Genomic DNA, 121896 nt, shown 5'->3' on the forward strand with positions numbered 1-121896 from the left:
ATATTGGTGAGACTGATACTAGAATAATACAGTTTTGGTGTAAACATTTTAAAAAACGTGTTGAAAATTTGGACAGGGTGCATAAAAGAGCTACAAAAATGATATGAAAGCTGGAGAAAATGCCTTATATTGTGCTCTTAAAGTGTCTCAATCTGTTTAGCTTATCAAAAAGAAAACTGAAAGGTGATTTGAATACAATGTATAAGTACCTTCAAGGGAAGGTACCAAAGGGCTTTTTAGTGGAGAAAAGCATAATGAGAACCAATGGCTGGAAGCCAAAGTCAGGGAAATTCAAATTAGAGATAAGACTTTTAACAGTGAGGATGATGAACCCATGGAACAAACTACCCAGGGAAGTGGTAAATCCTCTATTTCTTCATATTAAGACTGCATGCTTTTCTGGAAGATATGCTTTAGTCAAACAAGTTTTTTTGCTCAATGCACTGGGTTAACTGGGTCAAATTTAATGACCTGTAGTATATAGGAAGTCAGACTAGATGATCTAATGGTCCCTTCTGGCTATAAACTCTATGAATCTAAGAACAAAATATGTAAGCCACACTTCCCAGATGAGGAACTCTATCCTAGGAAGCACTGACTTTGAAAAAGACTTGGGCGGGAGGGGGAGAGTCATTGTGAATAATCAGCTGATCGTGACCTCTCAGTGTAATTCTGTGGCCAAAAGAGTTAATGCAATTGTTGGATATATAAGGAAGGGAATACAGAGTAGGGAAGAGAGGTTATATTACTGCTGTATTTGTCACTGATGCGGCTGCAGCTGGAATACTGTGTGCAGTTCTGATGTTCACACTTCAAGAAGCCTGTTGAAAAACTCCAGAGAAGTTCAGAGAAGAGCTATCAGAAAGATTAAAGAATTGGAAAGTGGAAGATTCAAAGAGCTCAGTCTACTTAGCTTGTAACGAGGATGTAAGGGGTGAATTGAACATAGTCTATAAGTACCTATGTTGGAACAGAAATTTGATAACAGAAGGCTCTTCAAGCTAGCAGACAAAAATACATGATGATCCACTGGCTGGAGGCTGAAGGTAGTCATATTCCGACTAAAAATAGGGCGCACATTTTTAACAACTGAAGGTAATTTTCCATTGGAATACTTTACCAAGGTTTATGGTGGATTTTCCATCACTGGAAATTTTTAAATCAAGATTGGATGTTTTTCCTAAAATATAGTTGTAGTTCATGCACACCTATTGGACTTGAAGCACGAATTAATTCAGGAAATTCCTGTGACCTGGGTTATGCAGATGGTCAGACTAAATGATCACAATTGTCCCTTCTGTCCTTAAAATCTATCAAACACCTTGTTACATAAGAATTGCCAGACAGGGTCAGAATAATAGTCCATCTAGTCCAGTGTACTTTCTTATACTGGCCAGTGCCAAATGCTTGAGAGGGAATAAACTGAAGAGGGCAATTTCACATGATCCATCTCCTGTCGTCCAATCCCAGATTCTGGCGATTGGAGGTTTAGGGATACATGGAGCATGGGGCTGCATCTCTGACCATCTGGGCTAATAGCCATTGATGGACCTGTGATGGGCACCCCCTGTGATGGGTGCCACCTGGAAGTGGGGTACCACTGAGCCCCCTGACCCACCAGCCAGGGCTCCTTCTCACACTGTACTGCTGTGACAAGCTACAGAGCCCTCCCGCATGCACTTTCACCAGCATACATACAGGTAGGGACACACCCAGCTGCAGTTACAAGAAGACTCTCTGCACCAGTCCCTGCATGGGAAAGCTACTCCCAGCTCCACAGACACACACCCCCTCTGGAGTATAAACCTAAAATTATACCATCTTGCACTGCACAGGCAACTGTACAGCATAAGCTCATAAAATTCTCCCCCTCCTCAATATGGAGAGGAATATGCAACAGCCTTTCGCCCCTGACTTATGATTCCCACACACTGTGAATTTAGTGAAAAGTTTGGTAAAGATGATTTGGTAAAGATAATTTAGTTAGATAAAGCAAAAACAAGTTTATTAACTACAAAAGATAAATTTTAAGTGATTATAAGTGAAAGCAAACAGATCAAACAGCTTACCTAGCAAATAAACAAAAATGCAAACTAAACTTAATATACTCAATAGATTAGATATGAATAGCAGATTCTCATCTTAAGAGATGATACAAGCAGGCTGCAGATTCTTAAAGGGCAAGCTGCACTTGCTTTACAGCTTGGAATCCCCAGGTGTTTCATTCACAGGCTAAAAATCCCTTTAGCCTGAGTCCAGCACTTCTCCCAGTTCAGTCTTTGTTCCTCAGGTGTTTCCAAGAGTATTCTTGGGTGAGGAATGAAGAAAACCAGATGATGTCACTCCCTGCCTTATATAGCTTTTGCATATGGCGGGAACCCTTTGTTCCACAGCTTGGTTCCCAGACCAGTCTGTGGAAAAACACTGACATCCCAGGATGGAGTGCAGTACCAGGTGACCTGGTCACATGTCCCTGTAGTGTCACAACAGCCATTACTGGGAGGCTGTCTGTAGCATTCTCAGGAAGGCTCCCCAGTTGGGAGATAAGCTTCTCCTAAGGCCTATTGTTTTTTCCTAATGCTCATTGCCCTGAATAGGTCCTTCGACATCCAGCTATCTAAACTGAAAGCATCTTATCTAGTGGGCGTTACCCAGGTGTAACTACATTTGAAATACAGATACACAGTCAATATTCATAACTTCAGATACAAAAACGATACGTGCATACAAATAGGATAATTATATTCAGCAAATCATAACCTTTCCAATGGCATTTCACATGACTTATCTTGCATATGTCATAATCATATCATAATAATATCACTGTGAAGAATATGGGGTGCAGTGTCACAGGACCTATCCTCCATGAACTTATCTAATTCCTTTTTGAACCCAGTTAGACTTTTGGCCTTAACAATATCCCCTGGTAATGAATTCCCAGGATTGACAATGTGTTGTGAGAAAAAGTACTTCCTTTTGGTTTTTTTAAACCTGTTGCCATTAATTTCATCAGATGACCCCTAGTTCTTGTGTTATGTGAGGGGGTAAGTAACACTTTACTATTCACTTTCTCTATACCATTCATGAATTTATAGACCTGTTTTATATCCCCACTTAGTTGTCTCTTTTCTAAATTGAACAGTCCCAGTCTTTTAAATCTCTTCTTGTATGGAAGCTGTTCCAAACCCTTAATCATTTTTGTTACCTTTCTCTGCACTTTTCCCCATTCAAATATATCTTTTTTGAGATGGGGCAACCAGAACTGCACTGGTACTCAAAGTGTGGAAGTACCATGGATTTATATAGTGGTATTATATTATTTTCTATTTTATTATCTATTCTTTTCCTAATGGTTCCTAACATTCTGTTAGCTTTTTTGACTGCTGATGCACATTAAGCAGATGTTTTCAGAGAACTATCCACAACGACTCCAAGATCTCTTTCTTGAATGGTAACAACTAATTCAGACCCAATCATTTTGTACCTATAGTTGGGATTACTTTTTCTTATGTGCATTACTTTGCACTTATTAACATTGAATTTCATCTGCCATTTTGTTGCCTGGTCACCCAAGTTTAGTGAGATCCCTTTGTAACTCTTTGCAGTTAGCTTTGGACTTAACTATCTTGAGTAAGTTTGTATTGTCTGCAAATTTTGCCACCTCACTGTTCACCCCCTTTTACAGATCATTTATGAATATGTTGAAAAGCAGAGGTGCCAGTACAGATCCTTGCGGGACCTTTCTTACCCTTCTCCATTGTGAAAACTGACCATTTATTTCTACTCTTTGTTTCCTATCTTTTAAGCAGTTACTAATCTGTGAGAGGACCTTCCCTCTTATCCTGTGACTGCTTAATTTGCCTAAGAGCCTTTGTTGAGGGAGCTAGTCAAAAGCTTTCTGAAGTCCAAGTACTTTATATTGACTGGATCACCCTTGACCAGAAGCTTAACACCTTCAGAGAATCCTAATAGATTGGCAAGACATGATTTTCCTTTATAAAAGCCATGTTTGACTGTTCCCCAACACACAGTGTTTAGCTATGTGTCAGGTAATTCTGTTCTTTACTATAGTTTCAATTTGCCAGTTTTCCTGGTGCTAAAGTTAGGTTTTCTGGTCTCTGATTGCCAGGATTACCTCTAAAGCCTTTTTTAAAAAAATAGGCATTACATTAGCTACCCTCCAGTCATCTGGTACAGAGGCTGATTTAAGTGATAGGTTATATACCACAGTTAGTAGTTCTGCAATTTCACATTTGAATTCCTTCAGAACTCTTTGGTGAATACCATCTGGTTCTGGTGACTTATTACTGTTTAATTTATCAACTTGTTCCAAAACCTCCTCTACTGACACCTCAGTCTGGGACAGTTCCTGAGATTTATCACCTAAAACAGATGGCTCGAGTGTGTAGATCTCCCCCATATCCTCTGCAGTGAAGACGGATGCAAAGAATTCATTTAGCTTCTCCACAATGGACTTGTATTTCTTAACTGCTCCTTTAGCACCTCGATCATCCTGTGTCCCCACTGACTGTTTGGCAGGCTTCCTGCTTCTGATGCACTTAAAAAAAATTGCAGTTAGTTTTTGTGTCTTTTGCTAGTTGCTCTTCAAAGTCTTTTTTGGCCTGTCTAATTATACTTTTACAATTGACTTGCCAGAGCTTATGCCCCTTTCTATCTTACTCCTAGGATTTGATTTCAAATATTTCAAGGATGCCTTTTTGCCTCTAACCACCCTTCTGTTGTTGTGGTGGTATTTTTGGAACTCTATTTCGGGGGAGGGGGCAATAGATATAGTTTGAGCCTCTATTATTGTTTTTAAATAGTTTTCATGCAGTTTGCAGGCATTTCAACATTGCAATGGTTCCTTTTTATTTCCATTTTATTTCCATTTAACTAGCTTCCTCATTTTTGTGTAGTTCCCATTCTTAAAATTAAAGCTACTGTGAGGGGTTTCTTTGGAATTTTTGTCCCTACAAGAATGTTAAATTTAATTACAATGTGGTCACTATTTCTGAGCAGTTGTTATTTTCATCTCTTGGATCAGATCCTGTACTCCACGTAGGACTAAATCCAGAATTGCCTCTCCTCTTGTGGGTTCCAGGACTAGCTGCTCCAAAAAGCAGTAATTTATGGTGTCTAGAAATTTTACCTCTGCATCCCTTCCTGAGGCAACATATACCCAGTCAATTTGAGGATAGTTGAAATCACCCATTGTTATTGTGGTTTCTGCCTTTGTGGCCTCACTGCGTCCCTAGGCCTAGCCCTTTATTTTGCTGGCATCGTAACAAGATGACAGTGGTGGGGCATCAAGGCAATCTAGATGCAATGACTTAGGATGTAAATGTCATCTTTGGATTCAACACTGTAAGCCTTTTAGAGTAGCAGCCGTGTTAGTCTGCATCCGCAAAAAGAAAAGGAGTACTTGTGGCACCTTAGAGACTAACAAATTTATTTGAGCATAAGCTTTCGTGAGCTACATCTCACTTCATCGGATGCATGCAGTGGAAAATACAGGAGGGAGATTTTATATACACAGAGAACATGAAACAATGGGTGTTACCATACACACTGTAATGCGAGTGATCAGGTAAGGTGAGCTATTACCAGCAGGAGAGAAATACAAAACAAAACAACCTTTTGTAGTGATAATCAAGGTGGGCCATTTCCAGCAGTTGACAAGAACGTCTGAGGAACCCAACTCAGAATTCTGTCCTCTTCTGGTTTTTCTGCCTCAGATTTGTGCTTTTACTACTTGTTTCATAAGGTAATGAACACAGGAGTCACTGGTGTCAATGCCATGTGAAAAGAGTAGAATCAAACATGATTCATAATGAGGGTACATTGGTGAGAAATAAATGTTTATGACCAATCCTCATGCTCCTCTCTGATCCTGGGAGCAGGAGGGGTTACAGGCTGGGAGTGCTGAGGTGACATAATCTCCCCCTGGGCCATCCAACAGAAGGTATTTTGCAGGGATGCTGTGCAGTTCCAGTTCTGCAAGTTGAGAGGGGCAGGTAGTCTGGCAGATTCTCTTCTCCAGGCCAATGGGGTAAGCCATCCCAAGTCAGAGTTAGAGTTGGCAGTAATCCCCATCAGGGGGGGTGTCTGTAGTCAGGGAAAGCCCTGGAAGTGTGGCTTCTGCAGGAACTGTGCTTTCCAGGATGCTGAGTGGCAGGGCAGAAGCCCCTTGACTCTGATAGATCCCTGAAGTCCATGCACACTCCAAATCCTCAGTGAAAGTACTACAAGGAAACTATTAAACTGGCTTAGTTTTGGCTGTATTGTTCTATCATTCATTTTAGTTATTTCAATATCTGGTGTCAGTAAATATGTTATTTTAGGTTTGATTTTTTTATTTGAGCTGAGTTTGGGATAAATGTGTTAACTTTCAAAAGAGTCCCTATAACATGCAAAGGGAAGGGTTTGAATATGACAGGAATTAAATTAAACTCTAACAGAAATTGGATTGTTATGCTGACATTTTGCTTCACACTTGTAAAGTTTCTGGTGCTCTGTTACAGAGAGAATTCATATTGGCACAAGGTTCACAACTTTTCAGGGATACTAAGAAGCAGCCCCACTGAAATATCGTGGGGTTTTGGCTTTATTGACTTGTGGAATGATTCTGCCATCCCTATTCATGCAAAACTCCAATTAATGTCAATGGGCCCTTTGTTGTTTACTGGACTCTTCAGGCCCAATCATGCATGGATTCACCCACCTCTTTCAATGGAATGCATGCATTCAGCTGGCATCAACTTCATGATCTGGCCCTTTGTTTGTCCTTATTTGTGTGTTAATAAAAACTTGTAGTGAAGAAAATTCCTGCATGAGATGGCTTCTTTAGAATCCCAGACAGGACTCTTGAAAACCATCTAGGTGCTTCGTGACAATACTACTGCATCCTTGTACAGAATGCATATCTTTCTGTGTAGTAAATGTTACATATGTTCTATCATACACACACATACACAGAAAAAAGAAAAGGAGTACTTGTGGCACCTTAGAGACTAACCAGCTATGCATCCGATGAAGTGAGCTGTAGCTCACGAAAGCTCATGCTCAAATAAACTGGTTAGTCTCTAAGGTGCCACAAGTACTCCTTTTCTTTTTTCTTTTTACGAATACAGACTAACACGGCTGTTACTCTGAAACACATACACAGGTTAGTTGTATTGTGACATATATTGCACATTTATTTTGTGCAAGATTGCAGAAAGGAGTTTAAACAAAACAGTATGAAGAGTGCTGATGTTAAATGCAGAAGAAAGGGGCATAACTAACTGTGATAGATTTCCTGTGCTAATTAGTACTCTTGCTCTCAACACCAACTCTCAGTCTCAGTTTAGTAATTTTCCAGACTAGGAGAGAACACATGAGTCTTGGATATTGCACTGAAGAAACTGTATTTCTTTTCTCCTAATCTCCATTGCTACTAGGATGAGAAATACAGGGTGTGCTATCAAATTCCGGGTGCCTGGTTTAGGGGATTAATTGATCATTTAGCAATTGGGGCAACTACTAATTTCCCTGCCTTTGAGAATAATATCAGAAAGCGACAGCATGAGATAAGAAAAGGGATCAAGTTTTTTATAGTTTGATGGTTGTTAGAGAGGTCTAATTTGGAACTCAGTTTTGAACCTCTCCTTGCCCCCAAAGTTCTGATGTGTTTGGATATGGGTCAGCTCCAAAGCGAGATGCTGTTGTAACTAAAATGGTAGGGAATTTCCTGTGCAGTCTGAAATAGAGATTTCCTGAGAGCTGGGATTTGTTCTGTTGTTTTCCTTTGTGTGTTTGTTTAATTTATTATGTAACAGCCTTTTGTGTTTTGCAGTTCTGCCTCCTTTAGCCATTTTACAGTCTTACCGTGGTTTATATTTTAAAATAGTTTGCAGTGGGGACTGTTAATGCTTATAAGCTCCCTTGTGTTTAGATTGTCAATTGCATAACAACCAACCAAAGAAGAAAAAGGCTGAAATGACAGTGTGTATATGCTGGGAACACCCAGAGCTGTGAGCCACTGTGTTACCCCTCTGCCTCAGCAAGAGTGAGCTTTGCTGAAGATTAGACTGCCAGCAACTCCCTGCCTCGTAGGGTTGCCAACCCCCCAAGATTGTCCTGGAGCCTCCAGGAATTAAAGAGTAATCTTTAATTATTGATTGTCATGTGTTGAAACCTCCAGGAATATGGAGAACCAAAACTGGCAACCCTATGCCACACCAGTCTGTTTTCCTTACCAGAAAACTCCTAAAGCCTCTCCCAGCTCAAACCTTGCCTAGCAGGTAACAGTCAGTGAACTCCAGCTCCCAAGCTCCACAGAGTTGTGTCTCTGCAGTGCACAGCCCCCATCATGGTACATTCACAGAATGTATTAAGTTTGCTGCTCTTTTAAAGAGTCACTACATTACAGCTAATGAACTTAACTGGGGTAAGCACATCTCTTCCTTCAAACATGGCACTGCTGTGTTTATTAACAGCTGTTTATTAACAAAAGGACATAGGTTAAGTGATACCAAGCAGAAGGAAAAAAGGTAAAAATGGTTACAAAAAGAGATAGAGATATGCTTTCTAATGGCTAAGACCTACCTTAACAAGATACTGTCTTTGTTCAAGGTATTTTCCTCACCTTTCCCAGCAACAGCTGGCTAATTCTTAGCCAGGATTCCCATACAGTCCAAAGCAGTGGTTTTCCTTGCCTCTGCAGGTAAAGGTCTTTGAGTGTATCCTTATATCTCAAAAGTCTGCCTTTGATCCCATGGGGTTCAGCACCTTGTTTTCCAGCGGGTCGACTCCACCTTGATTAGATGTCTCCTGGTGGGTTCCAGTGTGATGCTTCCTGCTGCAGTTTTACAATGTAAATGTTCTCTTCCTGTGGCCTCCGCTGGAAGTGAATAGCCCACTGAATCTGGCCACATCTGCTTTGAGGAGTTGGTGGAGAAAAACTGTATATCAACTGCCTGGAAACACCTTTTGCTCACAGACTTTAAAGTATAATATCAGTGAGTATCCATAATTCCACACATAGCCTTGTCATGTACATTTCACCATGTAATTGACCAGCGTGTTATTGGTTTTCAAATGATACCTCACAAGGCATATTTTGTACAAATATTGCAGCAGTGTGTAGGGTATGAATGTAGGGGTGGCTATGGTCACATTACAGATGCCACCACCTTTGGTTCCACAGTAAGCTAGCTCTCCTCAAGAAGAAATCAAGGACAGCAGGAGAAGACTTTAAAACATTCTCAGAAATTACAGCAATGAGCACCCAAGAAATGCCTGTAAGTAAATGCACATACACAAAAAGAAGCCTGCTTAGGGACAGAATGTTTCTGCTAAATATAGTGCTGCGACCGCTGTTTACTGAAAACAAATTAATTAATTAATACTACTAATAATAATGTCAGTATGACAGACAAACTACAAATTGTCTGTGCAGCAACAGATGCTGCAACAGCAGCTTGTCTATCAAGTGGTAGCCCTCTTGAGACCTCCCACAACAACTAAGTCTTCTTTGTGGGTCCCCTAAATACAGCTTCAGCTGGACTGATCTGACTCACAAAGATGGGGTTCAAAGATGACTCAGAAGCCTTTCTTGAGATATTTGAATGGGGGGTGGCAGTGCAGTGGCCACCAGAACAATGGGCAGTCCTGCTATCCCCATTTTTGATAAGGGTGGCCCTATTGTAGTCTGGATCCTGTTGCAGCAAGGGATTACTCACAAAGCAAGGCTGCCATTTTGTACCATTTGGAGACCCCCACCCCCACCCCAAAGAAACCTTCCCTCAACACTTCTGGGAATGGAAGAATTCCCTGGGAGCCCAGCCCTAGAGTATGGCACAGAAACGGCAGGACCCTGGCTGACAGTGGCTCAAACCAGAAGCCAAAACAGTAGTGTAAGTTGCCCAAAAGGGTCCCAGAATGGAGAGTGCCCAAGAGTCCCCAAGCAACCCCGAGGTCTTCAAGTGGAAACCTTTCAAGACAGTCACACAGTTATCCCAAGTGGAAAGATCAGCCCAAGGGTTAGGAACAGGTCTCAAGGGGCAATACCTTTGCTTTTTGTGCAGGCACCCAGGGCATGGGTATAGGGATTGTCACCTCATGGACTGCACTTATCCTCAGGTGTGGACTGCAGAAGACAGGGCATGCTGACCAGGACCGGCCAAGTTGACTGTCCCTGTTAGGGTAAATGAAACCAAGGTGGTGGGGCTATAGACTCAGGATGTGGACAAACCCTGGTGAGGGACTATTTGTTAACATCCCCAGGGCCTCTTAGGAAAATCATTTATTTGCAGTGTGTGCATGGGAATGTGAAGCTGTACCCCAACACACAGATACAGCTCACCATAGGAGAACACACCCAGTCTCTAGTGGTTGACCTGGCCACATCACTTGCCTACCCAGGCATGGTGCACCAAGACTGGGAACATTTTGGGGACTTCCTGAAGAGAGTTTTGAGACCCCAGATGACGCTGGGGACTTGACCTCTGTTTCCCCAACACTAGGGGATCATGGCCCAATAGGCCTTGTCAGGATAGGAGGGACAGACAGGCCAAGTGAAGGGACTTCCAGCCAACCAGACCCTTTCCTATACCCCTTCCCCTACCCAGAGCCAGTGGTTGACCTAATATCAGAAACTAGTGTCCTTACAAGGTTCTCCAACTTCACAGAGGAGCAACCGATGGATGAAACACAGGCACCAATCATGACTGGGGAGGTAGTAGACCCCCAGCAAGCCAAGGTCTTTCCACAGTTTAAAATCCAGGATGAATGATTGTGTCCTCTGGAGCAGAGGTCGGCAACCTTTCAGAAGTGGTGTGCCGCGTCTTCATTTACTCACTCTAATTTAAGGTTTCGCGTGCCAGTAATACATTTTAACATTTTTAGAAGGTCTCTATAAGTTTATAATATATAACTAATTGTTGTATGTAAAGTAAATAAGGTTTTTAAAATGTTTAAAAAGCTTCATTTAAAATTAAATTAAAATGCAGAGCCCCCCGGACCAGTGGCCAGGACCCGGGCAGCGTGAGTGCCACTGAAAATTAGCCCGCGTGCTGCCTTTGGCACACATGCCATAGGTTGCCTACCCCTGGTCTGGAGAGAGACCATCTTACGGAGGACGTGTGGTCCCAGCTCCTGCTGTCCCAGCCATACTGCTAGGAAATCATGCCCTTGGCCTGTGCCATGTCCTTTGCCAGATATCTGGGCAAAGAATAACCCTTGGCTCAAACCATGGCTTGTTTGTGTTGGTCTAACATAGGTAAGACTTCTGAGCCTCCTGCTCAGAATGTCAGCTGGTTGCATACAGGGGAGTGCTAAAGTCCTCATTTGTTTCTCCCCTCATAGTCAGCATCCTGTTTGATAGAGTCAGAATGGACATAGACCACTTGAAGAGAGTACAGCTGGCTACCTGACCATTCTAGTAATCGTGGCTTCTGCCACACAAAATACCCCAAGGTAGTGGCTTTGCATTCTATGAATGCTAAAACCATTGCATCTGAACCAATGAAAGTCTTTGCCAGGTTAGGACTGCCCCAGGAGATTTTGACAAACCAAGGAACCAGCTTTATGTCTCAGATTATGAGAGAATTATGTAAACTGCTAAAAATTAAGAGTCTCAGAATATTTGTCTACCATCCCCAGCCAGATGAGTTAGTGGAATGTTTTAATTAGATATTGAAGAACATGCTAAAGAAATTTGTCACCACAGTGTTCACCACGGGGACAAGTTGCTTTTCCCCTTTGCTGTTTGCACTACAAGAGATGTCCTAGTCATCTATGAGCTTCTCCCTTTTTGAATTCTTATATGGGAGGCAACCTTGGGGTGATATTGAACTCAGGGAGGGAGATATGGGAGAAACAGGGTCCTTGAACTGAAAGTGTTGTCCAGTATGTGCTTAACCTTTGCAAGAAGACATAGGTACCTCTACAAGGGAGAACTTTTTGGAATGTCCAGCACACCCAAGAGAGTACGCATAAAAAAAGAGCCTGGAAGGTGCTAGAGGAATTGTCTATAGCCCCTTATCTACCAGTGCTGGAACTGAGTCCACAGATACCCAACACTTTGACCACTGGGATAGTATGTCTTGGGGAGAATCATATGCCAGATAAGAAATCCAAGTGCAACAATTGGTAGCTACATTCTCCAGTCTTTTCAGCCCTGCCAGGCTTGGCTTCCCATCCCGCCATGTACAGATGGGACAATGGATCAGAGGAACATTTCAATCTCTTTCAAGGAAGATGAGGGAGATTGTAAAGCAAGAGCTCCATACTATGCTAGAACTTAGAGTAACTGAAGAGTCACATAAAGTCACTGGAAAAGCTTAATTGTTTTAGTGTCCAAACAGGATGACACACCTGGTTCTGTATAGACTTCAGGAAAATCAACACTATCTCAAAATATCCTGAGACCCTGAGCAGACCAATTACTGTACTGGTAGGAGAGGCAGTATATTACTACCTTTGACCTTACAAAGGGATAAGGGCAAATCCCTCTCACTCCAGAATCTCAGGGGAATAACAGCCTTTGCATCCCCTCATGGGCTACATCAGTTCCATTTGGCCTTCATAGGGCCCTGGCAACTTTTCAACAGCTGATGGACAGGGTTCTTCAATCCCAAGGTGGTTATGTTTCAGCCTACCTTGACGATGTCATTATTTATAGCCTACCTTGACGATGTCATTATATTTATATTGGGAGGACCACCTAAAGCAAGTAGTGGCTGTCCTCCAGTCCCTAGAGAAGGCTGGATTAATGGCAAATCTTGCACAATGCCATATAGGCAAGGATGAAACAACATGTTTGGAGTATATGTTAGTGAAGGGCCCATTGCAACCCCCTGCGGCCTGTCTTACTCCATACTCAAGGAAACCAGTACAACAATTCCCGGGGCTGGCAGGAAATTACCATTGATTTGTACCTAAGTTCTCATTCATTGCAACCTTCTTCCAGATCTTCTTAAAGACAGCATCAATAGAAAGATCTGCTGGATGGAGTCCTGTGAAAAGACCTTCCAGACCCTTAAGGCTCACCTCTGTAGGGAACCTGTTTTATACAGTCCAGACTTTATCAAGGAGCTTCTCTATCAATAGACTTCTCTTAGAGGAGAGTCTATTGATAGAGATTCTCTAGGTTTTAGTCAGGAGGAGAGGATGGAAGAGGATAAAGTATGGGCCAGATCAGATGAGAAACATTCATATAAAGAATCTGACACATCAGAAAAGGGCACACAAATAAACAGTGACAAGTTTTTAAAGTGCTTGTACACAAATGCTAGAAGTCTAAATAATAACATGGGTGAACTAGAGTGCCTCATGTTAAAGGAGGATATTGCTATAATAAGCATCACAGAAACCTGGTGGAGTGAGGACAATCAATGGGACACAATCATTCTGGGGTACTAAATATATCGGAAGGACAGAACAGGTTGTGGGCGGGGAGGGGAGCGGCGGGAGTGCCACTATATGTGAAACAAAATGTTCCATAGAATCTCTATGGATAGTAATTCCATGCTTTAATAAGAATATAACAGTAAGGATCTATTATCAACCACCTGACCAGGACAGTGATAGTGACGATGAAATGCTAAGGGAGATTAGAGAGGCTATCAAAATAAAGAACTCAACAATAGTGGGGGATTTCAATTATCCCCATATTGACTGGGTACATGTCACCTCAGGACGGGATGCAGACACAAAATTTCTCGATACTTTAAATGGCTGCTTCTTGGAGCAGCTGGTACAGGAACCCACAAGGGGAGGGGTAACTCTTGATCTAGTCCTGAGTGGAGCGCAGGATCTGGTCCAAGAGGTAACTATAACAGGACCGCTTGGAAATAGTGACCATAATATAATAACATTTAACATTCCTATGGTGGGAAGAACACCTCAACAGCCCAACACTGTGGCATTTAATTTCAGAAAGGGGAACTATGCAAAAATGAGGAGGTTAGTTAAACAGAAATTAAAAGGTACAGTGACTAGAGTGAAATCCCTGCAAGCTGCATGGACACTTTTCAAAGACACCATAATAGAGGCTCAACTTAAATGTGTACCCCAAATTAAAAAACACAGTAAAAGAACTAAAAAAGAGCCACCATGGCTTAAAAACCAAGTAAAAGAAGCAGTGAGAGATAAAAAGGCATCTTTTAAAAAGTGGAAGTCAAATCCTCGTGAGGTAAATAGAAAGGAGCATAAACACTGCCAGATTAAATGTAAAAATGTAATAAGAAAAGCAAAAAAGGAGTTTGAAGAACAGCTAGCCAAAAACTCAAACGGTAATAACAAAATGTTTTTTAAGTACATCAGAAGCAGGAAACCTGCTAAACAACCAGTGGGGCCCCTGGACGATCAAGATACAAAAGGAGCACTTAAGTCATTTCAGAGAAAATAAATGAATTCTTTGCTTCAGTTTTCACGGCTGAGGGTCTTAGGGAGATTCCCAAACCTGAGCCGTCTTTTGTAGGTGACAAATCTGAGGAATTGCCACAGATTGAAGTGTCACTAGAGGAGGTTTTGGAATTAATTGATAAACTTAACAGTAACAAGTCACTGGGACCAGATGGCATTTACCCAAGAGTTCTGAAAGAACTCAAATGTGAAATTGCAGAACTATTAACTATGGTTTGTAACCTGTCATTTAAATTAGCTATTGTACCCAATGACTGGAAGATAGCTAATATAACGCCAATATTTAAGAAGAGCTCTAGAGGTGATCCTGGAAATTACAGACCTGTAAATCTAACGTCAGTACCGGGCAAATTCGTTGAAACAATAGTAAAGAATAAAATTGTCAGACACATCGAAGAACATAAATTGTTGGGCAAAAGTCAACATCGTTTCTGTAAAGGGAGATCATGTCTTACTAATCTGTAAGCAGTGTCCGGATGAGGTCCACCCTGACATCTGGTGGTGAGGTGTGGCAAGTTGTGGAAAAGAACTTCAGGGGCTGATCTCATTTGCATAGGCACACCCACCCCGCCTAGAATGAGGCCATAGCTGCCCAAATGGTCACTTTGGCTGCTGTGGGATCCCCAGTGTCTCTGTTATTGGGGCAGGAAGAATAAATTGTTATTACTCTGATTATGGGAACTGTGCTTGGAACTGTACTTGGCCTTTTGTTATGATGGAGGGACTCACCATCAACTAAGTAGCACTCGCTAGGCAAGGGTCGTGGGTTCCAAAACTCTGTGAATGGAGAGAGGCTAGGGACAAGTATTAATACTTGGTGGTATGGGCCCCTTGGTGAGGGTCCTATATGCTAATTGCACTTCCTCCTCTCTCCACTGTGGAATATCAGAGCTAATTTTGATTCTATCAGGAGTCTGGTTACAGGCTGCTGAGCTCACTTTGGGCTAATGGTGAACCAGCACTGAGGCTCCCCTACTACAAGCTGAATTCACCTAAGAGCTGAAATCACTGAGGGTTGTGTTAAGTAGTGGGGGAGCCTGAAGATATATTGTGGAGCAGTTTGCGGGACGGCTGGAGTGCCTTGTGGACAGGCTGGTGGAGCAGTTCATAGGACGGCGGGAGCTGCTTGTGGGACACGGAGGGGAGCCGAGCAAAGCAGTTTGTGGGGCGGCTGGTGGAGCGGAGCGGAGCAAAGGTCTATGGAGCTGTGGGGCGGTCAGCTTCAGATCATGTAACGTGCCCCTTACCTCTCTCTCTCCCCCCCTCCCCATCTCCACCCAGGTTGGGAGGTAAAGCTCTGCAGATAAACTTTCGAACTCTGGGGCTGCCCTGACCAGGGACAGAGACTTTTGGGTCATTGGACTTTTGGGACTTTGGGTGATTTGGGGTTGCTGGACTCAAGAACCCAAGGGAAAGGGCATGCCCCAATTTGCTTGGGGTGGGTTTTTGCTCATGGGTTGTGTTATGAATCCTGTTGGTGGTGTTTCCCCAACATAATGCCACATTTTTTCTCTCTGTTATTAAAAGGCTTTTTGCTACACTCAGACTATGTGCTTGCGAGAGGGGAAGTATTGCCTCTTGGAGGCGCCCAGCGGGGGTGGTATATATTTGTCCCAGGTCACTGGGTGGGGGCTCGAGCTGGTTTGCATTGTGTTATTGGAATGGATCCCCTAGATATTGAACCCGGCCCTTGTTGCTGCCAACTCTGACGGGCAGAAGGGTTACAAATCTATTAGGGTTCTTTGAGCGGATCAACAAACATGTGGACAAAGGGGATCCAGTGGACATAGTATATTTAGATTTGCAGAAAGCCTTTGACAAGGTCCCTCACCAAAGGCTCTTATGTAAATTAAGTTGTCATGGGATAAGAGAGAAGATTCTTTCATGGATTGAGAACTGGTTAAAAGACAGGGAACAAAGGGTAGGAATAAATGGTAAATTTTCAGAATGGAGAGGTGTAACTAGTGGTGTTCCCCAAGGGTCAATCCTAGGACCAATCCTATTCAACTTATTCATACATGGTCTGGAGAAAGGGGTAAACAGTGAGGTGGCAAAGTTTGCAGATGTTACTAAACTGCTCGAGATAGTTAAGACCAAAGCAGACTGTGAAGAACTTCACAAAGATCTCACAAAACTAAGTGACTGGGCAACAAAATGGCAAATGAAATTTCATGTGGATAAATGTAAAGTAATACACATTGGAAAAAAATAACCCCAACTATAAAAACAATATGATGGGGGCGAATTTAGCTACAACTAATCAGGAGAAAGATCTTGAAGTCATCGTGGATAGTTCTCTGAAGATGTTCACGCAGTGTGCTGCGGCAGTCAAAAAAGCAAACGGGATGTTAGGAATCATTAAAAAAGGGATAGAGAATAAGATGGAGAATATCTTATTGCCCTTATATAAATCCATGGTACACCCGCATCTTGAATACTGCGTACAAACATGGTCCCCTCATCTCAAATAAGATATACTGGCATTGGAAAAGGTTCAGAAAAGGGCAACTAAAATTATTAGGGTTTTGGAACGGGTTCCATATGAAGGTTCCATATGAAGGTTCCATAAAGAGGCTGGGTCTTTTCAGTTTGGAAAAGAGGAGACTAAGGGGGGATACGATAGAGGTATAGAAAATCATGAGTGGTGTGGAGAAAGTGAATAAGGAAAAGTTATTTACTTGTTCCCATAATATAAGAACTAGGGGCCACCAAATGAAATTAATGGGTAGCAGGTTTAAAACAAATAAAAGGAAGTTCTTCTTCACTCAGCGCACAGTCAACCTGTGGAACTCCTTGCCTGAGGAGGTTGTGAAGGCTAGGACTATAACAGGGTTTAAAAGAGAACTGGATAAATTCATGGAGGTTAAGTCCATTAATGGCTATTAGTCAGGATGGGTAAGGAATGGTGTCCCTAGGCTCTGTTTGTCAGAGGGTGGAGATGGATGGCAGGAGAGAGATCACTAGATCATTACCTGTTAGGTTCACTCCCTCTGGGACACCTGGCATTGGCCACTGTCGGTAAATAGGATACTGGGCTAGATGGACCTTTGATCTGACCGAGTGTGGCTGTTCTTATGTTCTTAGCTATCCTCCAAATGGATGCCTTGGAAGTTGGGTTGTGGGCAGTTTTGACCCAGGAGGCTGATGGGACTGAGCAGGAAACTTCCCTGAGAGGGGGCTTACTTGGTTACTGAGAAGGAACATTTGGCAGTAAAATGAACTATGGAGACATTCTGGTACTATCATCTTGGGACAGCATTTACTCTGGTTACTGATCATGCCCCTCCAGGGTGGCTTAATGCCATGAAGGGCACCAACCACTGACTCATGCAAAGGAACCTGCAACCCCTCTCATTCCAAGTTCAGCATAGGGCAAGGACTGCTCATCGCAACAGCAATTCCCCCAACTATAAGATGGAGGGGAGCTGGTGGGTAGGCCAGTGCCCCAAGCCCAGTCCTGAGCAGGAGAGTGTGTGATGGGGCATATAGGCCATTAATATAGGACATTAATACCCCAGAAGGGGGGATCAAAATTGTGACTGGGCCAGAGGGCAGAGTCACAGGAAGAGGTGGACCACAGAAGGATGAGATGAGCCAGATGGGGGGAGAGCTGCTACAGCACGCCCAGCCATGAGGAGACACTCCGGGGCGAGTCCACTTTTTCACAGTTAGCTTCAGGGTAATGTGCTTATTGTGCATGTTACAAGGGTTCACATTCACTAGTTAAGCTCTGACTCTCATAAATTTTAAATATGCCCTTCAAGTAGAAGCCATGGCTAACGAATGCTTTTTTTCCCTTCAGTGTAATGAAACAGGCTTAGTTTAGCATGTCGGGTAAAGGTTTGAAACCAGACCTTGCACTGCATTACTAAATCCCTAATGGCGTAATTGTTCTAGTGTTTAGGGTTTTAAAAAAAAGTCTCGTTTCTCCTCATTGCTGCCAAATGACGATACGCTTCAGCGTCTAACTCCTACTAATACTTCTGTTTTGCCCTGAGAATAACAATGTTCAATCCCCATGGTCATCGCACTTATTCACATTTGCATCCCATTTAATCTTTGTCCAAATTCCCACTATTGCCGGTGTATTCCCACTGTATGCCAGGCATGAAGATAAGATCAAAGGAAATCTAACCCTGGCCCCTAACAACCTGTTATGAACTGCCAGCAGCTTCTGTCACATTGAACTGTACTTTGCACTGTTGTGTAAAAGAGAAACAATTTCCCCTGCCAAATCCCACTGCTTTCATGTGTAGAGGTCCTGACACTAGTGTTTACTGGCTTGGCAGTTATTAACTAGCTGTGCCATCACCTTAAAAAACCTGGTTCAGTGCAGATTTTCATAGAATCGTAAGGTCTAATTGTGCCCTTGCTCCAGTGGGGGCACGTGGGGAGGTGCAAAGCTGCAGGGTTGCCCTGAGGCATTCTTTATGCCTCACAGGGGAAGGGCAAGGACAGGGAAGGAGATGAATGGAGCATACAGAGCAGGAGCTGTTACACAGTTACTGAGAGGTGTAGCTTAATGTAACATGCTCCCCACTGTGTCTGCCTCTGCAATATCCTTTTTATGGAGGGGTCACCTGTACTCTAGCATAGGCCACCCCATTGATTGATATAATGACATTATAATATTCACCATCCCATTCTTTATTCATCCTAGCATCTTGCTCGCCTTTTTATTAGTCAGAGCTGCATATTGAGCAGACGTCTTCACTGAGCTGTCCACAGTGATTCACAGGACCCTTTTCTCAGTTGATTTAGACCCCTGTAAGGTGTATTAAGTAATTACATTTTTCCTTCCCGTGAGCATTACTTGTGCATTTGTCAACACTGAACATTTGCCATTGCGTTCCCATTTACCTAGCTATGTTCGGTACCTCTGAAGTTCCTCACAGCACTCTCTGGCAACCAGAACAGAGGCCATTTTATTGGGACCCTCATTGAGGGGAGTGCCTCTGCCATTTGTAACAAAGGCTGGATGTGTATTTTACACTGGATGATTACGACGCAGCCATGGCTATGGCTATTGTTGCTGTTATCCATACCTTTGCCGCTTGATTAGTGTACTGTGCACTACATGGGGTTAATTCTTCTTGAGCTCATTTTAAAACTGAAGCTAGTGCAAAATGCAGCTATCTATTTAGCAAGCAGTGCCATATGCAGAGAGCATATTACACTGATGCTCTACAGTTTGCACTAGCAACCAATAAGTTATCAGGTGTTGGTTTTAACAAATAAAGACCTAAATGCTTTGGTTTCCTTAGTGACAACCTCGCTCACTTGCAGTTGCAATCGGTGGAGGCACTCAAGCTATCATGGCCTTGATCTAAAAGGGAAGATGTTGCCAGCACAATGTCTTTTGTGAGAAATCCTTGGCTTTAGTCTTAGTCATCCTGAGTTTTCTTCTTTCTCCTCCTCATGTGGCTCAGGCATTCTGCGGGTGTGGAGGGAGAGGCCCTGAAGGCCACATTGGCAGTAGCTGAAGATAAAACACACAGAAGTACCATTATCAGGTATTCACTGCAGAAAGTGAGACTTAAGATACTGAACTCACTCCCCTTGCTTCCCAAAAGTTTTAAGCACTAAATTCCCACTTCTGCTTAGGATTGCTTGTGCACGGCACCAGTCGTGGTGAATATCACCTGCAGGGGGTTGGGGAAATGAGGCGGGAATGGCACTGAATACTAGCACCGTTTTCCACAGGCCGTGGTGATTTTAGCTGCTATCTCACTCCTGAGGGTAACAAAGGCAGAGAAAGCACAGCCACTGCTGGCATCCTGAAGCTGCCTGGGCCCATACGCGACTAGCCTGCACGCTGCCATGGTGCCTGCTGAAGTTATTGCTGAGTGGCGTGGGAAACTGTCCTACCGCGGAGGAAGAAATAAGGCAGCCCTCTCTAAAAACCTTCAGCAGAGGATTAGAGTAGTTCCAGGAAAGTTTCATCTTCGTCACTTAGGAGGATTCAAGGGATTCCCCTGTGTACATAAACAAACTGCTCCTGCCCCCACCCCAGCACTGCCTAACTCTAGAGGAGATTGAAAACAGGTAGCAACTCTACCTCTCGTGGTTGTATCACTCTCTAGTAGCGTGAGTAAATGAATGAAGAGTCAAAAGATGTGTCCTGATATTTTGGGGGTGCCATCCCTGAAACCGAACATTTATCTGCACACTTACCCGAGGTTCCTTCTCCTGGACTGGACTCACTCGGGCTCGACTGGAGGGACTGCGTGGACTGCAGTGGAGTCAAAAACAGGTCCTGGCTCACTGTGCAGCTGGATTTCCCAATCACCTGTCTCCCCTACTCCCCTACTCCCCCTCCTCCTCCTCCAGTACCTCCTCATTCTTACTGTTCATGGCAGGTGCCTGTGACTTTGCCTCCTTGTAGGTATCCCTGGTGCTGTGGGGAGAGGAGAGGGCCAGGCAGGAATATCTCCACAGCATACAGCATGCAATTCTTTGTAAAAGCAGCAGGTCTGCAGCTCTTCACTGGGTTTATTGTTGGCCTTCCTGGCCTTCTGTAGCTCCTCGACTTTCATGCAGCATGCTGCTTGTCGCTGTCATATGCCTTATCCTGCATCCCTTGAGCAATTTGCTCAGAGATGGTGACATTTCTATGGGAGGTTCGGAGTTGTGCCTGCACAACCTCTTCTCCCCACAGGCCCAAGAGATCCAATATCTCCTGTCTACTCCAGGCAGGAGAATGTCTGGAGCATGTAGTTGGCCTGGTCAGCTGGCCAGTTGCACTCAACAATGATTATGTGATGCATGGCTAGAAAGGTTTAAACATCCTGCAAAATAAATAACCCACAGAAGACATGTGGGGAGATAGTGTTTGTGTTTTTGTGTATTTACATATGTATGAGTAGGGTGGACAATGTAATCAACGGTCCCTGTCTATGCTGTATTCTGATAATTCAGAGGTCAAAAGAACAACCTACCATGTAAATGAATTGTAAACACGGGATATCTCAGTATTCATCTCTCTTTGAAATGTACTGTGAATGATGGAGGAACAAGCAAATGGCCTCATGTTAATTTGTATAGCTAAGTACAGGTGATGGACCTCCTTCAAAGTCATCCTAATTACCTTTTGTTCTCTGAGGAATTCCAGTTTGTCAAAAGACATGAAACTGTATAAAGGATCCTTGGGTCCTGATTCTGTATTCTCAGGTCTGCTTAGATGTCATCAGGGGAAGTTTGAGTTGCAAGACTGAGGTCCCAGTTATGCTGGTATGCCCTGAATATGAGATTTGGACATTGGACTATGAACTGAATTCTAAAGGAACTCTTTGCAACTCCAAAGCTCACCGTCTCTACTGTGAAACCAAACCTCAATGAATTGAATTAATGTTTGTATGTATATTGATCTTTTAACCATACTCTCTCTCTCTTTTGTTTTTTAATAAATTTTAGTTTAGTTAATAAGAATTGGCTATAGCATGTACTTGGGTAAGATCTGGAATATTCAATAACCTGGGAGGTAATGTGTCCGATCCTTTGAGATTGGTAGAACCTTTTCTTTTATATAATGAAATAAGATTTTCAGAAATTTCCATCATATTTGATGTGGGTACCTGGATGGAGGCCTGAGACTGGATCACTTTAAGCGAACTGTGTTGTCTGGACTTCTGAGTGACTAGTAAGGTAATAAAGAAGCTGTTTTATGTTGATTTGGTGAATCTAAGTATTGGAATATCCACCAGCTTTATGGGGATTGTCTGCCCCATTCTTCACAGTTCACCCTAATTGAGTGACCACAACTGGCTCCCCACTAGGACCCCGGTTACAGAAGAGCTGCTAGGTATGCTCACCAAACTGGGCAATCAGGAAAAGGAATTTCAAAAATTCACAGGACTTTAAGGGGGAGGCTTCCAGTCTCCAGGATCCCTGGGCAGGGGAATTCACAATGGTGACTGGAGCGGTCAGTGTCGAGCATTGTGAGACAGCTGCTGGAGGACAGTTAGGGTCAACATAAGTAATGCAGAATCTACATACGCACTGCATCAACCTAAGTCTGACTGTGGTTCTACACTGCTCAGGGAGGTGGTGTTACTGTGTTGGCATAATGGTGCAGTACAGCCGTGGGAGACCAGTTTAAGTGTTTAAGTCACATGCACAACTAACTCAAGGTAAACTGCCTTGCATTGACCTAACTTTGTAGTGTGGACCAGGCCTTTAGGAGTAGGCTGCAGCATTCTACTCTACCTTCAGCTTCTGCGTGGGTGTAGTTCCATGTACAGTATCCTACAGATGTCTACGGTCAAGCTGCCAAAGGCAGAGATAATTATAGCAAGGTCCACATTTTTAAAAAGTGCACACTCTCTTCCCACTACATGCAGATAGAAGAACACAATTGGCCACAGCTGTTACTTTAGCATCCAGGTGCAGCCAAGGCTCCAATAAGACCCCCTGATTATGGAAAATGTGAGTAGCATGAACGTTTCTCACAGCAAGAGAGGCTCTACTCTCTAACTGAGTGCAGACAGCTTGGATTAACCAGCACATACACCACCAGGAGACTTCACACAAGCTATGAAGGAGGAATAGGAACCTGCTTTGATTCCTGCACAGCCATGGCATAAGACCAAAAATTTGTTGTCAGAATCGATCTAACTCCATCTTACCTTCCTCCCACTGAGGCCAGGGTAGACTTCTTTTAAATCCAAAACCTTTGTGCCATGGTTTCTTAAGAAAAAAGTTTTTTTTCTCCTCTCTTACAGCCTCAAAAGCTTTGGAGAAGCTATCCTAATAATTTCTGGGATAATGGTCCCATTAAACAGCAAATAAACATATAGTGCTGCAGTCTTCTTTCTCAGCATGAGAAAGATAAGAAGCTGAAGGTTATCAGCAGATAGTAAATCACTCCCTTGTTTAAAGAAAAGGAGTACTTGTGGCACCTTAGAAACTAACCAATTTATTTGAACATAAGCTTTCGTGAGCTACAGCTCACTTCATCGGATGCATACTGTGGAAAATACAGAAGATGTTTTTATACACACAAACCATGAAAAAATGGGTGTTTATCACTACAAAAGGTTTTCTCTCCCCCCACCCCACTCTCCTGCTGGTAATAGCTTATCTCAAGTGATCACTCTCCTTACAATGTGTGTGATAATCAAGGTGGGCCATTTCCAGCACAAATCCAGGGTTTAACAAGAACGTCTGAGGAGGCGGGGGGGGGGGGATGTGTAGGAAAAAACAAGGGGAAATAGGTTACCTTGCATAATGACTTAGCCACTCCCAGTCTCTATTCAAGCCTAAGTTAATTGTATCCAATTTGCAAATTAATTCCAATTCAGCAGTCTCTCGCTGAAGTCTGGTTTTGAAGTTTTTCTGTTGTAATATCGCAACTTTCATGTCTGTAATCGCGTGACCAGAGAGATTGAAGTGTTCTCTGACTGGTTTATGAATGTTATAATTCTTGACATCTGATTTGTGTCCATTTATTCTTTTACGTAGAGACTGTCCAGTTTGGCCAATGTACATGGCAGAGGGGCATTGCTGGAACATGATGGCATATATCACATTGGTAGATGTGCAGGTGAACGAGCCTCTGATAGTGTGGCTGATGTTATTAGGCCCTGTTATGGTGTCCCCTGAATAGATATGTGGGCACAGTTGGCAACGGGCTTTGTTGCAAGGATAGATTCCTGGGTTAGTGGTTCTGTTGTGTGGTATGTGGTTGCTGGTGAGTATTCGCTTCAGGTTGGGGGGCTGTCTGTAGGCAAGGACTGGCCTGTCTCCCAAGATTTGTGAGAGTGTTGGGTCATCCTTCAGGATAGGTTGTAGATCCTTGATAATGCGTTGGAGGGGTTTTAGTTGGGGGTTGAAGGTGACGGCTAGTGGCGTTCTGTTATTTTCTTTGTTAGGCCTGTCCTGTAGTAGGTAACTTCCAGGTACTCTTCTGGCTCTATCAATCTGTTTCTTCACTTCCGCAGGTGGGTATTGTAGTTGTAAGAATGCTTGATTGAGACCTTGTAGGTGTTTGTCTCTGTCTGAGGGGTTGGAGCAAATGCGGTTGTATCGCAGAGCTTGGCTGTAGACAACGGATCGTGTGGTGTGGTCAGAGTGAAAGCTGGAGGCATGTAGGTAGGAATAGCGGTCAGTAGGTTTCCGGTATAGGGTGGTGTTTATGTGACCATCGTTTATTAGCACTGTAGTGTCCAGGAAGTGGATCTCTTGTGTGGACTGGACCAGGCTGAGGTTGATGGTGGGATGGAAATTGTTGAAATCATGGTGGAATTCCTCTAGGACTTCTTTTCCATGGGTCCAGATGATGAAGATGTCATCAATATAGCGCAAGTAGAGTAGGGGCGTTAGGGGACGAGAGCTGAGGAAGCGTTGTTCTAAGTCAGCCATAAAAATGTTGGCATACTGTGGGGCCATGCGGCTACCCATAGCAGTGCCGCTGATTTGAAGGTATACATTGTCCCCAAATGTAAAATAGTTATGGGTAAGGACAAAGTCACAAAGTTCAGCCACCAGGTTAGCCGTGACATTATCGGGGATAGTGTTCTTGACGGCTTGTAGTCCATCTTTGTGTGGAATGTTGGTGTAGAGGGCTTCTACATCCATAGTGGCCAGGATGGTGTTATCAGGAAGATCACCGATGGATTGTAGTTTCCTCAGGAAGTCAGTGGTGTCTCGAAGGTAGCTGGGAGTGTTGGTAGCGTAGGACCTGAGGAGAGAGTCTACATAGCCAGACAATCCTGCTGTCAGGGTGCCAATGCCTGAGATGATGGGGCGCCCAGGATTTCCAGGTTTATGGATCTTGGGTAGTAGATAGAATATCCCAGGTCGGGGTTCCAGGGGTGTGTCTGTGCGGATTTGATCTTGTGCTTTTTCAGGGAGTTTCTTGAGCAAATGCTGTAGTTTCTTTTGGTAACTCTCAGTGAGATCAGAGGGTAATGGCTTGTAGAAAGTGTTGTTGAAGAGCTGCCTAGCAGCCTCTTGTTCATATTCCGACCTATTCATGATGACGACAGCACCTCCTTTGTCAGCCTTTTTGATTATGATGTCAGAGTTGTTTCTGAGGCTGTGGATGGCATTGTGTTCTGCACGGCTGAGGTTGTGGGGCAAGTGATGCTGCTTTTCCACAATTTCAGCCCTTGCATGTCGGTGGAAGCACTCTATGTAGAAGTCCAGTCTGCTGTCTCGACCTTCAGGAGGAGTCCACCTAGAATCCTTCTTTTTGTAGTGTTGGTAGGGAGGTCTCTGTGAATTAGTATGTTGTTCAGAGGTGTGTTGGAAATATTCCTTGAGTCGGAGACGTGGAAAATAGGATTCTAGGTCACCACAGAACTGCATCATGTTCATGGGGATGGAGGGGCAGAAGGAGAGGCCCCGAGATAGGACAGCTGCTTCTGCTGGGCTAAGAGTATAGTTGGATAGATTAACAATATTGCTGGGTGGGTTGAGGGAACCATTGCTGTGGCCCCTTGTGGCATGTAGTAGTTTAGAAAGTTTAGTGTCCTTTTTCTTTTGTAGAGAAGCAAAGTGTGTGTTGTAAATGGCTTGTCTAGTTTTAGTAAAGTCCAGCCACGAGGAAGTTTGTGTGGAAGGTTGGTTTTTTTACGAGAGTATCCATTTTTGAGAGCTCATTCTTTATCTTTCCCTGTTTGCTGTAGAGGATGTTGATCAGGTGGTTCTGCAGTTTCTTTGAGAGCGTGTGGCACAAGCTGTCAGCATAGTTTGTGTGGTATGTAGATTGTAATGGATTTTTTACTTTCAGTCCTTTTGGTACGATGTCCATCAGTTTGCATTTGGAAAGGAAGATGATGTCTGTCTGTATCTGTACAAGTTTTTTCATGCAGTTGATAGATTTCCACTCCATACGGCTAAGTGCAGTGCCTTGCATAATGACAGGTTTCAGAGTAACAGCTGAGTTAGTCTGTATTTTCAAAAAGAAAAGGAGTACTTGTGGCACCTTAGAGACTAACCAGTTTATTTGAGCATAAGCTTTCGTGAGCTATTGCTCAGACGTTCTTGTTAAACCCTGGATTTGTGCTGGAAATGGCCCACCTTGATTATCATACACATTGTAAGGAGAGTGATCACTTTAGATAAGCTATTACCAGCAGGAGAGTGGGGTGGCAGGAGAGAAAACCTTTTGTAGTGATAAACACACATTTTTTCACGGTTTGTGTGTATAAAAACATCTTCTGTATTTTCCACAGTATGCATCTGATGAAGTGAGCTGTAGCTTATGAAAGCTTATGCTCAAATAAATTGGTTAGTCTCTAAGGTGCCACAAGTACTCCTTTTCTTTTTGCGAATACAGACTAACACGGCTGTTACTCTGAAACTCCTTTGTTTGAAGCTCTTAGGTTTATCCAATTCCTGCTGTCATTGAAGTCAAAGATAAGACTTCCACTGAATGCAGTTGGAGCAATCTGGGGCCCTTAAAGTTGCTTCCTCTTCTTTAATTATTATGCTAATATTTATAAACTGGGCCAACTCTTCAACGTGTGGACATTCTTTTGAATTGTATTTTTCTCTGTGCTCCTCACCTCAGTCAGTGGGAATTCTTTGTGCTAATGACAGCATGAAGAGGAACCACCACTCTGCCAACTTTTCACCTGTGTTATGTTAGGTTTATTCATTACTTATAATCTTGTAAGCTTTTTTGGAAAGCTAAACTTCCTTCTATTTAAAACAATGACAGAATAGCCTTTTAGTCACCACCTGTGTCTAACACAACAATCTTATGGTAAACAACTCAGTGACTCACTTGTGCCTTTATTATCAACCCTTTAGAATCCTGTCCTTAAAGTATCTCAATTACTTGGCCTAAGCTAACTTTAAAATAGAGCATGTTGCTACCATCACGTTTGTTTCTATGTAGGCCATTTTCCCTGGATGAATGAACAGAAAGACAAGTGCTCCAGCTGAGAAGGTGCTGTTGATGGGTATGTGGGAAGCTCCAGTTATGACCATGAATTTGTCAGATGCACCACAACATTCTCTTCTGTGGAGGGGAGGCTGGGCAAATGTGGGGGCAGAGTTGATGGGAAGGTTGAGGGGCAGAATTAGTTGCTAGGCAGGGGGACAGGCAGATGTAGACATGAGAGCTCCTGTAGTGGGGGCCAAAATTACCTTAATTTGGGAACATTGGCAACACTAATTGTCACACACACCAACCAGCAGCAGTTTGCAAAAGTCAAAACCGACAAAAAACATGATATAATCTCTCTCTAAAAACACTTATGATTTTTGGCTCTGTGATGGGATGCACCCCCCACTCAAGGCAGAGTAGTTTAAATCAGGTCATTTGACCTTATAGTCACTTAGAGGAGAGCCAGGGATCAATAAACCCTAATGGAAGATGAAGTTCAGCTGGGAAGGAGCAGATTGTGCCTGTATAAAGGGAGGAAGCTGAAACCAGAAGGGGGCTGAAGGGGAAATAGTCTACAGTTACTCACTGGGAGTTTGGGCAGTAAATCTACCATGGAAGGCCAGAAGACAGAGACAGAGTAAAAAGTCCAGGGAAATAGCAACTGGGTCTGGGAGCAAACAGACTGTAGTTGCTGGATATGGGGTCCCTGGGCTGGAACCCAGAGTAGTTGGCAGGCCTGGGTTCCCCTACCAGCTGTTAGCAAAGTGGCACAAGACCTGGTCTTGGACCAGAAGACTGTCTGGAATGGTGTGAGGACAGCTGATCCAGAGGGCTTTGATACCCTGGAAGGTGAGAACTATACAGCAATTTGGTAGAAGGCTGAGTCAGACAGGGAGCACTGTGAGTATTGGAAAGTGAGGGGATGTGTGGTATGAGCAGTGAATGAAAGGAGCTAATCCCCAGATGTGGCCACAAGGAGGCAGCCCAATGGTGACTTTTGGGGTCCAACTCATGATTTTGGAACCTTTGCAGTTGGCAATATTGTAATTCAGGGATATCCTAAGGCCTGTGTTGTTCAGGAGGTCAGATTAGCTTGCCCCAATCTATTATCTCCATTCCCCAGGCTCAGCACAACATCCCTCTACATTTGAATTAGGCTACATCCTCCTTCATGTTACCTAAGCACCAGCAGCAGGAGCATTGAGAGCCCAGAAGAAACAGTCTTTCTGCTCTCAGTCCTGATGCTTGGCACCACAGCAGTTAGGGAAAAACAATCCCAGGTAAAGCCCTGGCAGCCTGGGCTGAGGCACGCCCAGTCTCTCTGGGGATGGTGCATGCACAGTTGGGTCAGCACTAAGAGTTGTGAAGGGCTGGAGCATGCTCAGTAGAGATAGAATCTTGTAGAATTTAGGTACTAAACTCTAACAAGTTTCTACTGAGCATGTGTGAACTGAGATTTCTTTTCAAAGGTCTATAAATGGGTCAGACTTGTACAGCTTTTTATGGGCACAGCAAAAAGCATAGCCTGGACACAAAAGCTATCCCCTGCCAAACTTAAAACCTTGCTCCAAAGCATGGAGATGCTAGCACTTCTCAACAAACAGCCGTATGACTGTTTAGAACAGAGGTCAGCAACCTTTGAGAAGTGGTGTGCCGAGTCTTCGCTTATTCACCCTAATTTAAGGTTTCGCATGCCAGTAATACATTTTAATCTTTTTAGAAGGTCTCTTTCTATAAGTCTATAATATATAACTAAGATATTGTTGTATGTAAAGTAAATATTGTTTTTAAAATGTTTAAGAAGCTTCATTTAAAATTAAATTTAAAATGCAGATCTTATCAGTTTAGTGTGATCTTTGCCCTTGCTTTTCCTTGCTGAGTTTTCCAATGTCTGGCACGTATTTGGATACTTTAAGCTGCACACAGGCTTCTGAGTGATCAGTTGTTAACCGGCTCCGAGAGGGACAGAGGACAGATTTCATGTGTGACAATACCTGAAATATGTGAATCCAAATGCTGGAAGCACTGCAAATGCAATTTTCTTCAAACAGTTAAATTTCACTGGCAGGGATGTCCAGCAGGTCAGAATAGAGACCCCATGATCTCTCTCGGTAGCTTCAAGTGCATTCCGCAGATCTCCAAACTTTGCTTACAATTCTGAGCTTTTTAATTGAATGAGCTGCATTTTGAAATCTTCAACACCCATCCACTGAAATACAGACAAATGCAAGTCACTTTCATTGAACTTTTCAGGTTTAATTAGACAAGAAAGCATTGGGCCAAATTGCTTGAAATCTGTCAGAAAATTCTGATTCCAGTTCTTGCATGTACATTCTAATCTCAACATCAACCACAGTGCGCTGTTCCACGTGATGTGAAAGTGATGCAAGCAGCAAATCAGGACTTAAAAATATTGCAGTACAGTGGCGCTGAAACAATTTTTAAGGTGGGGGTGCTGAGCTGTGCCCCCTCTTACCCCTGTCTGCACCCCTCACTGCTCCTGGCTGTGGGGGAGCTGGGTGAGAACTTTAGTTCAGCCTCCATAACCATTCAGAACTTGGCACCACACCTGCAAACACCAACATGCAGGAGTTGTGGAAGTGTTTTTAGCAGTGCTGCTTCGTGTTAATGGATGAGCCCACTAACTCATTCCACAGCTATCAGAATAAAGACTCTTGGTCACTACCAGCTTGTAACAGATTAAAATTAATGGCGTGGCATAAAGTAAAAGGCTCTATCCATGGGTGGCCGGTGACCCTGCCGTTGCGGGAGGCAAGCTCAGAGCACCCTCAGCACTGGGTGGCCAGGGGGCAAGGCCCCAGCCCTGGCGCTCTAGGCAGCACTCCTGGCCTTGGCGGTCCAGATGGCCAGGTGGTGAGGCCAGCCCTGGTGAGCTGGGCAGCAGCACTCCCAGCCCCGGTGCTCTAGGCTGTGCAGTCAGCCCCAGTGCTCCAGGTGGCACAGCCAGCCCTGGTGCGCCATGCAGCAGTGTTCCTGGCCCCAGTACTCCAGGCAGTGCAGCCCCAGCACCAGCCGCCCTGACTGACTCCCTGCAGGAGGCAGGCCAGCCAGCTTGGGCCAGCCAAGGCAGAGTGTTGGGAACCACAGGAGGCTGCCTGGCCTGGGAGCAGACTGTGGGCGGGCCCATGTTAGGCTGTTTGGGAGGGTACAGCCTACCCCCACCTATGATAACCACCACCACCCATGGCTCTAGCCCATTACCAATGTACAGGGCATGGAGCCACCATATTTTTCCTTTCCTGACTCACTGTATTCTCTGTTTAACATTTAAATTCTATTTAGGTTCCCTGAAATCAGAAGTCGAACTTATTCTTGTTATGACACAGCATTTGTTAAGAGAATCCTAGGACTAGCTGCAATATTCTTGTTTGACCACCCTGAGACCATGTACAAACAGGAATGTGAGAATTGTACAATACTTAATAGTGAAAACATGATTTTTATGCTGTGACACTGTGCCCCAAAGCAACACCCTGGCACCCCATATTCACCTTTGTCATATAGTTCTATGTTTTGTACAAAGTATGACTTTTGACAGATCATTCTAAAAGTCTTGATCTGCTAAATGTTAATATCTCATTGGATTATGTATGCTGTCATTGTATGCAAAATTTTGTGCTGTGTGTGTTGTTGGGGGGGGGGGGGGGGGTGTTTCCAACTTCACAACATATTTCAACTAGCCTTTCAGGTACAACAATGAAGAAGCTAGAAGGTGCTAATGGCCCATCAGTAAAGACAATAGAAAAGGTTTGCCTCACCCGGGAATGCTTCAGCCAGCCTATGAATAATGGCTGGTATGACTCAGCAAGGCATGCAAGGGCATGTGCCAGACCACATGACACTGAATGCCATTTTGGTACTTGTATTTTTCCACAAACTGGGCTGGGAACTTAGCTTGGAACAATGGGTTCCTGCCATATGGAGAAACTATATAAGGTGGGCAGTGACATCATGATTTATCTTCACTCCCCCACAACTCAACACCTGAAAGAACCTCTGGAGGACAAAGGACTTGGAACTGGGGACGGGAACCTAGGCTGCACAGCAATTGCAGCTTATGCCTCAAGAATCTGCAAGCCTGCTTGTATCATCAGTCAGGGTGAGAGAGAAAGAGAGGATTTGTATTAGCCATCTAGTATATTAGGCTTAGTTTGCATTTTTGTTTATTTGCTAGGTAATCTGCTTTGATCTGTTTGTTATCACTTAATCTATCTTTCTGTAGTGAATAAACTTGTTTTATCTTAACCAGTGTGTTCTTGAGTGAAGTGTTTTGGAAAATCTCAGCTCAGTTAACAAGGACTGGTGTGCATTGTCCTCTCCACATTGAGGGAGGGGCGGACTGGGTAATAAATTCACACTGGTCAGGGTTTTGACCAGGGTGGGACATTACAGCTCTGGGGCCCTAGGATGGGAAGCTGGGGGTATCTTGGCTGTAGCCTCTCTATTGTGGGTTCATGCAGTGGCTGACCAGAACCTGCATGTAACTGCAGCTGGGTGTGTCCCTGCCTGTGTGAATGCTGGTGGAAGTGTAGGACCAGGAGTGGTCTGCAGCTTGTCACAGCAGCACAGTGTGAGAGGGAGCCCAGACTGGTGGGTCAGAGGGCTCAGCGGTACTCCAGTCCCACGTGGCATCCTGGGGGTAAGTGGGGGGAGGAGGGAGGACTTGTCACATATGCCCCTCCCAATTTCAGTCCTGAATTAAGGAGAGAAAAAAGGCTGGGCTCTATGTGAAGTGCTAGCAGCTGTTCCTTCATGCCATGTGTGCTTCTGTAATGTAGAAGGTCCTTGCAGTTTATGCTCAATCAGACTTGACTGGCCATGTCTCATGATAGCAAACTTGTTATACATACAATGATGGGTCTAAACTAGCAACGATGAGTCTAGTGCCACGTTAAAGTCTAATAGAATGTGCCAATATATATTTATGCTTGTATCTGTAATTTTCACTCTGTGCATCTGAAGAAGTGCTTTTTTTACCCACAAAAGCTTATGCTCAAATAAGTGTTTAGTCTTTAAGTTGACACCAGACTCCTCCATTGTTTTTGTGGATACAGATTAACAGGGCTGTCCCTCTGATACTTGGTCTAAATTAGCAGATACCACTGTGACGGTCCCTTCTGGTGTTAGCTGGACTGGTGATCTGCTAGGCCTCTTCAATCCTTGACTCTGGGAGCCAGTCTTCCCCTGCTCTGCTGTGAGAACCCTCCACTCCTGTGTTGTTCACACACAGCCTCGGCATGTAAGCTGCTCCCAGTTACCTGCAAGCGAATGACACTGGCCAATATCTCCGGTCCCAGACACAACCCTAGGAACTTCCATCTTGCATTGTTCAGTAATGCCTACTGGATGCTGCAAGCTTATATAAATTTGTCAATTTAACAAATAGATATGTACCAGGTTTGTTATCCCAAGGGGAGCCTCTGACCCACTTCAAACCAAATGCACTGCTTTAGGTGGAATAAACAAACAAAATCTAAGTGATTATAAATCAAAGCATAACAAGTCAGATTTGGTCAAATGAAATAAAAGAAAAACACATTCTAAGATGCTCTTAACACTTTCAATGTCCTTAAAACCTAGATACTTCTCACCACAGGCTGCCTGGTTATTTTTCCATCAGGCTCTCCCCTTTGATCAGTGCTTTAGTAGGGTGGTGGTGGTGTCTGTAGATGTAGGTGGAAGAGGGAGAGACATTTTGCCATGCGCTCTCTCTCTTTTATCATGTCCTTTCTTTCCTCTTGGCTTTGCAGGCCCCCCCCCCCACCTTTCAGAGTCAGGTGAACATTACCTCATCGCAGTCCCAAACTGCCCAAAGGAAGGGGGTGACTCCCTGGAGGGTCTAACAGATTCTTTTGTTGTTGCCTAAGCCAGTGTCCATTATTCCTGTGAGGCTGGGCTGGGTTTGTCCCCTCCATGCCCTGACAAGTTGTGAATTGCCTCTGTTCTTGGAGAGTTTTTACATAGGCTTGCTTTAAGCCATGAGGATACATTTTCAGCCTCAAACTAATACATGAAATTATAACCTTACTAAACATTACTGTAACAACCATGCTCAGTGCATCATGAGCCTTCCGAAGACACCCAACATGACAAACTTTGCATTGGATACCACATGTTCATTTTATAAAGATGAACATGGGGTGTAGGGTGTTCCCCGAGGTACAAAGCATCACAACCATTCAAAAAGATCATGGATAGTTCTCTGAAAACATCTGTTCAAAGTGCAGCATCAGTCCAAACAAAGCTAACAATATTAGAAACCATTAGGAAAAGGATAGCTAATCAGGCTGACAATATCATAATACCACTATATAAATCTATGGTACACTCACATCTTGAACACTGCATGCAGTTTTGGTTGTCCCATCTCAAAAAAGATATATTAGAATTGGAAAAAGTACAGAGAAGGGCAACAAAATTATTATGAATATAGAACAGCTTCCATAGGAGGAGAGCTTAAAAAGACTGGGATTGTTCATCTTAGAAAAGAGATGACCGAGGTCTATAAAATCGTGAATGTTGTGGAGAAAGTGAGTAAGGAAGTGTTATTTACCCCTTCATATAACACAAGAACCAGAGGTCACCCAAATAAATTAATAGGCAACAGGTTTAAAGCAAACATAAAGAAGTACTTCACACAATGCACAGTCAACCTGTGGACTTTGCCAGGGGCTGTTGTGCAGGTCAGAAGTCTAACTGGGTTGAAAAAAAACAGGGCCATCAATAGCTATTAACCAAGATGGTCAGGGACACAAACCCATGCTCTGGTGATGACCCAGCGTCTTCCCCACCCACAGTAACCAGGCTTTGGGTGTCCAGTCCATAGATCTGACCAGACCTTGTCAGGTCCCCTTTTTGACCAGACTTTCTGGTCAAAAACTGGGCACCTGGCCACCCTCCCCAAGAGTGCTGGTGAGTAAATTTGCTGGTATGATTCACTACAGTCATGAATGAAAATCCTAACCCAGCAGGGACTGGAGCTAATCCAGGATGCTGCAGGAGCTGCTGCTGCCCCAGGAGGAAGAATCCGATTCTGAAGGCTGTTCCACTCCTGTGCCTCTGACTGGCCTGTAGAGAAGCTGCAGGGTGTACAAAAGGGGAAAACAGGACCTGAAAAGAAAGAGAGAGCCACTAGTCCCCCACTTGAACTGCAGGAAGCTCCCACTACTGCTGGGGAGCCAGGAAGGTGGCTGATGTCTCCTTGGAAGTTGCTTAACTGCCCAATTAACTTCCTGCTATCCTTCACCCCCAGCTCCTGTGGCAGCCTCTGAAGCAGGAGCATCAAATAAATTCAGCCTCAGGAAGAAAACCACTAACTCCCCAGGGGCGTAGTAGATGGTGGTAGCATGTCTTTTGCCAACTACCTGCATACATGAGAAGAAACATCAGGGTGAAGGGGTGGGAAGGATGAAAAGAGGGGAGAGCCACCAGGAACTGGGAAAGTGAGGCATGTAAAGAGAGGTTTAGAACAGGGGTGGCCAATCTGTGGCTCCGAGCCACATGCGGCTCTTCAGAAGTTAATATGCAGCTCCTTGTATAGGCCACCAACTCTGGGGCTGGAGCTACAGGTGCCAACTTTCCAGTGTGCCAGGGGGTGCTCACTGCTCCATCCCTGGCTCTGCCACAGGCCCTGACCCCACTCCACCCCTTCCGGCTCCCTCCTCTGTGCCTGCAGTGCCCTCGCTGCTCCCCCCTCCCTCCCAGAGCCTCCTGCATGCCACGAAACAGCTGATCAGGAAGTGCGGGGAGGGAGGGGGAGGTGCTGATCGGTGGGTGGGAGGCACTGGGAGCGGGGTGGGGGGGAAGCTGATGTGGGGGGCTGCTGATGTATTACTGTGGCTCTTTGGCAATGTACATTGGTACATTCTGGCTCCTTCTGAGGCTCAGGTTGGCCACCCCTGTTTAAAACCTGCAGGGACTTGGGAGTAGTGTGAAGAGAGAGAGTAGTGTGAAGCTGTACTGCTCCTACAAGAGGTGAGGAAGGACATTTTGTTTTGTGAAATACAAAGATGTGGTGGCCAGTCTCTGAGTAATCTGATCATTGCTCTTCCCTGTGCTTTGGCTGTGGGGGAATCTGGAGTGCCCTGCAACTCCAGGGCCTCTAACAGACATTCAGTTAACAAAGTAATCATTGTTGTACTCAGATCACATGAGCGGATGAGCACTTGCAAGCCATATGGTTGCACAGGACACTCCTGGGAGCAATCAGGGGCCTTCCACCATCTTAGGACAAGAAGCAGGAGAGCACTCCTATGGGAAAATCTAGCCTACTAGTTTAGGGTAAGTGCCTAACTTGGCTCCCTCTCTGCATCTCCTTTCATTATCAATGAACTGTAAGGACACATAGAGTCATTACTAGTATCGCTGGCAGATGATACAAATATCAATGAATTGTTAAGTAGGGACGAGGACAGGTCACTTTCCAGAGTGATTTGGACCACTTGGTAAACTGGGTGCAACTAACCAACATCAAACAGCCAAATGTAAGGTCATACTTCTAGTAAGAAATACGTGTCAGACTTGGGGACGGTATCCTGGAAAAGACCTTAGGGTCACAGTAGATAATCAACTGAACATGAGCTTTTTGTGCGATGCTGTGTCTAAGAGGGCCAACGTGATCCTCCCACATGAGGAGTATTGAGTAAAGTAGGAAGGTGATATCGCCTCTATGTAAGGTACTGGTGACGCTACTACTGAAATGCTGTGTCCTGCTCTAGTGGCCACACATTTAAAAGGATGTGGAGACATTGGAGTGTTCAGAAAGAGCCACAACAATGATTTGATGTCTGGAAAACCTGCTCTAGTGAGAAACTTTAGTTCAAGCGATATACGGTAAAGATGGTCGAAGTCTTGACTTTTGATTATTTCACTGAAAATCATCACAAGAAGTCTTTTAAATCAAGATTTGACATCTCTCTAGTTCATCAATAAGTTATTGGATTTGATGCAGGAATTTCACCCAGTTCACCTGTGTCAAACAGGAGGTCAGAGTAGACGATCACAGTGGGCCCTGATGGACTTGAAACAGACAAATCCATTGAACAGCGCAGATAGCAACTAGAGAAGTGAATTCACAACAAATAGGTTATTAAAAGAATTTAGCTTCTATGGAAATATCTGCAAGCACATTGTGATTTCCTTACTTTATTTTTCAATATATAATGCTTTTTTTACTCTGTTGTTTGATAGCTATTTGAAATTCAAGCTGTACTGTCATTGTTGAGACAAGAACCACAGTACTGGTTCTAGTCCCTTACTGAATGGGTGCACAAGTGCTACTGGCCTGACTCGTGTGGATTTAAAATGAGATGTCTGGGAATTTTTGTGCAAGTGACTTTGAAATGTGCTTTCCACCAAGCTTTGTCAGTAAAGCTCAGTCACTTGAATGTTTTGCAGAGAGAGAACATGAGGCATGTCTGAAAAAGGTGCAAAGGCCCTTGAAGATTTTAGCACATCAGAGGATGGGGCCTGCAGAAATCAACCTTTGGCGCCTTAAACCCTGAACTGTCACTGACGCAGCAGATTCTTCATACCATAGGTCTCCCAGCTTTTTGTGCTTTGTTACAATGACTAAGTATTTGATCAGGTGAGTCATGCAGCGTCTGTATTCATTAGCTTACTTAAAACACAACTGCTCCTACAAGTGTTAACATCTTAAGATTCCTCACTAATCAACTTGTTTTGTGATTTATTTTCTGAAGATAATTCCATTCAAACTCACCCTTTCATTCTCAGTAAAGTGTAACTTATTACCCAATTTCTAAAGTAGATTGTAGAAGGACAAAGGGATCAAATTACTTGCTCATGGCAGAAGAGGAAGTCAGTAACTCAGCAGAGATTAGAACTAGTAAAGAATGCACCAATTTGTTCAAATGTCTGCTTAAGTTTTGATTTCTTTACATAAAAGCCAAAAAACCCAAACAGCTCTTAGAGTGCCACACAGAATTTATTAGTAGGGCCAATGGACTTGAATCGTTACTCAAAGGTCATTGTTCAGAATCTGACCCAAAGTCTTATGCTGAAAGACAGTAAGGCAGAGTGCAGCTTTATATGGGCAAAAGCATGATTCATATCCATTGTGTTGAAAAGTGAAGAGAAATGTCTAAATGCAGAAGTTGGGCAACAAGCCCTCTGGCATTTGAACTGGACAAAGAGTAAGTAATACAGGATAAGGAAGCGCAACTCCCACATAATAAGTCTTATATAATTTAGTGAATCGAAATGTAACCCAGTGGCACCTGAGCTGCTTTGTGCTGGTGTGTAATGCCCAGTGGCTGAGGTGAGCTAGGAGGTAGTCCAGAGCCGTAGTCAAGCGTGCACGGGTTGTTGGGTAGCCAAGAGGACAATGGGTATCAGAGGCAGTCCAGGGCAATGGTCCGAGTTCTCAAAGGGGTCAGTAGCTGGAAGATCCAATCCAAGGGGTCGGGTCAATGGGTTAGAGAGGCAAGGCTGGGCAGGTCTAGGGAGTAATCGGAGGGCAATGGTCTATTGCTCAGACAGTTTCCTCTTGCCATTGAGGTGTTTATATAGTCCAGGTACCCAATGAAAGTTGCTGGACAGACAGCAATCAGGTAGCTGGGGTGGCTGCTGTGGCTGTGGAAGCCTTTAGCACTAAGGCTGTTGGTCAGGGACAATCGTTCAGTGTGCCACCATGGCACAGAGGCTCAGGATGTCATCTCAGGGCCCAGGTTCAATAGCAGCTGCGCTTTGTTGTGACAATCTGGTAACTGGGTGATATAGAAGGAATGGAATAATGGGGAGGTGAACAATACAATGAGAGAAGAGAAGGAAGAGAGTCAGAATTATAGTAATCCTTTTCTTCTTTTCTAGCACATGTAGAGACTTTGTCATTGTATTAGTTGGATAGTTCTGGCAGGGTTACCTTAACAGTGCGAACAATGTTTCCGTGTCTGATAAGAAAAACAAGAACAAGAGTTATAATAATTTTAGATCCTCAGTCCCACTTTGGCTGCTAATAGGGCCAGAGTGGCATAAAGGGCTTGTAACAGGGCTTGGCCTTGTCCAGGCACTTTCCTGTAGCTGACTGCAGCAAGACAGGCAAATCCTGCCTCAGTTTACAATACATTCCCCAGGACCAGCTGAGTTGCCCATCTCCTCCACCACAGGTCAGAGATATGATCGCTTCCCCTACCCCACCTGGGAAAGGAATGTTGTTCTTCTGGGGCCAAGTCAAGCCCTGCTTCCAGGCATAATTCATTAGTATAGGTGCAACCTTCATCAGATCTATCAGAGTCAGAGCATTCTCAACCCCCGCAAAGTATGACCGGTTAAAATGCAGCAGTTCTTCATTCCCACTCCAGGGTCACCATCTCCAGGCCACTGACCGACACAGTCAACAACCCCTTCCAGGGCCCCATTCCCCAGGTGATCTACCTGAGAGTTAACGGTCCCTCTTCTTCAGTTCCTGGGTCCCTCTTATACAGCCTCCACACCTCTAGAGATTTCTCAATATTCCTTGCAGCTCGTCTCCCACAGCCCTCAACTCGGAGCTTCTGTGAGAGGACTCCCCACAGTGTTCCACTCCCAAAGTCCGCTTCTCTTGCGAGTCCTGCTGATGATGATCTGCTTTTCCTCCTGTACCTAAGGCCCTGTGTATGAACCTCCTCCTTGGCAGGGTTCCCCGGATCTGGCCAGTTCTCTCCAGGAGCTCTCATCAGTTCTCTCTGTGCCAGCTCTCTTCACCACCAGCTCTTGGGTGCTGATCTCTTGGGTCTCAGGTAACTCTGACCTGCTGCTCCCTCCTGCTCCCCTTCTCAAAGCTGCCTGGATCTTTATAGTTGCCAGGACTCTCTCTCAGGCCTGTTGGGAGGTAACTAGCCAATCACATATGAACAAGACGCGTTCCTTCTTAAAGGGACCAGTCAGCCTGTGACAGGGCTGGAAACGCTTTGGATCTGTCCAGAGGGGATTTCCCCAGAGCAGACACAGGAGAAGGCAGCCATAAAGACCCCCTTGCAAGTCAGTGACAGGATGGCAGCATGTAGCACTGCATCCCATAGGCAGCCAGGTAGAGGCTGCCGTAATGTACTGGTCCCAAAGGCTGTGTCAATCATGCCAGGAGTGCAGAACAGCCTGGGAGGGGATGGGGGTGGGAGTGGAAAGGTGGTCCTTTTGGAGACACAACAAAGACTCTCACCTAGACCTTTATTCTGTACTGGTCTTTCTAGGGTTAATGATTTAAACTAGTACTGAATACTGATATATATGTCAAGCTGCTTTACCATGGGAAAGAAACAAGACCGGTTGGATTCTACAGGCAAAAGATGCTAGGTGGCATGAATGCCAGTGAACTTCCAACAAACACTGAGCACAGAGACAACTGTGTAACATGTAATGTTAAAAAAAAAAAAAGTGATGACAGCTGTAATCAAGGGAATTAGGTATTCCTGATCTTACCAAACAAGAGCTAATAGGTATAAAGGCATCCAGGCTCCCTGAAAAGGTAGCAATTGTGATTACTCAAATTCAGTGTTCCAACTCTCATGAATAGTTTGGCCCTTTAAATTGTGTTGCCAAGACAAGATGATCAAATGTACTCTCTGGACAACCTTTTCTCCCATGAGAATCATATTATCCAACCTTGGGACATGCCACAAGAAGCTGGATAAATATCTTTCCATCCTAATTTTGCTTTGTGAACTAATCTCCCCCTGTCCCCAGCACTGCCTTCTTTTCAGTACATGAGATATGCAAATCTTTTCTGCACTGGATGGTTTGATAAGGAACTGTACAAGGTGTAGCTAACGGCTAGAGGTGGTGTTATTTATTATTTACACAGTACCATGATAGTGCTCTACAATGGATATTACACATGGTTTATAATCTCCACCTTTATTTATTAGACATTTATTGAGATCCTTTGGGAGCCATTAGGCTTACCTACACATGAAAATTTATCTGGAATAAGGTAGGAATTTAAAAATATGAACTATCTCTGATTAACGTCGTGTGCGGATGCTACTATTCTAGAATAAGTGCATGCACACATGGAGTTAACCAGGAATATCTATTCTGGATTAACTCCTCTCATAGACACACCTTAAAGCGGTTGCTACCAAAGTAGCTTTAAATGTCCTACTCCTTCAGTGATCTGTTAAGTTCAGACAACATGAGCAATGTCCTTTTGCTAGAACCTGCTTGACCCTAACGAAAAAGCAAAAGAGAGAAAACTGAAACGTCAGCTATTGCTGCATTGGCGGGTTCAATGCATTAGCTCCTGTTATAGTAATACTGACCGAATGGAAAACTGAACATTCTTATTATAGCAAACTATAACTCGCTGACTGAACTCTCATATGCCCAGCATGCATGGACCAATGTAAATGCTTCAGGATAGCAGCTGGCCCAGATACTCTGTTAGCTGTGCCACCCTCAGCAACATGCTTCAGTACACGTCTTTAGCCTTTCATATACAACACTGCATGGTTGTTTAGTCATTCTTGACACCATGTTAAAGAAAGATGGTGAATTCTAAAGCAACCTCTACATGAACAAAGTTTACTTTGTCCTGCCTTAGCGCAGGTGGCTGGACTTGATGACTTATCGAGCCCGACATTTCTATGATTCTCCCTTAAACTGGAAGAATACCTAGAGCTGTGTCGTGATAACAGTAAGAGATTTGCTGAATGGATATTACTGCTACATTCAAAAAGCTGTAACATTCTAAACATTCTTAGCCCAATGGATCTTTGGAAAAGCTGGACAGGTGTGGTTGAAGAGGCAGATTGATAAATTAATAATATGTTGTACTAGGTGCAAAGATACCATAGCATATGATGGATGCATTGACAAAACCCACTTACTTGTTAACTGTAATTTTATTGGCTAGCACAGCCTCAGCCAGGCAGAATGCAGGTATGCTGTACGCTTACTAACATATGGCAGTTACATGATCTCCTGCATTCCGAGTTGTTCTGGGTGTCTGACTTACACGTGAAGAAAGAAAAATTCACTAAACTACTCAAAGGAAACCTAAATGACTGCAGAATGTTTTATCACTTTGCTTTGGGGTATCCCTCTTCATTGTGCTGTCATCAAAGGTCTGTTGACTAGGGTGACCAGATGTCCCGATTTTATAGGGACAGTCCTGATATCTGGGGCTTTGTCTTATATAAGAGTCTATTACTCCCCACTCCCATACCAATTTTTCACACTTGCTGTCTGGTCATCCTAGTGGATACAAACCCAGTTCTTTCAATTCACCAGCCATACACTGCACTGTATGGGAACTTGTACTCTGCTCTGTTTCAGCAGTACATGATCAAAAGATAGACTCTTTGTTCGCATGCAGTGTTGTGAGACTTATTTCTTGACTCACATGTCCAATACAGTCAGATCACAGCTGCAATATGGCCCAAACCTGTCTTTGACACTGCCCTTTCCTTAGGGTACAGCTACTCTGCACCTGCAATCCCAAAAGTGTGTGTAACTTTATTTAGATAACATGAATGGGCTAACTTGGGATAAAATAGCAGTGAAGACACAGCAACTTGGCTTTTAATCAGGTTAGCACTCAATTTTAAGCCTCTAGAGCAGCCCAGGGTTGAACTTGAGCTGCTAGCCCAAGTTAAAAGCTGAGTTGCCTTGTCTTCACTGATATTTTTTTAACCCGTGTTAGCTAATCCAAGCTAGGAACACATCACATTTTTCCCCCCTCAGCAGACATACCCTTGAGAGAGCCTGCACCAAACTAGGCTATCAATTCCACTCTGCCCTCTAGTGTTTAATATTGGTAATGATTTAGTAGAACAAAGGGAAGAAAAGATCATATACACATAGCATAAATAATATTCTACTGGAAATAATGAGGGTCAAACTCTGCACTACTACAAAACAAAAAGTATAATTTAACCACTAAACTGAGAACAATGCTAACATTAACATAAAACCACACTGGGACTGGGGGAAACGTTGTTTTTACTAGAGAGAGCGGTGTATGCTCCCCTCAATAGCAGAGGATTTATGCTTCCAACTGCCATTAACCTAAATTGAGAAAAATCGGCTGTTCAATTCAGTATCAAGTTAATAAAAGCCGCATTCTGTTTATAGCTGAGTAGAAGTACTGTAGTTATGGCTCACAAGGTATTTTCATTATGTGCCCCTGTTCACAGGCATTTTGCTTCTTGAAAAAAGAATTTGTGACACTTTCATATGCAGCCAAAAGGTGGTAGCGGTTGGTTTGATTTTGATTTAGGAAGTTGGTAAAATTCTGTTATGTCATTTTTAAATTATCTGAGCATGAGTCTGTCCACTTTAAGAAAGATGCATTTTCTTGCCGTAGTTTTGACGTGATGAAATTTGGTTTGGAAATAACCAAGCTACAGGTATTTGAAATATGCCTCTTGCATATGGACAGTATGTGATTTTTATCCTAATTTGCTTAAGAAGGCCCACGGACCCATACAACGGGAACGTCATGCCTCAGAAAGAGTGCTACCTCTCAGGATGGTTTTGTTCGACATGTTCATCTGTTGCTTGCTGTCAACTTTCGCCACACACCAGCTAATCATCTTCCCATTTTAATCTGCTCTCCCCCCTCCCATGTATGTTTGAAGGTGTGATCACATTCAATTAAAATTTTGCATGCTCTATTGTGTAAGCTGAAGATTACACTGGATCTCTCAGCACATTTTAACACACAGATCATTAGCATTCAATGTTTTATCCTGGTAACCAGAGGAATAATGTGGGGCCAAAATCTGGAGGTAAAAGCATGAGCTGTCCCAACATGCATTCATAGTTTCTCTCACTACTTTCCCCACAAGTCCTTTTGCCCTCCCCACAAAGAGCATCTCGACTTATTTGGAGTCTACATTTAGAACACAAGGAAAGAACGTGTGTCACATGCTGCAAAACTCACCTGTTTCCTCAGGCAGATATACCTGTAAGTGCCCGCACACAAGTTGTCATAAAAATGGAAACATTTACATTACTCTGATATGGCTATCATTGCAATAGGGCAAACTTTCTCCCCATTTCTACCTTGTTATACTGCAATAGGCTTACCCCTATAAGAGAACTCATTTTTATGGTAACCACCCTTTACGAAAAATATGCAATCAAATCACTGGATATTTTATTTATTTAAAAATAGCAAAATATAAAATTAACTTGACCTCCTGTTTTTAATGTCTATTTTTTCTCTTTCTTCTCCCCACTCTTTCCTCCTTTATACTGTACTATTGTGCATATCTTCATTCATATTTTAAGCATCTTTTCTTTTTTTTATGTCATTTTAAATACTTTGTGTCTATTTCTCCCTCTCCATTCAATTTCATCTCACCTTTTCTTTTCAAGGAATTTTCCTTTTTACAGTCGGCTTCCCTTTCCCATCAAATCTACAAATTCTCTTTCACATTCCCCTCCCCATTTTCACGCGCCTCAATCTTCCATTTCCCCCCCTCTACCCCTCCCCAAATGACAACTGCTATCAAATATGACAGCTATCCCACCTGAACTGGTGTAACTCAGCCCTAAGGTGGACACAAGGGCAAACCTGACACCAGTTCAGAGAGTGGTATGGGAAAACTCAATTGGTGGTGGAACAATAAATAAGCTAATCGGCATCATACCACTGACTGACAAGGTCTGGAAAATGGGTTGGGAGGGGACGTGATTGCTGTTCTTCACTCCTGAAAAGATCCCCTCAATGCTGACCCCATTCCATCCTTTAAAGGTCAGTAACAGTGGAGCAGGTGCAGGAAATGCACTAAAACCCCACCCCTCCCTTGTGGGGAAGAGACAGAACAGAGACAGGAAGGCAAAATGGGGAGTAGAGCAATTAAAGATCAGCATTTTGTGGATGTGGGTGGAAACCTTGCAAAAAGTGAAATTATGCAGCTATTGGCACCAATATGATCACTCGTATTATATATGGATTTTCCTCAGTGATAGAGATAAGTAAATACTTCTTGTTTAATCTAAATACAATTCAATGCCAATTATGCAAAAAAATGAAAACCAATCTATTTTATGTAACTGTTTCAAATTATGTTGGGTGAAATTCAGACCCCTTTGTAGTCAATGGGAGTTTGATACTACCCAGTAGAAAATAAGTATACTGTATACAGTTAGGTTTCAGAGTAGCAGCCGTGTTAGTCTGTATTCGCAAAAAGAATGCATCCGATGAAGTGAGCTATAGCTCACAAAAGCTTATGCTCAAATAAATTTGTTAGTCTCTAAGGTGCCACAAGTACTCCTGTTCTTTTGTATACAGTTAGATTCTATGTATTTAGTGAAAATGGATGGGACACTTTTGAAAGGCAGTACTATGTACACTATAATCCTTTTGTATTTATTTTTGCAGTCATAATCATGGTCAACCCTAAGAATGTAGTTTAGGGCAAACTTTATTTATGTATTTTGCATCACCACTCTCCCTGACTTTAGTAGGAATTCTGCCTCAGTAAAACCTCTGTTACTTTGAAAGAAAAGATTTTTATTTTATTTTTGCAGTTTTACTCTCCTTGCAGAAATATACAGATATCTATTTTCTGTGATCTGCCTGGCACACCACACACGTGTGTATTATTCAGTGTGTGCAGATGTGCATACATAATACACAAATATTCACTTGGTATATACACACCTATCACACATCTTAACAGGTTTTTAACTTTCCATCTAGTCATTTTTGTGTTTAAAGAAATCTAAAAGTAGTTTTGGCCAGTGCATAGAGAAAAAGGATTGACTTTTTTTTACATATCTTTCTAGGGAAACAGATACTTATTTATACTCATAATTACAAAAATACCTCTATTAAAAATATCACTAAACCTCAATTTTCCTCCTCTAACTCTTAAAGCCTCAGTTACAAATAAGCTCATAATATTCTCTTTCTCTTTTAATAAATTAGATTTAAATTAATTCCTAATATCAGTCCTGTTTTTATAGCATAAAAGATCCTCATCTATACCTTTTGTCAATTTTTGACAGTGAAAGATGGACCCGTTGCATCGCAGTCCAGTAGGTGGATGGTAACCTATCAATGATAGTATAGTAGAAATTACACTGACCAGACCAGACTAGAGTATGCAACAGTCAAATCATGAACCCAGTGATGGAAAAACTTCTGTTGACTTTCGTAGAAAAAGAATTTAGCCCTGGACCTGCATCCATTTAAAATTTTCATTTTAACAGTTTGACTTTCTTACAAATTGAGAATAAATAAGTTTGAACTTTATCACCCAGATCTCACAGACTAGTCTTTACAGCATAACATTTTACTCAGCCTTAAGGTTATGTACATGCTGAAGTACTTTGCTGAATTAGGGTCTCAATGCTTTTATCAACATTTGTCATTGCTTAAAAATCCAACTGTGGTATCTCGATCCAGTAAGGGATAAATTTCCACTGGCAGTAAAATAGAAAATAGAAAACTTTGGTACAGAGGCACCAAACCCTCCAGAAGTATTTTAGTTGTAAAGCACCAAGCACACTTTTTTGACACTGTGTATAATAATAAATGGCAAAGTTTCCACTGACTCCAGGATTTGCCCTGCAGTTCTTCTGCAATTTAGATTTTTTATTTCTAATGCATTGCTAATATTTCTCATGTGAAATTTATAATCCAGAAAGCTTTGCCATCCTCTGTCAGGCATGCTGGATATTATAAATCACTGAGTGCAATTTCCAAAACAAAACTGGCAAAAAATTCTGTTAGAAAAGAAATGAAAAAGGTAGGACATGATTGGCCCCTATTGTTTTACAATACAATTTAATCCAACATTGAATTTACAGTTAAAATTGAATGAATGTTCCAATTATCTGGTATGAAATATAGAACTAACAAGGGGTTTAAAAAACAAAACCTTTGTATCATATCATAAATTAACCATATAGGAACATGTGAAGTCAGTTTCACATGAAACTCAAAATAAGAATAAATTATGTTTTCTCTGTATGTTAGCTGTTTAATTTATAAGTAAACAATGAAAAAATTATTAATATGCTACTATAGACTTCCTACTAACATCCACCATGTTACACATTTCTATATTTTTAGTAATAAAATTATCACATTAAATTGTACAATCGTTTCCTACTGAAATGTGTTCCCTTGTAATTATCGCATTCCACCCTGAAAGTATTTGTATTTAATTATTGTATTTGTTTAAGAAGTAGGTATAACAATTATGAAATAGGCAACTGATAAGCACAAATAAGTAAAACTTCTTAAGTATTTACAACAATTAGATAGCCAAGGCAATGCATAGTTTAATTTGCATTATATTATGTATCCCCATTCTGATCAATTGAAAGATACTGCCATTTATTCCCCACAACTCAACATCGTTTGGTCACTGGTGAACGAATCACAGTTTTAATGTAACTCTAATTCTCAGTGACAATATCTTCATACTAGTCTTTTACATTGCAACCTTATCATATGAACTTGGATGAAAGCTTCAGATATCTGATACTGCATACATTTATTTTTATTCCCTTGAGATCTTCTGAAGACAGTACTGTGGACAATGCCACACTTTCAAGTGAGCACCACTGGTTTATCTACAGTCTTTTACCTTAATCCCTCTCCCAAAACTAATTTCAGAACTTGACAATTAATATGACAATTGGCCTCATCATGACAAGAATTAAAAGCAAAACTTACCTTTCTAACTTAGTTTTCCCACAGTACATTCTTCTGACACACAGGCCCATAACACAGCCTCTCACCCACCCAAAGAGAAATAAGCAGGCAAACTATAAACCTATACAACTATTTCATTTACAGACTGTAGAAAAATTATTTCTATTTTTAAGTTCTTGGGAGGCACACAGATACTAGTCATGTGAACTCTTAAGTACATAGGCAGATAGAAGTTTCAAATTCATCTGGTTAGTTTAATTACTTTTTTTTTTTTTACATCTATAGTATTAAAGCAAAGTCAAATTCTGATGTTGTGTTAATTTAACAATCTGTATTTTATTCAGATGGAAGATCGTTTGTATTCTTAATAATTTTATCCTATACTCTGTTTCCTAAACTACATTCTTTAAAGTCCCTTTTAGGAATATACAATGTTTCCAGTTTCAACCTAGCTGTTACTATTAAATATTTTGGGATCAAAAATACCATACAGGACAATGATAGAAAATTGTTCCACGTGTAATGTACAAACCATTTTTCACAGTTCTAATTAATATTATATAAAAAGTCACAATTTAAGCAATAATAGATACTTGCTGTAATCAAGATGAAATTAAGTTCAGCCTTACACTTTCACATGTTAAGAGTCAAATCCAGGTTCAGTGTGCTGTTGTAGCCTAAGCAGGTGTAGATATACACACTGCAAAAGCAGCAGTACGGTATACCCCAATGCTGGTAACAACTACCCCTGCACACTCACCCATGTACTGGTTATTCTGGCCTGAAGCACATATAATTTGAGCAAATCTAAATGTAGGGACCATAGCTGGATTGGCAACATGTGTAAAATGTCCTTTGACCTAGCACCCACAACACTTCTTGTGGATTTGTGGGAGGCATGGGGATGGGGTGGAGGCAGACTAAGGACTGAGATAGTGTTCCATCTTCTGGGCATGGATTATTTTGTTAGGTGCCTATGTACGATATTCTGACAGAATTTGCCTCAGCTCGCCAAATCCTATTTACCTTATTCAAAATTGTATAAGCAAGATGAACAGGATTTGGCCCCAAATGGTTAACCCTTCAAGTAGCATAAGAGTAGTTCCAGTACACTTAGCCCATAGTTCCTAAATAACTTCATTTGCAAAATGAAAGCAGATCAGTGTTTGTTTATAGGGGAGTATCTGCTCATGAGAGAGAACTTTGCAAAAACAGACTACATTTTATTGTACATCTAGTTTTGGAATTGATATTCCAAAAGGAAAAAAAGAGTGAAATTATGTTTTTCCATGGCACAATTTTCTCCCAAACACAATTTGACACCAAAATGATTATCTGTATTTTTAGTTATTTACTACCTAGATACTACTATGATGATGAGTTTTAGAAATACCTAGCAGACCTCTAACATGAGTGCATAGATGTCTATGTGTTATATGCATTGGCACGGATGCTGAACACCCACTTTTAACAAAAGGATAACTGTAGTCTTTACAGAGAATTATTATAGTAGACAAAAAGATTTTACAAAGGGCCACTTAAATGGTTTCACATAAACTGTGTGTCCAGGATCTTATATGAGAAGAGCAAAATAATCAAATAATGTTACTGCTGATTGAAGGGGGCAAGAACATCATTGTTATATTAAAATGAAATTATACTCAATTTTACATTGTTAGATTAAATCACTGTAGATCTGAGTTATTTATTTAAACTATACAATATAAAGTGTAAATGTAATTGTATTTAAATTAAATTAGCCAAACTAAATGATATACAATACTGACACAGTGATAACACTACTGTAATAAGACTTCTGACTGTAAGTCAGTACAATGCAGTATATCCTAATAATGCACAATACTCAAAAATAGAATGTGGAGATTAGGAATTACTTAAGATGTAGTCATGATCCTTAACTATATTACACCAAATGGAAAACCGGACTGTGCAAAACTCAGTTTAATCCCAGTTGACTGGGTGACTCACTTTTATGCAACTCAGATTTCTAACACAATATCATGTTAATTGCCAGTGCTTAATATATAACTGTACTTGCCAAAGAACACTCAGGTTATGAGAGTGCTACAAATGTTTGGCTGAAGAATGCCTGCATTTGCAGATAGTTTGAAAGGATTCCCTTTGTGACTGGGGTAAAGCACTTGCGTGACCAGTAAACATTGCTTTCTGCTTGACTTTGCCTTCTAATGGACACTGCCCCCTTGAGGTGTTCATTGTATTCAGAGAAAATTGTATGTGAAAGCTGTATGAATCTGTATAAGAGTGTGTTCTTCCTGTTTTGAGTGACTTCTTACCTAATCATTTTAGTTCATTTAATGGCTTAGTTCCACCCAGCTGAAGAGTGTATAAATCTTTATTAATAACAGGATCTTTAGATGTCAATTCTAGGCACATTGCAGAGGAAATTGGGTGTGCATGTCCCATTTTCAATGAAAATTAGCAGCAGTCGCATGCTTAATTGTCCATGCACAGTGCTGCAACGAAGGTAGCAATTCTTAGAGAGTAATTTGTAGAGAGTAAGGATGAAATCCAGGCCCCACTGAAGGCTATGGCAATACTTCCATTGACTTCCACAGGGCCAAGATTTCACCCTAAGTCTTTGGCAAAAATGCAATAAAAAGTCACATTATACAAAGAGCTGTGTTCAAGGCAGCACAAGGAGCTGTGTCAGGAATGATCTAGTTATTACTTAGTCCTGCCTTGAGTGCAGGGGACTGGACTAGATGACCTGTTGAGGTCCTTTCCAATCCTACACTTCTATGATATACAAAAGTAAGGCCAGGAAAAGCTTAGTTTTGGGAATACTGTGTTTGTGACTGGTAATGGAGGCATCAAAACATCCCATCATTAATAGTCTGGAAAACCTATTCCATTTAAGTCCAGAGTTTTACCTTACAACTGACTCTTCCCTACCCAGATCTGTGCGGTGGACCAAATTCTGCAGCCTTTACTCAGTCCTTATTCCTTAATCCAATGGGAATTTGTTGGACTGAACAGAAAAGATAATTTTTGTATCCGCTCTGCTTTTGGCACCAGCAGTTCCGGCTAGCTCCAAGCAGGAGTTCTGCTTCCTGGGATTCTCAATATGGTGGTTGCCCCGGACACCTCTAGGGTGGATTTCTTTTACAGCACAGAAGACTGTTTTGGGGTATATTAACTTGTAGTGTGTTCCTCTTCCTCTGCAGGTAGAAGCAAGACTATTGATGGGCCTGCCCCTTCCACCTCTGCTGACCTTGTACACTGCAAAGTCCCCATGGAGTGATTTCCAGTGAGTATGTAACAGAGGTGAAATCTCCCCTTTGTGTGTGTGTGGAGGATGCCCTGAGCAAGGCCCTCAGGACTGGCCCATAATGGACAGATAAGCTTCTGTATTTGTGCAGTTTGGCTCTTGAAATCCCTGTCACAGATCTACCTATAAAAATTAAATGTCTACATCATAAATCATGGGAACCTCTTTTCTAATAGAGGGAGAGATTTTTGAGGACTTGTTTGTGGACATCACTACCCAGAGGGGAAAAATATATATTTCATACTTTATATGTGCAATAAATTGTCATTAAATATCTTTCACCATATATAAAATCTCTAAAGAGAACAAAACTGACCAACTTTATGATGCCATGGCATATTACTAATATGTGGAGATGTATTAATAATAATCCTTGGCTGTTCCCTAGTGCCTCTTATCCCAAAGTCTCAAAGCACTTTAAAAACATTAATTGATTATTATCCCCATTTTACAGATGAGGAAACTGAAGAAGAGAGAAGTTAAGTGATTTGCCAAAAGTAACACAGCAAGTCAGTGGCAAAGTTAGGGATGGGACTGAGTCCCTGTTCTAACTGTGGCACAACATTATATCCCCACTAAGTAAATTCCCTGTATCTTAAAGATGTTGTTTCACACCATGTATTTTAAAGATCATGAAAATTGGCCAGTTTTGTAAAATTAAAATTTTTACAATGGCAATTTCCCGCCCCACATAAGCAGAGAAGGCTACTTAAAGGGTTAACTACACAGCTGTGTAAATAGAAGTTTTTTATTTATTCTTGCTGACACCTAATTATAATGTTTAAATACTAACTGGCACCGAAGATACTGAGCTAGCCCTGGATTCCCTTGTTTTGTTATTGGGCATGGCAATGGTACAACAAGATACTCCTACTGTGGCTTCAGGCAACTCGTCTTCCTCAGTCCATTCATTAAGATCTGGATTATAGCACTGAATGCACTTCTTATATTTCTTTTCTATTTCATTCCAGCCACCCACCAAGTAAATTTTCCCATTAAGAGTGGAAGCCCCTGCAGTGCTCACTCCAGTTGGCAGGGGAGCAGCATAGTTCCACTGGCCAGCATAAGGATTGTAGCACTCAACAGGGAGGACATCAATCCTTTCACCCCGACCTCCCAGTTGGGACCCACCCATGATATAGACCCTCTCCCCAAGGGAAACAGCACAGTGCCATCCTCTTGGAGTGCTAAGGGTGGACTTATCCTGCCAGCTATCATTGCTGGGGTCATACATGCACACAGAGCGGGAGTAAGCATTGTTTATGTAACCTCCTGTGACCAGGATTCTACCATCTATGACTGCACTGGCATGGCAGCACCTTGCTACCTCCAGTGGAGCCTTCATTTGCCACTGGTTAACTGCAGGCACATAGCATTCAACTGAGGATAGACACCCTTCAGAGTTGCGACCACCCACTGCAAAAAGGAGGCCATTGAATACATTCAGGCTAAAATGGGTGCGCTTCTGATTCATGTTGGCCAGGTGAATCCATGTGTTGAAACGAGGATCATATCTGCAAGCATTAAGAAAAGAGAATAACTGATGCAATCAAAATACTCAAATATTTCTATGGGAAGGCCTACAATGTCACATCTGCCACTCTATAGTTAAAATTGTGGGGGCTTCTAAATAACTGTTTAATTTGTATTGTCTGGCTATTACAGTGGTTCTCAAACTTTTGTACTGGTGACCCCTTTCACATAGCAGGCCTCTGAGTGTGACCCCCACCTTATAAATTAAAAACAATTTTTTATATATTTAACACCATTATAAATGCAGGAAAAGCAGGGTTTGGGGTGGAGGCTGACAGCTCGTGACCCCCCATGTAATAACCTCATGACCCCATGAGGCCCCCAGTTTGAGAACCCCTGGGCTATTACAATTCACTTGAACTGAAAGTTGGAGTTTTGCTAAATTTCAGTAAAAATAGGTTTCATTCTTTAACAGGTGAAAAATGTATCTTTGTAATTCAAAAATAGTTTTGTCAGTTAAATCTGGCATGTATTTAGCATATAATTTGATCTAATTACCTTCAGTAATTTGATTTTTTTAAAAATCAACCTCCTAAGAACCTTGGAAAGTGACTATTGTGCCTGTACAGTATTTAATTTCAAATACAATTTTCTATTTTTTATAATTTAACTTCAAATGTGTCTTGTAATATGCATCTCAAGATTTTACATGCCCAGTCTTTAAAAGTGACATAGTGGCTCCTTTATAATAAATACAATGATGTATTTATTAAATTTGTTCTCATACAATCTGTACTGTAGCTGGTCATATGTTCTTTTAAAGCCACGTATTGCTGCCACTGAAGTTAATAGGAATCTTGCCAAACACTCCAATGTGTGACATATTGGGCCTTTAGGCAGTAATAATTGACAATTTACATGGCACTTTGTAAGTATCTCTATCTTCAAAGCACTATGCAAGCATTTTAAACTGTATATTTGTTGTGTCAGTAAAAAGATGCATTTTAAATATTTAGGGCCAACTTGGCAACTACTTACTAATGCAAAAAATCCTTACTCAGAGAAAGTTTCATTAATTTCATTGGGACTGTTAGTATCAGTAAGAATTTGTAGGATCAGGTCATTATACAAAAGAGTTTTTACAGTGCATTATATCAAAGATGCAAACAAGTGTTTAAAAATGATCAAACATCTGATGAATACACTAAAACACACATAACACTGAAGGTCATAAACTACCTTTGATTTGCAATGCAAATCCTGTGGATATCAGTGGTCATGCCACACGCTCAAGCACAGAGAGATGAGGGGTACATATAACCCTAGGCTCATGATGCAGATGAGCCAAAGCAAGGTATTTCAAAGCTAAAGCTGATAATCTGTTTTATACTCATGATGTTGTACTTAATTTTCCAATACAGGAGAAAACAAGGAAGAGCTTCAGCTTCTGAGGGCTGCTTTCACATTATGAAAAAATCTCTGAATAACATTCCGTTTATTATTGATTCTGCATATTAATATCTATGATATTTTATGTATTTTCCTTTCACTGCTATTCATTTTAAATAAGATATACATGAAACTAGGATCTTTGTTTCTTAACACCTCAACTGGTTCCACAGGTCAGTTGCCTGCTGGAAGTGACATTCGCTGTTCAAAACATTAAGCATCTCCACAGCAATCAATTCTGACGTCACAAATAGAAGACTATGACTTCTCTGGAAGGATAAGAGGTGAAGCAGATAAATTGCTAAGCCCACATGTTCCTGTCTTCAGAGAGTACAGAGACCAGCAGATGGGTAGAGCTCACATAAAAAAGGAGCTGGGGACAACCTCTTGGAAGGGATATATAAATAATAAGAGTTAGCTCTTGTCTGACATTTTACATCCATATCTCTGAAAGCAATTATACAAATGCAGAGAAGTGAAGTGACTTGCTCAAGGTCAATGGCAGAGCTAGGAATAGAATTCATGCTGGGTCACACTGACTCCTGTGACTGTGGTATTATTCCAGCTCGCTGTTTAATTTCCACCATGCAGTCCATATAAAATAATCTGTGGGCTGAGTTCTGCTGCGTAAAGGTCAGGCAGGGCCTGAAATAAGGGTGTGTGGGGGGGTAGCTGGGGGACTATCTCCTCTATGCAATGTTTTTCTCTAGGAAATTGGCATAAATGACTAAACCGACCAACCAAACAACAGAGGAAGTTAGTGCTGCATTAGTTCTCCCTGTACACTCTCTGACCACCCTTCTAGGAGGGGTTATTTGGGCATTCCTGCTGGGGGCTGTCCTCAACAGCAGTAGAGTAACAGCTGTGTGTGCTGGGAAGCTGCTCAAAGAGAGGCATACAATTTATGCTTACATATTGTTAGATATATACTGAGATCCATGAGTTTTCCCACTTCTGGACCATTTCTGGGGCCATAATGTGCCATTAATTTTTAGGCAGAACACTTTTAAAAATCAGTAGAACGTTCCCCTTTAAAATAATTTGACCCGAGGCCTCTAGGTTGAGATCTCTTTGTGTTCTACATTACCGCCACTCATGTAGTTCTAGGGGGACAGTGCACTGGAACTGCAGTCTTTGGAAACTATGCAGCATTTTGTGTATTTGACCCAGATGGGAACAACATAGCATTTAAGAAACAAAGATATTGCTTCTAAACCTATGGCGTGAGAAATAAAGACCAAAATAAATGAAATATAGAAAAAATGTTGAAAATAAAAAAAGAATCACAATCATTTCTAAAAAATGTTCTTCAAAATTTTCCACAAAGCATCAACAGCTCTTGAACTTGAAGAATTCTTGCCTTGTTTGGTCTGTCACAACATTAATACTACTTATAATTTTCCTGCGTTTTAATATTTAAATAGCCATTATTCATTTAATTTTAGCTTGAGGTAGATTTTCTGATTTGGAGGTGTTGTTCTTTATACATTTGTGATTATGGATGGATATTTTGCATGACTTTAGTTGTACATTTATAATAGCTAAAATTTTAAATATCTAATGAGATTATTAGCAGGGAAGAAAAAAGATGTTATCTGGTTTTGCTAAGTTTTGCACTCAAACTTGGATTTGCTCCTGCACAATGTGGAATCTGCCTGTCCTTCCCTTATAAATAACAATTTACCTGCAGAAATTGCTGACAGCATGCTTGGCCTGGTTCCTGGCATCATTCTGGTCTTCACCACCAGCCACATAGAGAAATCCATCCATCACAGTCACACACTGATTAAAACTTTTAGCAGGCATTTCAGTTAGTTTCTTCCATCCATTATCAGGATCTCTGTATAAGATGTCTCTGCTAAGGGACTTTTCTGTTAATGCTGGGCGTCCCCCAACAGTAACTAGGACTCTGAAACCTCCACGAATCCTTGTTCTTCTAGACTGCAGTGTATTCTGATTATATGGAAGCAAGTGGTAGTTCATGGCATCCACTAGAAGTCGGTGGCAGTCTGTGTCTTGCATCATTCTTGGTACAGTTTGAACATAATTGACCAAGTCTTGAGCAGAGATGGTACCAAAACGAATGTTGCCCAAGAGATCTGCAGCATACTTTGCTCTTTTTTGGTCAAATTCCAGCCATTTTATTGCTATCTGGAATGCAGCAATTTCAGAAGGCAACTGCAAGTCGTCATCTGCAAGGAGTTCATTGATCTGATCAAAAGTAAGTTTTAAGAACTGATCTGTTTCTGAAAACTCAATGAAGTTGTCTCTAATAAATTTCTGGGCTGCTTCCTTGGTGTTTTTCAGTCCATATGTCTCTGCAATATTGGCAATATACATACAGTTCTCAACATTGATTTCTTGCATCAAAAAATCAGAGCACATCTTTACAAGGGTGTGAATCTGAAGATAGACTGCTGTGGAAATTATACTACCTATTGTGTAGAGTGAAAGAGTTAGCTTTCCATTGTAAGCATAGGTGATAACAGTGGCTAGGCCCAATGGGGATACGTCATTGAGATCTACTCTTTGAGTAGATGGATCTTTCTTTAAAATGTTATGAAAGTAGTCACTGCATGAAGCCATCACCACCTTGTGAACATTGAAGGATTTGGTTTTGGTACCAATAATCAAGTCACAAAGAAAATTTTCCTGCCTCATTCTGCTTAGCCCTTCCAAGAGATTTGGGCTATAAGAAGAATCAGAAACCTCAGCTGAGATGCAGCTGAAACCATTTCCTCCGTCTAAGAACCCATTCAAACCATTTAGTTTACTTAGGGGGCCATCCTCCACAATTATAGTCATCTCATTGATATCGCCTTTGTTTTTTTTTACATTCTTCTTTTTAGGCGCCATGACTGCAATGGAATATCACAGCCAAGAGCTTGCTGAAAAATACAATGATAAAGTTTAGAGTTACATTTCAGTTATAAGTATTTAATATCTGACTGATGACCCAACAGAATTTAAACTTGATCAATAAATGGAACCACTGAAAGAACAGAACACAAAGTAACATATCTTACTACTGCCTGAAGACTTAAAATTGTGTGTTTTATTGGCCTGCATTGGAATGTGGTTGCTAATAATAAATACTGAATATGATTCTTCTGGAATTATAGTTATATAGAAAGAATGCATTTAAAATTAACTCTTGTTTGTAACAAGATCACAAAAATCAAGTTTCTCCAAGAATGAGTTTAAGATGCAAATTCAGTGGAATTGCAGGAGTTCCCTAAATCCAAATTTAGAATAGTTTCTATTTCTCAGAAGTAAAATGAGTTTGGCTAAGTATAAACTTTTAAAAATAGAATAATATTTTAAAGTCAGGACCCAGACCTATAATTTTTTTAGACAAAAAAATAACAAAGGTATAGGATCTGATTCTGTTCTTGCTTTCAGAAGTGCTATTCCCAATTTACAGTGGTGTAAATGAGTTCAGAATCTGACACACGGAAATTAAAAATGTGGAAAGTTTTCCACAAATAAAGAGTATGAAACATTGGGGGAAAGTGTATTTTTGTCATGGTTTTCTGTATTTTTAGACTGAGGATCTGAGCCTGAGCGCTTTCAGGATTGCGACTTTAAATTTATTAGGCTTATGGAATACTATTTCCATGTCATTCACAAATGCCCTTCTACATATAAATTTACTTCACAAGCTTTCCCATATTTATATCATACTGTCCATAAGTCGAAATTATGGTTTCCAAAGTTTCAGCATCAATTAATGAGGGTATTTCTAAAAAAAAAAAGGCTAACTTTGTTTTGTAAAAAAGTGTGTACAAATTGATACAGACTTAGCAACAGGTATTAGCTTTAAGAAGCCATTTCTGTGTGTGAAGAGAATCCTCACTTTTGTATAATAACGTTAGATTAATTGTTTAAATTATGCATATAAACTATGGGCAAATTCTTGCTCCCACTGAAATCAGTGGCCAAACTTCTGTTGAATTCAGTGGGAAGGCCCTGTGTGTTCTTCAGAGGAGTTATTTCATTTACAAAATATAAGCAAATACACATTAAAGAAAGGTCCTGGTCTTGAATAATACATCAATGAAATGAGTCACTGATACTAATCAAATACAGCATTATACCTAAGATACACTATTTTCTTGCATTCTGACACAATTTCCTCATATTCTAATCCTAACCTCCTAGACAAGGATAGAACATGGAGGAATGCTATGTAACGATAAAATAAGCAGTGGCATCATTTCCTAGATTTTTTTAATAATTAAGCCTCTCCAGCAATATTTCCTTGTAAAATCTCATCATATTCAACTTCCCCAAAGCATGCAGCTTATAATAAGTCAGCATTTTAATTATAGAAAGGAATGGTTAGTTCCGCTGTAAGAACCAGGCTTTTTTTTTTTCCTGCTTGGTGATGACTATGTGCAGTGCGAGAGAGGCCCATGTGTGCCGAAAACGTCAGTGTCTCAGTGTCACTGCATGCCAGAATGAGCTGAGATTCCAAAATGTCTCCTTGCCAAAGAGGTGGGTCAGCTGCTCCCCTTCTCCCTGCCCACCCCGGCTGCATTCCAAGAGCTGCATCTGTTGAAACCTATCAGAGTCAGTTCTAGGAATAGTAACACTCACACAGCAGCTTGCCATTTTAAGACAGGTTCAATTTAAGGTGTATTTGCCACTTTGGACACACTTGATTGTTTCAAATGACAGTTTACAACCTATTTAAACAGAAAGTGCAATGTATATTTCATTGTTACAGACTGAAAAAGAGACCAAACTTTGGATGTGTTTACATATTCTATTCACAAACTTTATTGATGGCTAGATAATATTACCTTGGCAAGCATAACTGTGACTTTAAATATTTTCAGAGATACTTAAACTTTATAAACTTTAACACATGCACCATTTGTTCATGAAAACAAGAACTATTTTTAGATCCAATAATTTTAAATGTTGTTTGCTATAAAAAATATTTCTCCAAAGTTTTCCTTACCATGTACTTTTCTATCAACAGAAATTTAATGATCTAGTTCATTTGATAAGCAGCCAATGAGTTAAATGCAAAAGCATTTGAAGGAAAAGCAAAAGGAAATGCAAAAGCAAAGAAACATATCAACCACCACACCATAAAAGTATCCTAATTTTATTTTTAAGTTTTGCAAGCCTCGGGTGATTTGGTTTTCCACAGACTTTTTCCTTTCCATAGATAGAAGAGTCTATGTTGATTTCAGCTGAGGAATAATTCATGACAAAGGACATTCCAGGTCCAAAAATGTGCTAGATACAGGGGGAAAAAAAAACTATCCTAGAAACATGATGAATATGACCAACAACAGGAACAGCAGGAGCAACCTTACCTTCCTCAGCAATGCACTGTCTACAGCTGTCCAACTAGGTGTCAGTAGGAATGAGCGTTCCTAGGAAGAATGAGAAGAGAGAGAATGATAAAGAGAGAGAGAGAGAGATCAGAAGCCACCTGACAAGTCCCAGCAATTGCAGTTTCTAGCGTGACCCTTTGCTGTCACAGTGAATAAAAGAGGCTGGTGTCTGCGCTCTGGGGCCCTTTAAAGTGACCCCTCCTCCTTGTCTCTCTCTCTCTCTCTCTCTGCCACCCAGGGAGGTTAGGTTTCCTTTGCTTGCCTAACTTTTAAAAATGAAGGGAACAAACTTGTCTCTTAGATATAAACACAGATATGCAAGGGAAATATAGGGCAAGCTCCTGGAAAGGGCATTCTCCTCCCATCCAGCCTCATGCCAACCTCTCGGGGAGAAATTGTTTATGATAGCTGTATTATTTGTCCCAGATGGACAAAATACAACCTGATTCAGACCTCTTCTCTCCACCATCTACAGTGTAGGTTTCTTTCTGTCACTATGAGTTTAAGTAAATACAGGCCACATATCTTATTCAGATAGAGGATCATCATCACAATAGTGCTGTGGACTCCCACAATAACATAACTGCATTCCTATTCCAAAGAAATGCAAATAACCTTCTCCCCACAAGACAAGGGGTACTGAGTGTCCCAGGGGGACTAGAAATGGGATGCTGAACCCTTCATAGGTTAATGGTTCAAACACAGATCATGATTCTGCCACTGAGTTTTACTCAGAACAAGAGGATTTCTTTGCAAGCCTGATGGTGAAATATGTCCTTCAAGCCAGTAGTGACCAAGAACAATTACCATAAGTGACTTGTGTAAACTGAGTTCAGTTCCTACTGGACAGCTGTCCACATCTCAGAAACAAACAAATCTCCATCATGATTGGCACCAGCTGACATTTTTCAGATACTGAATGGACACAGAATCCTTTCACTTCTGCAAGAAGTATCTCCAGAGTAGGGTTGATACAGTTGACAAGGTAGTGATTCAGGGAAGCTTGCAATGCCTCTATCGGTCTTATTTCTATACTGTAGATAACAAAGATAACTTCAGCCTCCTGAGGTCCATCAACTTTCATCAGTGATAGCCCTACTGCAGTCACAACCCCTCCACAATGAGAGCCATCCAAGCAAAATACTAGTACATCAGGATGTGGTTTTGGCCATTCAGTACATGGTGCTCTTTCCCCTGAGTTCATACTGAACCAAATCCCCATCACAGTGCTAGGGTGTGCTGTGTTGCTAGAGCTGCCATCTTTTGGATAAGATGTGCAGTATGCAAAACCAAGGCTCTGACAAGTCGTCATCAGAAAAATATTCCATGGTACATTTTCAAGAATAGGAGCATTAACCCCAATAGGAAAGACAATTCAAATGTAATGGTAATTCCATTCTACCTACCTAAAAATCCCTTTGTTAAATAGAATTGATACATTAATTTTTAACCCCCTTATTAATATTTCTTTAAAACATGAAAGATGTTATATAAGTATAGCAATTTTCATTATAATTAAATTAACTTTTTAAAATCCACTGTATACAATGAACTCAAGCATTTTTTGCGAGTGAGTCATTCAGCTTCATAGATTTAGGGGAAAGCTTGGCCCCATTCAACTCAGAAGCAAAACTCCCATCAGGAGGAAAGCTGTCTAATGGTTAGGGTGCTAGCCTAGGACTCAGGAAGCCTGGGTTCAATTCATTGCTCTACCAAAGGCTTCCTATGTGACCACGGACAAGTCATTGAATCTCTCTGTGCCTCAGTTCCCCATTTCCACCTTACAGGGGTGTTGTGAAGCTAAATACATTAGAGACTGGGAGATGTTCAGAGACTACAGAGATGGGGGGCATATAAGTACCACAGGCAGAATGGAGTCAGGATTTAACCTACTGTCCTGTTGCTGTGTTATCAGGTAACAAAAATGCCAACAACTTATAACAGCAGGTTGTTGTACCCTAGTATTAGTAAGTGGACTGGGCTTCCAACGCCAGCATTGGTTCCAGTCCATCATCTGTAGCACCTCTTATGAGAGAAACTCCTCATCCATTTATGTGACCTTGGCACTGATGTATTGGTGGACTGCACGGTTTTACTCTTCCCACCCTAAGGACAGAGCCTTTCCAGGACATTTTGGCACAAGGTGCAGCTTTCCCCCTCCGACACAATTCAAAAGACAAACCCTAATTACATCTGCTTGTTAAACAATGCACTGCTTATTTAAGAAAAATAGGTAAAATAAAGTAAAGCATTTACTCTTCATTACACATAGATTCATATAGGGGCATGCGTTTCCACCAATATGTCAAGTCACTACTGTTTTCTGAAAATTCTCTTATTCCGTGATACCCACAATAAGTGAGTAAAATCTGTTGAGTGGACCAGATCCTCAGCTGTGGCTGAGTAGTACTTGAAGAAGTGGGATGCGTGGAAGGGTGCAAAGGTGCTTTTTGTGACCAACTGCTCCTGAATTGTCCATCCACCAGGCTGCAGCCTGGTAAACAGTGGCTGTGGCCTTCCGCAGATGGGGGGGAGAGGGTCCTATGATGGGTTGGACCTCCCCCCCATCCAGGGTGCCACCTGATGTGCTGGGATCTCTCTGAGCCTGCCCTTTCCACTAGCCTGGGTTTCCTCACCCTATTCTTGCTGTGCTAGGCTCTCAAGCCTTCTCCAGCACTCACACAGGTAAGGCCATACCCAGATGCAGACACAGACTGGAATCAGGTCTGTGTGGGAGGACTTAGCTAGGAGAAGGACCAGCACTCATGTGCACACACCCTTTGGGGTATAAACCAAAAATAATATTGTCTTGTGCTGTATAGAAAGATCTGCACAGCGCAAGCTCATAAAAATTCACCCTCTCCCTCAATGTGGAGAGCTATGCACAGCTTTTTACTCCCTGCAGATATGAATTGCAAAACCTGGGTTTTGAAATAAACAAGAAATAAGTTTATTAACTACAAAAGGTAAATTTTAAGTGATTATAAGGGATAGCAAACAGAACAAAGCAGATTACTGAGAAAATAAAACAAAATACACAAACTAAGCTTAATACACTTAAGAAACAGGTTACGAAGTATAATTTCTCACCCTAAATGTTGTTTTAGGCAAGTTGCAGAGCTTCTGTAGTTTAGAGTTTCAGTTATTTCTCTTTACAGACTTGACCCCATCTCATCCTGGACTCAGCCCTTGCCTCTCCCTTTCCCTTTAGGTGTTTTTAGCTATCTTCCTTCTTGGACTGGGAGGCAATGGAGAAGAGTCCTGATTGCCTTACTTCCCAGCCTTAAATAGAATTTACATAAAGTGGGAATCTTTTGTTTCCCAGTCTGACCCCTCACCCCCTCTTAAAGGAAAAACACTGAAAGCCCCAGATGGGCGTCTAATACCAGGTGACCCGATCACCTGACCCTGTAGTGTCAAAGCAGAAAGCCAATGAGCTTCTCAGGAAGGTGGGAGATTAGTATCTTCCAAGTCTTATTGTTCTTCCTAATGGCCCATTGAGGATAATTGCCTACTGTCTGGTGGGTGTTCCCCCAAATACACACACAGTTGTAATTGTTACATTGTCAATATTCCTAACCTCAGACACAGAAATGATATATACACACAAATTGGATAATCACATTCAGTAGATCATAACCTTTCCAATGATACCTCACATGACCCATCTTGCATAAAACATATCTTAGTTATGCCATATTCACACCATAACGATATTTCTATGAAGAATATGGGGTGCAGTGTCACAGGGGCATAAGGGACTTCCAGCCACATCGCTTCCTCAGGCCCCCATCATCCATGCCATGCCAGACAGTAGAACTCACTACAACAACTTTATGCCATGCCGCCTGAGGATTCTAATAGGCAGGGAGGATTCTCCAGTGGCCAGCTAAGCAATCTTAATGTTGGACTGGATCTGGCCCATTATATAAAAATTAAAAAAAGAAATAAGATAATAAAAAATGCTTAACAGAGCCACCAATAAGGACATATGCCTAAAATGAGTTGCTGTACTACTATATTGCTGCAACTCTCATCTTACTCCCCATCCCCTACCCTACTGTGTGTCACCTTCATTCTCCTTCACCTCTCATGTCATGTTTGAAGAGCGTAAGGTCTTCCAAGTAGGGATCATGTCCTTTCATATTATTTAGGAAGCACCTGTGTTTGCTACAGAATAATAATATTATTTTTGGACATATCTGGACTTGTCCTTTCTATCACCCTCTACTGGAGGAGTTTTGCTGTTTAGTGAAAACCTGGAATGCTATCATAGGGAGACACGACAACAAACTTCATGATGATGAGAATATTATAAAAATAATTGACCACCAAATTCGCTCTCTCTAGGTACTTATATAGCCCTCATCACCATAGATCCTAATGGATTTTTGTCCTCACTACTCCTGTGAAGTAGGGAAACCTTATCTCCATTTCACTAAAGGGGAACTGAGGTGCAGGTTAAGCAAGGTCACACAGAAAGTATGTGGCTGAGTCCAAAACTGAACCCTGCTCTCTTGAGTCCAGTGCCCAGTCCACTAGGTCACCCTTCCACCATGCTGAAGATGGTAGGACTACATAAATTAACTGCATCCAGAGCTTAATTTGTGCCAGGGCTTTCCAGGGCTGAGCCCTGTCACAGCAAGGTTTGGCAGTTCATAGCCCCAGCACCTCTGGGCTTGCTGCATCAGTGATGAACGTAAAAAAATTGCGTGAGCCCTAGCATTTAATTGCTTGAGCTCCAGCACCTCTTTCATTACAAATTAAGCACTGATGGCACCTACAAATCAATGTCTCTGAAATCATGGCATCTTCAAAGCTTCCTAGGGGTTTTAATGGCTGGTGGAAGGGGCAGGGTCTGCTTTGGTGGTGGTGGTAGCAAGAGCAGCCAGGGCATCCTCCACCACTGCCTGGGTATAAACCCTGCCAGGGAGAGGGGCCTGCCGAGTGCTTAATTTGTAATAAAAGGGGTGCTGGAGCTCAAGCAATTACATGATAGGGCTCAAGAAATTTTTTTACATTCTTAACTGATGCAGCAAGCTCAGAACTGAACTGCCAAGCAAGCCCAGAACTGAACTTGGCTATGAACTGCCAAGCCAAGCCTTGTGGTGCCAGGGTTCAGTTCTGGCACGCCCTCACACAAATTAAGCCCTGCCATAGTGACGATGGTGGTAGTGGTGGTGGATGAGAAGAAAAAGGCAAGCAAAGGCTTTGCCTTCTTCATGTCTACTCCTCAAATAGAAACAATACTGGAAGAACCCCTCATCCAGTCACTGGGGAGCATAAGAGAAGAGATGGGAGGAATATGGGCTGTCGCATACTTAACCCAGAGAGCGTAACGAGGGAGCCCAAAATTAACAAGGGGTCGGTGGTGTCCATGTGGGCTCTGCTCCTCCAAGCTGGAGAAAAGACAAACTGGAGCTGGGTGAAAATGTGATGACAAAATAAAATCATCAACAACAGAGCCCAGTTTTCCTGAAAATGTTTCATTAGGTTGTGTGAGAGACATAGCTTTGATTGACCCAAGTTGGGGGAGAGAGGCAGGCTGTGCAGCTGAGCTCTGTACAGGCTCCAAAGCTTTGCTCTCTCCAAAGGTGAAAGTAACTTAAAGGACTTACTGGTCCAATGCAGGGCAACCAGGGTCCTGGGCAAGGTTCTAGGGGTGGCTCTGGGCCCCCTGAAGGGGCGGGGCCTTGGGTGGAAGGGGCGGAGCTGGGCCAGATTCCCCAAACAGCCCTTCAGCGCTGCCTGGCCTGTGCTGCCCAGGGCTCTGGCAGCGATTTCAAGGGCCTGGGGCTCTGGCCGCTGCTGGGAGCCCCGGGCCCTTTTAAATCGCCTGGACCTGGGGCAGCTGCCCCTTTTGCCCCCGCGTCAGCGGCCCTGCTGGTGCGGCGCTTAAAGTGGTGCCGCGAGAGCGCTTTAACGTGGGCTGTGTGCCGGCCTGTACTGGCGGCCACTTTCTTACCGGTACCCCGGACTGGCCCACTTTCATCTCCGGCTTTCTCCTCCCACAGAAGTTGGTCCAATTGCGAAGCTATGCCCAGCCCTCCCCCACCTGCCCTTCTCTGATCCTGGGACCCACCGGGCTGCGACAGCACCGCCAACAACCCGAGGGGCTTGACAATACAATTCATTGGGGCGCTAGGTGGACGAAGCGGGTGGGGGAGAAGGGAGGAGAGGCGTGCCGAGAGAGGGGGAGAGGCTGGACGGGGAGGAAGGGGCGCCCCCAGGGAGAGCGGGTGGAAAGCGGCGGCACTGACGGGCGGGCTCAGCAAGCCGTGAGGGCCGGGGCCCGCAAGCGCGGCTCCGGGCGGCTCGGGCTGCCAGGGCTGAGCCCGGGGAGAGGCGCTGCTCAGAGCCCCGCCCCGCCAGCAGGCGCGGAGGGACAGGCCCGGCCGCTGCTATAAGAGGCGCCGCCGGGGGGCAGGTGCGGCCCGCCGAGAGTTCGGAGCTGCGCGGGCGCGGGGCTGCTGGGCGCGGCAGGGCTTTGCTATGGCAGAGGCTGCGAGCGTGGTGCCGAGGGTCTTGTATCTGAAAGAGCGGCTCGGCCAGACTCAGGATCCCCAAAAGGTACCGCCTCGCTCCCGCGCCCCGGGAAAGGAGGCTGGAGGCAGCGCCCTGCGGGGGGTGCTGGGCTGGGGGCTGTTTCTGGCTGGCTGACGGCCCCCCCCCGTGACTCCCGGCCACAAGCTGCGGGATCCCTCTGGCAGGTCCCCCTGCAAGGCGAGTTTGTGGTTTCACTGACTTCATTGCCTTCAGCTGATAACCCCTGGCTGCTTTTCACTTAAGCTTCTGCTTCATCCTGGGAGCACCTAGATCCATTTATCCCCCATGGCACTTGTTAGGCCTGAAACTTCCCCTGCTTTAGCATTGCGCAGCCTAGTGTTGAATGGCCTGCGTGGTCCAAGCAGAGCTATTTTTTAAAGCTCCTGAACGAGAAATTAAAAAGCCATTTTGACAAAAAAAGGAAAGCCATCCTGCTGCAGTCCTGTGGCAATGAGTCGGGGTGGGCAAACTTTTTGGTTCGAGGGCCACATTAGGTTTGCAAAACTGTATGGAGGGCTGGATAGGGAAGGCTGTGCCTCCCCAAACAGCCTGGCCCCTGCCCTGTATCTGCCTTCTCCTACTTCCTGCCCCCTGACTGCCCCCTCAGAATCCCTGGCCCACCCTCCCCCCGCTCCTTGTCCCCTGACTGCCCCCTCCCGGGACCCCCTGCCCCTAACTGCCCCCTAGAATCCCACTCCCATCCAACTTCCCCTGACCCCTATCCACACCCCTGCCCCCTGACTGACAGGGCCCCCAAGACTCCATGCCTATCCAACCCCCCCGCTCTCCCTCCCCTGACTGCCCCCCCCAGGACCTCCTCCAACTGCCCCTGACTGCCCCCCGGGACCTTGTGCCCCTTATTCAACCCCTCTGCCCCCTTACCATTGTGCTCAGAGCACTAGGAGCTCGCAGCCCTGCCACCCAGCCAGAGTCACCACACTGCCAGACCGCCCAGAAGGAGCGGTGGACCACAGAGGTGAGGCAGGGGGGATAGCAGGCAGGGGCTGGGGACTAGCCTCCATGGGTGGGAGCTCAAGGGCCAGGCAGGATGGTCCCGTGGGCTGGATGTGGCCCACATGCCGTGGTTTGCCCACCTCTGCAGTGAGTGGATGCCTACTGGAGAGACTCCAATGTCTGTTTGATGTGCACAGCTAGTCTAATAGAAAGAAGCCTAGAGGGAGGTGCTACAAACAAGCTTAAAAAGCAATAGGAATAAAATCTTAAGCATTTATTGTTTTATAATGTACTTTTGAAAGCAAAATATAAAGTCAGTGTATATAGTGAAATTTACTTTTAACTGATTAAGTTTATCTGATCTAACTTTTACCTTTCAGTTATGTATTAAAGCTCATGTTGATGCAAACTTCAGTGTTTATTCCCATGCCTCTTATATTTAATTTATGTGCTTAATATCTCTAAGGGAAGCCATGATGATGGTATAACAATGATATTGAAATGACCGTTCCATCAGTGCTGCCTTATATGAGTAGCCCTGTTGAATTTAATGGGAGTACTCACATGTACAGTAGACCCTCAGTTACAAACACCTCTGGAACAGAGGTTGTTCATAACTCTGAAATGGTCATAAAACGTTATGGTGGTTCTTTCAAAAATTTATAACTGAACACTGACTTCATACAACTTTGAAACTTTACTATGCAGGAGAAAAATGCTGTTTTTAACCATTTTAATTTAAATGAAACAAGCACAGAAGCAGTTTCCTTACCTTGTCAAATACTTTTTAAAACTTTCCCTTTTATTTTTTTAGTGGCTTACATTTAACACAGTACTGTAGTGTATTTGTCTCCCCTCCCCACCCCACCGCTGCTACTGCCTGATTGCATACTTCTGGTTTCAAATGAGGTGTGTAATTGATCGGTCAGTTCGTAACTCTGAGGTTCTATTGCATAATATTACTCTTGGTTAGAAGTATTTGAAGAATCATTTCTTTAGCTAAATCCTATCTCATTTGTTTTGATATTCCAGTGGTGCTGAGTCTCTGTGTTTTTTAAGCTAATTTGTAGGAGCAAATTCTCTAACTTCAGAAATAAAAGGATTGACGTGTCAGTACAAGATACTTTCTGAAATTTGGGTGCCTTCTGATGACTGAGGGGGGGAGGTCTTCTGTAAGAACATATCTGTAATGAGTTACTTCATAAACTAATCATAGAATATCAGGGTTGGAAGGGACCTCAGGAGGTCATCTAGTCCAACCCCCTGTTCAAAGCAGGACCAATCCCCAATTAAATCATCCCAGCCAGGGCTTTGTCAAGCCTGACCTTAAAAACATCGAAGGAAATTCACCACCTCCCTAGATAATGCATGCCAGTGCTTCACCACCCTCCTAGTGAAAAAGTTTTTCCTAATATCCTACCTAAACCTCCCCCGCTGCAACTTGAGACTATTAGTCCTGTTCTGTCATCTGCTACCACTGAGAATAGTTTAGATCCATCCTCTTTGGAACCCGCTTTCAGGTAGTTGAAAGCAGCTATCAAATCCCCCCTCATTCTCTTCTGCAGACTAAACAATCCCAGTTCCCCAGCCCCTCCTCATAAGTCATGTGTTCAAGTCCCCTAATCATTTTTGTTGCCCTCTGCTGGACACTTTCCCATTTTTCCACATCCTTCTTGTAGTGTGGGGCCCAAAACTGGACACAGTACTCCAGATGAGGCCTCACCAATGTCGAATAGAGGGGAACGATCACGTCCCTCGATCTGCTGGCAGTGCCCCTACTTATACAGCCCAAAATGCCATTGGCCTTTCTGGCAACAAGGGCACACTGACTCATATCCAGCTTCTCGTCCACTGTAACCCTTAGGTCCTTTTCTGCAGAACTGCTGCCTAGCCATTCAGTCCCTAGTCTGTAGCGGTTCATAGGATTCTTCCATCCTAAGTGCAGGACTCTGCACTTGTCCTTTTTGAACCTCATCAGATTTCTTTTGGCCCAGTCGTCCAATTTGTCTAGGTCCCTCTGTGTCCTATTGCTACCCTCCAGCCAATCCAGCACTCCTCCCAGTTTAGTGTCATCTGCAAACTTGCTGAGGGTGCAGTCCACACCATCCTCCAAATCATTAATGAATGAATTAAACTTGAAAAGCTGCCCAAGGTCAGTTGGCCTTTGTTGTAATTTTTCTTTGGTTATTTTGACCTGGAATGGGGCGAGTCATGGTAATTTTATCCAGTTTATAGGGGGGTGCTTTTTTTTTAGATCAGGAGACTCTAGAATAGCTGTGGTGGTTTATGATAATAAGGAACAGAAAGGTGAGAAGATCATTAGAACTTGTGACCTCGATATAACCGAGCATCTAAAGCAAACTCATCTAAGGCCTGGTCTACACTGGGGGATGGGGAGCGGGGTCGATCTCCGTTACGCAACTTCAGCTACTTAGATCTACTTACCGCGGTGTCTTCACTGCGATAAGTCAGTGGCTGATGCTCCCCCGTTGACTCCACCTGCGCCTCTTGCCTTGGTGGAGTACCGGAGTTGACGGGACAGTGATCGGCGGTAGATTTATCGTATCTAGATTAGATGCGATAAATCGATCGCTGCCCGTCAATCCAGCAGGTAATGTAGACAAGCCCGAGGTAACAGTGTTTATGTCAGAAGGCTTCTTGGCACTCAGACTAGAAAGCTAAAACACGTTGAGCTTCTGGGGTGCAAACTACTTTGTATTTGATAGTGGTTCTAAGTGTGACAGATGAGCCTTTATGGCTTTGCTAATGCTATACAACAAAGAGGCTGGAACTGTCAGTGTAAGAAAGTTATCGCATATTCCAGTCATGCAGGAAGGACAAAGCTGCTCCTAAACTTAAAAAGGAATCCAGTAACCAGTAGGATAGCAGGATTGCCCAGGAGTCATACGAAGTTAGAACTAGATGGGAAGTACCCAGAACCAAACCTCAAACACAGATCTGTCTGATCTGAAGGATCAGCATTTGACCACTAAAGCAAACTAAGATGAAACCAGACCTGAGAGGGAAGATTAGCAGGATTCTACTGGCGGCTGTTTATCCCTTTACCAGTCACAATATCTTGACAACTAATCAGCATCCAATCTCATGTTTAAAGGAAACTGAGGGTATGTCTATGCTTAAAACGCTACAGCAGCAGAGATTTGTGAAGACATTACCTACGCCAACAGGAGAGGTTCTCCCATTGCTGAAGGTAATTCACCTCCCCAAGAGGCAGCAGATAGGTCAAGAATCAATAGAGGAATTTTCCTGTTCACCTAACACTGCCTATAGCAAGGGTTAGGTCAGCCTACTTACCTGTCTCAGGGGCACTGTTCCCTCTAAGCTGTGCGTGTGCACACAGATCCTAAACCCGGCGTACACGGCGAAACACCACGCACACAAAAATTTGCACAGAAGAAATTTTTTGCACACACAACCTGTCAAAAATTAGAGGGAACATTGCTCAGGGGTGTGGATTTTGGATGCAAGTTCCCAGTGTAGACCTGCCCGAAGTATAACATTTAATCAGGCACCATAGTTGAAAGTTACAAGCCTGGGCTGAATGTAGTAAGGGGTTAAAGTTCTCAATTTCTGTCATAGCTGTTCTCTGCATACAACAGCTATAATAATTTTTAAATAATCAGTGGTTACTGAACTTAAAACTTGGAACTCATTTATGGTTACATTTTTCTGTCTTCCCTCTCTCGTGTGTGTGATTTTTATATATAATATAAAAAGTCATAATTTTATTTAGACACCTGTGTCTTAGCTTCACTTATATTTCAAGGGTATTTGCTATATGTGCTGGCTATGAGAGTCAAAGTAGCAGGTTGTTTTCCTGTGCTGAATGGTTTTTGTTTCTGCAAGCCATATCCTCAGTGACACCTGTGCAACTGTTGCTTGCAAATTATGCTCCCACTTTCAGCTCTTCAGACTCACTAGTCATTACTGGCATTACACAGGTGTGACTGCAAGCCTTAGTTGCCCTGTGGAATGTTTATTATTGGTGATGGAAGATCAGAAGGGGGGATCATGTTTGACTTTCAGAGCCCTGGCTGAGTTTGCATGGCTGGCAATTTTAAAACTTGTGTCTATATAACTGGGGGGAACTTCACAACTTTGGCCAGGATCCACAAAGGGACTTAAGTATTGCATCACTTAGCGTCACAAGGTCTAACTCTTGGGCATCTAGAAAAACATTGGAACAACAATGATCTGTAAAGCCCAGTTAAGCACCTGGGCCCCCTATACAATACATGAGGAGAGACAGGTGCCTTAGAATGTGATCCACAAAAACCATCATGCTAGGCAGAGAGCTGCCTAAGCTAGTCCATGGTGGGAGATGCTGACAAGAGGGGTGTTTCCTAAGCCCTGCCCCTCTCATGTAGTTAGACATCTAAATCCAGGCTGCCAGGTGGTGCCTGTCTGTTTGTAACCCACAACTGGGAAACCCCTCTCCTGAAATCAGGCAGCTTAGGTGCCTAAGTAATTTCTTGTGAAAATGAGTAAGGCACCCGTCTCAAGCCACCCAAAATGGGGGTGGGGAGAGGAGGAAGTGCTGCCCACATTACAACTTTTAGCCCAGTGGCTAGAGCACTGCTCCTGGGATGTAGGAGACCACAGGTTCAATTCCCCCCTCAGCTTGAGCTGGAGGAAGAAGGTTTGAATGACAGTCTCAGTCATCTCTCAGGAGAGTGCTCGAACCCAGTGGCTTTCAAACTTTTTTCTGGAGACCCAGCTGAAGAAAATTGTTCATGTCCGTGACCCAATGGAGCTGGGGATGAGGGGTTTGGGGTGTGTGTGTGCGGGGGGGGGGGGGGGGGGGGGCGGGGGCGCTCTGGGTTTGGGACAGAGGGTTGGGGTGTTGGAGGGGGTCAGAGCTCTAGGCTGGGGGTGGGGATGAGGGGGTTGGGGTGCCAGAGGGGGCTATGGATTTGGGGGGGCTCTGGATTTGGGGAAGGGGGTTGGGGTGTGGGCTTACTTTGGGTGGCTCCTGGTCAGCAGCGCAGCGGGAGTGCTAAGGCAGGCTTCCTGCTTATTCTGGCACGGTGGACGGCGCTGTGCCCTGGAAGCGGCCAGCAGCAGGTCTGGCTCCTAGGCAGAAGCACACAAGCAGCTCTGTATGGCTTTTGCCAGCTCCCATTGGCCAGGAACCGGCCAATGGGAGTGCGGAGCTAGTGCTCAGGGCGAGGGCTGTGAATGGACCCCTGTGGCTCCCCCACCTAGGAGCTGGACCTGGTGCTGGCCGCTCCCAGGGCACAGCACGGTGTCAGAACAGGTAGGGTCTAGCCTGACTTAGAAAGGCAGCACCGCTGACGGGACTTTTAATGGCCTGGTCGGTGCTGACTAGCGCCGCTGCGACCCAATGCCTTACATGCCGTGACCCAGTACTGGGTCACGACCCGCAGTTTGAAAACCACTGGTCTAACCACGTGGTTAAAATTTATAAGGTGATTGTCTCCACCCCCCCAGCTCATCCTCTTGTTCTGGACAGATTTTGAATGGGACCCAATCTGGTAGGGAGCTTCTAAGCACACCTACAGGATTGGGCCCTATGGGTGAGCTAGGAAGGCAAAGGCCCATCGTCTCCTAGTTCATAGATTGTGCTGGGGGTTAGAAAGGAGATAGGCTTTCGGATGCTTAGAGTGAGGAATCAGTGTGCACATCCAGAGACAGAAACTTAAGCACCTAGAAAACGTCTACTGGAAAAACTTAAGCACCGAGTAAGTTTAGGCACCTACAGAATTAGGTGGCAGCTGAACAAGGGTTTGGGGGATTGCAGTGATGGCTGAAAACCAGACTTAGGTGTCTAATTCTAAGGGGTTAGTTGTCCAAGTACCTTTGTGGATCTGGGCCTTACTGTTTAAAGGATTTGCTGTCAAATTTAAAATTATTTTTAATTAGTAAATGTACAGTGTTCTGAGAGAGGTGTGTGCCTGCGCATGTGGAGAGAGAGAGTCCTGACCAGTAATCTTTACTTGGTGCTTTAAAAGGGCTAATTTCCTGATGTTGAAGTTGTTGTGTACATCTTTCCTCCCAATTAATGTGACCGACGTTTGGGCGTTTACTAATTGCCCCCAGAACAACAGTACAGCAATCACAACAGTCTTTGTTGGTTTTAAAAACAAACTTCCTGGTTAAGAAAGGAAAACAGCAATGCAAAATGAAAGTATATAACACCTTGAAAAAGGGGAAGCTGACAGCAATGGCTATATGCTAGCGGTCATTAAATGCAGTCAGTTGCTGAGGGAAGCTAAAGATATCCATAAGAATATGGCCAGTAGGATTAAAGACAATAAGAAGGAATTTTTAAAATATGAGGCACAAGAAATTATCGCAATGTTTTAGATCTCTTATTAGATAGGGATGGTAAAATTGTCAATGATGATGCAGAAGGAAAGCAGATGAGTTCAACAAATATTTCTATTCTGTATTTGGGAAGAAGCTGGAAGACTATCACAGCTCACAGTGATAATTAAATGTTTTCTATTCTGACAGAAGTTGCTAAAAGTAAACACTTTCACATCTGCATAATATGCTTCCAGGAGTAATAAAAGAATTGGCCAAGGCGCTTTTAGCTATTGATTTAGCTGTTTAACCAGGCTTAGAGTATTGGGGAAGATCTCAGAGGATTGAAAAAAAAACAGCTAATGTTGTGCCAGTTTTTAAAAGGGTAAAATGATGATGACCCAAGAAAATATAGGCCAAACAGCTGGACATTTTTTCCTCCTCAAAATAGTGGAATGGCTTATGTGGGATGTAATCAGTAAAGAATTAAAGGATGGAAGCATAATTTTAGCAATCAAAATGTTTCTGTGGAAAATGGATCTTGTCAAACTCAATGTTTTTCATGAGGTTATAAATTTGGTGGCAAACGCAACAGTGACATAGTATATTTAGACTTCTTTAAGGCATTTGACTTATTACCACACAGCACTCTGATAATTAAATTAGCACTGTACAAAATCAATGCAGCACATATTCAGTGGCTTAAAAACTGCCTGTTAAATCTTTAGAAGTAATTATAAATAGGGAATCCTCATTCAATGGGAGTGTTTTTACTGGGGGTGCCAAGGATCTGTTCTTGGCCTGATGCTATTCAGAATTCGTTGATCTGGAAGATAACATAAAAACATTGCTGGTAAAAATTGCAGATAATCCAATAATTGGAAGTGGTAAATGATGACAGGGCCTTTCTAGAGAGCGATCCATAACCATGGTAAGCTGGGCTCACTTGAACACCACATGTTAATGCCGCTAAATGCAAGATTACATCTAGGAACCATGAGTGCAGGTCGCACTTAAAGAATGGGGCAGGGGGGACTGTATTTTGGAAAGCAATTACTCAGAAAAAGACATAGGGCTTATGGTGCATAACCAGTGGATCGTGAGATGAAAATACAATGTGGTGGTTTACAGAGCAAATGCTGTCCTTGGCTATGTAAGCAGTAGATATAGAGCTATGTTGTCACCACTGTATATGGCATTGGTGAGATAATTACTATAAAAGTGTCTAGTTCTGGGGGGGGGCTACAGTTACAAAATGATGCTCACAGATTGGAAAGGATTCACAAAAGAGCTACAAGAATGATTTGAGGTCTGGAAACCTATTTTAATGTGAGACTAAAGAACCTCAAAGAAGATTAAGAGGTGACTTGATCACAGTCTGGAGGTACCTGCATGGGGAAAAGATTTCTGATAGTAGCAGTTCTTTGATCTTTTAGAAAATGGCCAGTGAAATCCAGTGGTTGAAAGCTGAAGCTAGACAAGTTCAAGCAAAAAGTGAGGCACAGTTATTTTTAGTAAATCACACAGTAAGGGACACTAAGCAGTTGGAGCAATTTACCTAGGAATGTGGTGGATTGTCCATCACCTGAAGTCTTTAAATCAATGTCTTTCCAAAAGCGGTGCTCTAGTTCAGCCAGAAGTTATGGGCTTAATACAGGAATTCTAGGGCCTGTGTTATGCAGGAGATGAGATTAAATTATTATAATGGTCTCTTCTGTCTTTTAAACTCTGTGGTAATTGTTGGTTAAAGTTAAACATAATGCAAGCAGACCTCTTGAAGGGAAGGTATAATGGCTATAGCTTATAAAGACCCTAAAAAAACCTTGAGAAGAATCTTAAACTGCAGATTTCAACTTCACCCTTACTGTAACGGCAACCAGCACCTTGTCCTTACAGAGCTGTTTTGTTAATATTTGGTGGTTGTCAGGTGTCTTAATCTGAGGTGCAGGACAATTGAAGTTAATCTCAAACCCAAATGAAGAATTAATGCTTAATGCATAACAGTCTGAGTTTATTTAAAAATTAGCATCATGTCCCTTCTGAAAAATCCTATAAACTATGAAGGATCCACCATTGCTCATACCACCCCCAGATCAGAGTGAGGCACAACCTGTCCAGGGGTACCAGTCGCCAAGGAGCTCCCTCCCCATGTGGGCTGAGGGAGGGTAAAATTAGTAGTTTCTGATGGTGGAGCCACCTCTAGGCGCTAGAGACTTCTTTTCCTGTGCAGGGCCATGGGCACCATCAGCACTAGGGATAGATGAGAGGTAGAGTCAGGGCCTCCCTTGAACAGACAAGATTTGGGGGACCCTGAGGCACTAGTCCCCATCCAGCCTTACATGAGGGGAAACAGAAAAAGCGCCACCAGCTGGGAAGTAGACCAGCCCAGAAGCTAGGCAGAATTCAGTAGCCATACTGTTCCAATAAGAGATGCCCACCTCACTCCTGGACCATTATAGCACTTTGGATGCTGGTGTTGTCATCACTGTGCCTTCAGTTTAGACTCTGAACATTATTTTCTATTTGCTGGCTGGCTGTTTGCTCCCACCTCTTCTTCCCTACTGCCTCTCTGCTGTCTTTGTCCTTCAAGCTCCTCACCAGCTTTTCTTGTCTCTTCTCTACACATCCAATGTTCCTTTTCTCTTCCTTTCTTTTCCACTGTTGCTCTCACTAACACCTCCTCCTCCCACTTTCCCCAGTTATTCTATCTCCGATTCGAAAATTCATTTAAAAAACATGCCACAAAAGCCAGAAAGAAAATCATGGAAGTAGCATGACTTTTGCCAACCATCATTCTGGCCATATTACTCAACCCTTTGTCCTTCCCTTTGTCTTCACTAATTAAATTGTAAGATCTTAGTCCCTTCCCATATCCCTTACTGTATGATTGTTCTAGGCACTGTACAGTCATCTTGGTTTGGTGCCTCTTGTGCTGCCATAATACAGATAATTAGGAAATAACTTTATTTTTTTTATTGATAGGCTTTCTTTACCTTCTATAGGTTTTTTTTTAAAAGAATTTCTGTAGATCGCTATCAAATTGTATGGGACTTTCCATAAGAATGTAGCTAATGTCACTTTGTAAAGATAAAACCTTTAAGCTATTTTATAACAAACAGTGGAGGGAATAACATTCTATAAAATATTTATGGGAAACACTACATCAGTTTTTGAGTACAGTCCCATGAGTGAAGTATCGTTAGGCCATAATTTGCATTCTCATAGCTGTTAGAGCAAAGCAGAGAAACTGGGACCTCCAGATTTTATTTGAAGACCTGCTAATAACTCTGAGATATTGGGCAAATCACTTAATTTCTCTGCCTTAGTTTGCTTTACATAAAGAAATACCAAAGGAGTATTCTGGAACTAAATTCATGTTCGTGGAGAGCTCTGAGGCTGTCAAATGAAAAGTTTAAGTGTATTTTTATTATGCCTTGTTGTATGCTCTAATTTTGGCAAAGGCCATATGTTGATAGGCATTGAATCATGGTTACTTAAGTAAAAATCAGATTTTAAGAAAAAGCTGAAATAAAAGCTGTCTGGCAAACTAGATAGTTTCTGAGCTGTCATCTGAAGAAATTTGCTACAGGCTTGTTCAATAAGCTACATTTTCTTCTTCTTTGGTCATACCTGTATGAATGTTTGGCTCCTAAATGAGACAGGAACAGTTGCATCCATGTGTGTTGCTGTCACTGTTCATGCTTCGCACTCTCCTGTATTGGATTGTGAGGTCAGCCATTTTTTTTATTGCTAGACTCGCTGCTGGCATTTACGTTGCCCATTTATAGTACAAAGTAAATGGAGCTGTCTGTCCTCTGGTATTCCCATACATAGTGACTGATCTCACTGCAGACTCAGCCGTCCCATGCTTTCTAGCGAACAGGAGGTGCTTGCCATAAAAAGGATTGTCAGGGAATCTGATTTATTCTTTTAGTTTAGATTTTTCTAATGCAATTGGTTGGTTCTTGTGTTAACTTCCTAATTGTATCCTGTATTTCAAGGAAGCAAAATTGATATTGCAGCCCTGGTATAGTAACTCTACTGGGGATGAGAACTTTTAAATCTCCTATTAAAATATGTTGGTATGTTATCAGAATTGCTTGCCATCTACATGCACTTGTGGTACATTGGTCTGCTGATTTTTGTAGTGGTGTGTCCAATAGATTTGATGTTGACGTTGCCGATAATACAATAAGTATTCCCTGAAATCTTACTGTAGATCCTTTGTGATAAGTTAATTCACAAAACCAAATTACTTTTCAGAAGTCTATAAAAAATTGAACTGTCTTTAAACTCTTCCTGTTCTGTTCTTAGTGATCAAAACACTTAATTTTACCATGACTCTAGGTTTGACTCTGAAGACCTTTCCTTTACAAAGTTTGAGGAATAAGTTCTAGTTTGAGTGTCCAGTCATCTTATATGGCTAAATGTCTGAGCTATGTCCTTCTTTTGACTCTTAAAATAAATTTAAAAGAAATAGTGGTGCTACGCAATTTACTTTTGTATACTGATTAGAGAAACTATATATTTATTTTTAAATATAGCTAACTTAATTTCTAATAATTTTGACTGAAGGCCTATGAACAAATGCCTTACTTTCTAACCACTGGTGCATCAAATTTTTCTGATGGGTTACTTAGGAAAGAGAACTAATCTAAGTTCAACTCTGTAACTGTTTGATCTACTAAGTGAATGGTAATCAGGCCAAGCACTGGGGATGGGGTATTGTCACCTTTTGAGATGCAAACTACATACACACTTACAAAATTAGAGTCTTTTATATATGATGCTGCTTCTGTTGGCTCCTGGAAGCCCTATTGTTAATTATTTAATTAAAATTTCAGTTTGCTCTTACAATTTTAGAATTACATACAGGAAATTTATAGTCCTTTAAAGGGACACTAATCTTGAAATCACTTTTTTTTTTAAATGTAAAGTAACAACTTCAGGTACTATGCCAGTCTGAGTCCCTCTACTAACACATGTGATTTTACAAGTGTACTTATTTTCTTTTAAAATGTTCCCCCTTTTTACTGTATAAAAGATCCATGCAGACAGGGAGACTGATAGTATACAGGAGACAGAGTGAAATTGACTATGCACAAAGTAAAATCAAAGGAGGAAAAAACCAGACACAATATTTTTTGCTAGTCTTTTGTGTATAGTAATTTTGCTGGTACAAGAGTAGCTAAAAAGCCCATAAAATGTGAGACAGGGTTTGAGTAGCCACATCTAATCTAAAACTAAATGTCAGCTAATCTATAGTTCACATACAAGGGTCTGCTACTGCCAACAGGTTCTGAACCTTACCTCATGATCTATGCACCTGTGCATGTTCCTGGCAAAATCCTCTTGTAATCTGCTGCCTGTAGAGATGGGCATGACTAAAAGGATAGCTCAAATACTCCCAAACTTTGGATGAGTTAAAAGCATAGATTTGAAGCTTGTGCTTGGAGTCCATCATTAATTCTTTCCTCACAGGTATAATATAGAACAAGAAAAAAGGCCTTTGGGAAGGGAAGGGCAGGGAGGTTGTTTTTTAAAGTGTGGTTATGGCTAGCAAAGTGACTCTGAGAATGATACTTTTGTGAGTTGTATTATCAAATTGCTTAAAATAATAAATTTTTTGTTCTTTTTTGCAAGTCTGAACAAAGTTTTGGGTTTTTTGGGCCAGAATTGACGAGAAGCTCAGTTTATTATCTGAAAATCAAGCTGTGAGGTTTTTTCTGCTTTGCTTGCCAAAGATGAAAAATATTTGGATTCAGAACAGGGCTGATATGTTATGTGCATGTGAAACAGAATAACAATGGCTCTCCCTCTTCCTAAAAAGAAACAATAACTTGAAATAAAAACTTGGAGCCTTATCCTACCTTTAACTCAGGCTGCATTTCCTTTGAATTAAAAGGGAGTTTTGTAATTTTGTGCCCCTGTCTGATTGAGGAAGGGTCAGTAACTTGCATATGGGGAGATCTAGTGGGAAACTTACTACTCTGGCATATGACACACTCTGTTATCAATGACTGGAGATCTCCAAGCCAGGTGTGGTGATGGAATATGCAAATAGTCTCTATTGTAGGATCTCGTTTGGCCTCATTTCTACAGTGATGCCACTGATATTTACTGGACTTCTGTGTATACCTTCTAAATTGGAGGGTGTAGCTGAAATACTTCTATGGAGCTGTACAGCTAAACTTGCCAAACTTGTCCTTGGCTGGAAAGATTATTCAAGGGGCAACAGAATAGAGTTTGTAATCAATAGGCCAAAACTGCTAACTCTCAATCAAATAGAAGTTACTCAACCAAGATCAAATACACCAGTCGAAGAAGATTGGAATATCAGAAACACAAAACTAAGGAAGTAAGTGGAAGAGATATTTAATCTGAAATTCTCTTCCATGTTCTCATATATACTTGGGAGCACAGGGCTGCTTTTATTTTTTCTGAGTTAATATGTGCACTTCTAACCTAATAAACACACTGAGATTGCCAAGTATCAATTTAGAGGTTAGGATAGGAATTCTTCAAGTGGCATCTCCGTTACAAGGAGAGGGTAAGAATAGTAGGAGAAAATTCATGAAATGTTACTTATAGACTGACATAATGTTTTGTTCCAGATTATAAAAGCACTTAAGGGACTTCAGGATTTGGATATTTCACTGGACATTCTAGTGGTAAGTGACAAATTGTGTGCTGAAAGCCTTCATCTATGAAGTTATCTGTGGCATCTTCAGTGATTTGCAACCATAGAAGCCAGGAAAGTTACTGCACCTTGCAATCCTGAATCCTAATCCCAAATCATTTTTAATATAAAAAGTTATATGGGACCATGGAGTCTTTTTCCCAAAAACCACCCAGAGGCACTTTGCCTCGTCTAGCAAATATGGCAGCATGGCATATAGTGACAATATTAGGCTCTTCTACTGAGTATCCAGAGAACAGAATCCCGGGCTGATTGGATTTTCCTCCAAGTGCAATGGCCTCTGTGTCAATATGATGGAGTAGGTTTGTGTGCTCACACAATTATATTTTATATTTACATGTGCTGGTGCTTTGATTCTGTACCTAAGATGAAACAAACATGATCACTTCATATTTTAGATCCGTGATTACTCTTCCATTCCTCCAAGGAACACAAAATCCCTTTTTAATTGTGATTCTGCAGTTAGAACAAGCATCCTAGTAGTCACAGGTTAATGATGCTCTTGGTTCTGCTAGTACTTTATTTTTCACACCATCTCACATCCTATCAGACTTTCTGTGATGAGTGTCAGTACGTATATGGGAGACTTCCAAGGTATGCTTTTGCATTATAGGGCATAGTTTAGGTATTTAGGTGGTGGCATTTTTCTTCCTTGCAGTCACTAGTAAACCAGTTCTCCATCTTGGTGTCAGAGTTCTGCATAACAAGGTCCTAACCACCTGTGGACTGTGAAGATGCCCTGATATTTTTCACGAGAGGAAATGTATTCTCTTAGGTATCCTGTCCAATTTCCAAATCTCATCATGGCCTCTTGCATGCCTAAATTCAGTGTTAGTTCTATGTGGATATGGTGTTCTTCACTTTGTGTCATACCTATGTGCAGTGTTGCTGCACTTCAGTACTGGATAAAGTAATCCCCTTCACATAGTGATTAGATAATTTAAAATCAGAAAGCACTATGGGATACTTATTTAACTGAAGTTCTGACATTGTTCATAATAATGTGACAGGCCATTTGGGATCCTTTAAGTGAAGTGGAGAAAGAGGGTGATAGTTACAATTAAGGATTCTATATAATTGTATTGTACTGTTATATCCTGAGATGTTTCAAACATTAATCCTAGGAAAAGCTAGAGCTTCTCTTGTATGAATTTCAAGCAAACTGGGAACCATCATACATGTAGGAAGCATTGCTGAAAAGTATTGGATGATGTCACCGAAGCCCCGTCTGTGTTAAGTGAAATTTTTTTGAACAGCCAAATGGACAGCTGGTTGTGCAGGAAAAGCACATATAACTCTTATTTGCAGATTTCACAGGAATATCTTGTCACTTAGCTGGAGAGAACTTTAAGAGGTAACTGTCAACTTAGTGTAGGACTTACTATGGTTGCTGGAGGGGCCTCAATGGGATTGATCAATCAGGGCAAACCCCAAAGAATGGGGCAGCCAATCCCCCAAATTGGTGGTTTATTCTAATAATTAGATTCACCAAGCCAGCAACAAAACAGCTTCTACAATACCTTATGGGTTACCCAGAAGACAAAATACAGCTCCTCTAAAGCAATCCAGCCATGGGCTCCCACCCAGACAGCCAAGTTGAATATGGTGAGGATTACTGAAAATCTTATTCACCATATTTAAAGTTCTACCAATCCAGAGAGATTGGGGCATCCTGTTTCACCAGGTCAATGAATATTTCAAAGATTTTACCCAAATACATGCTTTTCAGTCAATTCCTATTAACTAATCTAAGATTTTATTTAAAAATAAAACAAGGATATGAATAAAGTTCTCAGGTCAGTTTCATAGCAGAGATGGTGAGCTGCTGAGTTGTAAAAAGTTCTTCCAGAATCAGTTCCATAGATTACAGTCCCATAGGCAGTCCATGTGCAGAGTTTGTTTAAATTATTCCATGAGAAATAATAGGGTAATCCAGAATGGAGCTGGAGGCCTCAGTCCTGTGACTTAAACTTCCCCTGACAAAGTTCAAGGAGATCTAAGAGGAACAGGATCAGGTCCCCAAAGTTCTTTTCTAGCTGAAGCTCAGCTGATAAACCTCTTGTCATAGCAGGCAGTCCTTGGATGAAGAATAGGTAATGTACACTGTTGCTTTAAAGTCAATTAGTATTTCCTTTGTATACACAGGTAATTAGTTGCCTTGATGAGCATAAGGCAATTAATCATTCAAAGATCCCCAGGTAGTTTACTACAAACTTCAGAGAGAAATAAAGATGATATTATTACACCACACATTTCATCTAATTGCTAATATTCCTTTTGGTCTCTGAATCAATAGAATATAGTAACATACAGGAATAGAAGTGTATCATCTACCAGCTAATGAAATCACATTGTGAAGCTTCTAACAGATATAGGTAAACACAGACAAATACAATAAGTAATTACTTCTAATTCTCTTACAAAAAAAACTTATGTTTCAAAGGATTTAGTCTACTTACATGGCTTTGATAACAATCTACAAGAAATGGCCCTGTTTGCCATGTCAGTACTTCCCTAATATGTGCATAAAGGTTGATCTTTAGGTCACTTAGCCTGGTGGTTGTTTAACCCTTTCTGGCTCAGTGTCACAAGGGCCATTTTAGTGTTTGCGTACATTTTAAAAAAGAGGGGGCTATGTAACCAAATATAAATAGATATGCTCTCACCTGCAATGTTGTGTGGCCACAACCACAGGCTCTTCAGGACAAGGACAGTTTGTGTGGTGCCTAACACAGTGGTGTCATGATCTATGGCTGGGTCCCCAAAGCACAACTGCAATATGAATAATAATTGTACTGAGTCCCAGAAAATGAACCTGAACAGTCTAGTTTTCAAGGGCCAGTCTACCTGGGCAAAAAAGTGTAGGTTTTTTCAATTGAAATAGTTCAAATAGTTAATTCTAGTAAAACTTCACACATACCTTAATGCCTGTGTGGATAAAGTCTGGCTACAACACAACCAGTTCAAATGATCTTAAAGGTGTTAAATTCTGTCTACGTCAGTATTAATAGCGGGGTGTCAATCAAGCTAACCCAATCCTATTGAGAGAGGTGCTTTTTGTGCCTATGTAGACAGGGCTGACAAATGTTCAAGCTGAGTGAATTGCTAGAATTAGATCGCTAAAGGATAAGAAGTAACTTACTTTCTCTGCTGAAGTTTCATAAAACTTAAATATAGAAAGATACTCACATTACAGATACTCAGTATTTTGGGTTATAAACATGTGGTTTTGCTTTGGCTCCCTTGGAATATTTGTTTCTGGTACAAAAATTATCTTTATGATCTGAGTGATCTGTCAAAGGATTTTTCCAACTACTGACTTATTGTTGTGTGAATTTAATTAGTTAGTAGAAAAAGTATATTTGGGATGTTGGTCATGTGTTTCTGTCCTCCTTGCACTGTCTTCAATAGGAAACTGGAGTAGGAAAAACGGTTAACAGTTTTAGGAAACATGCCACTGCTGGAAATATAGCTAAATCTCTGGTAAACCACTGGAAAAAACTTATTCCGCCAGAAAATGAAAGGTAGGTGTGAGTCTAATCTTAATTTTGAGATAAATTGTTGTCCAATGTAATATTTTTATCTGTTCAGACTGTTTTTTATATAATGAAATTAGCATGATAAGATAAGACAGATAAGTCCATATTTGGAAATAGAGTAGATGGAATGGAAGATTAGTTTGTGAGTGCTATTTGGTAAAATATTGCCAAAACTTTCAACAGCATTGTTTGCAAATAATTATTTGACCAACTGTAGACAAACAGCCCGTCCTCAGCCCATGGATTTGATGAAGGCTGGACTAATCCAGCGAATGGGTATCATTGTCTAATTCTTTAGGGAAGTGGCAAGTACAGATCAGGAAGGGAGCTAACGTGGTGATACTTGGTTAAATGTTGTTCCTTCCTCATCACACCTCCAGTCACTTGATTTCCTTTCCCTGACTATGCTACTTCCAAGAGAGGAAGAGGAGGAACCTCACAACTTCAAGCTTATTAATGTACATGAAATATTCCTCAAGAAGAACAAAAAAGTGGAGCATGTGTGAAGCATCTCAAGTTAGCTCCAAGTTAATGTATTTGAGGGCCATTCATGATACTTGCTGGTTCTGACTTCAGTGGCATTTACTATAAACTGTGTTCTGAGTACTGTGGCACTGTAATGGTACCATGGCTTAGTTATATGAGGTTCCTATATAATTCTCCCTCTTTGTCTGACTTTTGATTCCCACTTGCATACAGAGCAAATGCATCAGAACGGCCATACTGGGTTAGACTAATGGTCCATCTCGCCTAGTATCCTGTCTTGCAACAATGGCCAGTGTCGATGATTCAAAGGGAATGAACAGAACAGGGCTATTATTGAGTGATCCATCCCCTGTGGTCCTGTCCCAGCATCTGGCAGGGACACCCAGTGTATGGGGTTGCATCCCTGACCATCTTGGCTAATAGACACTGATGGACCTATCCTCCTTGAACTTACCTAGTTCTTTGTTGTGAAGGCCAAAACTGGATTCAACATCTCCTGGCAACAAGTCCCACAAGTTGACTGTGTTGTGTTAATTAGTACTTTTTTTTTGTTTTAAACCTGCTGCCTATTAATTTCATTGTGTGCCCCCGGTTCTTGTGTTTACACCTTCACCTAACACTTCCTTATTCACTTACTCCACACCAGTCATGATTTTATAGATCTCTATTTTATCCCCCCTTAGTAGTCTCCCAAGCTGAAAGTCAGTCTTTTTTTTTAATTTCTCCTCATGTGGAAGCTGTTCTATACCTCCTTTTTCCAAAGGCTCCCCAGTTCCTAATAAGCCCTAAACCCTGCTCTCTACACCCCTGTCTCATTCACACATTGAGACCCTGTAGCCCTGATTGCACATGGAATTGGAAACATTTCAGAGAATGCTACTATGGAGGTCCATGACTTTAATCTCTTACCTACAGCCTAAATTTGGCCTCCAGGACCTCTCCTACCTTTTCCTATGTCACTGTACCTACATGTACCACGACCACCGGCCACTCCCCAGCACTGCTCATATGTAGGGCCCTACCAAATTCACAGCCATGAAAAATATGTCAGACTGTGAAATCTGGTCTCCCTTGTTAAACCTGGCTATTGGGGGGAGGTCACAGTATTGCCCACATCACCCACCTGTAAGGCTGACCCTGCCCCTCCCTCAAAAAGTGACAAGCTCTGTCCCCATAGCACTCTCACTTCTGCGCGGCTGCTGCCTTCGGAGCTGGACAGCCAGAGAGTGGTGGCTGCTGGCCAGGCACCCAGCTCTGAAGGCAGCACCACTGCCAGTAGCAATGCAGAAGTGAGGGTGTCATGGGGTGGGTGGGTGGTCACTTTTTTGGGGGGAAGGGAAGGGGCCAGCCTTACAGGTGGGCTGCATGGGGTGCTGTGCCTCCCCTCCTCCCCCCCCCCCCCAGCCAGTCCAAGGCCCCTTTAACCTCCAAGCGCTCAGGAAGGGCAGGACTGAGGGTGCTCCAGGGCTGAGTCAGACCCACCTCTGGCGGTGGTGCAGAAGTAAGGGTGGCAATACCACACCATGCTACTCGGACATCTTGGGAGATCTGCAGCCTTTGCACCTGGCAGGCAATTCACCATGTGCTTCTCCTAGTCATCACAAACACAGCTATCTGTATTCCTTATGCTCAAATCTCCCCATTACTATTCCCTGTCTCTTCCTAATATCTGGGATTCCCTCCTCTGGAGAAATAGCCTCAGTGAGAGGGGATGCCCTGACATCCGAGCATCCCAATTATGGGATCATTTCCCTCCATTCCAGTTTGATGTTTTCCTTTCCTGAGACTTTCATCTGCCTCAACAGCACGGAGGCTATCAGATTGGTGGGAGTGGGACCACACTGTCCCCACTCTACAGTGTCGCCACAAGTCTCATCGATGTACCTCTTGGTCTCCCTTAGCTCTTCCAGTTCAGCCACTCTGGTCTCAAGCCCTTACTCTCCAAAGAGCTTATGTCTCTGAGAGACACTGAATGCACACACATGCTACCTGCTCATGCTGCATTCAGTGCAATAAACTAGATGGTCCCCATTCTGCTGCTGAGCTTCTACCTGCACTCTTTTTACTCCTGCAGCTTTTTTGGGGGGTTGGGAGGAGGCTAGGTAGGATGTTGATTGGCCTAAATTTAGAGCGGTGGTCTCCAACCTTTTTATGTCCAAGATAACTTTTTTTAAATTTAAGGGCAACCAAGGATCTACCCTGCCCTTGCCCCTTCCCCAAAGTCCCACCGCCTCACTCCATTTCCCCTTCCTCTTTCCATCACTCGCTCTCCCACACCCTCACTTTACCAGGCTGGGGCAGGGAGTTGGGGTTCAGGAGGGGGTGCAGGCTCTGGGCTGGAGTCAAGAGGTTTGCAGGGTGGGAGGGGGCTCTGGGCTGAGCCTGGGGCAGGGGGTTGGGGTGCAGGAGGAGGCACAGGGTGCTGGCTCTGGGAGGTGGGGTCAGGGCTGGGGTTTGGGGTGCAGGAGGGGGTATGGGGTGCTGGCTCTGGGAGGGGGCTCAGCGCTGGTTTGGGATGCAGGAGGGGGTTCAGGGTGTGGCCTCCAGCTGTAAGCACTTACCGCTGGCGGCTCCCAATTGGTGGTGCAGTGTGGCGGCTGCTGCTGAGGTAGGCTCCCTGCCTACCCCGGCCCCATGCTGCTTCCAGAAGGGGCCAACGCGCCCCTGCGGCTCCTGGGGGTTGGGGGCTCCATGTGCTGCCCCTCTCTGTAAGCACTGCCCCCACAGCTCCCGTTGGATGCAGCTCCCTGTTCCCGGCCAATGGGAGCTGCGGGGTCGGTGCTTGCACACAGGAACAGTGCGCTTCCAGGAGCAGCATGGGGCCAGCGCAGACAGTGAGCCTGTCTTAGCAGCAGCCCTGCTGTGCTAAGACAGATCACAGTCGATCACAATCGACAGGCAGATCCTCTAGGATCAACCAGTTGATCGCGATCGACCGGTTGGTGACCACTGATTTGGACAATGTTTGGTGTATCTGGGTGTCACTCTCCCTCACAAAACTATTTGCTGCTCTTGTTCACTAGCTCCTATGGTTTCTTAGGAGCTGCCTTTTTAAACCCTTGTTTTCCCTGAGTAGCCCTGCCCCATGGTTAATGGAGACTAAAGGGATAGGGGATCAAAGCCTCATTAAGAAGCTCTCAGCCTTTCCTAACAGGCCTCTAGGCTCAGCACATGGGCCTGCCCACCTGTTCGCCCCCCCAAATCAACCATATATATAAATACACGCTACAGTCAAGCCGCAAGCACACAACAGACAACTCGCCCCAAGGGTCACGTCACTCCTCCTTCACCTGGAGAGCTCCCTTGCAAAATTCGAGTTTGTTGCTCCTGTTCACTAGCTCCACTGAATAGACATAATCTCAGTCTCATTGATACAGCCACTGCTGCCCTCATCAGGCCAAATGTGTTTTAGGCCCTTTACAGTTCCTTACCTGATATTTTTGGGACAGAGAAGCTGATAGCTTGAGAGCTGAAGGTCCCAGTGGATTTGGGGTTAGGTAGGTCAGGTAGGGTGGGAGAGATATTCTGTAGTTTGTTGTTCGTGGTTTGTTTTTGCTGTGGAAAAATCCATGGTACATTATTAGTTGAACTGTAAGTTTTACATCTTAAATTTCTATTGAATGTTTTTTTAATATCACTAAACTGCCCAGAATCTGGGGTGAATTCAGTGTATATTGAAATAGGTAATAAATACTTGGCTGCTGTTCCTCTCTGGAAGGAAGCATGCTGGGGAAATGATTGTGTGGCTTGCTTATTCTCACTTTCTGGTGGCAGCAGTTGCTAGTTGGTTGGACCCATATTCTGCTTCACTGGGACCCTGTGCTAATGTGGAAGAGTTATAGCAGCACTAGAATTTCTGGTACGTTTAACAAAGCATGCTGTTAAGGGAGATCTGCTGCCATGGGAACAAGCAGAGAGGTGCTGCATCTGGCCATCTGCTGATAGCTGCTGCTCCTGGCATGCCAATCTGTAGGGGCTGAGAGATTGTGGGGTGCCTTCAGATAGGATTTACTCTAGCTGCTGAAGTGGCAAATAAAAGGAAGAAAAGCCTGATGTATCAAAGGTACTTAATAGAGTGAAGGAAATATTTCATATCAAACACCTGACCCTGTAGGCCCTGTCACTAATGTGTTTGTACTCCTTTTCCAACAACTGCGCAGTTGTAAGCGCTAGTGTAGACACTGCTCAGACTGCTTTCATGCTTTCCATTAGTGGGTCGGTTGGCCCACTAATGGAAAACAGGTGTGCAGTTTTCTAAAACTGCATTTACTAAACTCTAACGACACACACACACACCATTTTTCACACTTGTATTTTCTCAGAAGTCCCTTTTTTAGGAGCACTACCTGGATTTTGAAATTGAACTTGGCTGCTTTGTCAGTACTGGGACTAGTGTTTGCTTCAAGGGACATCAAGTGTTTCAAGTCCAACACTTGGATTTGTGAAAATTTTACATGGTAGAAAACCAAGTTATTAATTCTGTTGCCCTTTTTTGACCGAGTGACTAGTTAAAGTTTGGGGTCCTGCGGGATGTTCCTGCTAGAAGTAGAGATTGATGGAGCCTGGTATTTTCTTTGCAATCTTTTTTTATTTAAAAGGCACGTATGAAGTCCTGTGTCTCTGAATGCAGAAGGAACCAAAAACAAAAGGAGCAGTTTCTTTCTTTACAGCTCCCAAGCCTCTTTAGCCAACACCAGAGCCAAAAGTGCGCGCACTAGCTTTGTTCGGAGTTGTCAGTGTTTGCTTAAAAAAAAGGAGGACTTGTGGCACCTTAGAGACTAACACATTTATTTGAGCGTAAGCTTTCGTGAGCTACAGCTCACTTCTTTGGATGCAGCTCACGAAAGCTTATGCTCAAATAAATGTGTTAGTCTCTAAGGTGCCACAAGTCCTCCTTTTCTCTTTGTGGATACAGACTAACATGGCTGCTACTCTGAAACCAGTGTTTGCTTAGAGGCTTCTGTTTGGCTTTCTTGGCTAACCTCTCTCTCCCCCTCCCTGACTGCCTCACTTGTCTTTTCTCCCTTTGTGTGATCTCCCTTCTCACTCTCACACATACCCTACCCAAAACAATACTCAGCCAAAAGCTCTGGGCACGTTCACACCCCTTTTTGTTTTAGGTGGGGGGCTTATACTTACAGTTGACTTCACATCTGTCAATCTCAGCAGGAGGTTAACTCATAACAAAGTTTCATCCAGCTCATAACAATACAAATGTCTTCATTACTTTTCTAGAAGACTTTTAAACAACTCAAACATTGAAGCATGTTGCATGTGACTTTAAAACTTTCCCTTTTACTAATAACATTGGTAAAAGGTCTGAAGGTCACCCTTGGTAACTGAACATTAAATTGGAGTCTGTTTTGGTTCTGTCTTGTATTTCAGTGACCGCAAGGGGAAAAAACAGAACACCGACAAGAGGAACGAACAAGACAAGACAAAAACATCAATTTGTAAGGAGAATAAGCACTCTGGCAAGACAAAAACATCTGAACCAGCCTTAGAAGATTGTAAAAGATCTCCAACATCTGATAAATGGAAGAAGGAGTGTAGTTTTACAGAGAATAAGCAAAGAAATAAAGATACAGAGCCTTATAAAGGGCCTGAAAGCAAAATACATAGCTCCAGTAGTTCTAAAAATACGTCCCAAAGCATCAATCCTGAAAACACAAAAAGTGACTGCAAAGAAACAACCTCTGCTGCCAGCAAAAAACCTTCAGAAAAGCACCATTCTCCTAGAGCCAACAAAAAAGATCTATTTCCAACAAAAGGGTCTTGTAAGGATCTCTCCAAACAGAGAAACTCTGAGGACCCAGGAAAATTAAAACAAACACTTAGTGTGGAAAGCAAACCAAAGTTGCCCAGTGATGAGGACTTTGAGCCCCCTGTTATGTCTTTTGAATCCTATCTTAATTATGATCAATTTTCAAGTAAAAGAAAGAGGAAGACTTGCACTACAAGTGAACAGTCAAAAAACGTCAAGGGCTGCGAACAGAAAAACTGCTCGTTATCGCAGAAAAATTCCATATCCCCTGTCATGAAAGAGAGAGAGGAAGAACCACCCAAATCAGAAGATGATCAGTCAGAAAGTCCCACTAAAAAGGTAAACTAGTTAGTCAAGCTAACATGAAATAAAGTGCTAATTTAATAGTTAATATATTAACAAATTTATTTTGCAGTTTAATTCCATATGTTTTAACTCAAACCTTAGATTGCGTGGTTTTGACATATCAGCCACACACAGAAGTGGTTACTAATAATTGGGAATCATTTTTGACCCAGAGAAATAGGACTGTAGTTTGTTTCTTGGATCAAATAATGAGTAAAAGTTTAAATGTTTAAGACTGCAAAGTCAAGTGCCAAAAAAATAAAACTGCAGATTTGAGACTACCCTTGAAACCTTAATTGTGCCTCCTTGTGCATATGGATTATGATAGTCTTTAATGATATTACACTGTTTTTCCACAGGACTCTGCCTTATTTAGGCCCTGACTCAGGAAAGTGTTCTTATTGATGAAATCCCTTAAACATGTGCTTAATTTTAAGAACACGAAGTCCCTTTGGATTCCATAGGATTGAAACACACGGTTCAAGTGCTTTTCTGAGTAGGGATGCGCTTAGTGTTTCCTTGAATCAGGGCCTTATGGACAGGATAGTTGGTTAAGTAATGAGGTAGCTGTCCAGTAATTTTTCCTCAATGTGTGGTAGCTCCATACCTTACTTAATGCACAACATCAAGAACCGACATCAAATAAGTGTACAATTCCTCATGGGCTTTCTTATGGCATTCATCCTAAATATCTGATTCTCATCATTAAAACAATTTATCTTCACAACACTTGAGTGGGAGTAGAAGACTTTTAGAGATGGGGGTATGAGTCTTAGGGAGACTAAGCCCAAAATTTGCAGAAAGTCTTGAGTGATAAGTTATATGCCCAATCACTGAAGATACCCAGGGCCTGACTTTTTTAAAGAGTATCACCATATAACATATGCAGCTCCCATTGTCTTCACGTGCAGTAGTATGTACTTGGCACTTTAGAAAACTCAGGAGCCTGGTGCCTCAAGTTGGGCAGGAACACACAATTAGTGGCCATCTGTGAAAACTTCTGACTAATTGTCTTGCCCAGTAAAATGCAGGAAGTCCATGATAGAGGCAGGTGTATGGTCCCTTTCCCTGCCTCCCCAGGATAGTATTCAACTGTCCTCTAACCATACAACCATCTCTTCTTTTTGCGGTCCCCTCATTCACTACCCACCTTGCAACTTCTCCAATGATTTGGACCAGCATCCTATTGAGGAAAGCCTCATTTACTACACCCTTGTGATTCATTCCTGAGCCCACCTTGTGCACAGATTGTAGCAAGGGACCTGTGACCTATTGGGTTTTTGTATGTAATATAGTGTTGGTGATGAGTGAATGGATAAAGTGAAAAGTAATTCATAGTTATGGTGAAATAATGTTTAGTGTGAGAAAGCAACAAGTCCAGTTACCCTTTTGGTGTTGCTTTAATATTTGATGTATTTGAAGAATTCTTTATCTTCAGTAAGAATTAGGGATATTGTAACAGTGTTTCCTTGAATGCATGTAGGCCAAGACAGCATCACTCCAAGATCTACTTAATACTCCACTGCCTAAATTTCTGCCAGAGATATCCTTATCTTCTCCCCCATATTCTACGGAGTTCAAAGGTAAGTAATATGCAAGACTGGTACAGATGAGACTAAAATGAGCTCAGTTAGCAAAGCAGTCCTGGTGAGTGTGGGCTGTATTGCACCCTCACAAAGAACATGCCAGTGTTTTGTACTAGTGCAGTACTTAATCTTCTGCACTGGCTCCCACATAGGGATCCACTAGACTCTAAAGGGAGAATGTAGCATACAGGAGCCAATTCCCCAGTTCCACCCGTTTCGACAAGGCCTTCAACACTTGTGGAATCCAAACCATACAGAGATGGCGGGGGGTGGGGGGGTGTCTTCCATGGGGTGGAAGAAGCTGTTGAGGGGAGGGAGCATGCCACGTTGATCCAATGTACTTTCAGGCACACTGGCTTTTTTCTCAATTTATTCGTTGTTCTCTTGTGCACCTCCTAGTAGGGGAAAATCTAGCACTCTATATTATTAACCAGGCTTGTTTGGATAAAATAAATACTGAAACTTGCAGATGTGACAACCTTATAATAACTGACAGACATGCTACTCCTTGAATGTGGAGCATGACATGATCTGAGAACGTGCAGGTGGATGCTGTGTGGGCTTCCCTGCACAGTTCTACTGATAAACTGCATTCTGGCCTTGAAATATCTGTGCTGTTACAACTCTTGGCTTCTTTAGTTTAACTACTAATTTTACCAAACCATCATACAATTTTTTTGTAAATTAGACGAATGTTTGTGAGAACTAAATCACCAGAGTGTTTTGACTTGTGGTATAAGTCAGCATTTGAACTCTGGCTTCTATGGGTAAAAGGCATTTAAACTCATTGCCTCAGCTGAAACTAAATCTACACTTTTGCTCCACATACAATGTCCATAAGTCCTGAATAGATGTAATAGAACTTTATATTGCAATAAAAATGAACTGCATGTTTTTTCTACCAGCCATGTTTCTCAATTAGTTAATTATATGCCTTTAGGAAACTAGATTGCTTTGAACATCCTTAAAGAACTGCAATATGAATCTGAGTATATAGGCAAAATGCTTTTTTGAGATTTGTTTTGTTTGTAATTTCTGTAGCACCAGTTGCAGAAGTACCCCAGCAAAGCAGTGATACAAATCAATTCACAGGACGGAGACTGAACTCTAAAATGCAGGTTTACTCTGGCTCTAAAACAGTCTATCTTTCAAAGATGCTAACCCTGTATGAACAGTGCATCCGCATACTTCAAAATAACATTGATTGTAAGTACTTTAATATGGGTTTCAGCAGGTTGAGTGGCATTATAGTGCTAGGCTTTCAATAGTGTAAGACCACATTTTTTGTGATTGAAGAATTAAGTTTCTTATGAAGTTCCAACGTTACATTATGATGTATGATGCCATGGCAATAGAAACCTCATGAAACAAAAGCCAAAAAAGCCCTCTTGCTTTTTTCTGTCTAGATGCTATTAGTCTCATGTTTAATCTGAGGTAAAGCTGTATTTGGTATAAATTGGGGATGAACTGTCAAGAAAATACTTGGTATGTACATTCACTCCTTGCATCTAACTGGCATGTGAGTATTCTGAGCTTTGGTGTGTGTCTGGGGGAGAAAATGCATCCAGACAAGCAAGGGGTGAGAGAGAGAAAATGGGTAGAGATAGTGGAATGGGTAGACAAGGATGCCTACTATGTTTCCTCAGACTACCATTTTAATAGTCAGTACAGAACAGCTCATCTACGAGTTTAGGTTGTCCAGACTTCAGAACATATATTCTGCTGGTATATATTAAAATAATCCTTTATCTTTTGTTGGGTAAGTGGTGAATCTTATTGGGTACATATAGGTGGGATACTTAAAATATTGTTTTGCTTTGTAGCACTACATGAAGTAGGAGGAGTGCCCTTTGAAATTCTTGAGCCCGTGCTAACACGTTGTACACCAGAGCAGTTGTTTCGAATAGAGGAGTGCAATCCGGTAAAGTCTGTCTTGTTCAATGCCTTAACCTATTTCATGACTGCTTCTGCTCAAAATCAAAATAACTTTTAGTAAACCAAACTACAAAGTAGAAATTGTGAAGTATCACACCCCCCCAACCCACCACCCCCCGCAACCCAGTGGCTAGTTCACAAACTGATCAGACCCTCTATATAGTAGGACTTTTTGTCTACAGTTGTTAGGAGTTAAACTCTGAAAAGAATATTTATTGGCATCTAGAAGTGTGGTACATGCTTTACATAATGTGTGCTTGGACAGGTCCCTGCATCAAAACATTTGTAGTCCAAATTGACAACACACAAAGGGCTGGAAGAAGGGATGAATATTTTTAAAAGGCAAAACATAACTTAATACAGTCACCCTCACTGTCTTCTAGCCTGTCTTCTGCCTTGACCTTTACTTACTTTTTTAATTCTAATATGTATAGAGTTCTATTAACTTCAATTTTATCTCCATCACTAATTACCTTTGTCCTTGCCTACAGTATTCTACTTTTTTCCTAGTGAAGTTAGCCCCTTACTGATTAAACTCCTTCATCGCTCCATTGAGCAGACCATAGCCTCAAACTGTTTTACTCCCACCGGACAAATGTCCCCTCTACACCAAGGGAAAGTTAAAAAGGGCATTGACAGTGTTAACATGGAAGGGCTCAAAACAAAACTTCAGATGAAACTTGGCACCTGTTGAGGTCCAGGGGACAAGAATGGGCTCTTAGCTTGAAGTTTAATTAAATGAACGACCACCCTTTGTTTCTGGACTAGTTTTAATATAGTTTTTATTATATTTTCATTTTCCCAGCTCCTGCTTTAACTCCTGGTTGAAGGCAGGGACTGGCGTCTGTTTATACTACTGTGACAGACCAAGCAGAAGGGGATCTGACAGATAGCTGCCTCTTCCCACACAGCTCCACATCGCTACAGAGACAGCTCTGGGAGCTGAGAGGAGGGGGAACTAGACTCCTACACTGACCTGTTTGGAGTGAGTTGGGGAGGTTATTAGCTGGAGAACCCATTGGTAGTAAAAGGGAATGAGGATGCAAGCAGCCTGCTTTTATTACTCTTAGCTTGGAACCATGCAGGGAATAAAGGTTCTTTCCCTGGCTTCCTTATAGCTGTTAAGAGAATCTATACAGTCTACCCTAATCACCCATCACTGTGATTTCTTAGTCCTACTGTCATTATCGTGCCTCCTGGCTTCTCCACTGTATGTCAGGATCTGAAGTACCAGGGGAGTTACTAGTGGTGAATCAGGGAAGCCAGCATAGGACACACATTTACTTCTGCCCTTAAAATAAAAAAAGGAGACAGAACCAATTTCAAATACTCTCATGTGTTCCAGCTATTTCAATCATCTATGTATTCCCAAGAGAAAAATGGTTAAGGCTGCAGAATGAAGCATGCAAATCAGGAAATGTCAAAGCTAAATTTGCTGCAATAACCTCACCTGTGCCCTCTTCTACATATGTGTATGGTGAAAGGGCTTCAATTACATGATACTATTTCTGAACTGGATTTGTGGATACTTAGTACTCTTGGAAAATCAGGCCACGCTTCTTTAGGTGCCTAGATTTAGGTACTCAAGTTTGAAAATTTTGATTAATAACAGTCTTTGTCTACAGTATAATGAAACCTAATCTAATCTTTGACCAATGGATACATTAGATGTTGCTGAATGTGGCTTGTTAGGCTTCTGAATGTTATGGCACATGGTGAGAAGAGATGTTTACTAGAGTTTCTTTGGCTTGCTCCTCAGTCTTGAAACGGAGGATAACATTTTCAAAAGTGCCTAGGTGACTTAGGATCCTAAACGATCATTAAACATCTATAGGAGTTAGGTGCCTAAGTCCCATAGGTGCTCTTGAAAATTTTACCATAAGTCTTTAAGTGTTGTTAAATACCTTTTTTGCTTCAAACCAAGACATTTATAGAAGAGTCTGATCATTTGTGGAAGAAACACTGCCAAAAGGATTTTAAAAACGAGCATCTCCTGGAATATGAGTCATGGCGTGAAATGTACGTGCGACTCTTCAGTCAGAGAGAAGAAAAACTAAAGACCCTCACGAAAAACATTATTTCAGCTCAGTCTGAGAAACCTAAAGGTAAGTAAAGTCTACAGGTAACTTTTCCTTGAATACCACCCCCCCTTCCTAATTTTCTAATTTTCAGAAATGCAATGTGTGGGATTTAGTGACTTTTAATTGCACTGAATGTTAATAAAAGCTCATCTCAGGGAGAGGTGATTGCTATTCCTTTGCGTTCAAATGCTTTTAAAGATTGCACACAAGATTCATTCATGTAACTGATTCATGCTTTAGACCATGTCTGATCTCGATGGTTTAGAGCTCAGGAGCCAAGGCTGTCTGTTTCCTTTATTGTATGGGCCATCACTAGAGCCATCCCAGACACTGTCTCTGTGAAGAAAGGTGTGCACGTTCTGTAATATTACTTTGTCCTTGTTCAGTGGGTACCTTGATGTAAAGTTTTGTAAACCTGTCGCTGTTTTCTTATATTTAACATTTTTCATTAAATGTTGGAAATCACATTAAGACAACGATTGTGTGGCAATGTTTTTTTCTTGTCTTGGAAAGAGTCAAGTTTGATATTTAACTTTAAAAACGCCCTTCCCCTTGTTTCTATGTTAGGGCGACAGGTTAAACTGGCTTACATACACAGTGTGGCAAAACCACCCAGAAATGTTCGGCGGCAGCAAGAGATCTATGGGACAGCTGGACCTATTGTTCAGCTGCACCCTGTTGAAAAGGGCAAGTAAGTACGCTGTTGCTGCACCGTGATTTGATATTGGATGACTTCATGCTGGTCATGTCAGTAAATGAATGTTACCAGCAAAACCTTTGTATGAAAGAATGCAACTAAACTGTAACTATTGCATGGGGGGGGGTGTGGTTTTTTTAGTATTTCAACTACAGGAAATATAAACTTTTATATTTTAGGAATTGTTTCTGCAGTGTGCCCCAACTTCATCCCTTTCCCTCAAACTCCAGTGCTGAGGTCACCCTTCCTCTAGCTGAAGAGTGGGTCTGTTCTTTGCAGATCACATTGGTGTTACCTGATATTCTGTATAGAGTCCAAACTTCCTTTTATGTTATGACCCTACATAATAATCATAAGTGATCTCCTGTTATAAATCTAACTCAGCTGGCAGCTCTGATTATGCTGGACCTCAGCAGATGTTGATGCCCTTGACTACAGGTTGCTGTTTTGGTAGCTAAGAGAATGTCTGGAACTACCAATCAGTAGGGGTGGACTGTTTTCATCACTGAAGGAGTGGAAACATAGGATCCTTCAAAGATGATTTTCTGCAACTCTACGTTTTGCTCCATGGGCCTTATATTTCAGTTTCTGACCTGGATGAATGACTAATACTGTTGTCAGATGGATGTCAATATGACAGTAGCTCAATTTTCCCCAATTAAATGTTCTTTATGTATTATTGCATTATATTTATAAGAAACCAGGGTTTTTGTCAATAGAAACATAAGAACGGCCATACTGGATCAGACCAATCATCCATCTTGCCCAGTATCCTGTCTTCCAACAGCGGCCAATGCCAGGTACTTCAGAGGGAATGAGCAGAACTGGCAATCAAATGATCCTATTCCTAGCTTCTAGCAATCGGGGACACTCAGAGCATGGGTTTACATCTCTGACCATCTTAGCTAATAGACATATTGTCTTAGCATCTTAGCATATAGACATAATGGACTTATTCTCAAGGAATTTGTCTAATTCTTTTCTGAACCTTGTTATAGTGTTGGCTTTCACAACATCCCTTAGCAACAAGTTCCACAGGTTGACTGTGCCTGGTGTGAGGAAGTACTTCCTTATGTTTTTGGTTTTTAAACTTGCTGCCTATTAATTTCATTGGATGACCCATGGTGGTTGTGTTATGTGAAGGAGTAAATAACACTTACTTTCTCTACACCAGTCACGATTTAATAGACCTCTAACATATCCCCTCTTAATCATCTCTTTTTCCAAACTGAAAAATCCCAGTCCTTTTAATCTCTCCTCTGATAGAAGCTGTTTCATACCCCTGATGATTTTTGTTGCCCTTCTCTGTAATTTTTCCCTTTTTAATCTCTCTTTTTGATGGGGTGACCAAAACTGCAGGCAGTATTCAAAGTGACATACAATTGATTTATATAGAGGCAATATATTTTTCTGTATCATTTTTCTAATGGTTTTGAATATTAACTTTTATTGACTGCTGCTGCACATTGAGCAGATATTTTCAGAGAACTATCTGCAATGACTCCAAGATCTTAAGTGTTAACAGCTAATTTAGACCCCATCATTTTATATGTATAGTTGGGATTATATTTTCCAGTGTGCATTACTTTGCATTTATCAACATTGAATTTCATCTGCCATTTTGTTGCCCAGTCACCCGTTTTGTGAGATCCCTTTGTAGCTCTTCACACTCTGCTTTGGACTTAACTATCTTGAATAGTTTTTGTATCTGCAAAGTTTGCCACCTCACTGTTTACCCCTTTCTCCAGATCACTTATCAACATGTTGAACAGTACTGGTCCCAGTAGAGACTCCTGGGGGACATCACTATTTACCTCTCCCCATTCTGAAAACTGACCATTTATTCCTACCCTTTGTTTTCTCTTTTAACCAGTTACTGATTCATTAGAGGCCCTTCCCTCTTATCCCATGACTGCTTAGTTTGCTTAAAAGCTTTTGGGGAGGGAACTTGTCTGAAAGACCAAGTACACTAGATCCACTGGCAACCCTAATCCCCATGTTTGACTCCCCACTCAGAGAATTCTAATGGATTAGTGAGGCATGTTTTCCCTTTACAAAAGCCATAATTGACTCTTCCCCAACATATCCTATATTAATCTGTGTGATAATTCTGTTCTTTCCTATAGTTTCAACCAATTTGCCGAGTACTGAAGTCAGGCTTACTGGCCTGTAATTGCAAGGACTACCTCTGGAACTGTTTTTAAAAATTGGCATCATGTTAGCTATCCTCCAGTCATCTGGTACAGAAGCTGATTAAAGTGATAGGTTAGATACCAGTTAGTAGTTCTGCAATTTCACATTGGTATTCACCCAAGAGTTCTGAAGGAATTCAGTCTGGTCCTAGTGACTTATTACAGTTACATGTATCTGTTTGTTCCAAAACCACCTCTATTGATACCTCAATCTGGGACAGTTCCTCAGATTCTTCACCTGAAAAGAATGGTCAGGTGTGGTAATCCCCCTCACATCCTCTGTAGTGAAGACTAATCCAAAGAATTCATTTAGCTTACCTGCAGTTACCTTATCTTCCTTGAGTGTTCCTTTAACATCTTGATTATCCAGTTGCCCCATTGATTGATTGTTTGGCAGGCTTCCTGCTTCTGATGTACTTAAACAAATTTCAGTTAATTTTTGGGTCTTTGGCTAGTTGCTCTGCAAATGCTTTTTTTTGTCCTGTATAATTATACTTTGATTTTCCAGAGTTTATACTCCTTGCTCTTTTCCTCAGTAGGATTTAACTTCCAATTTTTAAAGGATGCCTTTTTGCCTATAACCACTTCTTTGACTTTAATGATGGAAGCACATTTTTGGTCCTCTGTTTTATAATTTGGGATGTACATTTAATTTTGAGCCTCTATTATGGCTTTTTTTTTAAGTTTCTCTGTGGCTTGCAGGCATTTCACAATGGTGCCTGTACCTTTTAATGTCCATTTAACTAGTTTCCTCATTTTTGTGTAGTTCCCCTTTCTGTAGTTGAATGCTATTGCAGTGAGCTTATTTGGTGTTCCCTCTTCCCGCCCCGCCCCAATGTTAAATTTAATTATATTGTGGTTGCTATTACAAAGCGGTTTGGCTATATTCACTTTTTGGACTGGATCCTGTGCTGCACTTAGGACTAAATCAAGAATTGCCTCTCCCCTTGTGGGTTCCAGGACTAACTAATTGCTCCAAGAAGCAGTCATTTATGGTGTCAAACTTTTATTTGCTTGTGACGTGTACCCAGTGAATATGGGGATAGTTGAAATCCCTCATTATTGAGTTTTCTATTTTTATATCCTTTCTAGCAACATATTGGTTTCAGCCTAAAAAATAAGCATCTGTTCTGTAGGTTGTCTAACATTTGAAACTGATTAAAGTTGGTGCTGGTAAGAAAGTGGCACTAAAGGGAAAGCTTTCATTTAGCATTGTGGACTGACCTTTCTAGTGCATAGGGTTACTTGTGTACAGTTGCTTTTAACTAGGTACCTGCAAAAAACCAAATTCAAAAAACTGTAAGAAAGATAAATTGAAGCACTAGTTCTAAAGGACTTAATGACAAGCCATAAGTGATTCTGTTGCTAAATATCTTTGCACAGTCTGACATAAACTGTGGTCATTGAAATGTGATTGATTTTTTTACCTGTCCTTACCATTAACTTTGAGTGGAAAATAAATGTGGGTGAAAGAATGAAGTACTGATGAAACACATTCCTGTTAAAATATGGTTCTTATAATCCCTTGAAGACAAGGTAGGTCAGATTATTGCAAACAATATGATCTGACTTTTTTTTCCTAAAAATTCTGTTTCATAATGTTTGTTTGTGTTAATGACTTAAATCCTGTGAGGTTTTTAAGCTGAACTCTTCCCCCCCCCCCCCCCATTTTGGTTATTTTTAATAGAACAAAGAATCCAGAAAGCAGAGACCGAAATAACACCTCACCAAGCCGAAACGCAACCACTAGCAATGTAACAAATGGAAGCTCCGGCACTTACTCAAGTGGAGTAAGTCAGGATATAAAAAAAACTGTCAAAAGTAAGTAGTTGCAGAATAATTCCTTTACTATTTCTATTTGGCTGATGATATCGTTAATTGTATTACTTTTAAAGTCACTTTGAGTTTGAGTATTATACAACTATAATCCTAACTAAAATGTTTTTCTTTGAAGAAATTGCACCAATGATGAGAAAATCTTTGAAAGCATTCAAGAATAGAGTTGGACCACGATAAAACAGGATCTTGCATATCTGATTTAAACTTATGTTAACATTTGCATATTCTACGCTATGTCTATGTAATATAAATTAGTGAATTGTGAATATAACCTGCATTCAGTTAAAATAGTCTCTTCAATGAAATAAAGTGGCAGAATGCACACAGTGGTTTGTGATTTAGAATAAAATCTAAATCCTTTATTCCCCTATCCCCAACCCTCTGCTCACTCCTTTGTATCCATGAACCAATTAGCAAAAGTGAATTGAAATAAGGCAACTTCACAGGAGTCTAATAGTATCAACAATCTGTAGCCAAGGAAGTTCGTGCAGATTTCATAAATGACCTTTGTAGATTATGAAGACTTGTATATGAACTTCATTATTTTTCATCAGTGACTGATGCAGAACTTAATATTTATCCCCTTTTTCTATTTGTTTTAAAATTAAAAACTTAAGTAGACCAAATTCCATTATAGTCTTGAATGCAGCACAGTAAAATCTTTTGGTAGCTTCTAAACATCTCTGGAAAATGTGCAAGGTTAGACTTGCATGAAATATAGAGATAGTAAATGGGTAACTCGGAGGAAATGATTAATGCTGCTCCTTGCCCCAAAAAGTACTATTAAAAATAACTTGCATTTTGATGTTGCATAGACAGATGAAGAGTGTCCCAGCTATGGCTGGTAGAACACTTTCTATCAAAAGTATTCTTGGGGGGGAAAAAAGGATTTTCTAATTTTTTTTTGTGTGAAATGTCTGCTTTTTCTGTGTAAAATTGCAACTTTCCAGTTTTGGGATAACCGCTTTAGTTTTCATCTGGACCTGTGTGTCATGAAAAATAATAGGAATTAGTTCCATTGTAATACTACCCTTTAAACACACAAAGGACTGACAGCAAGAGCAGAGAACCAGAAGACACTATATTCCCTGAGCTTGTACCATTTGTTAGGGATGGTGCTTGGGGAGCTTGCAGGAATTCTGGCAACCCCAACAGCCTCAGCATGGGGAGTGAAGTGTCTGGAGTGGGAGCTGTCATGAGACTTGCTACTTTAAACCCAAGGAAAACATCTAGTTGAAAGATGTGTTGGTTTCTGCTGGGGTCTATGGCTTGCAGTTGGAGGAGCGAAGCTAGTGCAAGTATCAATAGAAGTGCAGCAGTGGTAGCATGGGTGCCAGCAGCAGAGGCAGAGCTTATCCGTGCCAAGTACGTACCCACCAGTTTCAGGTGGGTTTATATTCAGCATGGCTAAGCCAGTGCTCTCCGTGAGAGCTAGGGTATGTCTATACTACTCAGTGGGCAGCGATCGATCCAGCGGGGGTCGATTTATCGCGTCTAGTCTAGACGCGATAAATCGACTCCTGAGCGCTCTCCCGTTGACGGTGGAGTGGCAGCAGTCAACTCACCGCAGTGAAGACGCTGCGGTGAGTAGGTCTAAGTATGTCGACTTCAGCTACGTAATTCACTACACCCCTGTAGTGTAGACCAGGCCTTAGTGTGGGTATGTGCATGTGAGCAGAGGAAATCATACCCCTAGCTCATAGTGCAGACATAATCTATTTCTAAACCAGTTTCTAATCCATTACAGAACAATACGTGTCAATTTATAGCCACTCAATTTCCATATTTCCTCCCTGGAGGCTAATCACTCAAAAGCTTTCTGAAACTGAGAGTGAATTACATGAACCAATTCTCCTTTATTGACACTTTGACATGGTTGGACATAATTAATGAGATGTGGTTTTTTGCTTTGTTTTTTTTTTTTGTTTAGCAGAAACTATGCTGGTAAAATTCTAAGACATCCAGATAATCATGACAACAGAATTCCAATAGTAAATAACATTTAAATCAGGGTCGATCATGATTTAAATTGATTTTTTTTAATTTCTTTATGTAGATTTTTGCAATTAGATTTTTATTTATATGTTGCTAGTTCTTCACTTGTCCTATTTTGCACTCTGCTAAAGTGAATGTTTTGGACTTTACTGTCCTAATCGTTGGTAAATTTAAGATTTTTTTTTTAACCTTAAGAAGCTTCACGCTTAATGCTCATGTTAATGAGGTCATGGACTTATCATACATCCTTACTGTGAGACAACATAAATTCAAGCACAAAACTGATAAGCAAATAGGCCTATAATATAGTTGCAACCAACACCACCTTCCAATATGTTGAACGACCAAGTAAAGAAAAGTTGAACTTCTTTGACCAGGTAAACTCCGAGATTTGACCAAACCTCCCTTACGGTTTTGCAGTTTGAAGTCCATGAGACTTGTGCTCCTAACTCACGTAGGTGCTTCGGAAAATGTGACCTCTATGTGCCTTATCTCCCAGCCTGTGGCAGCAATAGACTTAAGCCTTGTCTACACTACAGAGTTTTGTCAACAAAAGGCTGCTTTTCCTGATAAAATATTGGAGGTGTACACACTACAATGCTGCTTTTAGTGGCAAAACTCTCCTGTTTTGGTGACAAAATAATTCTCTCTTCCCCCCTCCCCTGCCCTTGACAAGAGGCATAGAGCTTTTTTGTGGCAAAGTTATATCGATGAAGTGTCAGTGTAGACACCACATTGGTTTTGTCACTATAAATGGCTTCCGGGAGGTGTCCCACAATCCCCATGCTGACCACTCTGGTCAGCAGTTGAACTCTGCTGCCAGGTAAAGAAGCATTCGCCTCTCCCCCCTTTAAAGGCCCTGGAATTTTTGAAATTCCACTTCTTCTTGTTTGCTCGGTATGGAGAGCTCATATATCATCATCCCAGGTGACTGTGGTGGCTCCATGCGGCAAATGCTTTTCCACTTCTGCGAAGCTGTTGGATCTGCTGAGTATATGGGGGGAAGAGGCTGTCCCGACCCAGCTTCACTCCACCCGTAGGAACTTTGATACCTGTATACAAACTTCTCGTGGCTCGTGTGATAAGGGCTACGAATGGGACACTGTGCAGTGCCAAGCAAAGATAAAGGGGCTGAGGCAGGCATACCAGAAGGCAAGGGAGGCGAACTGTCACTCCAGTGCTGCTCCCAAGAGCTGCTGCTTCTATAAGGAGCTGGATGCCATCTTTGACAGCAACCCCATCTCCACTGCCAAGAGCCCCATGGATGCTTTGGTGGGGCTGGAGGCAACAGACAGTGGACCTAACACCCAGGACAAAGTCGTGGATGAGGAGGTAGAGTTGGACTATGTGGAGCCCATGGCAGGGTTATCTGGTGGTGTGACAAGTCAGGAACTTTCCCTCACTCCAGAGGTGTCTAGCCAGTCCTAGCAGTCCCTGTCCAGCGAGCAAGGAGAGGAGATTCCTGGTAAGTGATATTTTTGAGTTACTGCTGCTCTGTTAAATGACATTCAGCTTTAAGTTTGCTTTGTATACTGAACAAGCAGGTGAAGGGACAGAAATGTGCAATACTAGCTGTGTTTGAGTGTGCTCCAAATTCCCCATTGCAGCTAAGCAGTCCAGCAGAACATTGTGTTGCACACCAAGATTTAGTGGGAATTCTCTTTGAGCTTTCTGGAAACTTTCCTGGAGGTACTTGCCAATCCTGAGCCGAAGGTTCCTTGACACAGCTGCTTTGTTCCTTCCCCCATTGTAGGAAACTTTCCCATGCTACTGGGCAATCACTTGTTCAGGGACCAAAGCAGTGCACAGACAAGCAGCATAGGACCAGGTCTGAAGCCACATGTGTGCAGTAGATGCACTCTTGCATTGTTACGAACTCTCAAGAATGAGATCTGCTTCAGGGACACCCCCACTCCCCCACCTGTGGAAACTGGTGGCAGAATTTACTATATTGTCCCTAGTAGCCTGCACCGATCGCCTTGAAACATCAGCAACACTCTTTTTGCCCCAGCTTGAACACCCTCCACCCACCTGGGCAAAACTCACCATGCTTAGGGTGTTCACTGAGATGTGTGGTTGGCAAGGGTCAGTTGGAAAGTGACTGGTGTGTTGTAAGAGGAGTATTTTACTGTAATGATTCAATGCTGTGCGTGAACTAACAATCATGCTTCTGTGTATTCTGCAGACGTGGCCTTCAGGGGAACCCCCTACACATGGGAAGAGTGCCTCTGCCCGATAAGGAAGTGACCAAAGTGTAGCAAGGAGGACATGTTCCAAGAAGTGCTGCAATCCTCTGAGGAAGAACAAAGAATGCAGGGAGTGGAGAGAAATGGAAGGCGGGACCGAGTCAGGAGCTCGTTCAAAAGGCCATGAGCAGATGATAAGTCATGGATGCTTGTCCTTAATCAAGCTACAGTCAGAACAGATGCATGCTCATCCCCACCCACACAGATACAGAACTGTTTTCCAATGTCCTCCCCAAACTCCTCCCACATATTCCTTTCAACTTTCTGGAACATCTTGCTATCCCCCTCACTCCACCCCTTCAGACCCCTTCCGAAATGATAGCTGGATTTATGCACAGCTATGAGAGACTTCAGTGCTCTGCACTGCTGCCTCCCTTCCCACCAAGTCTTTAGTGTGTGTTCATTGGTGTTTAATAAAAGCAAACTCTCTGAAAGATAAACACTCTATTTGTGTCCTACACATAGTAAAACACATACACGCAGTTTAATCATTTGCTTACTGCAATTCCTGCTCAGGAATCATCACAACTGTTAGTCAGACAAACAAAACTCCAATTAATGAAGCGTGGCAGATTTCTGTATACAAGCACATATTACTGGTGTGTGGTTTTTTTTTCTCTCTCTCTCTCTCTCTCTCTCTCTCAAAATGTTCCCTCAAAGCCTCCCTGGTTCGAATTGTGCCCCTCTAATAGGCCTGGCATCAGGTTGCTCAAAATCAGCAGCCAGGTAATCTGCCTCAGCACTCCACTTCCTGGGCTAACTTTTCACCCTTAGCCTCTCAAAGATTATGGAGCATGCAGCAGGTAGCTGACCATTGGAATGTTTCCCGCACTTAGATATAACCTACCATAAAGGCAGAACCAGCATGCTTGTAAGCTGGCAAAGGCACATTCCATGGTCATTCTGCACCTACTCAGCTTATTATTGAAATGCTCCTTGCTCTTCTCCAGGTTTCCCATGTAAGGCTTCATGGGAAGTAAGAGGTACACTGAGTTTCTCAGGATCACTATGGGTATTTCAACATCTCCCACTGGAATCTTTTGGTCTGGAAAGAGAGTCCCTGCTTGCAGCTTTCCGTACAGACTAGTGTTCCTGAAGATGCAGGCGTCATGCACCTTCTCAGACCACCCTGCACTGATGTCAGTGAAATGCCCTCCTTGATGAACAAGCACCTACAATACCATAGAGAAATACCCCTTTCTATTGATATATTCTGTTGCAAGATGGTCTGGGGCCAGAATTGGAATGTGTGTGTCATCTAGTGCCTCGCTACAGTTTGGGAATCCCATTGCAAAGCCATCCACTATTTTATGCACGTTGCCAAGAGCCATGGTCCTTTGTAGCAATATGCAATTAATGGCCCTGCACACTTGTGTTAATGCTGACTCAATGGTAGAGTTCCCCACTCCAACCTGATTCGTGACTGAGCAGTAGCAGTCTGGAGTTGCCAGCTTCCACACTGAAATCACCATGTGCTTCTACACTGAGAGGGTTGCTTTCATTTGGGTGTCCTTGAGCCACAGGGCTGAGGCAGGCTCCACATGCAGTTTCAGATATGGAAAGCCACCTTCCTGGAAGTTCTGTAGCCGCTGCTCATCATCCCAGACCTGCATAACGATGAGATCCCACCACTCAGTGTTTGTTTTTGCAAGCCCAAAAGCGACAGTCCACCTTATGCAGCTGCTCCGTGAATGCTAAAGGGGCTACAGCTGTGCCACTATAGCACTTCAGTGTAAAGACTACGTATGCGAATAGGAGAGGCTCTCCCATTGCTGTAAGTAATCTACCTCCCTGAGAGGCCAAAGCTAGGTTGATGAAAGCATTCTTCTGTTGACCTATTCTCCGTGTACAATGGGGGTTAGATTGCCTTAACTACGTGTCGCAGGGAGGTTGATTTTTCTAACCCCTGAGAAACATCACTATGCTGATACAACTTTTCAGTGTAGACCAGCCATAAGATGTGCATCCAAATCCCTTTCCTGGTTGGAAAGTCCCTGTTTAGAAACTAATGGAATTACAGGAATATATTTATTTAATAGGGAATCTGATGTTTCTTTTCAGGTTTCCAAAACACCTAATTTTGTCTTCTGTGCTATTTCTGTTGTGGAAAAGTGCACTTCAGTAGCAAATCGGCACAGCAGCTGCTTCTCTGATCTGACACTTCATGGGCCAGTCACATTTGGCTTTTCTTGTTCTTTTCCATGCCTGTAGCAGTACACAGGATCAGAGATTTAATGTCTGAACTCCTATCTTTAATCAGGTACCATGTTGAGCTGTTGCCATGTCATTTGCTTGCACCCGTTAAATTAGAGGAAGATTTGCTAGAGGGGAGAATTTTTAAAAGGCTTTCAGGGATCATCATTTTATATCTAAGGAATCTAAAATTACATCATGCTAATAGTCACATCAATTTTTTCTGTACAATCCAGTGATTTACAATGGGGCTGGACCATGGGCAAAGTACACCAGCCTTCATTCAGGATGTGTTAACCAGTCACTTGTGAGTTCTAACAATGGACTGCCACTTTCCATTTATGGAAAAAGTAAGCATAAAAAATTGAAAGAGCATGAGGAAGCTTTCAAAAATGTCACAGTGCATTTGTTTGTTTGTTTGCAAACTGCAGAGCTCACTGCTTCTATTCAGAGGGAGCAACACCAGCCCGTCTTAATTTTCATCTTCCCACCTGCTTTCAATATAAAATACTGTGTTATACAGCTGCCAGAACAACTAGGAGATTTTTTTTAAGACAACACGTGGTAATATAAATGCTTCAGAAGGTTAGGGAAGCCTGATGCCACCAGAACATTGAGACGGTAATGTTTGCTTTGAGTGTTAATAGGAGATACCCATGTAAGTCCTTTGTACTTTGATTGGAGAATAAATCTGGGGAAAGATGTTACCTCTTGAAAATAGCAGTGGGCTAGATTGAGGAGGGCATGTAAGATCTCACTTGGAAAAAATACTTTACAAATGGTTGGATTATCTCTTTTTCTGAACAGTGTGCCAAGGATACCATTTTTGGGATGGATAGTAGCAGTGCTGGTATTCCTGACAAATGAAAAAAGGCTCCATGTAATGGAAAGTCGTCAACAGCTTGTTGTAGTATCCATCCAGCCACTCAGTTTTTGGTAATTGCGTGCTAGGATAGTTAGACCTGTTAACTTTCAGCATTTGGGATTTACCCTGTTTAAATAATTTAAACAGGATACTGTCTGATAGTGGCCAATGCCATATGCTTCACAGGAAAGTGCAAGAAATCCCATCCTGAACAACTCTGGAACAATAATCATCTCTGATTTGTTCTGCATTCTTTATCTAATAAATTTCATAACTGGTCAAATGGCAAAATCCAAGCTGGCTACTCTGGAATAAAGCTATTTTAATACTATTTTTGTTAAAATATTGATAAATGGATGGCCTTGATGATGCAGTAGACAAAAGCAACCCAGCTGCAACCAAGCAAAAGGGCAGTGTGTCAAAACTATCAACATTTATCAAAGAAAATGTATTACATAGCCCACCGGTAGATCACACTGAAATCGGGGAAATGCTTATAGTAAGCTTGGATTTCAAGAAAAAGGGGGAAGAGGATCCACTCTAATCTGTGGAAAAAGTTTACTCACTTTGCGTGGAACACTACAGATGAGTATCTGGAGAAAAGAGAAGGTACGTGCCAAAACTGCACAGTTTATTTATCTAATAGAGCTGAGTGATAAAGAATAATTTTTACAAACTGCCATCATACTAAAAATTATAAAGTAGCAAACTAAAATTCTTCCTAAACCTCAATCAAATGTAAAATATTTCACAGGATGAAATTCACCCCTGTACAGAGGACCACTGCAAGGCCCCTGCACAACTTGAATCCCACTTAAACTCTGGTTTCTAATCTTCAGTGGGACTCATGCTGACTGTGTGCATGTGTGTGAATTTCACTCAGTGTGCTTCTTGCTTTTCCATAATAATAGTATGATACAAATACCAAAACCAATGCTATCTTGAATAGGTTACCCAAAATCCTCTATCCCTGCTGTAAGCCAGTCTCTTGTCACTGAACTGAATAAACACACCTTAGATTGGACTAGGAAAGGTGCCAACCCATGTCTTCTTCAGGCTATCGCTAGGGACAGAGTTTCACCAATGAGGGCTCTCTTCAAACAAAACAAACCCCACTGTATTGCTTGTCCTGGAAAGGTCAATTTCAAGATCTGACAGCTCCCACCAAATCTGAACTCTTGTGATAAGAGAAACATCCAGAAGGCAGGTCATCTAGATGATAGCTTCTGAGTGATCTCATTGGTATTCTTAAACAGAGCACCTGGCAGGAGTCTAGGCTGGATAAAAGTATGAATGACTGCAGTTGGGTTCTTACGACCTTTCCTCATAAACCCATGGCCAGCCAATGAAGGTGTAAAAAAAGGCATTGCAGGCCACCACATCTGTCTGCAAATTGGGGGTAAGTTTAAAAAAAAAAATAATAAAAAATGGATCTAAATAAGACTCTTGCAAACCACCTAGGTGAAAATTAGGCAAATCTCCTCACTACATAGACTGGAGTGAGGCAGTGTACACTTTCTAACACTTCCCTCAACTGGCAAACATTACTTTGGTCTTATTGCAGCTCGCTGGCTTTGAACCAGATACCTAGCTTAGTCAGGCACTGAGAAATAATGAGATTGTAGTATTTAATGTGAAAGGAGACATGGGGCTATTCCATATCTCACGAAGATACAGATCTGCATGATGTACAGATTTTTATTATGAACCTTCCAGAGCACATTTAAACGACCTACAGGAGAATTGCTTTGTCATCTGCTATACAGGGGTGGCAATGATGCCTACGTAAATTCCAGACTATTCAGAAATAAGCATTTGCTACTGTTTGCTCTGAGTTTTTGCTTATGTTGTTTAATGATAACATTTTTTTTCTTAGTGAACAGTAGGAGGATCTCTTCCACCGCCCCCCTCCCCTTGTATCTCAGAGCTGAGGGTGGCCATTTAACAATGAATATTGCATATGCAATTAAATCTCCCACTAGCAGGAACTAATGACAATTGTCTTTCTGTTTCCATGGCGGGGTAGGCAAATGCTGCAACTTTCTGTTCTGTTGGACATGTAAAAATGGTGGTGGGGAGAATTACCTGGCATATCATCTGAGGCAATCTCCTCAGGAATGGGTACAAGTTTTGCGGCTGTATTTATAGTCAATTCAACCAATTTAGATCCTCCAATGCCACACTGCCAGCGTAATCTGTTCATAATGCTATTTTAAGAGTTAAGATCTGCCCAGTCTCAGAATGATCCTCTGGTGGCATAGAGTCAATGTCAGGACTGTTATGCCAGTCACCCATCTTGTTGCCAGTGTAGCAAGGGCAAAGGGCTGAAGATGAGAGAGGGGTCATGGCCATGATGTTCCTCTGCATTGTCAGTCCTCAATGGCTTTATCATTGCCCTGTGGCCTTTGCAGCACAGCAAAGGTTAGGTTGCTCTAATATGGTACCGGAGAATCAGCCTACAGGGAATGCCAGCAGGATCGTGGCAGTACAAAGGTGAGCTTTATACAACTTTAGCATACGTACCCCTATCGTGCTCTCTGCAATTTAGCTACACCTCAAGATCTGGACCTTGAAAGTTAAGTAATTAAAATATATTTACATTCCAAGTAAATAGGTGGTAAGAAGGAAGGGTTGTAATGTTGTAACTCCAAATGCATTGTGTTGGGTATGATATTTTAATGTTTGGACCACAAACGATTGTAGCTCTAAAATCACTGTTAAATTTTTAAAATACAATAGATCTTTCTGCTTAGAGGGGCTAACTTCATAAACTGCAAACCAGAGCTTGAAGTGAAATCCTAGCCCCACTGAAGTCAATGGGAGTTTTGCTGGTGCTCTGACTGTGACTGAATGTGATGCCTATTACTTTCACAAGCAATACAAACAATGCAGTCTATAATGCACGATACAAACACACGGTACAGACTCAGATTGAGACACATTCAGTAAGAAAAAGTGTTCAGTGTTATGGAAAGACTATAGAAGGATTGCAAAGTGCTGGGTCATGACTTCTGGCCCCATGCACCCACATCCCAAACTGTCAAATCAAATGTGCTCCAATTGATTTTTCATCAGTTGCACATTGTTGTGACTGATTTTACCCAACCCTCTAAGGGGAGCTAAGTAAGGGCACTGTAAAATTGTGTTCTTTAACATGAACATGTTGTTGGATATTGTTTACATGCCTGATATATACACAGTTCTAGAATGGCAACAGCACTTATGAGAACCAACAATAAAGTTTCTTGCAGAAGAGGAGAAGGATGAGCGAGAGAACAGCAACAACCGTTTGAAGAAAAATTCTCATCCTTGTTACTTGCATCTAAATGCCAATATAGAGACAAAGGAGTATAAATTCAATGGGCAAGCAGAGATAATTCCAAATACTTACTTACAGTACCAGTCCAGAAATAGTTTCCATAGGAGACTGGAGATTCCATTTCTAGTGAGAACCTAGGGCTTAGTAGACCTGGGTTCAATTCCATGCCGTGCCACACACTTCCTGTGTGACCTTGAGCGAGTCATTTAGCCTTAATTGTGCCTCCATTTCCCCCTCTGTAAAATGGGGATAACAATAGTTCCCTACCTCACAGGTGAGGAGAAACACATTAAAGACCATGAAACACTGATACAAAATGCTATATAAGAGTGTGCCTCTAAGAGCACATCAGTGCCAATTGGCATACTGTGGACATGATATATACCCAACAGGTGACATGTAATATATCACCAAAAAACTAATATACTGAACATTAATATTCTTGTGTGATGCATGCATGATAAACCCACAAAGGACTTATACATATGTTCTGGAAATATGTTCTTTAACTGTATCGGGCAAGCAGTACCTAAGCCACACCTGTTCCAGACAAAGGACTGTGTCTCTAATGTAAATTAAGCCAGGTGTGATCAAAGACAAAGAGAAGCACATACTTATTTGATTGGTTTGGCTTTGTTCATTTTAGAGCTTTTGTTTTAGGGTATGGTGCTCCCTTGCTAGGCCTTTAGTGATGAAATGTTTGTGCCTTATTCTAAACATTTGTATTACTGATTGTTTAAGTACCTATATGGAAAGGTAGTGGCCCATAAATGGACCTAGTTTTTAATTTCTAGCTCATCGCTGTAATTCTTTTGTTTGCCAGTTTTGCACCGGCTCTTTTCTCATAGAACCAAAGCTTTCACTTAGAACAAAACAAAAAAAACCCACCTCTCTAATCTTTTTCCATTCCAAAGAAGATAGCATTTCCAGTGTAAACTGATGTGCTGCTTCCCTAACACTCTAGCAAAGAGTTTAGTCTTGCAGAAATGTGCCGCCTGCTAAAAAAATATTTATAAAAAACAAATCTCACCAAATTTTCCTCAGTGAGTTAGCTGAAAATCCTATAAATCTATTTGGGCCTATTGAAGTGTTAATACCAATGCGCCAGTAGTTACTGGACTAAAAGCACTTTAAATCATCATCATCTTTATAAAAAAGAAAAGGAGTACTTGTGGCACCTTAGAAACTAACAAATTTATTTGAGCATAAGCTTTTGTGAGCTACAGCTCACTTCAGTGGAATTTGAAGTGAGCTGTAGCTCACGAAAGCTTATGCTCAAATAAATTTGTTAGTCTCTAAGGTGCCACAAGTACCTCTTTTTTCTTTTTTGAGAACAAAGTCACAAAGTTCAGCCACTAGGGTTGCATGACATTATTGGGGATACTGTTCCTGACGGCTTGTAGTCCATCTTTGTTTGGAATGTTTGGTGTAGAGGGCTTCTACATCCATAGTGGCTAGGATGGTGTTTTCAGGAAGATCACCGATGGACTGTAGTTTCCTCAGGAAGTGAGCTGAAGCTCATGAAAGCGTATGCTCAAATAAATTTGTTAGTCTCTAAGGTGTCACAAGTACTCCTGTTCTTCTTTGCAGATACAGACTAACACGGCTGCTACTCTGAACCCCATCATCTTTATGCTTTTCAGACTCCTTTTTTCCCAAACTGGGCTGCTTGGTTAATTGTTTTGGTTTTAAAGAGATTTTGAAGGATGTACATACCACATTAAGAAACACATGTGTTTTGGGATATGTGACACTGCACCCCATATTCTTCATAGTGATATTATTATGATATGATTCTGACATATTTATAAAAAGAAAAAAGAAAAGGAGTACTTGTGGCACCTTAGAGACTAACCAGTTTATTTGAGCATGAGCTTTCGTGAGCTACAGCTCACTTCATCAGATGCATAACGTATTTCATGCAAGAGAAGTCATGTGAGATGTCATTGGAAAAGTTATGATTTGCTGAATATCATTATCCTATTTGAATGTATCATTTTTGTATCTGAAGTTACAAATATTGACTATGTATCTGTATTTCAAATGTAGCTACACCTGGGTAATGCCTACTAGACAAGATGCTTTCAGTCTAGATCATGGGTGGGGAAGGGCCTATTCAGAGCAATGGGCCATTAAGAAAAAGCAATAGGCCTTAGGAGAAGCCCATCTGGGAAGCCTTCCTGAAAACACTACAGACAGTCTCCAAGGGCTTGGCTACACTTGAGAGTCAGAGCGCATTAAAGCAGCCCTGGGCGCCCTAACTCATGACGTGTCCACATTGGCAAGGCACGTAGAGTACCTGGACTCCATGGATGGAGCGCTCCTGGTAATCCACCTCCACGAGAAGCATAACACTTGCTGCGCCCAGCTGGAGCACCCCGGCCCCAGTGTGGACACCCTGGTCTGTTAGTATGCTCTGATTGGCCCCACAATGCCTGTTCTAGCCACTCTGGTCATCACTTTGAACTCTACTGCCCTGCCCTCCGGTGACCAACTGTCAGACCCGCCGTTTCAATTCTCTGGGAATTTTGAAAATCCCCTTCCTGTTTGCTCAGCAAGGTGTGGAGTGCTCTCAGCAAATCTTTCCAGGTGCCCATGCCTCCACGCGCCAGGCAGTCCCCAGTATGGAGCAACGGCGAGGTGCTGGACCTCATTAGTGTTTGGCGGGAGGAAGCTGTTCAGTCCCAGCTGCCCTCCAGCTGTAGGAATTACAATACCTTCAGGCAGATATCAAGGGACATGATGGAAAGGGGCCATGACGGGGAGGCACTGCAGTGTAGGGTTAAAGTGAAGGAGCTGCGGAATGCATACTGCAAACTCATCCTGTGGAAAATGTGGGGACAGTGTTCGGTATGGAGCCCCCTGCAGCTGTTGGCTCTCCCCAAGGCACAGAACCCCAGAGGACAGCATGGCCGTGAAACAATCAGTCTCCCTTGCCCCTGTGCTTACTCACCATTTTGGGGCTCCTGTGGGTTATATGTGCTTGCTTTGGGACAGGCAATTTCTGCTATTGTGTACACTGTGCTTGTCTTTAAGTAAGGCCGAATCATTGCTCTGTCTGGTGTGAACAATGCTGCCTCTGTTAAGTGTTGCATTTTGGCTTTACAGATGCAACCTGGAGATCCCAGCCATCCTTGTTATCACTGGCCGTAAGACTCCAAAGAACCAGGAAGCGGCCGTGTAGAAGCCAAGAGGACGTGCTGCATGAAGTAATGCAGCAGTCCCTTAATGAAAATCAAAAAGTGGCGGGAGAGTGAAAGGAGGGTCCGCCAGCAGAATGTGGATTGCCAGCACCAAAGCATGGAGCGGCTGCTAAGCATCATGGAGTGCCAAGCGGACTTGATACAGGCGCTCGTAGCAATGCAGATGGAGCACATCTGTGCCCCCCCTCCTCCCCTGCAGCCCTTGTCCCAAAACTCTTTCCCTTGTGCCCCCATGTCACCGCCAACCCACTTTCCACAACATCCGGATTCTTATAGCCACCAGCTGCCTCCAACACCTGTAGCTTCACCACCCAGCCCTGCAAACTACGACCCTTACCCCCTGCACTCAACTCCCATTACTATGCATTTTAGCCAGCCTGAAGTATAGCACTCATTGCAGGGCACTCCAGGCTGAGTATGATAACAGGACATACACAAATCTGTGATTGTCCCATTCCCCACCCCACCCTCTTCCGTCATCCCAAACAGCACAGATGTGTCATGCCCTTTCTGTTTCCCAAGCAGTTGTGTTTCTTTTCAATAAATGAATTTTATTTTCAATAAATGGAATAAATAAATAAATTTTTTGGCTTTGAAAACATTCTTTAATATTGAATTAAGTAAAAGATACCGTAGCCCAGGAAAGCAACGGGCACTGCAAGTCAGTGCATCATACGTAGCAAACACAGATTCCTACTAACATTGGAACCGCTGCACTTCACTCCCATGCAGGGCACCAAAAGTTACTGGTGGCTTTCAGCCTCAAATTGCTCCCTCAAGGCATCCCTAATCCTTGCACCCCCGCGCTGGGACCCTCTAATACCTCTGCTCCCTGGCTGTTCAAATTCAGCCTCCAGGTGTTGAACCTCTGAGTTCCATGCCTGAGTGAATCTTTCACCTTTCCTTCACAAATGTTATGGAGGGTACAGCATGCGGATGTTGTCATTGGCCAGGTCCAGCTTTCCATACAGACAGTGCCCGCAGCCAAAAGCATGCTCCACAGTCATTCTGCACTGACGCAGCCTGTTGTTGAACCGCTCCTTGCTGCTGTCAAGGCTTCCTGTGTAGGGTTTCATGAGCCATGGCATTAAAGGGTAAGCAGGGTCTCCAAGGATCACAGTGGGCATTTCAACTTCCCCTACGGTGATCTGGTCTGGGAAGAAAGTCGTGGCTTGCAGCTTCCTGAACAGGCCAGTGTTCCGAAAGATGCATTCATCATGCACCTTTCCGGACCAGCCTGCATTAATGTCAATGAAACAGCCATGATGATCCATAAGCGCCTGGAGAATCATAGAGAAATATCCCTTCCAATTTATGTACTCAGAAGCTAAGTGGGGTGGTGCCAGAATTGGAGTTTGCGTGCCATCTATCGTCCCTCCACAGTTAGAGAAACCCATTTGTGCAAAGCCAGCCACAATGTCATGCACGTTACCCAGAATCACGGTTCTTCTGAGCAGGATGCGATTAATGGCCCTGCAAACCTGCATCAACACAATTCCAGCGGTCGACTTCCCCACTCCAAACTGGTTAGCAATCGATCGGTAGCTGTCTGAAGTTGCCACCTTCCAGATTGCAATAGCCACCTGCTTCTCCACTGGTAGGACAGCTCTCCATCTCATGTCCTTGTGCTGCAGGGTGGGGGGTGAACTCATCACACAGTCCCATGAAAGAAGCTTTTCTCATCCAAAAGTTCTGCAGCCACTGCTCGTCATCCCAGACTTTCATGACGACGTGATCCCACCACTCAGTGCTTGTTTCCTGAGCCCAAAAGCGGCAATCCTCTGTGGTGAGCATGTCCGTGAATGCCACAAGCAATCTCGTGTCGTATACGTTATGCAAGTTGACATCATCGTCAAACTCCTCTCTGTCAGTCTGTAGTTTAAGGAGTAACTTGACTGCAATTTGTGATGTGCTGGCGAGACCCATCAGCATATTCCTCAGCAGTTCGGGATCCATTTCCACAGACCGAAAGGGAAGACAGAGCGCACAGTACAAAAACCATTGAAAGATGGCACCAAATGTGGACAGAAGCACAGGGATTGCTGGGATGCGAAGTGATGCATCACGGGGCATTGGGACAGGACCCAGAATGCCCCGCACCCCCCTGCCTCCTTCCCACAAGCCACAGCCCCAGAATGGGAAGAGGTGCTCTGTGGGATAGCTGACCATAATGCACCGGTCCCAATGCAAGTGCTGCAAATGTGACCATGCCAGTGTGCTTGCAGCTGACAGTGTGAACACACTGCAGCGCTTTCCCTGCTGCGGTTTCCGAGGGCTGATTTAACTTAGTGCGCTACATCTGCAAGTGTAGCAATGCCCCAAGTAATGGCTGCTATGACTCTACAAGGACATGTGATGAGACCACATGCGTCTGGACTCCATCTTGGAATGTCAGTATTTTTCCACAGACTGGTCTGGGAACAAAGCTTTGGGAACAAAGGGTTCCCGCCATATACAAAAGTTATATAAGTCAGGGACTGACATCAGCTGATGTTCACTCCCCACACAAGAAGACTCCTGGAAACACCTGAGGAACAAAGACTGAACTGTGGGAAGTGCTGGACCCAGGCTAAAGGGATTTCAAGCTGTAAAGCAAGTGAAGCTTGCCCCTTAAGAATCTGCAGCCTGCTTGTATCTCTTAGGGTGAGAATCTGCTAATTCAGATCCAATCTATTTAGTATATTAAGCTTAGTTTGCATTTTTTGTTTATTTGCTAGGTAATCTGCTTTTGTCTGTTTGCTATCACTTGTAATCACTTATAATCTATCATTTGTAGTTAATAAACTTGTTTTTGCTTTATCTAAACCAGTGAGTTGGAGTGACGTGTATGGGGTGAAGTATATGGGAATCATAGCTCAGGGGCAAAGGTTGTTGCATATTCCTTTCCACACTGAGGGAGGGGGTGAACTTCATGAGCTTACACTGTACAGTTCCCTGTGCAGCACAAGACAGTATAATTTTGGGTTTATACTCCAGAGGGGGTGCATGTCTGGAGAGCTGAGAGTTGCCTTAACTGTAGCCTTCCTATGGAGGGGCTGGTCAATAAGCCTGCATGTAACTGCAGCTGGGTGTGTCCCTACCTGTATGAATGCTGGTGAAAGTGCAGGCTGGAGGGCTCTGCAGCTTGTCACAGCAATACAGTGTGAGAGGGAGCCCAGGCTGGTGGGTCAGTGGGCTCAGTGGTAATCCAGTTCTAGGTGGCACTCTGGGGGCAGTCCAGTCACAGGATCAACAAAGTGCTGCCTGCAATTTGAATAAGTACTTTCAACAAACCAACCATAGGTACTTTGTTAATTTAAACCAGTTGCCTGTGGTATATAATTGTGGATCCCCTCCAGCGGGATACAGTTTCCAGACACCACTAGGCCTTTGCTATATTCCAGGAGTCATTTGTTCCCTACAGCTGGCAGCTGAATTATATACATCTTTCTAGTCTATCCAGGTCACTCTCCCAATTCATTGTCTCTGTGGTTGCCATGGGCAGTTCTAAAACATGACCACAAAAATGGCATCATAGCATTCATGTTTATTATAATAATTAAATGTATTATTCCTATTACAGTAGCACGTAAGATCCCCCTCAGGGAGCAGGCCTGCATTGTACTAGATACAGTAAAATAACACAAAGACAGTACCTACCTCCAAGAGTTCACAAGCTTGGAGTCTGACAATCCACACCAGGTGAATTAGCAAGAGGGTGGGAAGAGAAAGTAACAGTAACATGAATGGGGGGGTCACAGAACATGCTGGGTGTCTGTGGAGGTGACACCCAGTGCCGAGGTCCTCCAGTTGTCGATTTATGAGCCTGTGGCCTTACTGCTTCTGGCATCACAGCTGCTAGCCCCACAGCCCATGGCTCCACAGTCTCTGACTCCCCTGTTCCCAGCCCTCTGGTCTCAGTCCCCCACTCCCTGCCCCACAGCTTTAATTGAAGCAATGCAGTAGTTCTACTGTGTTGATCTGAATGCTGTCTTGAATGCAGCAGCTTCTGATCAGTTTGGGGCCCATCTTCTCCAGTCAACACAGGACAGGATTTGGCAGGCAGAGCATATGGAAGTATTTTCCCTGCTGTTCAGGAAACCTGTACTAGAGGAGAGGGATAAGGCTGAGAGGAGAAGAAAAGATATGATAAGATGCTACAAGATAGAGAGGAATTGGGACAACTGGCTTGTGGTCTACATCACCTACCTGGGGATGATGGACAGTTATACCCAGCAACATATGGCCCCTTGCTGAAGTATTTGGATTTGTACATAGGGTGTATAATACATTTTCAGGCACCTCATGACTCTTGTATGATAAGCACTTTAGAATAAGGACAGCCCTGAACCCCTTCCTGTGCTGGGATAATATTGACCAAGAACTATGGCTGGAGTGCCTGGCTCAGGGGCACCCCTTACCAGGACCCCACACCAATAGTGGCCATATATTGGTAACGTCAGGGTGTGAAAGCGGGTGCTGCGAGAGATCTGGACTTGACATGACCTGCAGCCATCTTGTGTATGAATTTAGCGTAACTTGCAGCTATCTTGTGCACTCAGCCACCATAAGCTGGAAGCAAAGACATCGTGTAGCAAAAAAGAATTTTGGCCTTGCTTAGGCTGAAAATGACAGTTGCAGCTTCAGTGCTTGCTAACGAAGATAAGTACATGAGAATAAAAAGGGTTGTGCGTCCTTTCTGGCAAATGCCATTGCCTAATCTCTGTATCTCCCCCTGGGGCTTTTTTCGCTAAGAAAGCACCTGGTGAGTATTGCCTTATTCACCATCTCTCGTACCCAAAAGGAGAATCAGTGAACAATGTGATCGACCCCAAACTGTGCTCTGTGCACTATGTGTCATTTGACGTGGCAAGGTACACTGATACGGTCCTGCTGCCTGCCTTTCAGAGAGCAACATAAATTTGGCCTTCCACCTCCTCTTGGTCCACCCAGTGGACTTGGCCTTCTTGGATTTTTCCTCCAATGGTCAGTTTTAGGTGGACAAAGCAATGCCCATGGGCTGTGCTATTTTATGTGTGTCCCTTTTAAAATTCAGTACAGTGCTGGACGGGGGAGCGGGGGGGTTAAGAGGTGTGCAGGATCATAGGTGCCAACTCTGTGGGTGCTCTGGGGCTCAAGCACCCATAGAAAAAAATATGGGATGCTCAGTACCCACCAGCCAGAAGTGTTTGGCGGAGCCATTGATCCATGGTTTGGCCGCAGGAGGGAGGAGAGCAGCAATTGGTGGGCGGGCAGGGAGCCTCGGGGGAGTGGGGATGGAAAGAGGCAGAGCGAGGGTGGAGCCTTGGGGAGGGGGCAGAGCCGGGGTAGGAAGAGGTGGAGCAAGGGCGGGGCCTCGGAAGTGGCAGAGTGGGGGCGGAGTTTGGGGTGGAGCAGGGATGGAGCACTGACTGAGAAAAATAAAAGCACCTGTGTGCAGGATGGCAACAGGTAACAGTAACTGGATGATTTTCTGTTTGCAGGGAAGGCCAGGTCAGGTGAGTGTGAGGGGCTGCTTTGAGTTTTTCAAGAGCTGACGGGCGAATTGGGTGTTTCCCCAATTAATGAAAAAACTGGGGCCCTGCTACCACATTGACATTCCTAGGCATTGGGATTGACATGGTACAGGGGCATAACACTTTCCTCTGGACAAGCTCATGGTTGTTAGTGTCACCAGGGCCAAAAAAAAGTTTGTTTGAGGGATTGCCAATCCCTGTTGAGCCATTTGAATTTTGCACACCTTCTGAGTGCAGTTCACTACTGCTACTAGTGGGGGACACCAACTGTAAGGGTCACTGCAGAGATGAAGGAAGACCAGGCAATCTGGCACCATTTCCTCACTCATCATAAATGGGTGTCTGTATGGAGGGATGCTTACATACTTTAGGCCAACCTGCAGGTCTGTTTGAACACAACAAGTGGGATAGGTTTTGGCTTGTATTTTAGGGGGTGTTGGTGTGCCCATGAGTGGAAGGAGTCTGGAATTTTGAAGGATTCTATTCCTGGAGTTCCAGTGGCGGTCCCCATCTGGGATGGGGGGTTCAGGGACAAGAAGGCCAGGTTTTAGTGCAACAATTAAGCAGTTGTTCATGTGGTGAACTCTGTTTTGCCAAAAAAGTTGGGATGGCCGAGACAGGGCTTAAAAAAGGGACTGTGCGGGCCAAAACGGGACATATGGTCACCCTAAGCACTGGAGAAACCCCTTGTTGGAAAAGCAACCAAGATGACAATCAAGGCCCTTTGTCATTGTCTGTCAATGACTCTAGATCAAATCATTACAAGGAGCTAGATGGTTTTCTACTTGCCAGCCCAGCACACTCATCCTCCCTCAACCTGCGTTCTTTCTGGCTCAGTTCTTTTAAATTTTATTATAATTACTGGTCAAGCCAAAGAAGATCTTGGGTAGCCATTTAATGCATACGGTGGCATTACACAGCTATTACCAAAGGGAAAGTAAATGGATGGAGTACTGTACTAAAACAACCTGCAGTGTGCAAGCAGCTGCAAAGGCTGATTTCTACTGGATATTATCAAAGATATTGTACCTTTTCATTCTGTGAGTCCTACTTTTTTTGTACAGTGGCAACGTTTATCGTACAATTTTATGGTTTTTGAGTCGTCCATTGATTCGGTAGCATTACAACAAAGGATGAATTTGGTTGAATATGTTTTGCTGTAATTCATTTTTAAGTTTCTCTCCTAAGACGCATATTTACAGATTCTATGAATTGCTACAAATAGCACTTAAATGCTACAATAATAAGGGCTTTATAAACAATAAGTGAAAATATTCGAACCTGGGTACCTAAAATTAAATACCTACGTCTGTATTGGAACACCTAAATACAAACAGCCTGAGTTTCAAAGGTGTGGAACACTTTCAGATCTCATTCACTTCAGTGGGATTTGTTGGGTGCTCCTCATTTCTGCAAATCACACTCGTATTTACTATGGGTGCTTAAAAATGGATGTAGGGCCAAATGATAGATCCCTGGCTTTGAAAATGTTGACTCACATATGTTCATCTGCAGCATTTGAAAGTTAAAAAATACAGAAAGAGAAGAAAACACAAAAGCAATATGTAAAGAAACTGCAGTGCACACGGGCTCAAAGGAAACATAGTACTTTTGAAGATTTTACCAGTGATACTTAATCAGGACACCAGGTCACATCTGGTAAAGCAGCTAAGTCTTCACTGATAATTCACTCTGGGTGAAATTCACCCAAGTGTACAGGGCATGCACAAAGCCTGTGCTGTCACTCAAGCCTCATTTAAGCCCGATGTTAAGTATTTAAGTGTGGTGTAAATGGTACATTGGCTTTTTGAGAGTCCTCGGCACTGTGGTGTATTTAATCCACTGTGAACTCCTTCATAGAGTCTGCTGCTACCTCGTTCAGCCACTGGATGTCCTCCTCCTCAAAGGTCCAAACCTACTAATGCTGCTATCAAAGGAGCCTCCACACAGCAATGGCCTCTTTGCCCAGAGTTATACAGAGCACGCATAAAATATCACTCAGATTGTACACCACCAAGCCCCAAGGTTAATATACATGCAACAATGGAAAGCAGTTTCACTTCTTAATGTTATTAAAGAAGTCCCTATTGTATGTGGAACACATTTATACTCTGCTCCTCTTCACTTTCTCTCCCTAATCTCTCTGATGATCGAAATGTTATTTCCGGAAGTCCGTTCTTTCTCAGACATATAAGATCATCGTGTTTGTTTCCTTCTTCAGTGCCACTTCTGGTAGAATTGATTATTGTCTGTACTATGAATTCTCACTGCCTTTTCTTTTCAACTTCCTGTTCCTTCCCAAGGGCAAATCCTTTGGTCTCAGCATTTAAACACACCACAGAAATTACCTGTTGCTGACAATAGGTGTCAGCAACAGGTGCTGCTGAGCCAGCGCTGAACACAGGTTAGCAGCAATGTAGACAAAGGCTCAGCACTGCTTCAGCTGCATCCATGGAGTCAGAGACAGGTAATCGTGATAGTGCAGTCAAGGCCTGGGGCTCTTGTCATACATTACGAGAGAGCTCAGTCTTGCTCCCGCTCTAAAGACCTAGTTTCTCCTGCCGTTTCTGAGACATCATCACCTGCTTTGGTTTGCCACAAGTTTACAAGATGCCCACAACATCCTATAGGGTGTTTCCTATCCAAGGCTGCCTCTGGGGCACAAGCCGCTCACCAAACCTGTTGTTTCTCCTCAGCAATTGTTTTCCCAGCTGCTGTGAAACCGTCCTCTTGGCCAGCATTCCTCTCTCTGGGTTATTAAAGGGACATCACTAATCAAATCTTTTATGCCAATAGAACTTGAGAAAAGACTTACCCAGAGAAATGGGGGAAGGTGTATTTGATGTGGAAATCTTATGCCCCCCTAATTAGGCATGCAAGAAAATCTGAGTTTCACAAACTGTCCAGACCTTTAAAAAAAAAAAGTTTTGGTTTCATGAAACATGTGTTTCTCTTAATTCTCGCTTTTTTTAAATTTAAACCACTATTTTCCAAGGGAAATTTAATTTAAAATCATGTCTTTCCAGTTAGGGGGAAGCTTATGCGATGTAAATAGTAAAGATTCTTGTTTGTCAGCAAGGGGCATTTTGCCTAAAGGAGGACTCAATGAAAACAGAAGATACAATTTTCTCTTTACACAAGAAAATCCCCACTGTGGAGATTGGGGTC

General features: G+C 42.6%; 2 protein-coding genes across 4 annotated transcripts; one reads left to right on the plus strand and one right to left on the minus strand.

Annotated features, from left to right (window-relative positions):
• Positions 1-46060: 46060 nt before the first annotated feature.
• On the minus strand, positions 46061-58613 carry KLHL31 (kelch like family member 31). The gene is made up of 3 exons (XM_074947821.1): positions 58440-58613; positions 54794-55997; positions 46061-51701 (listed from the first exon to the last, which is right to left on the minus strand). Exons 2-3 carry the CDS (start codon positions 55963-55965, stop codon positions 50969-50971), a joined length of 1905 nt encoding a protein of 634 aa, XP_074803922.1. The 5' UTR covers positions 55966-55997; positions 58440-58613; the 3' UTR covers positions 46061-50968.
• Positions 58614-64897: 6284 nt separating this feature from the next.
• Positions 64898-113719, plus strand: LOC141984646 (elongin-A-like). 3 transcript variants are annotated; one of them, XM_074947822.1, is made up of 11 exons: positions 64898-65030; positions 78863-78919; positions 82360-82472; positions 88359-89076; positions 90566-90665; positions 91710-91874; positions 92492-92589; positions 94528-94708; positions 95252-95375; positions 99261-99394; positions 113139-113719. In XM_074947822.1, exons 1-11 carry the CDS (start codon positions 64953-64955, stop codon positions 113285-113287), a joined length of 1917 nt encoding a protein of 638 aa, XP_074803923.1. In that variant the 5' UTR covers positions 64898-64952; the 3' UTR covers positions 113288-113719. The 3 variants fall into 3 exon arrangements, with proteins under 3 accessions (XP_074803923.1, XP_074803925.1, XP_074803924.1); XM_074947824.1 differs by lacking the exon at positions 113139-113719 and adding an exon at positions 103593-104038; XM_074947823.1 differs by lacking the exon at positions 113139-113719 and adding an exon at positions 99528-100064.
• Positions 113720-121896: the final 8177 nt, after the last annotated feature.

Source organism: Natator depressus, chromosome 3 (assembly GCF_965152275.1).
Source record: "Natator depressus isolate rNatDep1 chromosome 3, rNatDep2.hap1, whole genome shotgun sequence".
Taxonomy (NCBI): domain Eukaryota; kingdom Metazoa; phylum Chordata; order Testudines; family Cheloniidae; genus Natator; species Natator depressus.

Bases quoted from the DNA above. Each gene is read 5' to 3' on its own strand.
- KLHL31 (XM_074947821.1), bottom strand. From the start codon at position 55,965: ATGGCGCCTAAAAAGAAGAATGTAAAAAAAAACAAAGGCGATATCAAT. The intron at 51,702-54,793 runs GTAAATTGTTAT...TAATGCTTGCAG, and splicing joins GCTGTCAGCAATTTCTGCAG to ATATGATCCTCGTTTCAACA.
- LOC141984646 (XM_074947822.1), top strand. From the start codon at position 64,953: ATGGCAGAGGCTGCGAGCGTGGTGCCGAGGGTCTTGTATCTGAAAGAG. The intron at 91,875-92,491 runs GTAAGTACTTTA...TTTGCTTTGTAG, and splicing joins ACTTCAAAATAACATTGATT to CACTACATGAAGTAGGAGGA. The intron at 99,395-113,138 runs GTAAGTAGTTGC...TTGGCTTTACAG, and splicing joins TATAAAAAAAACTGTCAAAA to ATGCAACCTGGAGATCCCAG.